At 44.3% G+C, this 138,411-nt stretch overlaps 17 protein-coding genes, 2 long non-coding RNA genes, 3 other non-coding genes and 1 pseudogene across 27 annotated transcripts in view; 11 read left to right on the forward strand and 12 right to left on the reverse strand.

Annotated features, from left to right (window-relative positions):
- Nucleotides 1–8,782: 8,782 nt before the first annotated feature.
- On the reverse strand, nt 8,783–10,996 carry LOC117864055 (large ribosomal subunit protein uL16). The gene is made up of 4 exons (XM_034748032.2): nt 10,841–10,996; nt 9,539–10,040; nt 9,335–9,416; nt 8,783–8,991 (listed from the first exon to the last, which is right to left on the reverse strand). Exons 1-4 carry the CDS (start codon nt 10,848–10,850, stop codon nt 8,923–8,925), a joined length of 663 nt encoding a protein of 220 aa, XP_034603923.1. The 5' UTR covers nt 10,851–10,996; the 3' UTR covers nt 8,783–8,922.
- Nucleotides 10,997–11,645: 649 nt separating this feature from the next.
- LOC117864054 (zinc transporter 6) lies at nt 11,646–14,699 on the reverse strand. The gene is made up of 2 exons (XM_034748031.2): nt 13,676–14,699; nt 11,646–12,291 (listed from the first exon to the last, which is right to left on the reverse strand). Exons 1-2 carry the CDS (start codon nt 14,579–14,581, stop codon nt 11,977–11,979), a joined length of 1,221 nt encoding a protein of 406 aa, XP_034603922.1. The 5' UTR covers nt 14,582–14,699; the 3' UTR covers nt 11,646–11,976.
- Nucleotides 14,700–16,124: 1,425 nt separating this feature from the next.
- Nucleotides 16,125–16,196, reverse strand: TRNAM-CAU (transfer RNA methionine (anticodon CAU)). Its single transcript has one exon. It is a non-coding gene; the product is annotated as a tRNA-Met (tRNA).
- A 1,714-nt stretch (nt 16,197–17,910) lies between these two features.
- Nucleotides 17,911–17,982, reverse strand: TRNAM-CAU (transfer RNA methionine (anticodon CAU)). Its single transcript has one exon. It is a non-coding gene; the product is annotated as a tRNA-Met (tRNA).
- A 328-nt stretch (nt 17,983–18,310) lies between these two features.
- Nucleotides 18,311–24,424, reverse strand: LOC117862494 (uncharacterized). The gene is made up of 11 exons (XM_034745983.2): nt 24,219–24,424; nt 22,378–22,543; nt 22,014–22,195; nt 20,998–21,897; nt 20,827–20,883; nt 20,069–20,414; nt 19,776–19,975; nt 19,262–19,338; nt 19,045–19,146; nt 18,750–18,936; nt 18,311–18,660 (listed from the first exon to the last, which is right to left on the reverse strand). Exons 2-11 carry the CDS (start codon nt 22,511–22,513, stop codon nt 18,571–18,573), a joined length of 2,277 nt encoding a protein of 758 aa, XP_034601874.1. The 5' UTR covers nt 22,514–22,543; nt 24,219–24,424; the 3' UTR covers nt 18,311–18,570.
- Nucleotides 24,425–26,606: 2,182 nt separating this feature from the next.
- LOC117865295 (uncharacterized) lies at nt 26,607–36,133 on the reverse strand. Of its 3 annotated transcripts, none has more exons than XM_034749451.2 (11): nt 35,979–36,133; nt 34,012–34,174; nt 33,452–33,633; nt 32,292–33,158; nt 32,115–32,171; nt 28,331–28,676; nt 28,035–28,234; nt 27,550–27,626; nt 27,356–27,457; nt 27,062–27,248; nt 26,607–26,978 (listed from the first exon to the last, which is right to left on the reverse strand). In XM_034749451.2, the coding sequence occupies exons 1-11, from the start codon at nt 36,105–36,107 to the stop codon at nt 26,889–26,891; spliced, it is 2,400 nt and encodes a 799-aa protein (XP_034605342.1). In that variant the 5' UTR covers nt 36,108–36,133; the 3' UTR covers nt 26,607–26,888. The 3 variants fall into 3 exon arrangements, with proteins under 3 accessions (XP_034605342.1, XP_034605343.1, XP_034605344.1); XM_034749452.2 differs by having other exon boundaries at nt 34,012–34,179; nt 35,979–36,110; XM_034749453.2 differs by lacking the exon at nt 35,979–36,133 and having other exon boundaries at nt 34,053–34,180.
- LOC140223305 (uncharacterized) lies at nt 28,869–30,482 on the forward strand (annotated as a pseudogene).
- Nucleotides 36,134–44,798: 8,665 nt separating the features above from the next.
- On the forward strand, nt 44,799–45,869 carry LOC117864979 (uncharacterized). The gene has a single exon (XM_034749039.2). It carries the CDS (start codon nt 45,166–45,168, stop codon nt 45,658–45,660), a length of 495 nt encoding a protein of 164 aa, XP_034604930.1. The 5' UTR covers nt 44,799–45,165; the 3' UTR covers nt 45,661–45,869.
- A 4,737-nt stretch (nt 45,870–50,606) lies between these two features.
- On the forward strand, nt 50,607–53,375 carry LOC117865823 (uncharacterized). Of its 2 annotated transcripts, none has more exons than XM_034750060.2 (6): nt 50,607–50,792; nt 50,944–51,147; nt 51,494–51,578; nt 51,760–51,814; nt 52,718–52,856; nt 52,935–53,375. In XM_034750060.2, the coding sequence occupies exons 1-6, from the start codon at nt 50,622–50,624 to the stop codon at nt 53,049–53,051; spliced, it is 771 nt and encodes a 256-aa protein (XP_034605951.1). In that variant the 5' UTR covers nt 50,607–50,621; the 3' UTR covers nt 53,052–53,375. The 2 variants fall into 2 exon arrangements, with proteins under 2 accessions (XP_034605951.1, XP_072151208.1); XM_072295107.1 differs by having other exon boundaries at nt 50,662–50,792; nt 50,958–51,147.
- A 293-nt stretch (nt 53,376–53,668) lies between these two features.
- LOC117865824 (LOB domain-containing protein 15) lies at nt 53,669–55,579 on the reverse strand. The gene is made up of 3 exons (XM_034750061.2): nt 55,326–55,579; nt 54,767–55,067; nt 53,669–54,218 (listed from the first exon to the last, which is right to left on the reverse strand). The coding sequence occupies exons 1-3, from the start codon at nt 55,337–55,339 to the stop codon at nt 53,802–53,804; spliced, it is 732 nt and encodes a 243-aa protein (XP_034605952.1). The 5' UTR covers nt 55,340–55,579; the 3' UTR covers nt 53,669–53,801.
- Nucleotides 55,580–61,115: 5,536 nt separating this feature from the next.
- On the forward strand, nt 61,116–65,334 carry LOC117864227 (uncharacterized). Its single transcript, XM_034748257.2, has 6 exons — nt 61,116–61,371; nt 61,453–61,589; nt 62,467–62,846; nt 63,191–63,287; nt 63,364–63,651; nt 64,251–65,334. The coding sequence occupies exons 1-6, from the start codon at nt 61,224–61,226 to the stop codon at nt 65,223–65,225; spliced, it is 2,025 nt and encodes a 674-aa protein (XP_034604148.1). The 5' UTR covers nt 61,116–61,223; the 3' UTR covers nt 65,226–65,334.
- Nucleotides 65,335–70,045: 4,711 nt separating this feature from the next.
- LOC117862575 (uncharacterized) lies at nt 70,046–71,865 on the forward strand. Its single transcript, XM_034746068.2, has 2 exons — nt 70,046–70,523; nt 70,600–71,865. The coding sequence occupies exons 1-2, from the start codon at nt 70,120–70,122 to the stop codon at nt 71,777–71,779; spliced, it is 1,584 nt and encodes a 527-aa protein (XP_034601959.1). The 5' UTR covers nt 70,046–70,119; the 3' UTR covers nt 71,780–71,865.
- Nucleotides 71,866–78,161: 6,296 nt separating this feature from the next.
- Nucleotides 78,162–79,342, reverse strand: LOC117862868 (uncharacterized). The gene has a single exon (XM_034746406.2). The coding sequence runs from the start codon at nt 79,141–79,143 to the stop codon at nt 78,484–78,486; it is 660 nt and encodes a 219-aa protein (XP_034602297.1). The 5' UTR covers nt 79,144–79,342; the 3' UTR covers nt 78,162–78,483.
- Nucleotides 79,343–84,755: 5,413 nt separating this feature from the next.
- Nucleotides 84,756–84,837, forward strand: TRNAS-UGA (transfer RNA serine (anticodon UGA)). The gene has a single exon. It is a non-coding gene; the product is annotated as a tRNA-Ser (tRNA).
- Nucleotides 84,838–100,615: 15,778 nt separating this feature from the next.
- LOC117863703 (glucuronoxylan 4-O-methyltransferase 1) lies at nt 100,616–102,137 on the forward strand. The gene has a single exon (XM_034747519.2). The coding sequence runs from the start codon at nt 100,956–100,958 to the stop codon at nt 101,850–101,852; it is 897 nt and encodes a 298-aa protein (XP_034603410.1). The 5' UTR covers nt 100,616–100,955; the 3' UTR covers nt 101,853–102,137.
- A 2,487-nt stretch (nt 102,138–104,624) lies between these two features.
- LOC117863702 (putative methyltransferase At1g22800, mitochondrial) lies at nt 104,625–107,982 on the forward strand. Its single transcript, XM_034747518.2, has 10 exons — nt 104,625–105,045; nt 105,155–105,293; nt 105,776–105,845; nt 105,958–106,022; nt 106,121–106,199; nt 106,453–106,540; nt 106,895–106,959; nt 107,045–107,134; nt 107,309–107,444; nt 107,537–107,982. The coding sequence occupies exons 1-9, from the start codon at nt 104,718–104,720 to the stop codon at nt 107,423–107,425; spliced, it is 1,041 nt and encodes a 346-aa protein (XP_034603409.1). The 5' UTR covers nt 104,625–104,717; the 3' UTR covers nt 107,426–107,444; nt 107,537–107,982.
- Nucleotides 107,983–108,066: 84 nt separating this feature from the next.
- On the reverse strand, nt 108,067–112,920 carry LOC117863705 (probable serine/threonine-protein kinase At1g54610). Its single transcript, XM_034747522.2, has 9 exons — nt 111,910–112,920; nt 111,129–111,575; nt 110,772–111,056; nt 110,374–110,691; nt 110,043–110,270; nt 109,865–109,965; nt 109,650–109,752; nt 109,060–109,389; nt 108,067–108,983 (listed from the first exon to the last, which is right to left on the reverse strand). Exons 1-9 carry the CDS (start codon nt 111,955–111,957, stop codon nt 108,840–108,842), a joined length of 2,004 nt encoding a protein of 667 aa, XP_034603413.1. The 5' UTR covers nt 111,958–112,920; the 3' UTR covers nt 108,067–108,839.
- A 239-nt stretch (nt 112,921–113,159) lies between these two features.
- LOC117863704 (pentatricopeptide repeat-containing protein At1g71460, chloroplastic) lies at nt 113,160–115,487 on the reverse strand. The gene has a single exon (XM_034747520.2). It carries the CDS (start codon nt 115,470–115,472, stop codon nt 113,280–113,282), a length of 2,193 nt encoding a protein of 730 aa, XP_034603411.2. The 5' UTR covers nt 115,473–115,487; the 3' UTR covers nt 113,160–113,279.
- A 767-nt stretch (nt 115,488–116,254) lies between these two features.
- On the forward strand, nt 116,255–123,523 carry LOC117863699 (coatomer subunit delta-1). Of its 2 annotated transcripts, none has more exons than XM_034747513.2 (12): nt 116,255–116,441; nt 117,319–117,380; nt 117,563–117,602; nt 117,914–118,137; nt 118,555–118,797; nt 119,269–119,419; nt 120,445–120,749; nt 121,086–121,272; nt 121,351–121,504; nt 122,843–122,905; nt 122,996–123,092; nt 123,192–123,523. In XM_034747513.2, the coding sequence occupies exons 2-12, from the start codon at nt 117,378–117,380 to the stop codon at nt 123,279–123,281; spliced, it is 1,557 nt and encodes a 518-aa protein (XP_034603404.1). In that variant the 5' UTR covers nt 116,255–116,441; nt 117,319–117,377; the 3' UTR covers nt 123,282–123,523. The 2 variants fall into 2 exon arrangements, with proteins under 2 accessions (XP_034603404.1, XP_034603405.1); XM_034747514.2 differs by having other exon boundaries at nt 119,269–119,416.
- Nucleotides 123,524–124,403: 880 nt separating this feature from the next.
- LOC117863700 (uncharacterized) lies at nt 124,404–126,521 on the reverse strand. Its single transcript, XM_072294858.1, has one exon. The coding sequence runs from the start codon at nt 125,820–125,822 to the stop codon at nt 124,530–124,532; it is 1,293 nt and encodes a 430-aa protein (XP_072150959.1). The 5' UTR covers nt 125,823–126,521; the 3' UTR covers nt 124,404–124,529.
- Nucleotides 126,522–129,817: 3,296 nt separating this feature from the next.
- LOC117865263 (uncharacterized) lies at nt 129,818–131,818 on the forward strand. The gene is made up of 4 exons (XR_004642501.2): nt 129,818–130,219; nt 130,303–130,706; nt 130,775–131,034; nt 131,723–131,818. It is a non-coding gene; the product is annotated as an uncharacterized lncRNA (long non-coding RNA).
- A 3,305-nt stretch (nt 131,819–135,123) lies between these two features.
- Nucleotides 135,124–138,411, reverse strand: part of LOC117863176 (uncharacterized) — an 8,445-nt gene continuing 5,157 nt past the window's right edge. Inside the window, exons 4-8 of one of the 2 annotated variants that reach the window (XR_011898854.1) lie at nt 137,097–137,148; nt 136,353–136,620; nt 136,176–136,262; nt 135,363–135,478; nt 135,127–135,283 (exon numbers count right to left, since the gene is read on the reverse strand). This is a non-coding gene — a long non-coding RNA (uncharacterized lncRNA). Of the gene's footprint in view, nt 135,284–135,362; nt 135,479–136,175; nt 136,263–136,352; nt 137,149–138,411 lie in introns of both variants that reach the window. The other variant, XR_011898853.1, reaches the window with a different exon arrangement.
- Nucleotides 137,367–138,411, forward strand: part of LOC140223306 (uncharacterized) — a 1,344-nt gene continuing 299 nt past the window's right edge. The window contains exons 1-4 of the mRNA XM_072294950.1: nt 137,367–137,379; nt 137,477–137,551; nt 137,630–137,692; nt 137,775–138,411. The exon at nt 137,775–138,411 is cut by the window's right edge and continues 299 nt beyond it. Of these exons, the coding sequence (XP_072151051.1) occupies nt 137,367–137,379; nt 137,477–137,551; nt 137,630–137,692; nt 137,775–138,411 (788 nt within the window). The remainder of the gene's footprint in view (nt 137,380–137,476; nt 137,552–137,629; nt 137,693–137,774) is intronic.

The following is a 138,411-nucleotide window of genomic DNA, read 5'->3' on the forward strand; positions in this document are numbered from 1 at the left end:
GGACATAAGGATAACATGATTTTACCTATGGGATATCTATATGTTGATATTGACCTTTGAAAAATCTTGGGCGATTGGAGAAAGACCATTGTGCCCCCTTAGAGTTACACCTCATTCTTTTTCCTCTATGCATCGATTATAATAGTCTCCCTTACTCCTCACCACGATTTCGACATGTCATGGGGTTTAATTAATTTCATATGAGTGTCACAGACACGAAAACACTTTTCTAGAGAAAAATTACCAATTTTAAATAATAAAAATGAATAAAGACGGACTTTTTCTCCTTTTCTGACATCACTTGTTATTAGGAGCCGTGCATGTTTGGTGTTTCCTTTGGTCATGTGCTAGTGTACTATACTGAAAAATGTGATGCTGAACTAAAATTATACTGAGACATTTGAAGCACAACTGATTACATATTGCAGGATAGTATTCTGAAAATCAAAGCATGTCGTGTAAAATTAAAAGTACACAGCTACTTCTTCCATGGCTTAGCATGTGTATATCCTCTCCAATCACAACCCATAGTGCTGCCCCTCTTTGTTGTTAAACATTGTACCAGTTATTGATAAGAAGATAATATATCATCAATTGTCACTCTTGTAATGATCATTAAATTTGTTGGCATCTTCTGCTGCTAGTCTGAAGTCTCAGAATCAAAAGACCCCTTGAGCAACATGACCTTCCGAAATTCCCTACACGATGGAACGCAAACCCCTTGCTGCCGCGGAGCATCTCGCTGGCTAGGAGAAGCTGAGCTATGGATACCTCTCGGTGCGTATGATCTTAACGCGCATTGGTCTGCGCCCCCGTTCCGTTGGACACGCTGAATCCGCACAAGCATGCCGCTGAAGTGACAGGACTATGGTGAAGCGTTGCACAACAACATCGCCTCCCGATGCCTCCCAGTCACAGGCCTATGTGTATCTCCCATGGAGGATCGATGAACCTTAAAGATCGCAAAAGTATGCAGACGTGTACGTGGGGAATATCTGCAAGGTGCTGCGGCCTGCGGATGAAGCAGAGCGTAGTGAATAGAGGTGGAACGGGGCTTCATCATCTCAGTAAGTATGATGGAACACAAATTGTTTGTGTCCTGTCTACGTTGGCCACATCGTGCTCTTTGTTATCTAGTTTTTTATATTGGACGACAACATTGTCTCCTGATGCATCGCAAGCCAATGACTACGCCTCGTGCAGAGAAATGAACGGAATCTAGGAGCTCTCCAAGGTGTGCGAGTGGAGGAGCGAGATCACTGTGTAACCGTGAATAGCTAAGTGAGAAGATAACCCTTGTGACGACTTGAGAAGTTGAGAGCTGTAAGCTTTGTTTTACTTTTATATAGGCACACATCTTCCATTGGAGATAATTAACAAGCAGCCTTTTTTTTTTTCTCCAATCAAAGCTTGCAAGGGGGACGAGTATGACCAGGGCATCACGCTCATTCATTGTTGCGCAACAGCTGCTGAAGAAGATCACATGCCATCGACGAATCGCAGCCACCGCACTCGCGGTTGCAGTGGCAGCACACGCGATCCGCCGCCAGCCATCGCCTGCCTTTCCGCGGTACCTCCATTAACTCGACAGATTTTCCGTTGTCATGGTGAGGGATTTCTGTGATTCTGAAGTTGGATCGCTGGACAGATCATCAGGGGCCGATCGCCAACCCAATCAACAATTCAGCGACGGATCAATTGAATATAGCATGGTCAGTGCTTCACTGAACTATAGCTTTGGCATGATTCATGATTGAGCTATGCTAATGCTAGGCTGAATTCTTGAACAAGCAAACGTGCTACTAACTTTTCAGAGAAAAAAAATGTGCTACAGCTGTCAAGAATTCCAGGTGGAAGGTCAGATGAAAAAAAATCAGTTCACAACTGAGATCAAGATAAGCGTAACAGAGATGACAGATTGACAGTAATCGTCATTGCAGTTCCCCTCAAGTTTCTTTTATTGAAAAATCAGACTGATATTTGCGCATCCATGCTCTCTCTCTGAAGATACAAATCGTCTATATCTGTCATTTCTCTTTGATCAGAATGTCCAGCAGGCTAGCACATTGGCGATTAGCCAAGCCATTTGTTCTCGACAAGCTCTGTGAGACAGAAGAGAATTTCTGTTTTCAACATGACGCATAAGCTAAAGAAAGGGAGGAACCTGCACTGCACCGGAGGCAGGAGATGATTCCGAGGAAAACACATGGCGTTTATCTGCTCATCGCTTGTTCTTGTTCCGATTCCTGGTGTGTTGGTGATCCTGTGGTTCATTCTTGACCTGAATCGTTCCGATTTCTTCTCCAGTACCGTCAGGCCAGGACCGGGAACCCTGGAGCAACTTAAGCTTCTGAATCCACACAAGCCGGGTGGTGCATCGACAGAGCCGGTGTGAAGCGTTGCTCAACTAAATCGTCTCCCGATGCCTCACAGGCCTATGCATGCGTATCTCTCCTATGGAGAACTGATGAAATTAAGAGATTTCCAAGGCATGTAAACGTGTACGTGGAGGATATATCACGGGCTCTTTTAGAGTAGGCTAAAGTGAGAACCGAGAGTGATGACATGACTACATGAGATAGGTAACCCTTGTGACTCAGGAGTTGATATGGCTTTTATAGGCGCACGTTTTCCATGGGAGAGAATTAACATGCTCTGCCAAGATGAACAACCCATCTGACTACTGTACCACAATACCATATTGTAGAGTACGCAAATGTGATGCTTACAGTGCATTATGCATGAACTGAGGAACCTAGTTCTCAAGAGGAACCAAAATTTAAGAGCTCTAAGCCTATGCACGATATTTGGTCTTGGAAATGCACGACCATATTAGAACATCTTTTACACTAGAGGTTATCTGAATTTGTACCAGAAACTTGATTCATTCATGCAGTCTGATCACACCAGCTAAATGTCTAACACAATCGTTCAACAAATTAAATGTGGAGGTTCTTTGCGGACGCAGAGTGTACTGCACGCTACTCTTTATTTGCGCACATCACATTCACGCCTGGTGGCAACACTAAACCCACGCTAGGAAGATAATGCACTGAAGTATCTATATCGATGATTTGCTCGACAACGTGGTCCCCTGATGCCTCGCAAGCCTATGAATATCTCGGGAGAAGAAAATGGATGGGATCAAGGAGGAATTTCCATATACAACTGAGAGTAGCTAAGCGAGAAGGTAACCCTTGTGACTTTGCGAGTTTGTAAGCTTTGCGTTGCTCTTTATAGGCACGCATGCATTTTTCATGGCAGTAAAAAACTTGCTGCGCAGACGACAGGACGGAGGAACATGAGTAGCATTATTCGACATTCATTTAGCGCGCGCGACATATTCATGCTCAATTACAGTGGGCGCTGCCATTCATTTGATTTTCACATGGAATTCTGATTCAGTCGGTTATTGTGATTGTACCGGTGTACTACACGATGGCTCAGCATTTCCAGTGCGTAGTGCAGTGCAGTCCTTGTAATTGTCTGTCATCCTCGGTCAGCAGTATCAGCGTCGGCGACGTCAGGAGGTGCAGGATTCATCGTCTAGCTACCTTGTTATAGTTTGGAAGCTTTCCTCGGTTAAGATTGAGTTGGTTCAGGAAAGTTATTAGAGATAGAATTGGGGTTAGTTTGGAATCTTGTCAGTTCAGTACTCGTGGAGATCAGACTATATATTGTAATCTCGTTTTGATTAACGGGACAGGAAGTTCAAACCCCAGCAAACCACACGTATCTCTGTTGGTCGCGACGAACCACGGCACCGTCCAGTTGATCGTCCGTATTGTGGTCGCGTTGTCACAACCTTTGCCCTTGCCACTTCCCATGCACAATCCCCGCTGCTAGTGTGGAGTCACAGTCTGGAAGCGCTTAGCCTCCCACTACGTGCAGGAAGGAACACACGTCCACGCCAGAGGATGTGCTTGCTGCGCAAGAGCATCTCACCCAAGTATGATCTCAACACATATGGTCCGTGGCCCGTTCCGTTAGCCGTGCTGAATCCACACAAGCCAGGAGGTGGTGTGAAATAGCAGTACCGAAGAGTTGCTGAGCAACATCGTCTCCCGATGCCTCACAGGCCTAAGCTGAATGTATCTCCCAAGGAGAAAAAAATTGATGAAACGAAGAGATTTCCAATGTACGTAAACGTGTAGGTGTAGGTGGCCGGGTGTGATGATATGGGAAGGTATTGTAAACTTAGTATGCCTTTTATAGCTAGGCGCACATTTTCCATGGGAGATACTATTCATCAACATGCTCAACCAAGAGGCCATAGGAGCCCACACAAAGGCTGCAAGTGCATGATACACCCAGCACACACGATTCATTGGAGTAGTCTTTTTCACTTAATTGCTCACATGATTGGGCGTTACAGCTCATTGAGTTCACATATTTCATTTCGATTCGGTGCAGTAATGTGATTCTACCGCGATACCATTTTGTAGTACGCCAGCACGATAGCTCGACACATGCAAAGTTCATAGTGCATTATGCAAGAACCTAGTGTTCAAGAAAAAAATTAGCTGTGAATGTGTACCAAGATCTTGTTCGCCCCTGCAATTTTCCATGGCCTTTATGCCACAAATCCTACTCTTATCGCCCTGCCTCCTGCCCACGTATGTCGAGCCCCCTAGGCTCTAAGCGAGGGCCTAGTGATTTTTCGCAACGACACTGATTTAGGTTTAGAATAGATATTGTGGAAAAAATGCAACTAACACCTATCTTCCAACCATGCTATGCCAAATTCTACAGGATAGCTAATTCAGATATTGACCAGCAATCATAAAATGTGTGTTCATGGCTGGCCTCTACTTGCAGGGAAGATGCATGTAAACTCCACCTGTGTGTGATGATAACCAAAATCCTGGTACGCGCGCCGCTACCCAACTACAGCGAACGGACACGCGTCGTGCAAAGACTCGACACACGTGCGACCCTATACGTTCCAGGCTGCCGCCCCTCCGTCCCCTTCCTTCAGACGGCGACCGCTCAAGGACCAGGATGGCCGGGTGAAGGCGGCCGCGGCGGGAGGTGGATTCAGCGGCCGCGGGCCGGTGGCCGCCGGCGGCCTTAGAGGATGGTCGGGGGTGGCGACGGCCCGGCGGTGGTTGCGGGTTGCCGGGCGGCGATGGCGCCGCCGGCCGGGTGGTGAAGGATCCCCGGTGGGCGGTGCCGGCGGCGGGGGCGAATCACGGCAACGGTTAGGGAAGGGCGGGGTGGGAGGCGGGCGGAGCGGCACGGCGGCGTGGTCGCCGCTGGCCGCGGACTGTGGTGGAGGAACATGGAAAGAAAAAGAAAGAAGAACGAAGAAGACGAACAGTAGGAGGACCGTTCAGTCGCCGCTAACCCGTCGCGACGAACGCGCGTCGACTAATGGCCCCGGATGATAACCCTTCAATGGGAGAGTTCACTATGACTAATTCTAAGATTTCGTCGTTATTTAGCATCCCAAATTGTATGATCAAAGTAGGCCAATTTGGATATGGCCTGAACAACTTTGTGTCCACCAGAAATTTTTTAAATATTGGACTCCTATATATTACCATATTATATGATAGCTAGGTTGCTTGGAGATTGCCAATTAATTGTGATCGTCACTTGTTCAGGACGAGCAGTACACTCTTATGTGTAGTCTTCTTCAGAACTAACAGGCTGCCTGGGCAAGTGAAGTTCAATCTGGATGACCTAAGGAACGAGTCAGCTGGACCTCCCTGGAGTCTCTTGGGCCTGGTTTGGTTCAATGACTTAAATTTAAGCACCCGTCACATCGAATGTTTAGATATTAATTAGGAGTATTAAACGTAGACTATTTACAAAACCGATTACATAAGTGGAGGCTAAACGGCGAGACGAATCTATTAAGCCTAATTAGTCCATGATTTGATAATGTATTGCTACAGTAAACATTTGCTAATTATGGATTAATTAGGCTTAATAGATTCATCTCGCCGTTTAGCCTCCACTTATGTAATGGGTTTTGTAAATAGTCTACGTTTAATACCTCTAATTAGTATCTAAATATTCGATGTGACAAGTGCTAAAAATAAGCAAAGGGAACAAACGCCACCTTAGTTTGGTGTGTACCCGGTCCAGCGGCGTGCAAACGGCAACTCCGGCCGGCTGTGGACACGTTAGCTCCGGTGGACCCATGCAAGGCAGATGGTGCACTAAAGAAAGTATCCTGATTACGGAATTGTTCAACAGCATGGCCCCTGATACCTCGCCAGCCTACGTGTCTCGAAATGGATGAAATCGTGGAGGAATTTCCATAGGGTGTAAACGAAGATCACTATACAACTGAGAGTATCTAAGCGAGAAGGTTACCCTTGTACCTGAGAGTTGTAAGCTTCTCGCACACTTAACCCTACGGATACACGTGCGCAATCCTACTCTTACAAGCACCTCTAAAAACTGAGTCGGCAGATCCTCAAGATTGATGTAGTCACCATTGGCATTGAAAGAATAACATCGGTTAAATTCAGCAAAATGTGAGCACGGACTCAGATTTCTTGTGGTGCAACCTGCCCACCTGAGTTCAAGTTCTCGACTCGGCAAATGTGCTCGTATTTTTCTAAATTTATTTCAGAAATTAGCCGACAACGATGTGCTCGTCGACAACAGACATTTATGATTACAAGATTTGTCGGGTTAGTCTTTCGAGATGGTTATAGATAGAGCTGCTCTGCATGTGTGCATGTGAGCGTTTGTGTTGTGATTGTTCTCTATTTACAAAAAAAACTCGACGTGCAGGGGTAAGACAACCCCCGGGCATTTTGCTAAGAAGAAGACCTTCTCACGCGGGTCGAGAAAACCCCCAAACCCCTGCCCCACCCTTACATAGGGGCATCGTAGTCCGTGTGAGACGACCAACAACCTGGATCGGCCCTTAAACCTATACTTTGGTGTGGGACAGGGTGTGGAACAGACGAGGGGATTTTTTTAACCCCAATCTAAAATTCGCTTCTACGAGGAGTCGAACTCAGAACCTGAGGATTGGTACTAGAGCCACCTAACCAACTTAGAAAGAAAAAAAGGTAATACAATTAGTCAAAATGCAGAAGCAGTTTGGAGAAATATATAGATAAAAATATGCAAGCATATAACACATGTAAACAGGCAACATACTGACTAACTAGAACATAATTGCGCAAGGAAATTACTCAATGCTCCTGCGCAGAACAAAGTGGAACATGTTGAAGTAGATGTTGCAGAATCACCAAACGGTCGCGTGTAGACGCTGCAGTGGTTCGGAGATCCCGCTTTACTTCAAGTCCGGTGCACGCCGAATCCGAAGGTCGACAAGGCGCAGCAGCAAGAGGTTCAGCATAGCGAAAATGGAGAATTGAAACGCCATTAAGCTCAGCATAAAAAAAAGCCTACTATACATGTACGCGTCGCGCCAAGTCACGCACGAGCTGCGCGTGCGTGTAGGAACAACCTCCTTCTCTCTCATTTGCACCTATTTTGTATAGAGAGAAGATTTAAATATTTAAGTAAGGTAACTTCTCATTAAACTAGCAGTATGGAACTAAAGGTTGTGCATGCTTTGAAATTTTTAAATTGGACCACGTGGGCCAAAATCCAACAGAACCCTTAACCAAATCAAGCTTCCAAAACTCCGTATGGGCAAGACCGCACATCCATCTTCATGGGAGTTGTAGGCTCTGTATTGCTCTCTTATAGGATCGGAGCACATCTTTCATGGGAGCTACTAATTAACTTTCTGCGCCCAAGAGGCCAGAAGAATTAACATGCATGAGTAGCATCCCGTGAAATGACCAACCAGCCACAACCACAAGACATCAAGTGCACAAATTCAGAGGGTACGATTCATTTAGCTCCACATATTCATGCTCAATTACACATATGCCTCGTACAATCGTTTTCAATGTTACGTTTAGTAACATTTCCTCTTAGGCCCATTTGGATCCCATCATTTTGATGAAATTGGAATCTACTTAATGGAGTAGGCTATTTATTCTGGAATGTGTCATTCCACAACTTTCAAAGTTTAGATATAAACCTATCTTAAATTCATGGGGGTGGGAGATGAAAATTAATTCTATATATCCTCATACTATGTTTCTAACGTGCAACTTATAGCATGCTATTTAACTAGAGTGTAGGAAAGTATCTCTCCCATATGGTCAACAATAATATACAAATATATTCCACGTACACTTATATTAGTTTAATTAATTTGTATCTAAATTATGATTATTAGAACATGTCTTATAGAATTGTTATAGAAATCATCCTACACGTCTCTTTATCTAATTTATTATTTTCCTCCTTCCCCTTACTCCTACCCAGCCCTCTCTGCCTTCCACCACCACGTCCAATCACAATGATCAGATTAGTCTTTCTGTCTCCTCTAAACTCGCCGTTAGTGGAGCCCGCACGACCCCCAAACTAATTTTAAGGTCCTTAAAATATATTAAAGAACTTCCAAATTCTAACTTCGAAACCAATGTACGCAAAAACCAGCACACAGCGAGAGCACAATCACCGGTCAAGTGTCTGGTTTTTAACAGGATTGTGCTAATAAGGACCTGTTTGTAGTTGCTCCTATCAGCACCACAATTTTATAGTAGTGACCACACCACCCTACGGATGCTAATGTCACAGAAACAATTCTCAGAAAATGAGCATTCGTCCTCAAACCTTTGGACCATTCCAATTGTCATGCTAACGTGGCACCATAAACACCACCGCATTAACGATAGATTCAGAACCATAATCCTCGATAGGGGCATTCAGCAGCAGCACATTCTCAATCAAATACGACACAAGATAACTAATTCAACCGCATAACGCCAATTCAAACAGGGCTCTGTAATACCAAAAACACTTAGTTCCTGTTCCAGAAAGCAAAACAAGATAAGCTAAAGCAAAACATCCCGCTGTAGAAGCCCAGGCAGCTTAAGCGACGGCTTCGAGGAAAGCCTTCCCGGGAGCACGCTTCTCAAGTCGGCCATGGTTACCAAGCAGCTGAACAGGGGTAAAAGACAGACATTAGATTATGTTGACTGGCCAGGGCATTGTTCTTGAGATGATCAAAGAAATACAGTACATGAAGCATACTCAGACAAATGAAGGAAAAAACAGTGGCCAAGGAAAATTGTGACTACATTGCCTAAAATATGCTCACGTCTAGACATACACCGTGGATAAGAAAAATTATAGTAACTACTTTTGCCTAAAACATATGCTCATATTGTCACACACATCAAGATGACATAAGAAATGTTAAAAAGAAATATCTACCGTACATAAAACAAATTCAGAGTCATAATTACAAACAACCAGAGGAAAAGAAAAACTATAGCTATACCTTAGCGTTAACACCATCAGGCATAATTCTACCCTCACTCTTGTACTTCAGGTAATCAGCACGGCTGAACTTGGTGAAGCCCCTGAAGAAGTGCAGAGTAACAGAGTTAACACACAAAACTTGATGCAATAAGAACATGTGAGCAATCAGATTTAATAATAACACTCTGGTCCAACAGCTTGAGTAAATTTCTTTTGCACTCACCACTTTCTGCTCTCAATGATCTTTTGGCGGCCAGGGAACTTGAACTTGGCCCGACGCAGAGCTTCGCTGGCATGGGCAGCATTGCTGTCCTTGCACCGCACAGAAAGGAGGACCTGGCCAATGTCCACCCTAGCACAGGTACCCTGGGGCTTGCCAAAGGCACCCCTCATTCCAGTCTGGAGCCTATCAGCCCCAGCACACGAAAGCATCTTGTTGATGCGGAGCACATGGAACGGGTGAACCCGGACCCTCAGGTGGAAGGCATCCTTTCCTGCAGACTTGGTCATGTACTTGTTGCACGCGATACGGGCAGCCTCAAGAGCCTCACTGGACACATTCTCCTTCTCCCAGGAGACAAGGTGAACACAGTAGGGGAACTCATCAACTCCCTTCCTCTTCATTCCAACATCATAGATCCTGATCTTGGGATCAGGTACACCACGGCAATACCTGGACTTGGGATACGGCTTGTTCTTGATCTGGCGATAGCACCTCGCAGGCCCTGGCCAAAGGTTCAAACACACCAAAGGTTGTAATTAACCAGTTAACATAGTAATAAACTAAAGTTAGGGATACAACAAAAATAGTCAGTGCAAAGAAACAAATATCACAAACTAGACACAAGGACCACCTCAAGTTTCAGAGCATAAACAACAGTGCTTACAAGAAGCATGCAGAACGAGCATAAGCACTGTAGGCAGATTGTGCAATAGTAGCGCTAATTCATGAAACAAAACGAGGCCAATCAAATACAAAGTTAAAAATCCATTAGTACTCCATTTTGATAAGGGAAAGCATACCTCTAAGGTCTACAAGCATTAACCCTGACCAAAACAAGATTTTCCAACTACCAACAGTAAACCAATTGATGCATTGTTCTACTTCTACCACAGATAATGAACTATGGAAGTGGTTGTTACAAACTATGAGCATGTCATCTCGGAACAGAATACCAATTCATTATAATATGAACGAACAAAGGAAATCTGGGTGCTCTAATACCCAGAGCCCGCGCTTCCTCCTAGTCTAGCAAATGAACAGCCGTTTCTATGAGAACACAACTTGACTGATCAAGTAACAGGAATACTTGCGAGCTTCACTAATCTACTCAACAAGTACAAATACTAAGCGCGTGCCATTAACCCACCGGAACCACAAAAACAAACCAAACAGATTTCGCACAAGAATCACGGATCTAGTCGAGATTTACACCGGAAAAATAAAAGGCCCTACTGAAACAACCGGTCGCATCAAACATTCAAGGGCGCAATCCGATCTGAAGAACTGGAAACGCGAACTTACTTCTGCCCATGGCGACGGCGTCGGCGGCAGCGTCGGCGGGCGGCGAGGGGAGGAAACGAAGAACGGGTACTGCGGCTAGGGTTGGGAGGGGGAGCGACGAGGAAATTTACACGGACGAGAGCGGACGCGGAATGGGCCGTTCCGCCGTGGGTTCTTATGTGGGTCGTCACTGCTGCATGCTGTGGGTGACCGGCAGAAGATTGGGCCATACGGCTTTGGGCCTGAGAAAAATGGGCGGAGAGGCCCAAGAGCCGCCGCGGCTAGTCGTCGTGTTACAGCTTACAGGTAAACCTCAGTAGGCAATCTCGATTGATTATGGGCACGTTTGGTTTCAGAAGCAATCTTACCTTGCCTCGCTTGCCTGAGCAAGCTTGCCTTACCGGCACCGGCGAGCCAAATTTGCTCGTGGAGAAGCAAGCAAAATTCTTGCTAGCGCAAGCTCCGAGAAAGACTTGGACCGTCCAAACTTCTGCCGCTATCCAATTTCTCGCTTAGCCTGCAAAGCTTCCAAACGGACCCTATAATTCTCTACGATTCCTTACTTTATGTATAATAACTCTCCCAAAATGCGTGTGATTTGCTGCTTCTCAAAAATGATAGTAATTTTATCCCTGGATGAGTAATCATGGCAGCCTTTCCTCGCAAGAAGAGGACGAAGAATGCAATGTTGGAGATTATTACCATTACGAGCAGACAAGTAAACAAGAATTCTGAAAGAAATCCACAGCATCAGGAAGGATATAGAAGAGATAACGCACATTCTTTAATATGCAAGGCATAATTTTGCAAATTACCAAATGCCTCCTTCGCAAATGCTTAGTTATCAGCCTGCATTGATAAGCATTCCTTCCTATTATGACTTACAGATCTGACCACAGTACAAGCAGCACGGCCAACCTCATCGCTCGAAACATGTTCCTACTACACTTGCAGTATTCAGTATGCACAATTCACAACCGATTCACAACCAGCTGTCGTGAATTTTCAGTTTCTATTGCGTTAAAATTTACATGAGGGGAGTGTTGGCCCCCAGAGTAACCATTCCTGCCTACACAAGATATCAGAGGAGCTCAGGAGCAATACATCATATTTCTCTGAAGATTGTACATATCGTTATTCTGCAAATTGACTATGACCTATGCCCAGAGAGCTAATATTGACATAGAAGCAGATCCAAGCACCAATGCAATGTAACATGCCTTCTTCAGTTTATTGGATGCTGACATCATCTTGTTATGGAAAAAATCAAGAGAAATGAGATCCACAAGCGCCATATAAATAAGGACTCCGGCAGAAAGTGAACCAAGAATCCCTTCCATTATTAAGGCATTTGGATTGCTATCATCATAACCAGTCATATGGAAGATTAACATTCCAAGAAGAATTCCCAATGGCGTAGTCACCGAGAACATTATGCACATATAACCGACTGTTGCCATCCCAAAACCAGCCTGAGAGAAAGACAAATGCATACATACTCAGACGTCAAAGAAGTATTCAAGTGTCTCAAAAAGTGGACTTCATATGCTAGTACAAATTACAGACAAAGTATGCATAAGTAAATCTTGATATGTTTCAATGAAGTGATGATGTAATACTATGCAGACACTAGACCTAGAGTTGTAAACTGGTAATGTATTCAGCTGAAAATTATTCTCCATCCCTATCAATATCAAAACAGGGCTGCTTTACAGAGGTGCATGCTAAATAGAATCCCAGGTGATGACTTTATTAGCCTATTAGGTACACTATGCTTTATCAACTGAGGAAAAAGGATAGAAATTTAGCAAATTGCACTAGCACCGCTGCTAAGACTGGACACGTCACTCTTTAGTGACAGCTATGCTTTCCAGGTACTCTGCATCTTTATGAATCCTAATGTTTGGGCATACCCTGCAAACTCTTTACTTACTCTTTCACTATCATGCCAGAATGCTTTCTGGAATTGCTCTCCACTAAGATACCACCAAACCAAAAGGACCAAGTCCTAGTGCTATTCCTCTGTCACTTCTCCTATGTGCATAACACATCAGCCTCAGTTTCTTCTATAGTGGAATGAACAAGCAGAACTGGGTGGGAAAAAGGACAGATCGACCACATGGGTTTTCATGGTGCAAAAAGTTCAGCATTAAGGTTTTCATTGCTACAAGATATTCAATGATCGTAAAAAAAGCCCGCTCTGGTTGATTGTTGTGGACAACGGGGATCCTTCCACCAAGAATCATTCTAAACTATATAAAGTTATATACAGAGGGTTCAGGGGAACATTGGGGCTTAAACAAATCATAATCAGGTATAAATATTCTCCACCAAACAAAGCGGTGTAGACCACTCCCTAGCTGAAACCAAAAACAATTGATGAGAAGCTTAATCCAAGGCACACAAATCAACCACTTAACATCCAAACAAGAGGGAATAATCCCTTTGTCTTGTCTATGTGCAAATTATCATATCAGACATAAGCATAGGTATCTAATAATAGTGTGATCCCCACATAAAAATATGACTATCAGTTAATCATACTCCGAAAGAAAGTCAACCGGTCAAACGATATTATATCCAGCTTGGTACATTGTGAAGGAGAACACTGACATCATAGATTCAACCAAGCTAGAACCTCTGAGTTCCTAGTGGTACAAAATCTAAATTCAGACCAAAAGTTGCAAAGTAATGATGGAACTAAACCTCAATTCCAGTCAATGCTAAGGATCACGAATTATAGCAATGCCCTACCAGTAAACCATGCAAAAACGATAGACAAACCAATCATGAATTCTTCAATTCCACACACAATGCAGCAAATTGAGATTGAGATATGTATGTTTTAACTCCCACCTGTGCGATGCATCCACCGAGGCCCATCCCCTCGAACACCTGGTGGAAGGAGAGCGCAACCACGAGCGGCCGGATTGCGCAGACATCCTGGGACATCCCCATGGTGACCCCGATGATGACGGAGTGGAACACTATCCCGATCTCCAGCACCTTGGACACCATCTTCTGCTTCCTCCTGGCCTCCTCCTCCTCCCCCGCCCCCTCCCCCACCACCTCCAACACCTCATGCCCACCGCCATGGCACCCGCCGCCGACGACCGCGACCTCGTCGCTGCGCACCAAGGCGGCGCCCTTCTTGGCCCCGAAGAGCGCCACGTCATCCCTGTCCGTGTCGGCGCCGTTCCTAAAATCGTGCGGCGCGGGGTCCCCTTGGTCGTCATCCAGGAAGGCGCGCTTCTTGGGGCTCATTTCGCCGGTGAGTTCAAAGACGGGAGCCTTCTTGGGGATTGGTGCGTAGGTCGTCTCCTGGTGGCCGTGGCCGTGTCCATCGCCGCCGCCGCCTCCGTGGCCGTGGGCCTCAAGGTGGGACGAGGCGGAGAGGTCGACGAGGAGCGCGAGCAGGGCGCCGACGAGGGTGAATAGCCCCGCGAAGGGGAAGTCCCGCCAGGGCCTGCGCGTGGCGACGGCGCAGTCGGCGAGCGCCGCCTGCGCGTCGGGGAGCACGTGGACGAGAGAGGTGGAGAGGATGACCCCGGCCGCGTAGCACTTGACAAGCAGGAGCCCCCGCGCGTAGTTGGGCCCGCCGCGGAACGCCCGCGTGAGCGCGACGGGGAGGCAGATGCCGACGGCGCTGGCGACGAGGATGGCCAGCAGGGACCCCGTCTTGAGCCGCGCCGCCGCCACGCCGTCCCGGCAGGCCCGGGAGCCAGCGGGACCGCCGTCGGGGAAGCACCCGGTGCCGGACATGGCGAGGGCAGGTGTTCGACGAAATTAACCTCCCCGCGGCGCGGCGCGCGCGACGGCGACAGGGGAGACCTGGGTGAGTAGTTGGACTGGGACTGGGAGGGAGGGGGAGGAGGAAACGGAGAGGAGGGGGCGGGGACGGTTTAACGGAGGCTTCAATGCGGTGTGGGCCCGGGAACGGGGCGTGGGGCGTTGAAGTCTGCCGGCCGTGTGCTGTGCTCTGGGAGTACACTGTGCAGGTTCTGTGGAATTTTGTGGCTTCTGCAGTGGAAGGAAGCCACGGCCGACGGAAACCGGAAAGAGAAGGTAGTGGTTCGTCGAAGGGCTACGTCCAAGTTTTTCTTCCTCAGCAGCTTCGTCGGCACGCCACGCCATTGCTGTCCTCGGCCAACCTAGCCCTTCTCGTTGAGAATGGACGTCAGCTATGGACTATGGTAATTGGCAACTCCTTTTCGTTGTCACCTCCTGCACCCGTCACTGATGAAAACAGCTATTGTCTTGTCCTTCTCCTCATCCTTGGTGTCTTGAGGAGGTGTACTTGCTGCTGGCCTACCCACCAGTTGCCATTTACTGCCAATTGGTTTGTCGTTGTGGTCATCCTGACGTGTTTGCTTCAGCTTATTCAGTCGGTTTATCAGCCACCAAGCTGTGTTTTTCTCTCACAACAAATCAGCCGTTTCAGCATGTAAACCTTCCGCCTCAAACACTAACCTCTAGCCCTTGAACTATAACCTTGCAAGGACTTCACCGGATGATGAGAAAAAAGGATGGGAGTGTTAGCTTGTCCAAGTAGTATGCGTTTTCATTCACGCCCCTTTGTTATCTTGTTGCCTTTTTTTTTCTCTTTTAACTGCTTTACTATCTCGTTATTTAGCAAAGTGGTTACCGGGGGGGAACAAGAACGTCCTTTGCCACTACCTTTTCCATGTCTTTAGCCCAGTGGTTACCGGGGAAAATAAAATGCCAATGTGGCATCTCTTATGGTCATAGCCTCATAGGAGTCTGATATGGACTCCAACTTTGTGCCTTTTTTGTTGCGCTGATGTGGATCGTTTATAATCGACAATGACTAGGATTTTATTCAGAACATAGAAAACTATAGAGAGTGTTCGCTAGCTATTAATTAATAGCATTTTGTATTTTGAAACACGGTCTTGCGAAAAAAGACATTTTTCTCGCTGTATGTATGTCATATGGTATTCAATCATGGAGTGCCATATACACCGAGTGTATTCATGAAATCCTTGTGGGTTACCGACCAGGACGATTGTACTACCATCTAGTATAGCAAAATAAATAGCAGCATCTTTTTTTCCCATGTCCATATTCCCACGTTCACGTCATCTTTTTACTTGATTTCCACAAAGTCGGACCAGATCGTCCTACGTGTGCCAAAAAAAATGAAAATCAAAACGTAGTATCCTGTTAAATATGCCTGAATCTGAAATATCCTAGCAGAATGAACATCAGAAACACACAAAAAGTGAGCAGAGAAGAAAATAGGCAGAGATAAAAAACAAAAAGCAGGAAATTGCGGAAAAAAATCTATCAGAGCCAGGTTTCGATCCTGGGACCTGTGGGTTATGGGCCCACCACGCTTCCGCTGCGCCACTCTGATCTATTTGTTTCAGATCGCAACTTAAAATTAGAAGTAGCTTACAAGTAGAATTGGATCCTTCCATCGAAACTCAGAAGGCGACATCAACGAGCGCTCTTTCGCTCGAACATGGCAAGCTTCAGCAGACAGCAAAAAAGTGAAATCCGACCGCTGCACAAGGATACTTGCACTCTCGTTCGCCCGGGTGAACCTAAAGATCCAGGGATGGCAACGGGGCTGGTCGAGGTCGGGTGAAGCTTCCACTGACCCGCCCTCGAAACCCGAATGGTAAGCTCACCTCGAACCCGAAATCCCATTCGGGTGGAAACGCTGCCCCGAATCCGAAACCCGCGGGTGCTCGAAACCCGATGGTCCCCCAATACCCAAGCCGTCAGCTCGTGGGGGCCGTGCCGCCCGCCGAGCTCCCCGTAACCGGCGTTGCTCGTCGGGATCCCAGGCGCTGCCGCCCGTGGGGTCCGCACCGCTGTCGTTGCGGGCGAGGGAGAGGGGCGCGGGCGGCTGAGGCCTGCGGCGAAGGGGTGCGGTCGTGTCGCAGGTAGGGGGCGGCGCGGCGGTCGCCGCCGCCGGTGGGGAACGGGGATGGGGTGGAGGCCGGCAGGGGTCACGAGGAGCAGGTGAGAGAGGAGAAGGGGGTGGAGGGCTGTTGGGCTGGAGGTGTGGAGCAGGCTAGTGCGGGGTTGGTGTGGGTTGGTGCGGGTAAGTGATAGGCAGGCCGGTGCGGCAACACCGTGCTTCGTGGATCAAATTCGGGGCTCCATGGGTCCCAGCAGGGAAATTCTTTAACCCGATCCCGCATCCGCCATGTGTCGAGTCCCCAACCCGAGACCCGCGGGGGATTCCCGCAGATCTCGGGTTCAAACCCGCCCGATTGCCATCTTGATAGATCGAACGGATATGCAGGCGATATATCGGCAGGTACAACGTCGGAGATGCGCTAGAAGGCAGAGCCGGCGTGCTGGCTGCTCGTTTGCGTGCCGGGGAAGAACAGCGTGCGTAGCTAAGGCGGCGACGTTGGCATGACGCCGGATCGGAGGAGGGATAGAGGGCCCGTTTGTTTGAGATCGAGACAGCTGCTGCTGCTGAGATGTTCTCGCCCTTCCTTTGCAGTGTGCAGCCATGTTGTTCGAGAAGATGGCGGAGGTGAAAGCATGCTGGCCGCCGGCCGTGTGGAATGGATTCGCGTTGGTCGATTGATGATCGAATGCCAATGCTTGCATTTGGTCTCCAGTAGTGGTCGTCGTATATTCTTTTTGGTTATGGAAACATGCATTTTTTGGGAGATTAAGTTAGATAATCTATCATTGCCTGGGAACTTAGGAGTGTTCAGTTTTGCAACGACGACATGCTTTCTTTTAGCTTAAAAACACATATACACACTCCTTTTCCTACATTCCTGGGAGAAGAAATCGATATATGGTGCTGGAATCGCATCTTGCCATCTGCTCTGACGCTCCAACATGTGGAGCTACGACCGAGCTAGCAAAGGTTTGTTGGGAGTAAAGATGCCAAAATTGCAATGTGCGTGCAGTTGTGTAGACCGTACAGGGCGTCGATGCTCGAGATTTGATTTGCTTAAAGTTTAGGTCGACTAACAGTATTGGAGGGCATCCCTAAAAAACACAGCAAAGGTGAGCAGACCCGAAAATAAACTACAACAGCAACGTGACTAGACCCACCAAAAAAAAAACAGCAGATCAAATAAATCAAAAAAACTTATCAGAGCCAGGTTTCGATCCTGGGACCTGTGGGTTATGGGCCCACCACGCTTCCGCTGCGCCACTCTGATTTGATGTTATTAGCTTCTGAAAGAATTTATTTTGTATCAAAGATGTCGTCTCGTCCTTCCACAACCAGGATGCGTGGGCTTGCAATTTGCAGTTGGGCCGCTCTGGTGTCTGTCTGATCCAAGCTCACCAAGCACTTGTAAACTTCAACCTGCTCGTTGCACCCCGAGTGCAGCACAAACAAGGTACCACAGGCTACAGCGCAACCGGCTGCAATAACATGCAAGCTCATCAACCTGCTCAAGCTCAACCACCATCTTCGGAGATATAAAACCTAGCCTGGATGTAATCCACCAAAGATAAAAGGTAGAAGCAATAATGGCACACAAGTACATAACATTCTAGTTGTATTTAACTCCATGAGTTCTGGGTACTACTATCCGAGACTGATAGCCAAGTCCGACCACACGCAGAGGTGAGTGCATGGGTCCCAGACTGTCAAGGAGGGTTCAAAGGGTCAATCCACGAACCACGACGTCTCATACTCTCTTAACATGCAGGTTTTCGTTGTTTACAACACGAAGGACACATGGGAATGGGTAGCACTATGTTAAACCTGATGTTATGAACACTAAGTTCCTGATCTGTAACTACATGACGATGGCAGATGCAAAGGACCTCTTCCCGAGCGAGCTGAAACCGAGAACTGACCATCCGGAGCTTGGGTTGTAAACTTCAACCTGCGAGAAACGAGGAGTCATCATCAACTGAAAACAGGCCCAGCATTTGTCAGGCAGCAGCTAGATATCAGTAGTGCATGGTAGCTTACGGTATCCAGGATCTGCACATTGGACTGCAGGCCACCGATTAGGTACACGCTGCCATCCAGATTCACTGCAGCAGCATAACCTCTTGGGGAGGTCATGGGATCACCCATCCTCCAGGCATTGAGGCGAGGGTCATAGATCTCAACGCTAGAGACCATCTTGTCGCCATTGTATCCTCCAATCGCGTATCTGAAACAGAAGTCAAACCGCTAGCTAAGTTCATTGCCAAGATTTAATACCCAAGATGCTATTGGTTCTCTGTCAGAAAGATCTGAAGTATAAGAGGAAGTTACAGACAGGGTTTCTCCCAGGACTGTTAGTGTGTGGCATCCTCTCCTTGTATTCATGCTTGGAAGCCGGACCCAGACACCCTCCCTTTGGTCATACCTTTCTGCTGATCTGTATACAGTGTGTTTCTTATGGTTAGTTTCCTTATGACTATACCATGTAATAGCATAATTTTTTTTATTTACTTTTTTTTTTTTTGGGGGGGGGGGGGGGGGGGGGGTCTTACTGTAAGTATGTGCTTCCATCATATCCACCAGCAGCATAGATGGTACCATTCAATTCGGTCGCAGCAAGAGCAAATCGCTGGAACATATGTAGCAAAGTTAAACATATTGGTGTCAAGATTATCCAACTCTTTGAGATACTCTACTAATTACGACTAATATAACAAATTGTTATGAAGATGCAAGAGCAAATATCAGTAGTAGTATAGAACAATTATCCTAACACTATATACCAGTACAAATATAGGTAGGTTGTGCAAATAATGATGCAATGATTGGATAAATTGTTATCAAGCAGAATTGCTCATGCAGAAGCTGAACACCATATGCTGCTGCAAATATATAGTAGTAATAATAATCAAAATTATACATCATATTAACTTCAGATGTGTTCTTAGTTCTTAAGGTAACTGACGTACGGACATTGCTGACTCAGTGTTCAAGCACTACATGGTAATGGGTTAGAAGATATCAAAGTAGGGAAATATTTGAAGCATAGAGAGAATGAGATAATACAGAGGTCAGCATAGATGGACCACATATCCATTTCCCAAGATATGGATCAAACATCTCAACTTCTGACAAAGTTTCATTTCCATCTCCACCACCAATAGCATATATTTTGCTATTAAGACTGATACCGGCGAGACTTCCTTTCTTACGGTTCAACGAGGGGCATTCCATCCATGCGTCATTCCTTGAACTATAGCATTCCACTACAAAAGAAACAGATAGAAGTAAATACATGAAACTAAAAATGAAAGCTCATGCAAAAGTTGCAAAAGCATATTATAAATACCATGGCATACCTGTGTTGTACCATGACATGCCATCTCCACCACCAAAAGCAAATATGTGGCCATCCAATGTAGCAGCAGATGCATATGAGCGGGCAGAACTCATTGGTGTGAGACCCACCAGTATGTCTTTCTCAGGAGAAAACGAATCAAGAGATGATAACCAGGTCACGCTATTATAGCCACCAATCAGGAATATTGATGGCTTGGTTAGATTATTGCACGTGCTTCCAAGATGAGACAACGAAGAGTCAAATTTGAATTGTAACTCATCTACAAGGTATTCCAGTTGCTGTACTTTCCTTCCTGAGTCTTTAACCACTTCCCTCAGGAAAAGTATATCTTGATCTGACACATTCTGGAAATAACAGAACCATATAAGAAAATTCTATGCAGAAAACATTTGGACAGGAAACAAAACATTATCCAACAGAGTCCCTGCCATGAATACATTTAGTGGAATTGCTAAGGCACGATATTTGAAAAGGTACAGCTATCCAGTTCAGTCCGTGCATTACCAGAAATAAGTACTGTACAGATAAGCTAAATAACTCATACACGAAAACATAGTTTTCCCGCTGAAAGGAACACTTGTATACTGAATTAAACATATCACATATTACCACGATTGGAAAATCAAGGATTAGAAACATATTCCCAAGAAAACAAAATTGCAGGATACAGAAGGCAAATTCATTTATTTATTTCTTCTGAGAATAACCTCATTTGGTTTTCACTATCCAGTTTTAAAGAAGAGATGAAGAAAAAACCTGCTTTTTCTCCAATGTTTCAGCCCTCTTGGCTAAATCAGCGATGAGTTGTCGCAGCTACATGAGAAAGTAAATAAAAAAAACATGAGGGGACTATAGGTTTCATGTTAGGCATTGGGTTATCAAACAGAATTAAATAGCGAAAGCAAACTGAATGAATAGCATAGATACCTCAGCATAATCTCCATGGCGTTCCTCAAAAGAGATTTTATCATCCACGGTAGCACCAAATGGGTCACAGGAAAAGTTTGCATTGACTGGCTTTCCTTCAGGTACACACTGATCTGAACATGAATCAACAGGATCCTGGGAAGATAGTGCTGCCTGCTGTCGTATGAAAAACAACTCTTTCAGCTTTTTCAGGACAGTCTGTCTTTCAGGCTGTAGCTCAACGCCATCTGGGTTATTGTGAACCACACTCTCTATTTTGTCAATAGTGCCAGCACCTGTATGCTCATCATGTAAGTTCACAGGCATGTCTTCCTCAAAATTGTGTCTTTCTCCATTCACCGGATCAATAACTGCATGACTCCATTCAGCAAGTTCCATCCCTTGGCAAACTGTTTTGTATGAGGAATTTTGACTGGCCTCATCTGGATTTGAATGAGGACTAAATTGGTTTTGAAGAACATTGTCATCCAAATCCTCCCAATCAGAAACTGCCTCCCCAGATTCCTTTTCATCAGTGTCACTGTGTGAATTTTCACTGACACTAGCATTTTCTGCATCAGAATCAGCCCAGTTATCTAGAACACCATCACTTGCATTTGATAAAATGCTAAATGGATTGGTATTCTTTGATTTTGCTTTGACTTTCTTTGGGTCAGGAACAGCTGGTGTCTTCCTTTTACTTTGTGGTACAGATATGACAATACTCTGTTTGCTAGAAACAGCTGGAACTCGATTGAAACTAGCAGGAGGAAGCGACTTGAACAATGAAATTAAAGCTTTTGTCTGTGCATGGTCCAGCTCAAAGTAGAAGAGGTGACGGTCGTAATAGTTTTTAAGAAGCACTGTTTTGTATCGGCTCTCCAGCATCGGTGGATACTTAATCTTTGTGCAAACACGAACCTTAGAAACACATACAGACATTTCAGATATAATGAAATGAAATAAACCTAATTAATTACAGTAATTATTTAAAGTGTTCCGCCAAACAATCTGTGCCAACAACAAAATTTTGATACCTGAGCAGGAAAAGGTGTCTTCAATGAGTCCTCATTATTCCAAGCATATGGATCAATAGACATCTGACCAGGACTTGCAGCCTCGAAAAGACCATGGAGCCTTCTGTCAATATAATTGAATAGAAACAAAGGCATGCCAGGTTTGACATGCTTCACATATGAATAATGGATTGAAGGCAGACCTACATGATAAATTGAACAGGAAACACAATCTAATTAAGGTGAGAAATTCACAAAAAGTAAAATCAGATGACCAACATTTCGTAAACTAAACCCAATGCCAGTGGTACAACTAAGCACGATAGAGCATGGCATTTCAAAAACCATAAGTTAAGACAAGAGGTGATGGGTGCACTTTACGAACCAAAGAGCTGTTTTGTCAAGCATTCTTCAATTGTATCAGGCTTGCAACCAAAGATCACCCCTCCAAGCTGTTTCTCTGAGAGATTACGAATATGTATCCCAGTCCCAGACTGACTATTTGGATGATGTGTCTGCATTGCAAGATTGTGGGTCTCTTGTTCAAGCACCTGTGCTTCAGAAATTTTGGGAGTATGGAAATCACACAAGTTAAACAAATACAATGATATCAAAGAGATAACACTTTGTATGAACTCATAATCAAGGGAGAGCAAGCATAAAGTAAATTACAAGAGATTTGGGAAGCTAAACAATTCGAACACTGGCAATATGTTCAGACAACTGAAAGTGTCCAAGTTGGCACAACTTTGGTTCTCATTTGAGGGGGGGAAAAGAAGGATACCAAGGTAAATTCCACAAAACAGATGTATGCATCACCCATTTGATGCCAACATGTAACTAAAAAATCACTACTGATCCACAGTTGAGCAAGGAAAACAATAATACTACAAAACCATGAACTAACTCGGAAGAAGAGTATTCAATTTCTGGCTCACTGTGACTCTGCATTCTGGGAGAAGAATTGCCTTATTAAAGAAAAGAACTACTCCCTATACCCTTTCAGCCATTTTTTTGCTTATGCTTAGTCAAGTGAGGGAATAGTAGTTCTATCTTTGACTAATATAGACAGAGCTTTTGAGAGTATATCCTCAACAATTAAGCAGTAACATGAAAGTTACGAAAGAAATGAACAGAAACCAAATTCCGTGGCGAAATAGTGCCACGACCATAACAATCAGTCACACGGATTACCAACTTGTCCAAGATTAAACTCGAAGCACACAGTCCGAACAATCCCAAAACCTGCTATAGAGGTGTGCTGTCTAGTTCCTGACGTGATTAAAAGCAATCAAATGCATGATGCCCAACGCACCACCTAATTAAGCAGCCTTCTTGGGCCAGAACCAATACTCAATCCGTCAGTGCACCAGAATTACAACACAACATTAATTAATCACGCAGTGGACAAGCAAGCAGTTCATCACTAATTGCAACGCACGAGAACACCTGAATTCAATAGGCTTAGTCACTCAAAAGGTCCCGAAAGCTGCGTTGAAACTTGAAAGCAACTAATTCTACACACCACCATTCCTACAAGGACGTGTGAGCATACAGAAGCAGTCCTCTTTATGTTACCGTGCCATCACAAATCAGTTAAACCGCACACAAGTTTTCCACATCCCACAAGACATACAGTAAATTTTCTTCCAACCCGCGAAAAAAGTACATAACTTTATCCACGGCAACCTATAAGTGAAGCGGAGAGGAGACAAAACTGCATGCAAGCAGTTACCCACCAAAATTGCAGGGGATTTTTCTAATGAAAAAAATGGCGCCCAGCCAACCAACCAAAAAACCTACCAAACCAATGACTGCGATGAACAGCTAAACGACGCAACGGACTAGCATCCCAGCAATCGGCACCCCGCAACACCCGAAAACTTGGCCTCGGTTTAAACCCTAACCCCTAGTGATCAACAGCGCTAAACCCCAACGAGCCACCAAAACCGCAATCACCGAGCCCTCCCAGCCCACCACATTCCCACCCACCACCACCCCAACATCGAGCACACAAGCGCCAACAAATCGGAAGGGGCTGAAATCCCGCGCGCGCCCCGACAGGAGACGAGGAGATTCCAGAATTTTGCCCGAAACGGAACGGAAAAAAAAATGCGCCGCGAGCCGTACGAGAGGAACCGACCCCGATGGACGATCCCAGCGAAGCGCGGGGCGATCGGGGAAGAAATGGGCGGCTCGAGGCCCTGGGGGTGGCCGGAATCTCACCTGATTGCGCCCGCGCCGCTCCCGAGGTGGCTGGAACGCAAGCGCCGCGCTTTGGTTTGGGTGGGTGCTGCTCTGTTTTTTTTTGTACTCTCCTTGCTGCGCTGCGTGCGCGCGCCTTACATATGCTGGAGTGGGGGGCGGTGGTGGGGCCGCCGCCGCAGCGACCGCGGGCGAGCTCTCCGGGTGATACGGCGCGGAGGAAGCGAAGCGAGGAACCGGGCTGATGATTGGCAGGTGGAGATGTTCCTCTTCCTTGTATCCTTTGGTGATGTTGGAATTATCTTGGCTTATGAATTTTGTGAATTATAATTCAGTAGCGCTCAAATTAATTTTCTCTAACCAATTATCATGTTGATAGTTCTTCGATGTTATTTGTAAACATAACAAGGTATGCGTAAATGTGGAGCTAAAACAGTAGCCACGGGGCTATAAGTATCTTGATATCCTTTTAAATATGTTGTTGTAACTATTATTGGTTACTAATTTCACGAAATTAATTGGATGGAAATCAAACCAATTTACTCTAAAATAACATTATGCTCCTAGTTAAATGTGACAAGTAGGATACGCGTAATATGGAGCTAGAATTGTAGCCGCTAGATGTAAGCATCCTGGCGTCCGTTAGCTTTGTCGTTTATGAATTTCATGAGTGAAGCGGGTGGTATTCAAATTAATTTTCTCTAGCAAACTACCACACTCTTAGTAGTAGATGTCACATATGTTACTGCTGGAGTAAATATGGAGCTGAAGTTATAGCCACAAGCTATAAGTATCTTAGCATCCTTTCAAATTTGTTGTTGTAACTATCATGGCTTACTAGTTTCACAAAAATAATTGGATGGAAATTGAACCAATTTTCGCTTAACACGATATATCATGCTCCTAGTTAAATGTAACAAGTAGGGTACGCGTAATATGGAGCTAAAACTGTAGACACCACATGTAAGCATCCTGGCATCCGTTAGATTTGTCGTTTATGAATTTCATGAGTGAAGCAGGAGGTATTCAAATTAATTTTCTCTAGCAAACTACCACACTCGTAGCTGTGGATGTCACATGTGTAGTGCGAGCGTAAATGTGGTGCTAAAACCATAACCACCCGCTGTAAGCATCCTGGCATCCTTTAAATTTGTCGTTTTACAAATTTCATGAACGAAGTGCACGGTATTCAAATTAATTTTCTCCAGCAAACTACCACACTCTTAGCTGTAGATGTGACATATAGTGTAGGCGTAAATCTGGAGCTAGCTAAAACCATGGCTGTGGTAAGCATGCTTGGCTTCGTTATGTTTGTCGTTTTTGAATTTCATGAATGATGTGGATGTTATTGGAATTTATTTTCTCTAGCAAACTACCATGCTCTTACCTGTAGATGGGACATATAGGGTAGGTGTAAATATGGAGCTAAAACCAGGGGCGGATCTAGTCCATGGAACCCCCGAAGCCCCTTTGAAAATTTCAGCCATGGATGAAGAGGAGGAAGAAGAAAATAAGAAGGAAGAAGGAGAGAAAGAGAGAAGAAGGAGGAAGAAGAAAAAAATAAGTCCTCCCCTCTCTTCAAATCCTAGATCCGTCACTGGCTAAAACTATAGCCACTTGCAGTAAGCATCCTGGCATCCCTTGGATTTGCCATTTACAGAATGAATTAATTGGTGGAACTCAAAATTATTTTCTCCGACAAACCATCACTCTCTTAATGTAGGTGTGATTACTAGGATGCAAAAAATGTGGAGCTAAAATCGTAGCCACTGGCTTTGAGTTGTATAGTTCTTGCTTATGAATTTCATGAATCCGCTGGTGGCAGTCTAATTAATTTTCTTTAACAAATATCAGGTTCTCAAGTATTCCACATTATATCTTCCTTATCTTTTTGAGACGACATCACGGAATCTTTATGCCAGCGTTTATGTATTTGCAAAGCACGAAAAAAAAAGGAGTAAAGGACTCTTAACTACCAACTTCAGTCAATGCAAAGGAGACTAAAAGACCTTTGACAGCATTTAGAATTTGGCAATCCAATCACTAATGCTCCCCGATTTCTCAGCTGATTGACATGCCGACTTGTGAGTGATTAGGACAAATCTTGAATTTCAAAGTAGTATCAAACAAACATGAATCACTTATTATCGGATCCTACTAGCCGCTCCACAAGAACGCTGCATTAGTGCATTTCAAAGTAAAATGTTCTGAATCGTGACCTCTATATCACATATCTGAAACACGACTGAACAGAATAACTGAATAAAGCCAACAGCCACATTTTCTGCAACCTGGAGCAACCTGCAAACTTACCAGTCTACTCAACCAGTCAATCATCACCTTTAAAGTTCTAGGCACTGCCATGTATATAAGCATGTACTTAGAGGAGAAAAAAAGATGAAGCAATAATGGCATAAAAGATTCTTTTGCATTGTGCTCCATCGGTTTGGTATCCGACAAAAAGGTTCATCCACATGCAGCGGTGAATGTATGGTTTCTAGTCTGTAAACGAGGGTTAAAGGTTAAACTTTGGACCGCTTGGTCTACCATACTCATACCATGCTGATTCTCGCTGTTCATAAGCAGAGCGCTTCAGAAGGGTAGTTTACTACAAGTTATGCCAACCATTCCTTATAACGGAGGCGATGTTACAAAATTTGATGATATGAACCCTAAACTCCTGACTAGCAATTATATGACAACGGCAGATGCGAAGGACCTCTTCCCAATTGAACCAAAACCAATGACTGACCAGCCAGAGCTTGCATTGTAAACTTCCACCTGCAGTGAAAGAGAGGAAGTATCTTCGGATCAGACCAGAGCACAGGATTGAAAAGTAAACTTCCACCTGGGCAGTCACTTACAGTATCCAGGATCTGCACATTGGACTGCATGCCACCAATTAGGAACAAGCTATCATTAAGATTAACGGCCGCGGCATATCCTCTTGGAGTGTTCATGGGATCACCCATCCTCCAGGCGTTGAGACGAGGGTCATAGATCTCAATGCTAGAAACCATCTTGTCCCCATCATACCCTCCCATAGCATATCTGAGAAATATGTCAGCACTGCAGCTAAGTTTCTTGCCAAGATGTAAGGACAAGGTTATCTTAGTTATTTCATGAAGAGATCTCTAGTATAAGAGAAAGTTACTGACAGGACGTCTCCCAGGACAGTTAAGGCGTGGCATCCTCTCCTAGTACTCATACTCGGAAGCCGAACCCAGAAGCCCTCCCTTGGATCATACCTTTCTGCTGATCTGTATAGAGTGTGTTTGTCACTGTTAGTATCTGAAGTAATGTTGTTGGAATATATTGTAATAACACGAAGGGAAGTCGTGACAGATCTTACTCCAAGTACATGCTTCCATCATAGCCACCAGCTGTATAGATGACTCCATTCAGTTCAGTCGCAGCCAGAGCAAATCTCTGGAATATTTCGCAGCCCAAATAAGATGATGGTTTCAAGATTATTCGATTTATTTAATTACTATCTTTTACCACAGATATTACAAAAGTAATGCAGTATGTCTGTCCAGCTATCCTATTAGTACATATCATCAGAAGTTTAGGCAGGGCATGTAAACAACTATGCAATGAACAAAATGAACTATCATAACATATAATTACAGACGACAAACACCATAGGTTGCTGCACAATTATAACAGGCATCAACACTACAGATCTTAATAAATGGATATCTCTTGTTAGTTCAACAATTCTGAAGGTTCTTGAATTTGGATACAATATTGCAGACTCGGAGTATAAGGTCAAGCAATGCATTGGAATAGGCAGATATCAAATTGGGCAATTATACACTGAGGCTGAGAACATACAGAGAGCAGCATAGATGGACTACATATCCATTTCCCGAGGTACGGATCAAACATCTCAACTTCTGAATAAGTTTCATTTCCATCTCCTCCACCAATAGCATATATTTTCTCATTAAGACATATTCCGGCAAGACTTCCTTTCTTCCGGTTCAAGGAAGGGCATTCCGTCCACTCATTATTCCTTGAACTATAGCATTCCACTACAAAAAGAAACAGATAGAAGTAAATACATGCAACTAAAATGAAAGCTGATGCAAAAGAATTCACACAAACATAATGCGAACACCATGGTATACCTGTGTTATACCATGACATGCCATCTCCACCACCAAAAGCAAATATGTGACCATCCAATGCAGCAGCAGATGCATATGAGCGTGGAGAACTCATTGGTGTGAGACCCACCAGCATGTCTTTCTCAGGAGAAAAAGAATCAAGAGATGATAACCAGGTCACACCATTATAACCACCAATCAGGAATATTGATGGCTTGGCTAGAGTATTGCACATGCTTCCAAGATGAGATAGCGAAGAGTCAAATTTGAATTGTAACTCATCTACAAGGTATTCCAGTTGCTGAACTTTTCTTCCTGAGTCTTTAACCACTTCCCTCAATGAAAGTACTTCTTGGTCTGACCCAACCTGGAAAACAACAGAAAATAATTAGAATATCCTATTAAGGCAACTGTTAGACATGTATGTGCTATGTGCTTGTATGGGCCTGGTGTGCGCCACGCCAAGGCCCAGGCTGGCTCCCTGCCGTGCCTAGATAGATTAGGATAGGCAGGTTATCCCTTGATTGATTATGATTCTATAAACCTCTCCCAAGGACTGCCTATATATTTGTACACCTTATTACCCTAATCAATCTATTATTCCACGCAATCTCATTGCTTTCATGGTATCACGAGTCCGGGTTTCTCCCATGCTTGCTTCCGCAACCTAGCACGCTGCCACCGGCGCTGCTCTCTGCGCGCAGTTTCTTGCGCGCCCCCGCCGGCGCTGCTACCGCGCGCGTCCCTCACGCTGCGACCTCCCCGCACCGGCCCTCAGCCGTCGCTGCTACCACGCGCGTCCCTCGCACTGCGACCTCCCCGCACCGGCCCTCAGCCATCGCTGCATCCCATGGCCAGCTCCCTGCCCTCTGCTGCCAAGACCTCCGCCAACGCCATGCACGATGCCGTGGAGGCCGAGGCAGGCAAGCGCGCCACCGACGAGCCCGCAGCTCGCAAGGAGGCGCGCGCAGCCACCCTCGCCCGCGCCGTCAAGGCTAAGGAAGAGGCCGCCGCCGCCGTGCAGGAGCACGACGCCGCTGCTACTCGCCTTCGCGACGCCCTGGCGCGCGCCGTCGAGGAGTGCATGGGCGCCTCGCCCGACTCTGAGGAGGAGGACGCCGTTGACGACGCCTTTGCCGTCTCCGATCAAGCGCCCAACGACACCCACCAGGCCATGCTGCTGTACGAAGCTGCTGCCATCTTAAATCTGCACGCCCAAGTCATTGCTGTGCAGAATATCCGAAGTCTCATCCCCATCGTCCTCGACATCACCTCCGGCAACTACACACGGTGGCGCGAGCAGTTCCTCCTCACTGTCAACAAGTACTCCTTGCAGGATCATGTCCTTTGCGACGTGCCCGCTCTGGCCTCTCCAGATTGGGGACGCATGGACTGTGTTGTCCGGTCTTGGCTCTACGACACCATCGCCAACGACCTAGTCGACATCGTCATGGAGCGCGGCGAGCGCGGCGCCACCGCCCGTGCCACCTAGCTTGCCATCGAGACCCAGTTTCTCGGCAACCGGGAGACACGGGCCCTCTACCTTGACGCCCAGTTCCAGAACTTCGTCCAGGGCGATCTGTCCATCACGGATTACTGCAGGCGCTTCAAGGGCATGGCGGATGCCCTCGGTGATCTTGGCGAGGAGGTTTCCGACCACACCCTCATCCTTAACATCATCCGCGGGCTCAACGAGAAGTTCGCCGCCGTTGGCCGTGACATTAGGCGCAACCGTCCTCTCTGCACCTTCCTGGAGGCTCGCGATGACTTGCTCCTTGAGGAGCTCACGATGGCGAACCCTGCTTCGACTCCGTCTACGACGGTCCTCGCCGGCACCGGCCTCGAGCTTTCCTCCTCGCGCCCCCCTGGTCAGTCCAGCAACAACTCTGGGGGCGGCAAAGAGGTCGGCAAGGGAGGGACCTTCGGGTCCTCCAGCAGCACCTCCTCCAAGCAGAGGCGGGGCAAGTGCGGCGGCCAGCCGCGCCAGGGTTGTAGTGGCAAGGCCCCTGCTAGCCACAACTCCACCGCCCAGGCTCCTGCTCCAGGCACGGCACAGGAGGCCGGCGGTCCCTGTCCCTCCTTGTGGAACCCGTGGACGGGTACAATCCAGATGTACCCGGGTCCACGGCAGCAGCCCAACACTCCCCTCCGGCCTGCCACGCCTCCTCAATAGGCTCTTTAGGCGCAGTAGTAGGCCTTCCTTGCTTAGAAGCAGGCCCTGTACGCCCAGCAGAAGGCACAACAGCACGGCCTCCAGGCGCCGCTCATGGGCCAGCAGGCGCCCTACCTGGGGCAGCAGGCGCCACAGGTCCCTCCGGGTTTTCACAACCCCGTGACGGGCCTGCCTTCCTCCTGGGATCAGCAGTCCCTCGCCTCGACGTTCAGCACCATGATGCTTAACCAGCCGCAGGCAAACGACTGGTATCTCGACTCAGGTGTCACCTCCCACATGACTTCAGGCGCTGGTACTCTTTCATATTCATCTTACCCATTGTATCCTTTTCCTTCATCCATTGTTGTCGGTGACGGCTCCTTGCTTCCCCATCACGGCTACTGGCGCAGCACACCTTCCAGGTCCTTTACCTCTCTTAAAGGACCTCTCTTAATAACGTTCTAGTTTCACCTAAGCTTATTAAGAATCTTATTTCTGTTCGCCAGTTCACCTCTGATAACAATTGTTCTGTCGAATTAGATCCTGCTGGCTGTTCTATGAAGGATCTAGAGTCTCAGAGGCTAATCGTTAGGTGCAATAGCTCTGGGCCACTGTACCCCTTGCGCCTTCCTATTGCTCACGCCCTCGCCGCCGTCTCCACCCGTCGGTGTGGCATCACCGTCTTGGTCATCCTGGTCATGAAGTTTTGTCCAAATTCACTTCTACAGTTCCTTTTTGTAATAAAGAACTCAGCCCCATTTGTCATGCGTGCCAATTAGGACGTCATACTCGTCTCCCTTTTCAGTCATCAACATCTCGAGCGTCTAGCAATTTTGATCTCATACACTGTGATTTGTGGACGTCTCCTGTTCTTAGTGTCTCTAGATACAAATACTATTTGCTCATTCTTGATGACTGCTCTCATTACTTGTGGACGTTTCCATTACGCCTAAAATCCGACACGTTTGCGACTTTGACTAACTTTTTCTCCTATGTGCATACTCAGTTTGGCGCCACTGTGAAAGCTGTTCAGTGCGACAACGGCCACGAGTTTGACAACTCTAGTACCCGCACTTTCTTCCTCACTCACGGCGTCCACCTGCGGGGGCGTGTTAGATATGTATGTGCTATGTGTGTGTATGGGCCTAGTGTGCGTCACGCCAAGGCCCAGGCCGGCTCCTTGCTGTGCCTAGATAGATTAGGATAGGCAAATTATCCCTTGATTGGTTATGATTCTATAAACCTCTCCCAAGGGCTGCCTATATGTTTGTACACCTTATATACCTAATCAATCTATTATTCCATGCAATCTCATTGCTTTCAGCAACGTTTGCATGAACAATCAAATAATGTCCCGAAAATATCTCCTAGCACGAATACCTCAGGGAAAAACACTAAGGCATCCAGATACGAAAAAAACTAGAGCTATTTGTATGGGTTCCCAAAAAAAAATGTTTAGGCCATGCATTGCTGGAATAAGCATTGGACAGATGATCTAAATGGTTCATGCAAGAAAACATAGCGTTCCCACTAAAAGATAGAAGTTTGTATGGAAATAAGAGCTCATCCTTTTTTTTTACTTTCCAAATAAACAAATGAAGGAAGCAATCAACTTTTTTATCTCTACTATTATTTAAGAAAAAAATAGTTTACCAGCTTCTTCTCCAATGCTTCAGTCCTCTTGGTTAAATCAGCGATGAGTTGCAGCAGCTATAAAGGAATGTAAAAATAATAAAGTAAGAGGACTACACCCATTGTGTCAGGCAGTTGGTTATGAAACAAAATTGAATACTGAAAATAAAAGGAGGCTACAAAAAGAATGATGGTCACCTCAGCATTTCCATGGCACTCATCAGACGAGGTTTTATCCTCCATTGTAACATCAAAGGGATCACCGGAAAGGTTTGCGTTGATCTGTGTTTCATCAGGTACGCATTGATCTGAACTAGAATCAGCACAACCCTGGGAAGATATTGCTGCCTGCTGTCGTAGAGAAGATAGTTCTTTCAACTTTTCCAGGATAGTCAGTCTTTCAGGCTGTAGCCCAACACCACCTGGGCTATTGTGAACCTCACTCTCTATTTCATCAACATCCACAGCACCAATATGATCATTGAGTGAGCTCAAAAACATTGATTCATCAATGGTGACTCTTTCTCCGTTCACAGGATTGACAACTGGATGACTGCATTCAACAAGCTCCACTACTTGGTCAACAGTTTTGTCTGAGGAATTCTGATTGACCTCATCTGGATTTGAATGAGGAACAAATTGGTCTTGAAGAAGATTGTCATCCAAATCGTCACAATCAGAAACTAGCTCCTCAGATTTCTTCTCATCAGTGTTACTAGCACTGTCCACATCATCTGCCCAGACAAATGGAGCAGCTCTATCTGATAAAACACTAAATGGATTGGTTTCCTTAGAATCTGCTGTGACTTTCTTTGGATCAGGAACAGCTGTTAGCCTCATTTTAGTTGGTGATGATGATACTGCAAGATTCCTTTTGCTTGAAACAGCCGGAACTTGATTGAAATTAGCAGGAGCAAGTGATTTGAACAAAGAAATTAAAGCTCTTGTCTGTGCATGGTCAAGCTCAAAATAGAAGTGGTGATGGTTATAATAGTTGTCACCAAGCAATGTCTTGAATTGGCTCTCCAGCAGGGGCGGATACTGAGTCTTTGTGCAGATACGGACCTTTAAAAAGAACACCACTTCAGATATAAATGAAACGGGACAAACTTCCTCCATTCTGTTTCAGTTGTTTACATTTCTATGGCCTTTGAAATGTGACTATCAATATTATAAAAGTATACTTCTTTTTAGCATTTCTAAAGCACATCTAGTAAGATACTTTTCATAAGTCAATGCTGATTTGCTTTTAACACATTAATGGTACTAGTTTAGAAACTTTGACATCACGGATCCTAGGATGTCAAGATAAAAAAGAATGGAGTGAGTGAGTGTATAAATATTTAATATCTTGATACCTGCGCTGGAAAAGTTGTCCTTAAAGAGCCATCATTACTCCAAGCATATGGGTCAATATACATCTGACCAGGACTTGCAGCCTCGAAAATTCCATGGAGCTTTCTATCACTATAATTGAATAGGAACAAAGGCATGCCAGGTTTGACATTCCGCACATATGAATAATGGACTGAAGGCAGACCTATAAAACAAGTCAACTAGGAATCATAATCTTATCAAGGAGGGAAATTCAACAAAAAGTTAAATCAATTGGGTTGATATTTCAGAAACCAAGCATTTTATTCTCCATTGCCACATAAAACTACAATATCATATTATCTTAACAAGAGCAAGCATTAGTTTAAAACTACAATATCATATAAGATAAGTCAACTAGGAAACATAATCTTATCAAGGCAAGAAATTCAACAAAAAGTTAAATCAATTGAGTCGATATTTCAGAAACCAAGCATTTCATTTTCCATCACCACATAAAACTACAATATCATATTATCTTAACAAGAGCAAAACGAGGGTGTTACAAAGGACTTATAGCAAGAGGTGAATGCACTTCACAAACCGAATAGCTGTTTTTTGAAGCATTCGTCAATTGTATCATACTTGCAACCAAAGATCACCCCTCCAAGCTGGTTTTCTCGGAGATTACGGGTAAGTTCCCCATATTTGCTATTCTGATTATACGTTTGCATTGCAAGATTGTAGGCCCCTCCTTCTTCCAGCACCTGTGCTTCAAAAATTTTCAGAATATGCAAGGCACATAAGTTATGTTTATACAGTGATAGAAAAGAGATAACACTGGGTAATATGGGAACAATGCATACATCTACAACAGAAGTTGAATTAAAAGGTACTAAACACTGGCAATATATGATTCTCAAAGTGGGGACAACTTGAAATATCCAAGTTAAGAACAATTCAGTCCACTCTTTTTTATAAAGAACAAAACACAGAAAAGGATGCCATTTGTAAATCTTAGTAGGAGAGCATAGATAGTCCTTTCGTCCCATCATGTTACCAGGCAAAAATGCAAAATCACTACTGATTCACATATGGACAAGGAAAAAGTTTCAAAGTAACAGATTCATGAAGGTTATGCAGGGACATACAAAAAAGCAACAAAAATCAAACTGAAACAAGATTACATGGTAAATAATGTCATAGCCGTAACATTCAGTGACACAAATTACTAACTCAGCTAAAAGGTTAAACCCAAAGCACAAACTCCCAGAAACTCTTCACATACAAACCCCTCTACAGTGTCTTACTAATACTCAGTCTTAATCAACAAGTCCATATGCCTGATGCACCACATAATTAACCATCCTCCTTAATCCAGAACCAAGACTCAGTTTCATCCTGATAGAGTGCCAAAATTACAATAGAAGCTTTGGGACCATGCGGGGCACCAAATACATGTATATAACGTAAATGTGACGCACAACTCACAAAAGCCACACTGGAAACCATCGCACGCCACCACTACTGTAAGGATGAAGTTACTGTACAGAACAATTGTCATAGAGTAGTCATCATACAAGGACAATGTAAAACCACTACCCACAAACCACAAACTAGGGTTCCAAAGCCCACAGTGCACAGCATCTAGTATCCACAAGCCCTTACACCAATAAAACCTTATTCCCGCTGCAACCCACAAGCAACAGAAGCATATAACAAGTGATAGCAGGTACAATTGCCAACCAAAATTGCAAACTTTAGCACTTAGGTAACAAACCAAAAATCCACCGCAAACAAGCGCAACCAATTGCAGCAAACCAATATTAAATAAGCGGCAAACAAGCAATCCCTACAACCGGCACCATGCAATTCCCGAATTTTAGCCCCTGCTTAAACCTTCCCCTTGGGATCAGTAAACAACCAAACCGCACAAGTGTAGCGGCAGCCCACACCCCACAGGTGTACTCGCATCCCTAGGAGCTCACAGCAAACTAATCATTGTGCCGCAAACCACAAGGTTGTGAAATGAAGAGTCAAGTAGAAGATAATAAACCGATGCAAGCATACAGTCCCCAACTGAAACCGCAAAATCGAATAGCTGGCGCTTAGGCACCAGACCAAAATTCTACCAAAACGGCGCGATCCATCGCTGGGAAACCCCTAAACGGCGCAGCAATCTAGCGATCCTGCTGTCCGCACCCCGAAAAAACCATAATCGCAGCATCGCTTAAACCCTAACCCCTAGCGATCAGCAACGCTAAACCCCAGCCGCGGCATCCAAACCGCAATTACCCAGTCCCCCACCCACACCCCCTTCTCCTCGACCACCATTCCCGTCCCCATCGAACAAGCGCGCATCCGCAAACCGGAAAACCCCTCAACGAACGAGCAAAACACGAGAGGATTCCGGAAATTCACCCAAAACGGAAAGGGAAAACCCCACTCACAGCTCGTACGGAAAGCATTTATCTGACCCTCCCCCGCGGATGATCCCAACGAATCGCGCGATCGATCGAGGAGGAAGGTTGGGGGACTCGAGCAGTAGGGATTTGCCGGGTAGAATCTCACCAGATTGCTCCGCTCCTGGAGCGGCTGGAGTTGGAGGCGAGCGGCGTCCCCTTCCGGAACTGGTTTCCTTTTCTGCGCTCCCCTCGGCTGCGTCCCAACGTGACTCTTGCCCACTAGCCTGTGCAGCATAGCAACATCGGCCGAATCGTGGGGGAAAGGGATGGGGCCCCGGAGCAGGATAACGCGCCACCCGTCGCGCGTTAGAGAGCCTAGGCACAGCGGATTTCGACTTCCATGACCACCACCTCCTATTATCCAGGACCCTTATAATGCGAAGAAATTAAAAATATAGCAAAAAAAATTTGCATGCATAGAAGGAGGATAATATTTTCTCACCCATGTAGACAAGCCATGTTCTGATACGAATAGGAGGACATCACATGTGCGGATGTCGCTTTCGGGACGATACTAGCAATAATGTCATTGATGAAAAGTAGATGCATTTTCTTTAACCGATCATTACGTCCCATTAAGCATCCGTTTTCAAATCCGTTTACGCCGTTATATTTCTTGCAACTAGATCTACGAAACAAGATCCATATTCACTATATTTTGAAACTGTTTTAGGTGGCTGTCAACTTAGTAGCTACTTATATACAAACTATGCAACAACTTATGTAAACTAGAGACTAAGAGATAACTTTTTAGATATAATGTAACATCTTATGTGTAGGCAATATGTGTAGGCAATGTATCAAACTTATACGGAGATAACATAGCAATTTATATTGTATGTCTATTGTCTAGTAACAAAATTATATTGAGATAAATGTGTCATATTGTGCAAAGGATTGTAACAACTTATGTAGTCAACTTATGTAGAGAAAAATATGGTTGCTAAGAGTTTTACATATAAGTTGCTACATAAGTTGCTACATACTTAGTACATGAATAACTACACTACATTCAATATAAATTGCTAGTACTAAAAAGTACTCTAAAATATATGCATCATGGGTCTTGTTTCATAGATCTCATCACAAGAAATGTAGCGGTGAAAACGGAATTGAAAATGGACACTCCATTAGAAAGTTATCGTATTTTTTAAAGTGAAACAAAAAAAAGTATAGGCTAAAATGTGAAAAAAAAAGAAAAAGATACGGGCTGTAGCAACCCACAGGCCGTGCGTAAGTTGTGCGCTCATACGCTAGCGCGATCCCACGCGCAGTAGCTTTTTCTCCCGTCATACAGGTACAATCGGAGATGGTGGGGTCACCACCACAGTAACTATATCATATCAACTTAGGAGAAAAGACAATAAAGACGAGATGAATATGAGATGGGCTAATTCCTTATATGCTATTAAAATTTATAGCGTTTCCTTGGGCGTCATCGAAATTCTTTAGTCCCCTGTGTGCCACCAGATAAAATTTCACATCCCTTCTATACCATTTCCGTTAGTTGGCTGTTAGGAGAGGGTTAAGTGGCAAGCGGAATGACAATTTTGCCCTTCTAGAATGAAAATAACATATTTCAAACGCATTCCATTAGTATGCTTAAGAAAAATCGTTGATGTTCTCGAACGCATGTATACTTTTTGTTACATAGAATTGTGCAGTACCAACGTACCGTAAACATCGTCAGCATTTGAGGTCGTATAAAAATTGAAAAAATTCTGATATAGCGTAAACCAGAAAAGAAATTTACATTGCATGGTGTTAGCACGGGGCCCACCACTTGCAAGCAACGAAAGGATGAGGCTCCGCACGGCGCACGCCCTCCGTGGCAACGGACTGGTAGTCTTTTTTTTTTTTTTCCCTTTCACACAATGTTGAAATCTGTTATTTTCATTCTAGAAGGGCAAAATTGTCATTTTGCTTGCCACTTAGCCCTCTCCTAACAGACAACTAACGGAAATGGTACAAGAGGAAAGTGAAATTTTACCTGTTGGCGTACATGGAACTGAAGAATTTCGATGGCGGATAAGGAAACACTATAAATGACATATAAGAAATTGGCTCGTATGAGATACTCTAGTCTAATGGGCCCATATCTTGCGCGAATAGATGGGCCGGGCTCCTAACGGACAAGAGCGTGTCAAACAAACTTTTTGGTGTGCCTTGCAGGCCCAGTTTCTCGCTGAAACACATACTGTTCAGATTCAATTTTAAGCCCATTCGTTGATCTATGAGCCTGCTGTTGGGATTTATAGTTGAAATGGGCCTTATGAGGTCTGACCATTCGTAGAATGTAGATTGTAGATGACGATCATCCTTACGAAATCTGAATTTGATGTAACTTTCCTTGGGGCAGGAACATCTGATGCCTTAACTTGAACAAACAAATCATTAGAGCTTGCTCTTGTCTGGGCATGGTCTAGCTCAACATAGACGTGATGACGAGTGATGACGGTTATATAGTTGCCACCATGCACATTATTGAATTGGCTCTCTGTTAGTGGCAAATACAAAGTCTTCAAGAAAAAAAAATTGCCCAAAAAACACGTTTAGTCATTTTTCAGATGTGCTTAAATGGGGTAGACATTTTAATTTAAATAAAGGGGAAAATGGAGTGTTATGCTGCTTGGAGGAGCAATGATGGCTACTTAAGGTACACAATAAACCCTACGGAGCAACCATGCATGACTTACCTATAGTCCATGTCCATCTCGTACAAATTGCCACCCCTGCACCCCTCATATCTAGTATTAGTTAAGTGCTGTGTCTAATCCTAACAAGCAAAGCAAGTTAAAAAAGTGTAGAAAACACAAATATAAAAAATGGTTAGCACCCTCGTGTGTGTGTATAAATGTGCGTTTGTCCTATCAACTTGCGAAAAAAAGGCAACACAAACGAACATGACTATATGAGATACTTATAGTCTAATGGGCCCATATCTTATGGCGCGAATAGCACACATACACCTCTGGAGTTGGCATTTTACGTCGTGACAAACACCTGCTTAGACACATGCCTTGACGCAGCCGCTGGCCTAACAATTTCGAGTCCGTTCCAAATTTCCAACAAGCTGCACGGCAACACTCAACAAAAAAATTTTTTTTGAGAGAAAACTCTCAACAAAATCCGCTCATGCTTATCCACTTATCCTTATTCCTCATTTTCCCTTGCCATTGTATTCGTCGTCGCAGCCCCTGCAACGCTAACTCATCAATGATATAGGCAACACCTACCTATTGCCTCCATCGCTCACCATCGGTCTATAGCCACTATCCTCAACATTTCAGCTCGCACCTCAAATCTTTAAACCGAAACCCAACCTTGAAACTAAATGAACTCGCTGGAGATCTATGTGGAAGAAGAGAGGACTGGCCAGAGCATGCATCACGGATCGGACATTGACAAATTGTATGCCCGAAAAAATTAGTGTATTGAAGCTCTAAGAAACAGCCAAATGAGTTTTTTTTAGATGAACAGGCACGAGATTGTGCTCTATTTCTGTTAGTAAAGGAGTTTACAAGCAGGTGAACCGGACGGACCGCTTGTAGGATGAACAAAAGAAAAACTTTACATAAAACAAACTCTACGTATCAGCGAACTAATAAAGATCTACGTATCTGAGACGCATGGAATAACTGGCTTAGGTATTATCCATAATCGGAGTGAGAAAGGCAAATGAACTCATAATCGGAGTGAGAAAGGCAAATGAACTCTACCTTCCACACGGCGTCAAAAAAACAAACTCTACCTTCCAGATCCTGGGAGAAGGCAATACTGTATACTAGTTGATGATCCGTATGCTTTGCTGCAGATCCGGTATCAGCGGTACAGTGCACCTCGCACAACCGTCCAAGCTCATCATTGGGCCGACTAATCTCGGCTTCGTTGCGACGGGGAAGGGAATCTCTCGTAACTCTGCGATGAACGCGTGTCTGCACACCTGCATCGCAGACTGAGCTACATTGGCTAAAGTTAGCCCGAATCCGTTTGATGTTAATTACAAGTATTAAATATAGATTAATGATAAATATAATTGTATAAGTGAGAGCTAATATATTAAATTTAATTAATTTATAATTAGCACATGTTTAATGTAGCCAATCATAAACCAATTAGACTTGCGAGAATTAACTCTCATTTATATAATTATTTTTATTATTAGATTATATTTAATACGTCTAATTAGCATCAAATATTCGATGTGATCCGGCTAAACTTTAGCCACAGATCCGAGCACCCCCTTCCGGACCAGCCTTGTCGTATATGCGTGCTCCATAAATTCTTTATTCTTTTCTATTCGAACCATTCCTTGCAATTTTTTTAAAGCTCAGGAATCTCTATCATTTCCCAGAAAAAGAGCATTTCGCGAAACCAAGTGCTCGGTAGGAAACTGTGCTGTAAAAAATCTACACGAGCCAATACAAGAAGGGTGCAGCGCAGGCTCAACTGCAGCCTGAGTGCCTGACACGCACGTCGAGTCCTCATCATCGGAATGCGCGCGCGAATCTTCAAGTGCGGCGAGCACGTGCGAGCGCCGAACGGCGATGGGAGCGGGCACGTGGGCGGGGCCCTCCCTTCCGCACCGGGGCTCGAGGGTACGAGCATTCCCCTGTTCCACACGTGCGCGCGACTTTGACTGTACCGTAGGAGAAACTCAACCATTATTTTGGTGTTTAGTTTGACAGTTTCATCTATCCTCGCCTCACCTAAAATTCCATCATAAAGTTTCTTCTTCGTGCATGTTACCGCTAATGCGTATGAATATACTATGAGGTAAAATAACAATTTTTTGTGAAACAAATTTTAAAATTTAAATGGACACTCTTCGCGGCTTCTTCGCAGCTCCTAACTACTAAGCTAATCATCTCTCGGTTCGTGTGCACGGATCGATCGATATCACGAGGGCGATTCTGCAGGGGTGGATTAATCAGTAAACTAATGGCGGATGCTCGATCATATCACAGCGGTGTGGTAGCAGCTAGCTAGGGCGACTGTATACAATTAACCTAGCTGTTACAGCTTTATTTTTGTGAGACCAACAGCCTGTGCAGCTGCAGAGGATCTGTTGTTACGATCCTACGACATGGATGTGTGGACCTTACGCCCGGATTCGGTGCTGAATGTCATCTTGTCTCGGTCAGTGCAGCAGCTCCTCTGCAGATCGCGGCCACAGTGCCAAATCATCGTTCCCTGATGCTAATCGTACCAGCCCTAATTAAAATACTCCTGAATACAAGAGCTAGCTCAACTGAAATTTTGCTAAAATGTTATACTGTATCTGATCATAATTATAAGCCGATCTTCCAAGTAACAGAGAATTGTATTGTTTTTAGATCATGCCAATGGGCGTTTACAAAACATGGGCGCGGAGCTGAAATCGTAGAAACAGAACAAGACACACAACAATCATATTATCAATCATTGCATCGTCTATTATCTTATCTCCAACCATGCCTCACAAGTATCCGCACAGCATTAGTCTCCGCGAAAAAGTGTCCAGTAGGTTCCCATGAAAATGGCACATATAAAACTGGTGTGTTTTGAATTTTGATCTGTCAAAAATTGTACCATTTCAGCAAACCCGTATATATAGACCAAAGTAAAGCTGCAACCCTGACAAGGTTACAAATTTCTGGCTTTAGTCCCGTAGCTATTTTGGACACATGCTAGTTGCCAAAGTGTTTTAAGCAAACTAGAAATTAACAATTAGGTGTTGAAGAATGATCTTGTTACCATTACCCAAGGATTAATTCCTTATCTGATATTTTGGTGATACCTTATTCTTTTTTTCGAGAATACGCACGTATCTTTGAATTAAGAAAGGAAATAAGTTTTAGTTACAACGCGGACCTCCCGAGCGCACGCACACGGTTCAACACTCTTAGCGATTACATACAGGAAACAACAACTGAAAAACAATGTCCCAAGCGATTAGCTCACTAACTAGTTCGCTGTCTTCCACCGGTACCGGCCATCCTAAGATGGAGAGGTGTTTAGCGCTTGCACAGGACCACAACAGTGCTTCTTCCAGAATGTCTTGTGCCAGTTGTGCAGCCTGCTTAGGAGGACCTCTGCTGAAGACTCGATTCATTACGTTCTTTCCATACCTTCGATGAGACGAGCATGAAGGTAGAGTCCAACCCTTTTCTTTGTTGAGCGTTGATTCTCTGTCGTTTCTCAATCCACCAATCCATGAGACCCATACCTTGAGCTGGTGCCTGGTATTGCAATTGCAGTAGCGAGGTAATGTTTTGCCAGACTTGCTGAGAGTAAGCGCATTGGGCAAAAAGGTGATCAGCAGTCTCCAAATCCTGATTGCATGGCGCACAAGCTGTGTGGTCTTGTAATCCACGGCGACGGATACCTTATTCCTGATACGGCACCGTTCATAATTCCATTGAGTTATACTGCAGATCCCTTCAGTGCCAGTGGTAACTCTTCTTTTAAGTGAACAAATTCTTGAAATCACTAACCTGCACGGAATAACCTCCTCTTATATAAACAGAACTTAATAAAAAAACTCCAAATACTCTAGTCATTGCAATTACAGGAGCAAGACAACTAGGAGTTTGGGGCTTAGCAGAAACAACCAAAGTCCAACACAACCTAATTTGGGAACATCAATGTTTTCTCCAAAAAGAAATAAAACCACAACAGCTCATAAACCACACTTGAAGTCACAATAATCATGCGCACGTACACACACGTATCCATCGACATCCATGCAAATGATCAATTTGCCCGTGCACTTCACGCAATCCAGCTGCATCACGTACGTCAACGTGTGGTGGCACCTAAGCACAGCTAGGTAGCTAATGCATTGACCAAAATTGCAAATGGCAACACGTATCTTAGGACAACTTGTTGGCCTGCAATTAGTTTAGCAAGATTGGCAACAGTCACACGCTCAGCACAGCGCACGGTGATGCATATACAATTAACCAATTTTTTTTATATTTATTTAGATAATGGATAAATAATTAACCAATTATTTTTTTTATATATGGCTCAATAATTTTGTAAGGCTTACGGCAATAATTGAGATCTAGCGGATTAATTGTTGCTTGAGGTATCATATATGGTTGTACTCCTATACATCACGCATGGTGGCCATAGTTGCGTGCTTTTGTCAGAAACGGGTCATGCTGAGTCACTCGTACTGTTCTTCCATTTGTGTTGGATTTATTTATTTATTTATTTATTTACGGAGAAATTATAACATGTTTATTATGATGTTATATATAAATATTTCCTGGAAATAGTTTCTATGATCAATGAGCCATGATGGACAGATCTGGCTCTATTAATTTTCTAGTTGAGGACATTATTGCAGTATATGAAAACCGCATTTCTATGGCTGGGCAATGGTTTGTTGAGTGCACCTACGTAGGTGCAAGGAAAGCCTTCAGTATAATCCTTAAAAAATGAACACTTGTTTAGTTTGTAGAGAAAAAGACACGAGTTGTTTAATTCAATGAAGGCCCTCGCTGGTTATTATTGAGTTATAATTCTAAATGTCCATAGCAAATTTCTTGCAGTTCTTAGAAACAATCATATATATCAGGCCGTCTATTTCAATCTTTGGTACGGAGTACGCACAGAATTAATGTGAAAGTTCAGAGACCTAATTAACATTTCATTTCAGTGCAAGTTTAGCGAAATATATTTAGTTTTGCCAGTGAGAAGAAGTTTAGAATTGTTTTGATTATGCTTTTCAAGCAAAAGGAATGGAATTCCATTTTTCAGATGTGATCAAGGATACTGCAGTGTTCATTACCAACATAACTATTTTCAAGAATTGGGAGGGACAAGTTTCGAGGAGTACTCTAGGATGTAACCCTTCTTTTTATGTTGATTCTAGCCTAGCCATAGGTAACAGAAGCACTTCGCTTTGGCATGTCATGATGGGAAAAAAAAGGGGTCTTCTGCAATTTTGTAACTTTGAGGACGTTATTTATCCTGATCAAGATGCGTGATGAATTTCCTAAAAAAAAAGATGCAAGAACAGAGGTACGGTGCATTGTGCGAAGCCCTTCTTTTTGGGCAATGGTGGTTGTATTCTCATTTTCATCCAATCAAGGCAGCACAAAAACCCATGCAAATCACCTTTTCCGCAAATCTATGGTCTTTTCTGAATTAATTACACACATCAAGTCTCAAATAACAATCAACTTCCAATTATTGAAAGAGTTCTGCTGGGGAGAGAGAACAAATTTGAACTTCACATCAAAGCTTTCATTTGTTGTGGATCACTACCGATTTGGAACTTGGAAGAAGCAAAGTTTTCACTTTGCAAACACCTTGATCGCTGCAACGGACAGGGCGTGTGTGCAGGCAAAAAGGTGTTATATGAAAAAAAAAGAAGTGCAAGAGAGCAAAATTTATTGATCCTTCCCCAAAAAATATCTCCACCTTTTTTAATGTGTGGAAAATTTGAGTGATTTCGACAACAGTTAGTCGATTGATGGACATACCAAATAGACAAATACTCCCTCCATCCCAAATTGTAGGTTGTTTTGGTTTTTTTTCATAGATGTTTGTATTCACCTAAAAATATAGTCTACGTCTAGATACATATAAATATCTATGAATCTAGAAAAAAATTAAAATAACCTATAATTTGAAATGGAGGGAGTACCATTTAGCCTTTGCACATTTTTATGTTTTTGGAATCCATGTGGTGCATCCCCATCCAACTGCACTGAGTGGTCTACCTACACATGTTTGCATTGCAATGTGCACAACCAAAGCACAGCAAAACAGCGTGGCCATGAATGTGCATGAGTGTGGCAGGGAATAATTGAGGCAAGAGAGAGAGAGAGCGAGCACGATAAAAGAAATTGGCCCCATAAAAAAAAATCTTGTATATTAGTAGCGAACATGGGGGTGTAGTTGTAGTGCCCTTGTCCTTCATTAGATGAGTACTCTAGATAAGGTTATCAAACACACGAGACCGACTCTTGATATAACCCTTAAGATCAGAAGCCTAAACTCTTTGTAAATTCCACACCAAACTATGCACATTAGTTTTATCTAAGCTTTGGCCTCTTTTGCCCTCCAAGCAATGCAGTGTCCATGACCATGACCAACCCCATGGCGCTACCTTGGGCTTGCTGCAGCCATGCCTGTCCATGCCACTATATAACCAATGTCTCCCTGCACCCTGAGGAGACCGAAGAGACATATCTAGAGTGAGAAAATTCATCTCTCTCTCTAGAGAGAGAGAGAGGTGGCACCAAAGCTCAAGCTCAAGCTAGAGAGAGAAAGGTACAAATCATCTACACACAGCAATGGGCAACAGCCTTAGGTGCTGCCTCGCCTGCGTCCTCCCCTGCGGCGCGCTGGACCTGATCAGGATCGTCCACCTGAACGGCCGCGTCGAGGAGTACGGCCGGCCGGTGGCCGCCGGCGAGATCCTCGCCGCCAACCCGAACCACGTGCTGAGCAAGCCGTGCTCGCAGGGCGTCGTGCGGAGGATCCTCATCGTCTCCCCGGACTCCGAGCTGGAGCGCGGCGAGATATACTTCCTCATCCCGGCGTCGTCGGTGCCGCCGGAGAAGAAGCAGAAGGGCACCAAGAGCCTCTCCGCCGGCTCGCACAGCGACCAGCTGGTCAAGAAGGAGAGCTACCATGGCAAGGCCGGCGGCCACCCCAAGAGCAATGGCCGCCGTGACTTGGGTGACGCCTTGTCGCAGAAGAGGTCGTCGTCACACCGGCGGCGCATAAGCGCCGGCCGGACGGCAGTGTGGAAGCCACACCTCGAGTGCATTGTTGAGGACAGTTGAGCAGAGGTTGATCCATTTTTTTTCTTTTTTTTTGGTTTTCTGAAATCAAGGGGGGTTGATGTAAGTATGTAACACCATCACCACCAGTATGGTGTTTGCTCTCTTTGTGAGGTTAGTGAGTATTTTTCTACTTTTTTTTGGGTAATTGTATATCCATGTAATGTTTCCCCTTCCTACATATGATGGAAATGGAGAGGGAGGGTTGTCAATTCTTCCTTGTTCTTGTTCTGCAATTTCCTTTATTTTTTTTCCTGTTTTTCAGGGTCTTTCATGGCTTGTGCAGTGGTTGAGGAAGAGAGTAAATGATGAGGGGCACACACATATTTTTCTTTCGAAATAAATAAAACTATTACGAAATGCAAGTTGGTCTGCCTGGAGTTGTTTGCTTGTAGAGACTTTAGGTTCCCGAATGTTTAAGTCTAATCCCAGTGGTTACTGACTTACTGCACTAAATTCATCAACGGAAGCTTTGTTCTCACATATCAAGATAGGGATGTTAGGAGTAGTAAAGAAGTCTTAATCAACACTCTTTTTAATTTTCCATCATACCTTAGTTTCTCAACATCATTTGCTGATCAATAGTGGGAGACATGCATCATTAGACCCTGAATGATTAGAGGGTGTTTTGTTAGATTTTATAAGGAGGTTGACAAAAAAGACAGCCTAGCAAGCAAAGTTTTCAAGCAAAGCCAGCTAGCAGGGTATATAGTTTATGTTTATTCTATCTTTGTAGATGATGCCTTCCTCCTTGAGTTTGTTAATTCCGTACTAGTATTACTCAATGAAGGCTCCCCACAAATGCATTTAACTGGTTCAAAAAGCATCCACAACAAGAGGACGATTGCAATTTAAGTTTGGGAGGAATATAGGAAAATGTTGATGACCCTACCATTGTTTTCTTTATATAGAAAATATTTATCAATTTTGAGCACTAGAGATGGACAGATGGCCACTATCTTTTCCCTTTACATAGAAAGATCAGCTACCGTTTGTGCATTTTGTAATTTGTTCAGTTAGGCTTAGCCCTACTGTTATTCTCTCTCGAAAAAAAGTTGAAATTATTGTATATATGTGATTTGAGAGTCTCCACTAATAGCATTATGATTTCCTTTTCTAGAGGCAAGCTTGGTTTAGTATCTGCTTGAGAAATTTGGCGTGCATCGATTGTCTTCTAAATATTCCTAATATTATCATAATATTGACTTGTGCAAACATATATTCGATACCGTTGAAAATGAAAAGAATCATGCTCATTACACAAAAAGAATTCTGATATTGATTCCGAAAACAAAAGGAAGAGAACCATAAATAGTAATGTTTGGCCATTGGCTAATAGCCCAATACAAAACTTCAGAAAAGACAACCACAGTAGTTCAATGGTCATAGTAGTGTGGTCTTCTCCCATCAATCACCAATACTTGATATTGTGGCTGCAGAAACAGAGAACTGGAGGTCCTCCTTGCCCTGCCCTGACAGAACACACAACCCATGCTCCAGAAACACTTACTATACTCTGTAGCAAAGATCTGAAAAGCTTCAGCTGCTTAAATTATGTATAGTTCTGATCTCAACTTGGAGCTGACTGTTCAACAAAAATATTTCATTCCTCATCACACAACGAGCTACTAAATTCAAATATACTTCCAAAGCTGTAACTATCGCGGTGCTGTTGGCCTTTCTGAATTTTGAGACATATTAGCACTACCAGTAAACTCTCAGTAGAAAATTCAGAGAACCTGCACAATTTTCAGAAGGAAGGTTGCTTGCTTCCATGATTACATCTGTCTACAATCTGCATGTTGACAGCTTTGAGTTTGGTCATCGGCAACAAGAAACATGCACCGTTTGCATGGAAGATGGTAACACATACTCAGCAGTGTGCTTACAGCTCATGCAAACTCTGAACTGAATAAACTTGCGTGGAGCTCTTGGATCAGGCACCACAGTCAGAAGCCACCCATCATCGAGCTGAGAAAACAAATGCGCACGCACACATGCTGCTGCACGAATTAAGCTGCGCGCGCACCAAATCACGCACGGATTCCCATGCCCTATCTTATTACTAGCATTGCCGGCTTGATTTGTTCGCGTTTGTTTACCTCCAAAAGACAGCTAATGATGCTTGGGGTTTCAGTATTAGTCAATGATTGAGGGCCTGCAAGAGATTGAGTAGTAGTAGGGTGTAGAAGTAGAACATTAGTGGTCTGCAGACTAGGATGTTTTTTTGTTCATTTATTGCTCATAATTGGGAGTTAGGGTGGTGGTTAGAGTATAATGGTTTTGTTTGTAGTGGCACCTTTTTTTCCCATGAGAAAGGGGTGTAGAATTTCCGTTTTTTCCTGAACTGCCCTCCACATGCGCCTTTAAGTTAGCTTTTAGAGGAACAAGTTTTAGGCTAATTAATTCATTTGTGATACTCAATTTTGCCGAAACTAGACGAAATATTACACTGTTTTTGTTGCTTGGTTCTCATTTTATTTCTAGAAACATGAATCGTTGTAGTTCTTCATTTGAGTGCATTATACGTTTCCTTATCTTACGTGTTTTATGTAAATATATACTCCCTCCGTTCCAAATTGTAGATCGTTTTGATTTTTCTAGGTTTATAGATATTATTATGTACCTAGATATACACTATATCTAGATGCATAATAATATCTATGAATTAAAAAAACTAAAACAGCTTATAATTTGGAATGGAGGGAGTAGTTCTGATAGCATCCTTCTATCTTACCCGGCCACATGGGTTCTTCTCTTTTTAGGTTTTTCTTCGGTTTTTTTTTTGGATCAGGTTTTTCTTTCCCTTGAAACGCAGGTTATTCACTCTATATAGAACTTTTATTCAGTATTTATTTGGGCGCATAAATCTCTATTCATATAAGAGCATCTCCAGCGGTCACCTGCTAAATGTTTCCCAGTAATTAGTTAATAGGGATATCCTAATATCACTTTCACTGTTATTGGGAGAGTTGATTTTGCAGTCTCCTAATAATCTAATTCCAATTCAACTACTATATTAGGAGAGCCACAAGTCCTCCTTTATTTAGGGAGAGTTGGGGTGAATTATTTGGTTGTCCTGCTAATTATTAGGAAAAGGGAAATATAAAGTGAGGCTGATGAAGCATTATTTTCTTATCAACGCTCCTAATATGATAGTTGGATCAGAAAAAGGGAAACTGATGGAGATGCTCTTAGTAAAACCTCAGCCAAAGAACAAAGCAAAGCAAACTCAGTGACACTTATTTAAAAATAAAAATAAAGAACCTGTAAGACATGTATTGTAAAATAAATGAGAATAGTGATTATTTTGTCCTTTATACTCGAGACAGAAGCTTCTCTCACTAAAAAAATAATCTTCTTTGTGATATCTTTTTTAAGGATTTCTTTTCTTACAGGAAAGAAAAAAAAGTTAAACCCTGCTGTTGGGAGCTCTGTATATCTTCCGGGAGGTAGATAACCAATTCATGGTTAAAGCCATATAAGTCCATGTACAATATTTTTTTTAACATTTGTTGACATTCATCAACATTTTTTTAAAAAAATCTATTACCAACATTTCTTGACATTGATCAACATTTTTTTTATATCTATCAACATTTTTCTCTAACTTTTTTACATTCTGCTCAAAATTTTTTACATGCACTAACTTTTTTTATACTTACCAACATTTTTTTGCTCAACATATGTTTAACATCCATCAACTTTTTTACGTAAAAAATGTTGAGATGGTTTATCTAAAATGTTGAGATAGTTTGTTGGGCTATCGTGGGCCAGTTATTGGGCTGCTGCTGAGTTATAGATGGTTAGTCTATCTTCCGGAAGATGGATAGGATTTCCGCTGCGGAAAAAGTCCTTTCAAGGTCCCTCATCTATTGTCGTAATCTGAGTTTCATCCTTCATATGCAAAACCGAGTATCGATCGTCCCTCAAGTTTCAAAGTTTGTTTTGGGTCCCTCAGCTGTTTTGAGGATGGTTTTCACATGATGTATCGCTGGGTCCCACCCACATGTCATACATGTGGTGATGGGGCCACCTGTAATGTGTTCTCTCTCCTTCCCCTCCTGTGTACTCCCTCCTCCTTCCGCTGGGCCACCCACGCCAGCAGTCTCCTCCTCGACCGTCCACTTCGCCGAGTCACCGACGGTCGCCTACAACCCCGCCAGCCATCTCAGCGCTCACGCAGGCTCGGTGTCGGCATGATCACACTAGCTTGGAGGGTAACCTCGGGTCCCTAGCCAGCCACGCGGACAACGACCACCACCTCCTCCCGCCGGCCGGCAAGAGCACATCGCGGGCATGCCCGGTGCCACTTGAGCACGTGCCTACACACCGGCCTCCGATTCATTATCCCCACCTCGAATTTAACATCGTCCGTCCTCCCCACCTTAGATTCGTCATCCTCCATTGCTCCAGACATTGCTATTCGCCCACACCACCGTTACCCCATGCCTAGCCGCTCGTCGCCGCCGCCGCTGCATCTGCGCACCTCTGCGCACCTCGCCGGATCTGAACACCTCACCGCTTGCTCACTACCGCCCCGTGCCTCTTGCACTCGCACTCGCATGCCATCGCCATCGCTAAGGAGGTTGGAGGCCTCGGCGTTGGGCGGCACTGCCGCTATGGAGTGCCTAGGCACCATCGTGTGCTCGAGCCATCGGGGGCCGCTCAAGGGAGGAGAAGAGAGAGGAGGATGAAGAGAGAGGGGGAGGAAGAAAGTCAGTGGACCCAACGCCATGTCATGCGAAACTACCCTCGAAATAGCTGAGGGATAAAAACAAACAGTTTTAGAAGTTGAGGGACGACTGATATCCGGTTTTTGTATATGGGGGATGAAACTCAGACTACAACAACATATGAGGGACCTTGAAAGGACTTTTTCCTTCCGCTGCTGCTGTGCAGCAAAGAGTGAAAACCCAAACAAAGCCCTTATTCAGGCCCATCCAAAGAGAGAACTCGGCCGGATGGTTGGTCAGCCCAATTACCAAATCCTATTTCCACGAGTCGAAGCCCAAGCAACCCACCTCGCCTGTCGCTTCCATCTCCCCGTCGTCCTCCCCGCCGCCGGCGCTGCCCCGGCGGCCGGCCTCCGACGGTCCGGCTCCGGCGCCTCTCTCGCGGTCACCTCTAGCCAGGTCGAATCCTGACCCCTCTACTCCACTTATCTGCTGCTGCCTCTGCGCCGCCACTTCATCACTGGTGCCCCCGGCAGCGCCGTGGCCGTGGGCGGCGAAGGGGCTTAAATCCCCCACTGATTAGTTATATTGGTGCCTAATTGTTATGCAGAAGTTGCTTTTTAGATCTACTGGGACCATGGATCAAGAACAAAAATGGGAAGCACCTTGTGGCATCTATACTTACAAGCATCATTGTAGCATGGGAGTTGACGTCCACGAGATCTTTGTTAAGAAGAGCAGCCTGCGGGTTGTCCTGTCGTACATTGGCGTTGTGTTCCTTCTTGTGAATGTCAGCCAACCATTGCTGGCAAAGGTAAATTCTCTTGTAAGTGTTGATAGGGAAAATTGTGAGATATTTCAAGAACAATCTTGTTATAATTCCTTGGTTACTGACCTCTAGTTTAGTTCATTGAATTGTAGAAAAATCTGGAACCACTGAATTCACATGTTTATTCAGAACAGTTACACAGTTTGCGTTTTCACATAGTTCTTGGTACGAAAATAAACTTATGAGAATCTTCAAGTCATGTTTCCCGTTCTTTTAATGAAGTCCTTAAAATTATAAATTCACATGTGATGGAAGATGCTGTACTTTTGTTTTACTTTGTGTTTTTATGACCTGTATATATAGTGGAAATTTACATGCTTGAACATTGCAGGAGAGCCTATCCCTTGGATCAGTTTGGAATATTACATTTGCCATTCTTGTTGCCAAATGTTTGCAATACAAACCTGTGAAGAAAGGTGAATCCTTCATCATAGATGTTTTTTTCGTATAGCCCTTCTGCATACTGTTAGTAATATGTTTAGTTAATTTGACTGTTAGATTGCTGCATACTCAAAACTCCGAGTAGGACATCCATTCATTGTGCATGAAATTGAGCACTGTATTTCTTGTTTTCTTCCCCCATTTCTTTGTGTGCAGAGTCTGTAGTGATTATGCCAGCTTTTGGGGTTCAGCTAGAGATCCATTTTTGGAGGTATACATATCATCCTGATCTGAAATAATAGATCGTATCTTTTTTATTCCCTTACCATTTGTTGTAATCTCCATCTTATCGTGTACATCCAGTTATCCACTGTACTTGATAATTGGGGATAATGGCATGTTATTATACTTGAGTTGGACAAGGTAGCCAAAATAGAATGATCACTTTCTCAGTTGAATATATTTAGCACCAATCATTCAAGTCGACTGTTGCAATGAAATCTCTTTTGGAAGTCACTGCTAGTCTGCTACCCAACCAATTAGCAGACCAAGGGCCTCGTCCATCAGCAGCTCTGTGCTAGCTGCTGATGCTGAATAAGCACTTTCTGCTACCCAACAACTACAATGGGGTAATTTCGTTTTACTTTTTCCCAAAACGAGGTCGAGAGAGATGGCAGCAATTCATTCTCTTTTATACACTGGAAGCTCTAGATCACTGATCGCGCATGATAAATGATATGCATTGAGCTGTAGGCTCAACTTTCCTCTAGGAGCATGCTATATCAATACTGGATGTTTGAGCTTATGATTATGAGCAAAACGGAACTCTTACGAGCATTGGGATGCATAAATTGGATTCTGTGTATGACTGGTGCTAAAGATCAATTTATTTAGTTAAATAATTTCTGAAGTATGGGTTGGGGTCTGTCTGACAATTTCTAGATTTTCGCTGTAGCTTTAACAAGATTGGAGTACTGTATTGATAATTATGAGTTTAGGACGAAACTAATATACAGGCATACAGCATATAAGTAGAGAATTATATTTTCTCTACTATGTACTTGTTTTATGACTATTTGTCTATTTCTTCTAGCTTAGAAAATATAGGCTGCTTGAAGCTTTGGTTCCATTTGTTGATTCATTCATATTAAGAATTTAAAACTGTCATTCTTAGTGGAAGAGTTGATCGTCGTTTTGTGCCTATTGGCAAGATTCTGAAGCCACTGATAAATGAGTGTGTGACACCGGTGACCTGTTACTGGAGCTTGGCATTGCTTTTGCGTGATGAAGAGGAACTCCTGCTAGTTTTCCAGGTAAAAACTTCACTTGTTCTTACATATTAGTTCTCTGAAAACAAATTCAGCATTCTGATAGCAAGCTTGATCATGCAGAAATGTCGTCCTCCTGTCAAAATGTTGGTTCCAGTATGGAAAGCTCTCTGCACATTGACAAACTCTGAACGCCTGAGCCCTTCTAGAGTTGATAAACCAAACTCATTAGAAAAATGAGCGATATGGGGCTTCATTGTAGATATATACATTGCTCCAAAGAAGCATCCGCAGCTGATCTAGACTAGATTATATTATTGGAACTATTGGTGATGTCATAAGGATTCACCAGTTCTAGGGGCACTGATTGTTAGAAGGAAGTATTTTGCCTGGTGATTTGGACTGGAAGTACATACTGCTTAACACTAACCATTCATGATTCCATAGTCCTGATATACTAGTACTACTAGCGGATAGCATTCATTTTCTGATGTAATTTTCGGTGCACTCATACCTGTGTATGTGATGCCACATATGAGCAATTCAAATGAACTTTGTGATGTATGGGAAGATGCAAGGTTTTGTTAAACAATCTCAGTTGTCTCCTGTGCCACATAAATGGGAGAATATGAAAATGAAATGTGCACAGTCAAGCATGTGAAGTGTCTGTTCCATGCAGAGATCCAAATGCAGTCAAACACACCACGTACTATGGAGTAGTGAGGGTATGAGATGCACGTGCGCTCCCTCCGATTCCCAACACTTCTGGATGGTTTGCTAAATTGAACATACTTGCGAATGAGGTGAGCTTGACCTTTTTTTTTAAAAAAGAAAGGAACTTTTAGAGTGTATGTGTATTAACTTCAACGAAAGCATTTACTATGCCAGAAGAGCCTTTTATTGCAATATTTTCACAAGGTCTAAAGACAAATAAGAGGCAAAAATACATCGAAGAAGCACAGCCAGTATTCCGTATTAACCTCCGCTACCTCAACCAAAATAAGGAACATTCTCATTCGTGATGGAGCTGTAGTCCGTGGAGCTGGACGCGGCGGCGTACACCGCCGATGACGACGACGACGAGGCCGCCGCCGCCAAAGTTGCCGTTCTTGTCCGCACCGACCTGCTGCCGGCGTGCATCCCCCGGCTGGCTGCCGAGGCCGCAAGGAGCTGGGAGGCGTGCGACGAGGGGAGCACGGTGGCCACCGCCGCCGACGCGGTGGCGGGGCGGTACCTGTGCCTGACGATCTCGGCCCTGACGGTGGCGAGCTCGGCCTCCAGTGCTTGCACCTGCTGCTGCAGGGTGAGGATGGCGCCCATGCAGCCGTACACGGGGTCCCGGAGCCGCAGGTTCGCCTCGTACACCAGGCTGTTCGCCGCGTCGGCGCGTTGGCTCTCGTGCACCTCCTGTGTAGCAGATGAAGACATTTTCAGGATGTGTTGCATAGGAGTGTTGTAATCTCAGCATAATCGTGGCAAATGGAAAATCTTTTGTCTTCAACATTCCTGTTTTGAGCTAGCATAAAAACATAACAACACAATGGGAAAATGTTCAAAATCAGTACGTACTCCAAACTTATCTTTGAAATTTCAAAATCGTGTACATGGACCGTTGACGTAAAATACAAGGAGTCGAGGATAAAGGAGGAGGGAAAAAGAAAACAAACTTCTTGTGATCCAGCTCAAGTTCCAAAGGGATAGGTCAAGAGAATTTAAGGTTCTGAGCGAGAAGAAGTCTGATTTAAAGACTCAAGATTTCAAATTTGTAATTGGCGAGAACTACTCAATCTACAAAAAAAATGGTCTCTTGACTCCTCAGGGTTAGATATAGATCCAATCTCATGAAATAATTAAGCTTCTAAATCAGTTCATAATCATATTAACTCCAAAATTCAGTTCCCAAATTGGGTTCAACCAAAAGGTCGGCAGGCCATGGATTTCGTGGAAGACCTTACCAGGAGCATCTTGGAGACGTTGCTGGCGCCGAAGACCTTGTGCACGGCGGCGAACTTGTGCGGCTCCAGCGGCGAGAAGTAGGGCGAGAAGGGGCACTCCTGGGCGCACCGTCGCCGTAGCAGCTTGCACGCCGCGCACGGCGTGATCGTGTTCAGCGCCGACCCTGGACCGGCGCCGGCAACAGCCCCCGCCCCCGCCGGCAGGCTGCAGCTCCTCCGCGCCGCCGTCATCATCCGGTCCGCCGCCGCAAGCGCTGACTCCCTCTTGATCTTCTTCCCTAGCTCATGGTCTGGCCATTCGCTGAACACAGCATGAGATCATAAGTGAGAATAGGGGTTAGATATTAGGATAACAAAATAACTTGATTGTGACGCTGAAATACTTCTATATGTGAACAAACACTACTTGATCCTTGCATGCTCTTGGAAATTTAAATGAATATGATGATGAGATGTGATAATCATCTAGGTCGATGCATAGTTTTTTTTTCCTGGATGGAGTAGATATACATTTTTGTGCAAAAAGTTGGTGTTTCTTGGATGGATCATAATACTCTACCTTGCAGTGGACATGAAGAAGCTAGGGGAGACAGGGATGGAACTGGGGTGCTTTGGAAAAGGTGGCTTCTAGGTTTTCTGTGTTTGTGCCGGCCGCTTGAGAGTTGAGAGTGTGTGTGACACACACAGAGAGGCTTAAGGGGGAAACTAGTAAATGCGTCGGTGTTGTCAAGGGATTGTACTGCAAGATATGTAGGTGTTCTTGCGCCATTTGGAAGCTAGCCTGAGCTGTGTTGACTTCCGGTGTATAGTTTATCATGCGGCTACACTGTAGATGTATGCGTATGGAAGGATGGAATCTTGATATTTATCAACTATCTTAGGGCGATTGTTTTTTTTTTCTTTCGAGCCTTGATCTTAGTGTTTGCTTGTTTTCTTGATCGATCTAGTTTTATCCTAAAACCACCAACACATGTTTTAGCACTACCAAGCAACATTTCACAAACCATGTTGCAAAGTTCTATTAACAAAGAAACATTCCATATCATCAAGATAGGAATTAGTGAAGGATAGATGGAACGTTATTAGAATACATGATTTGCTAGACTTTAATTAGATTGGCAAACTTGATTTTAGTTTTTTTTCATCTGTCTTTTCATGGAAGTTTATATAAGAGATCAACAACAAACTGGCCTACTTTATTTAAATTATCAAAATGGGATTTGGAAATAAGGTAGACAAGGTTAGAGGTGATCACCCTGACGAAGTGGATAAGGATAATATGGAAAATCAAGTTTGATGGGAGCCAAAGTTAGGTGCAAAAACTACAAATTAAACTATTTTATTATAATGCGTTGGAAACTTGAATAGTTAACAGCGTCCACTACTTATGCACCACAGGTTTGTATATAATTTACTATAGTAGTCTAATAATACTTAATACTTGTTCTATCGTACACACATTTTTTTTTGAACCGAACGAGCCAGAAGAGCTGCCGTCCCACAGGTTTGTATATATTTTACTATAGTAGACTAATAATACTTAATACTTGTTCTATCGTCCACTCATTTTTTTTAACCGAACGAGGCAGAAGAGCCGCCGATTATATTAATAAAGAAGATGAAGTCCAGACTAGATGAAAATAAGAAAAAGAAAAAAAAGACGCAGGTACCGGCAGGTTGGATTGGGTCCTCAACGCATGCCGCACCACGCCCTCACACGCAACTCAACTCTACAACACATCGGCCGGTTGAATTGGGACATCAACCATCGCCAAACTCCACTCATCATAACACCTCGGCGACAGAAATGAAGCCTTACCGCAGCCCGTACCACCGTACACACGGTCAAGAAGTCGCCGAAACCTTACAGCGAAACCCTAGCGTCAACGTTGAACCAACAAGCAGACAACACCGCACCGAAAAGGCCACCGCTATGTTGGACCTTCCGCCGTAGTGCCGCTGTAACATCACTCTCCACCTGATAGGGTGATAGCACCGAATCTGGACCTCTCGCAGGCTGCCTCGCAGTCGCCGCCATGATGACGCAATGCATGGGGGCCTCGCCACATCCGCTGTTGGACTCCGCCTCTCTCTTGTCGCCTCGAAGATACACCGCGCGCGGGGGCCTCGCCACTCCTGCTGCAGTACTCCACGTCACGGATCCGTTTCTTTTGTCACTGTCAAAGTATAAAGTGATATTGCCCCGCTCCCCAAGATCTCCATTGCTCAGCCAAGCCGCCGCAGTGTGTCGACCTCGCATCGTTGCTTCACCCTCGTACATAGCCTTCTCCGCCATGTCAGCAAGCCAGAGAAGTCACTTGCGCCATCTTCCGACGATGTATCGCACCGGATAGCCTAGCTAGGCTGAGCAACCCATCGTGATCCGCTGCAAGCCTAGTCGTCCCACGCTGTCGTTGCTGCAAGCGCCGTCCTCCGACGCAGTCCCACACCGCACTGATTGCTGCCGGCAATGTCAGCCGCCGCAGTCCGCTGCAAGCAGCCAAATCCGACAACCATGCAACAACCCTTGGCCGCCACCATAACTTCGAATACCTGCACATGGGCTCGGCAACACCCATTCAGCTCACCACGTGGCGGAATTGCCGCCCTCGGCTATGACCTCCCGTGACAATGGCTTAGTAGTGCCACGAACCAAGTTGGGTCTCTAGAGACAACGCCTCCAAGGAGGGCACGGCACCAATGGCGCCGTCATCGCTCGTCCAGGATTTGGATAAGGTTTTCACCCAGAGAACCCCGTGCAACAGGGTCGTAGCTCTAACATGACGCCCCCAACGGGGAAGATGACGTCTTAGGACGCCGCCGTCATGTCCACCAACACGAAGGCAGTGAGGGCTTTCGCCCGGAACAATACAACCCCTCACTGCACGTACTTGGTTCGGCACTCCCGGTCCACTACTATGGCAACCCAGCCGAGGCGCGCGCCGCTGCCGTGCCTCCACTCGCCATGCCGTCGTACCTCCACCTCCGTTTCTGTCCCCGTCCTCCATCGCTGCCCACGCGCAGCGCCCTCCACCGCCTGCACCTCCTTGCCGACGCCGCGCGGCCGCTTGTCGTGCACCTCCTGGCCGCCGCACTCCTCCCCGCCACCACGCGCTCCCCGGCCGTGCTCCTCTCGACTGCTCGCTCCTCTCGAATGCGTGCTCCTCCCAGCAGCGACGCGCCTCCCGGCGTCCTTGCCGCCAAGCATTACTTGCGGCAACTTCGCGCTCCCCGTTGCCTCTGCGATGTCTGCACTAGAAGGATGGCCCGGCACATCACGTATCAACACCATGGTGCCATGAGCGTGCCTCGCACCCTCCGACCCTACCACCATGGCAGCGCTGCAAAACTGCATACCAGCATCGCCGACGAGGAGCATCGTGCACGCCCACCGCTAGGTGCCTTAGCGATGCCCGCTCCTCCTGCACCCCGCCACACACGACATGCTGCTCGCCACCGCCAGGGGCCCACCGGCCGCCTCCAAGCGCATCGACCTCTGGGACGGCGCAGGCTCCATCCCGAGCTTGCTGCTTGGTCCATCGGCAACGCGGCGCCGCTGAGCCCCCACCACTGACACGGTGCAGCCCCCTGTCTCTCCCAGCATGAGGTGTCGTGACCCCCACCACCACGGCGGCGCCGCGCCGCCCGTCGCTGAACCAGATAGGGGGCCGACCACCACCGCGCGCTGGCTCATCACCCGCGTCGTCCGCCACCACCGCACGCGGCCTCGCTTCCGCTCCTGGTGACGCCCTCGCGCTCGCCGGCCTCTACCCGACCCGTCACCGCCGTCGCACAACCTCGCTCTGTGCCACCCGTCACTTTGCCGGAGAGGGTCGTGGGTGGCGGATCCAGGGGCAGGAAAGCCGGATCCACCCTCGGTAGGACCGGATCCGCCGCGTCGGCGCGCCACGGTCACCTTGCGTCGTCCTCGCATCAGCGCACAAGACCCACTCCAGCCGGATTGCCCCGCTGCCGCCGTCCTCGAGAGCCACAGGGCTTCCGGTGACCCCCTCCAACGACGACGAGGAGGGCACGAGAGCGGGGGGGGGGGGGGGGGGGGGTTGGCGGCGGCGGCGAGGGCGCCACCCGTGTCACCGGGGGGAGGGCGACGCAGGGGTCCCTTTTAATTTTCTTTTAATTGCCAAGCCTATCGTCCACACATAGTTTGGCATATATTGAAGGTTCTTTGTATGCATTTCTTCAAAAATACCTTTGTGCACTTCGCTTAAGAAATACATAATACTTAATTGTACTTCTGAAATTTCAACAGAAATCCCTTTATAGTTTGTCTCTTATTAGGGTGTTCAACCTCCTTCTCAATCTGCATGTTGAGCACATTATGGTATGGTCATATGCATCAAATTGACTATTACTTGCGGTAAATATATATTATGTATCGTCTTTTGATGTGGAATATAAGCCAAAGTTTCGAAAATTTGATAACTTATGTTCGAAACGGAGATAATATAGCTTTGTTAGGGAAAGTGCGTAGAAAACAGTAAAGGTTTGCCATGTAGGAGTATATTACTAGAGGCGTTGTTAATTATTTTCCTAGGAACAAGGCCCTAAATACTCTGCCCAACATCGGGCGCATCTTTAGGGTGTTTAAGATATACTATAGAAGGAGAAGCAACTCTTGTTCTTCATAACTAGGTCTACATGTGTTTTTATTCTGTTTTCCTTGTTTCCTTGGCATTAGCTGTAGATGGCATATTGGCATGCCTCTGCACATCCAAGATCCCATCTAGAAGAAAATAATATATGTCACCTGAACCTTGAGCAATCTTTTTAAATATAGGCTCAGCATGTCAGTGATATGCTTATCTATAGCCTGCCACCAAATTATGAACTTGAAGCCGCCATTTCCAATGCCCAACTCCATTACTATTAGAATAGACATATATTGAGCATATCAACTCGATCACATGCTGTTTTTCTTCCTGATAACACGCAATATCTTAGCTAGGAAAGAAAGTCTACCAGGCGACCACCCTAAAGAGAATCGATCAGTGATCAGAGTCACTATGTATGATGACCTACCAACATTACCCTAGCATGCACTAGGCACATTGGTCATTAATGCATCAGATTCCTTTATAACGTTACGCTAATTACTTTTATGCAGTATGCAGTCTGAACCAATCCTTGAAGAGAACCTATGTGTTGCCTTTGAAAGGTCAAGGTCAACTCATCCAAAGTTCCAAATCTATTGATCAAAATTGCATAGATGTGAATGCTGTTACTTTAGGTAACTGTACATGAATGTTCTTCTCAACCTTTTAGAAAAAAAAACGCAATGAAACCAAGACATAACGAGCAAGGGAGGGTGGCGTTCGCACTTCGCAGTGACAGTGCAACTGTGCAAGTGAAGTGCGTGGCTTGCAAGGAGACGCATCGCTTGCACACCGATCCTTGTTTGACCCGCACATCGTGCCGACAACGTCTTTGCCTTGTTCTTTGACCACACGCTTGTCCGCCATTGTTACATACACAGTTCCAACCCTCCTGCCTGTTTCTGTAGTATTTAATGGAATGCCATGTAAAAAAAAAAATCTGATGTGGCATGAGAGAGTTAGCGAGGTGTGAGAGAAAAAACACAAGACGTCGTTTCTCACGTGAGAAAAAGTCGACTCGACGACCAACGCACCAAGACGCCGGTGATTTCGCGTTTCTTCGTCAGACCTTTTTGCGACCCCACCATCGAAGCCATGGCCGCCTGCCCCTTCCTCGCCGCCGCACCCCTGGTGGACGCTCCACCGCGCGCCGCCGCCCCTCGGCTTGCAGCCGTGAGGTGGTCTGTGCTTCCTCGCTAACCTAAATAACGCTTATAGAAACAATGGATTCGACTGCCCTAAACAACGCACCAGACTAACCGCGCCTCGGAACGCGTGCGCGCGGTTTCACCTAACATTCAGCAAGGCAACCGTTGATCTGCATGCATGTCCGGTCTGGTCCATCCTCCAACTAGTTTATTTGGATAAACACGATTGCAAATTGCGATGAACAACTCAACGACATTGGTGAAGTACTCTATATGCTGTTGATTAGAGCAGGAAGGCTCTAGCTCTAGTGTTCTACTCCGTACGAGACTATAACTTTCATTTGAATCGAAGAGTATATATCAGTATAATATCAGATAAATTGGTAGAAAAACAGGCTCCACTTGATTGGACTCTTGTAAATGTTATGCATCCGTTCTCAAGTCTTGGGTCGGGCCACAATCCCGGCCAACTCCGGCCCAAACGAACTCTCAAGTCTTGGGTCGGGCCACAATCCCGGCCAACTCCGGCCCAAACGAACAAGCCCTCGCAGCCAGTCGCCCACTCACTCCCCTTCTCCAGGACTCTCGCAGATCCACAGAGCAGCCAATCCCCATCGGCCATCGCACCGGCCGACGAGGCGCCGCACGACGACCCGGCCTTCGCCGTCCGCCGCGCAGGGGCACAGTCCTCCGGAGATGCCGCCCAAGTCGAAGGCGGCGGCGGCGGCGGCGGCGGCGGCGGCCGCAGCCGCGGAGCCTGTCTCCGTCGAGGACCTCTTCACCTCGCTCCACCGCCACATCCAGGCCGACGAGTTCACCCAGGCCGTCAATGTTGCCGACCAAGGTCAAGCACCCCTCCCCCGGCGCGTCTCGGAGCCTCGTGCCCTAACCCCCGTTCGAATCTGACCCCCGACTGGTTCCGCAGTTCTCAAGGCGGCGCCGGGGGACGACGACGCTGTGCGATGCAAGGTGGTGGCACACATCAAGGCCGACGAGATCGACAAGGCGCTCGCCGCGATGCGCTCCGCCGAGCGCCTCCCCATCGACCTCAGCTACTACAAGGTGATGCCAGTTGTGCTCCCCTTTTACTCTTGGTCGCCCGATGGATCTGTCTGCTGGCTTGTTTCATCCTGCTCGGCTCACTAGGCTCTGGTTAGGATACAGGAGTGGTCAGATCTTTGTTGATTTGTGTGATTGAAATGGAAGTGTTTGCTTGATGAGCTTCTCCCAATGTAGTTTAGGTTTGATTATATTGCAAACTGCTGATGCTGGCCACTTTGCATAGTGAATTTTGCTATTGAGGTCGTGCGATTCAGAGCAATTGTTGATCGCATGCTAGGATCCCATGCTCTGCCAAAACTTATGATTCATATGTTGGAAGAACTACGTCGAGGGGTGGGAAGGAAGGCAAAATCATATGCTCAGTTACTGATGAAGAAGAAACTTCTGTTTTATGTTGTAATGCTTTGATTTAAGTATCAAGTAATTCAAATAGTTATGCAGGTCAAAACAACAGATCGCATTTGGTATTTTTTCAGTAAATTCCCCAGTATAACTGTTGTTCATATAAGATCAGTCCATCTAGTTTAAACATCTTGACAACGCCAACTCTTTTAATTCCACACATTTAACTCCATATTCTATCTTACCTTTTGAATTCTTACGTCTGGATCCTGTTGCATTTCAGTAATAGATTGTATGCTGAAGTTGAAGTAAGGCTAGACTCAATTCTCTGCTGAGTGCTGGTCAAATCTTTTTTGTTGAAGTTTCTTACTTCTGTGCTTTTTGTTTTTCTAATTAGTAATTTGAATTAAAATGTCACATTGGAGAATTGTGCACTAATTTTTGGCCGAATTTGATGCTAGGGTACCATTATTTTGTTACTAAAAGAACAATCTGTGTGATCAAACTAAGCACTATTATTATTATGATTATCCAGGCCTACTGCTACTACAGGCAAAATAAACTGCAAGAAGCTCTGGATCTTTTAAGAGGTCAAGAAGAAACTGCAGCTGTTCTCCAGCTGGAATCCCAGATTTTGTACCGACTAGGAAGAATGAATGATTGCATAAATAGCTATGAGAAGCTTCAAAAATTTAAGATTGACTCTATGGATATGAAGATAAATATCATTGCTGCTCTGGTTGCTGCTGGAAGGGCTTCTGAGGTGCAGGCGGCTATGAAGGCGCAAAAGGTTGATCTTACCACGAGAGCACTCAGGGATGCTCGTAGCTTTGAGCTCGCATACAATTCTGCTTGCTCCTTGATAGAAAACAAGAAGTATTCAGAAGCTAAGGAGCAGTTGGACTTGTCTAAAAGGTGAATTTCCTGGTGCAGCGATTGCTAAAGTGAACATGTTCCTTCAGTTTACTGAACCAATCCATCCATTACCACAACATTTTAATAGTCAGGTTGATAATTTAAGAAAACTGTTTTTTTTTCAATGGTTAACTAGTTTAATACTTACCATTTATTTGCATAGTGGAATTAGGCTCTCATGTCTTGCAAGGAAAGGCTAAAATGTTCCTTTGTGATCCACAGATATTCTTTTTATGGAGATGCCTCTCAACTCATGAAATTATGCAAGATCTATATCATAATTGTTCAATCTTTAAGCGTAAACAGTAAACTGGATTATAATATCCTTCTTTTTGGTACTGCAGAATTGGGAAAGAAGAGCTGATGGTGGAAGACTATGGTGAAGATGAGATTGAATATGAATTAGCTCCTGTATCTGCTCAGCTTGCGTATGTGCAGCAGGTAACTAAATCTGGAGAAGTTTTCTTACATAAAGTCCAACCATTATTCTATTAACTTGTCTTCACCATATTTTCAGCTACAAGGACAATCTCAAGAAGCTATGCAAACTTATGTTAATATGGTAAACAGGAAGTCAGCTGATTCATCATCACTTGCTGTGGCAACAACAAACCTTATTTCACTAAAAGGTACAAAAGATGCTGCAGATAGCTTGAGGAAGCTTGATCGACTTATTGAAAAATCTACTGCTCCAAACCAGTTGCAACTCATTGAAAACCTTGACTTCAAGTTATCCCCAAGGCAAAAAGAAGCTATGTATTCTGCCCGTGTTCTTTTACTCCTCCATGCAAATAAAACTGACCAGGTTTGTTTTTGCAAAGTTGACTCATCTCCCGCTTCCCTTTTGTGAAGCAATTACCTATTTGTTTTGTTTTTATTGAGGGGTGTAGTGAGATCATTCAGTTATATGAATTTATATTTTCTCATACTTGTGAGATTTCTAATCTTTTTCCGTTAGAATTTCTGGCGAGTTATAATTCTAACCCTAGCAGTGACATAACTGATGAGTCATAAAAAGTAGTTTTTTCTTTCTTTCTTGAGAAACGAGGAATGATTATTGGATTGTAAACTAGTGTGGAAGGTCTGTTACTAAACTGCCTGTTGCATGTGCATCCTGAACCTTTTTCCTGACACTTTAGCAGGGATATCCCTACAACTGTTCAATTTCACAGACTATAGCTTTTTTGCTTTCATTAGTATAATTGAACTACAGTATTGTCAATTCAGTTCATAAGTAAAATGACCATTATCAATTGTTTGATTGTAAAATGACCCTTGCATGCAAAAATGTTCATGCATCTATGTAATCACCTGATTGGAGAATTATCAGTATCCCTTTCATTTATTTGTTGGGCACTTTCTATGGTGAGTCTCTCATTTCTGTTCTTAATCTTTTTTTTTTAGGCACATGAGTTGGTCAGTGGACTGCTTGGTATGTTTCGAGATAGTGTATTCACAGTTTTACTTCAAGCTGCTGTTCATGTGAAAGAAAAAAAGGTTCAGAAAGCTGAAGAAGTTCTTAGCCAGTACGCTGAGAAGCATCCTGAGAATTCTACAGGGGTCCTCCTTGCACTCGCTCAAATTGCTGCTAATGCCAACCATTTTCAGCTTGCTGCTGACTCACTGTCCAAAATACCTGAAATCCATCACATGCCTGCAACAGTTGCTACACTGGTGGCTCTTAAAGAGCGCCTAGGTGACTCCAATGCTGCAGCTTCAGTACTTGATTCTGCTATCCAGTGGTGGAAGAATTCCATGACCGGGGATAATAAATTAGATGTGTTCACGCGGGAGGCTGCTGCGTTTAAGCTCAGTCATGGACGTGATGAAGAGGCTTGTCTGTTGTACGAGGAGCTTGTGAAGAGCCATGGCAGCATTGAAGCTTTGGCTGGGTTAGTAGTGACTTCAGCACGCACTAACCTGGAGAAGGCTGAACAATACGAGAAGAAGCTGAAGCCATTGCCAGGCCTCAAAGGAGTTAATGTTGAGGCCTTGGAGAAGACATCTGGTGCCAGGCATGTCGAAGGTCCCCAAGACATGAAGGTAGATGTTCCTGAGGAAGTGAAGAAGCAAAAGGCAAAGAAGAGGAAGCGGAAGCCTAAGTACCCGAAAGGCTTTGATCCGGCAAACCCAGGGCCGCCACCGGATCCTGAGAGATGGCTGCCTAGGAGAGAGCGATCCAGTTACCGTCCAAAGAGGAAGGATAAGAGGGCTCAGGTCAGAGGTGCTCAAGGAGCTGTTACTAGAGAGATAGCTGCTACCAGTGGTGGTGGTTCCTCGAAAGGAAGCCAAACTACCGGTTCATCGAAGACTCCAGCAGCAAACACTGATCAGTCAAAGGCTAGCAACAAATCCAGGAAGAAGAAGTCAAGGTCTTAGATGAGAAAAAATTTAAGCTACAACAAACTGACAGTTGAAAAGGATATGCCCATGTAACTTCTTGACTTGCAAATTTTGGGTTTAATTGTGGATTTGCTTTGCTTTCGCAGTCTTGTTTGATCGACCGAGAGTAGTGAAAATTTTGCTGAGATGTGTCCCATGGAATGTCCTCTTTTTGGTTCCACGGACTAGAGTTTAGGTGTTTGGTTCCACGGACTAGAGTTTAGTTCCTGTCACATCGAATGTTTAGATACTAATTAGGAGGACTAAACATGAGCTAATTATAAAATCAATTGCACAGATGAGGCTAATTCGCGATATGAATCTATTAAGCCTAATTAGTTCATAATTTGATAATGTGATGCTATAGTAAATATGTGCTAATCATGAATTAATTAGGCTTAATAGATTCGTCTCGCGAATTAGCCTCCATATGTGCAATTGGTTTTGTAATTAATCTATGTTTAATACTTCTAATTAGTATCTAAACATTCGATGTGACATGATCTAAACTTTAGTCCGTGGAACCAAACAACCTTGATTCTGTTTATTTTACATGCTAGATACCATTTTTTTCGTCAGCACTTGATGAGCTGAGGTGGTCCTGCAAGTGCAATAACTGCAGTGTCTTCTTCCCTGCTGTGAGTGCTTCAACTACCTGGTGCCCCTCATGGGGCAAGGCAAGCCTCTGCATCAATGGCTATCCATGGCAATGTGCTGCAGCAGCAGGGATGGTGCCCCCAGCAAGGGCTAGTAGCTTGCTAGCCAGTGGCCCTGATGCCCTTGCCTTTACTGAGCACCTCATTCTGGGCAGGAAGTTTGGCAAACAGACACCGATCCCCTTCTTTTGAAGGGATGAACATGGCAATGGAGGAATTATTGTTGGTAGCACCATCCAGGTACCTTGGACCGGGTAAACAAGATTTAATCCTTTTAATTTTCTCATGGCTATCAGAGATGATTAAACTAGGTTTGAGCCAGTAATTATTGTTGGTCAAGCAAGAGAGTCAAGGACAATGTCTTAGGGTGCAAATCCATGCATGGCCTCTCAATTATCTCTAACTAACTGTGTGCCACCCTTAAAATATTTCATCCACTTCAGAACTCCATGTTACTAAATAGTACTCCCTCCGTTCCAAATTGTGGGTCGTTTTGGCTTTTCTAGATTCATAAATATTATTATGCATATGTTTATGCATATGTTTATGCATATGTGAATCTAGAAAAGCCAAAATGATCTGCAATTTTGAACGGAGGGAGTAGTATATTGCATTTCAAATTGGTGTAAGTTGGATAAAACAATTGTAATAAGAGTTATGATAGAGATATGGATCATGAATCATGAGGATGGCGAGACGGGTTCAACCCCTAGATTTGTGCTTAATTTTCTCTTATGCTTCATTAATGACTGACTCCATTTGACCCCATAAACTATCTACAACTACTACTATCTAATAAGAAAATACTACTTATGACAAGCTAGCTAGATGATCCAAATGACATACTGGATGAAATTCAGGGAGGTTATTTGTCCGGAAGTGTTAGGCAGTTCGTGTTTGCCGTGCTACTATATTACTTTTTCATATGGGAGTGGATAATTTTAGTAAAATTTTGCTCTTGCAGCTCCAAAGAGGACACATTAAACTACTCTTTCTGAGGTGAATGACATTTCGAGGAACCAAACAAAAATTCTCAAAATATACAAGTTCCAATCTTCCATGACTTTGAGAAGGGATTTTTTTTTAAAAAAAACGCGACCTGCGGGGGGTAAGACAGCCCCGGGCTTTTTCTAAGAGAGAAGACCTCCTCACGCAGAAAACCTCCAAACCTCTGTCCCATCCTTACACAGGGTCCGTAACCCTTGTGAGACTACCACTGAGCTGGCGACCACCGCAACTACCCCAGGTAGGAGGGTCCAAAACAACAACAGCTGGAAATTCAAAGAGAATATTGAGTACCATCTTCTAGATCTGCAACCACTGTCCCTACCGTTTGTGTAGTGATACTGATACACTCAACAACTCTGGGACAACCACACATATTTGCAGGACCAGACTACACACATACATGACGTACATACTGTTATATGTTCGATACCATGCACGAATAATTTTACCGAATCAACACCGACATTTACTGCAAAGCACGTAGAGTGGAATTTGCATCTCTCTCCTCTCTAGTCGAAAGACATACAGACATGCATTATTAGCTACTGTACCTAACAATTTCATATTTGTCCCCATGGGTGCATGCATGTGATTGACAGTAGCTGCACGCCTGCATCATTATAGGGCAGCTTGCATTTAAGCCATGCATGCATCTCTCTCCTCTCTAAGTCAAAAGATGTACAAACATGCATTATTAGCTACTGCTTCTAACAGTTTCATATTTGTTCCTATGTGTGCATGCATATCATATGAATGACGGTGCATGCCTGCACTGAACGCATAAGCACCCATGCAGGCTTTAGTTAAATCTAACGCATAATGGGTTCACTTGTCAACCCACTATATATATACTTAATTTTTTAGCCAAAATAATAGGAATTCAACTGAATACCTTAAATTCAATGGGGGCACACCCCTACAACGGATGCATGTGGACAACAAAGGAGCGTTTGACAAAGGGGCGGTGATTCAAACGTCTTTGCTTTACTAGCAACTATACCCGTGCATTGCAACGGGTGAACGCAACATGGATATATCATCATAATATTAATGTGTAACATATTTTACGTGAAAGTCGAGGTCTAAAAGAGTAATTACATGTGGTAAATAAACATTTACAAGGGGTCATGGCCGGGAGCAAGAAACGATGGTGGGGTCACTCTTTCCCCTACGGCGTGGAGGAGTTGTTGTTCTTCTTGGGCAATTGGTGGGTGTGGACATGGATGAGGGAGCCGACGGTAGCGCGCCGACATTGATGCTGGTGTCTAAGGTCAGTGTCAGTGCCAGTTTCACGAGCACAGTTACCAAGACTGTCATATCAGCTTTTCGGTGGAATGAAAATGTCACTCTCAGTGTATAGTTTCACTGCACAGTTTCATAGAGATATGGTGCAACATTTAAGTTTCGCATTGTGTTATGATCAAATGTGCCATTGAAACTATGTAGCCTTTTGTATAGTAGAACATGGTGATATTATCAAACAAACATGGGTTATATGTGGCCATCTCTCGTATTAAAAATCCATATAGGTAAAAAAAACATTACTTTCCACAAAAAATTGACGTACTTCAATATTCGTACGATATTAAATAGTCTCACATATGAAGTTAAGTTCTTTGATATATAGTGTACAGTATTATCTTTCACTGAACTTATTGCCATCAGGTTGCAATCACATCCAAGTGCCCAAACTCATTCAGATATGGAGCATACACATTCAGATATCAGAAACAAGGCAACAAAGCTATAACACCTACAGATATGGAGCAGTTTCACTAACCACTTGAGAAACACACAAACTATATATTGTCAAACACAATAGTGAATATACTGTATTGCTAAAACTTGGCCTTTGAGATTAACAAATAGCCAGCAGTAAAACAAGTAGCAAAGCATATAAGAAAGTATGGCACAGTGGTGTGATCATCTTTTGAAAACTTAAACTGAACATATACTGTTTTGTGAACGAGAACAGATGAGCTTCCACCAAGTAGAAGAATGCCATGGATTTGCAGATTGTGGGTAGAGCTGTGGCCGCTGCTACCTCCACGTGAATTGGAGTTGGAGCTGCCGGAGAAGATTTGCAGATTGTGGGGAAGACCATGGAGGATTTGAACCTCCCGTTGGAGTTGGACCTGCCGGGAAGATGTGCCGCTGCCGCTGTGCTTTGCCGGGGGCCATCTCGATTCTCGCCCATCGAGATGAAGGGGCCTGTACTGTGCTGCGCCTCACCACCACCATCACCGCCAGTCACTGGAAGACGATGGAAGGGCGGGGATGGCGGAGAACGGCGGATTTGGAAGGGTAAAAGGGCGATCGATTTTGAGCGGATAGAGAGGGATTCGTCGCACGATTTGGAGGGGAGCGCGGCGGATTTGGCCCGCGATTTGGAGGGAGCACGAGGGATTTGGCACGAGCGTGAGGGATTTCGAGCGCAAGCGCGGAGAGCGGCGCATCGGAGCACAGCTGATCCACCCATGAAACGAAGACAGCCTCAGTGCTGGTTTCATCCAGTTTCATCGGACTAGGTAACAGAGAGACAAGAGAGTTTCACGGTGACGAAACCCCTATGCTTCTCTCTCCTATTGATGACCATATCAAGTTAGCAGGTTTTGCTGATGTGTCCAACAATTAAATATCAGACTGGCCTAAGTCTCTCGAGGGAATATTTGATGAATTTTATAGTCATCTTAATTTTCAGAATACATATGGACCTTGTTGCAAATATTCAGGAGCACTAATTTATTTTCAAAAATCCCATGAACAGCGTACAATTGGATAGATACTTATGCTGTTGCATTTTTCTAGATTTATTCAATAATTAATGGTGCTATTTTTTCAGCCGTCTGTGACATGGCTAAATACAGCGAGGTACTTGTGGTCGCTTCATCAATCTTTAAAAAGAGTGTGCGTGCGAGCGTTTTTGTTAAAAGGGAAATTCGATAAACGTAGGACCATGGGTATGGCAAGTATTAGGACAGCGGGTTAATTGCAAAAATCATCAGGCTTTTGGCAAATTTGTGCGACGGACCGCACAAACCCACCGCTCTTTAATATTATAATTATTATATTAGGTAGAGATTTGTGGATCGGAGTCGTTGTCATGATCCATTGAATCCAATCCAGTACAGTACTTATATCTATAAATAGCAAAGGAAATGAATCTCGAGTAGAAGCAAGCGCAACACTAGAGCCTCCATCGAAGCAGGGAGAGAGACAAAGAGAGAATGTCAGAAGCAGTAGTAGAGCAGCTTCCTAGTTGCATCGCCCTTCGGTCAATTAGCAACGGTAAGTTCCTGCGGTATGTGCACGAGCACGGGGAGGAGAAGTACAGGCAGCTGGAGCTCAGCGGCGAGGACGCCCTGAACCTCTTCACCAGGTTCGACGTGGAGCCGTCCCGGCTGCACGACGGCCTCGTGCACATCCGATGTCGCTATAACCGCAAGTACTGGGTAGCTCGTCAGCATGGCGACGACGACGGGTGGATCATCGTTGCCGGCGCCGACGAGCCGGAGGAGGACCTGTCCAAGCCGTCTTGCACCCTGATTAAGGCTGTTCCTGTCTCTTCCGATGATGATAGCCGCGCTGCTGACGCCGGTGATCAGCCTCATGAATCCGTGATGACCTTCAGGTTCGATTCGTTTCCTTGGACGCATATGAATGATAAGGATACAGTACGCACATTTAAGCTATATCTTTTTTGGCAGGTTCGTTCTCGCCGGCAGGCTGCAGGCCGCAGGCAAGGACGACGATGGCAGCGGGCGCATGTCGTTGAGCGGCACTGGTACCGTGGGCTCGTGCTTGTGCGTTGGACGCCAAGGTGAGCGTCAGCAGGTCGACGACGGCGGCTTCGTCATCTTCAACCTGTCCAACAGCAAGAGGTTGCTGCCTAGAATCGTGGCGTTCAAGGGTAGCAACGGCAAGTACCTGGCCGCGCGCACGATCCAAGGCCGCAACCACCTCGTGTTCGCGTCGGACGACGTCGGGGACGCGGCCGTGGCGCACGAGGTCGTCTACGTCGCCAACAACATACACGGACGCTTCCGCGTCCGTAACAGAAACCTGTCCAGGCTCTGGATGCGACCCCTCAACATGAACTGGATTATTCTGGCCGACATCGGTTCCAGCAACGATGACCTATTCGAGGTTCTCCAGGTGGGCGACTTGTTCGCGCTGAGGAGCACCAGAACCGTATTTACCCCTGGGGGTGGCCCGATGGCTTTCAGTGATAATTTCTGCATCAACCAGACAGCGCCGGCTGACCGCAACTTGGTGAACGGTCTGGATGCCGCCAGCAGCACCCTCACCAGGGAAGCTCTGGTGCAGGTGGAGGCGGCGGTCATGCACCGCGAGATCAGCGACATCGTCTACTTCCTCGACGAGACCAGGGTGTACGACAGGATGCCGGTGACGATGGCCATGACCGACGCCGTCAACGACACCTCCACACAAATCACCAAGAGGCTCACCATATCCTTCGAGGAGACGGAGACCGCCCAGTGGGACGCCACCCTCGAGCTCACCCTAGGGTACACGGCCAACATGAAGGTAGGATTCCCCAAGCTCGGCCTCGGCGCCCGAGCACAACTCTCTGCCGAGTTCTTCGGATCCTACAACTGGGGCGAGACCGTGGTGACGACGGTGAAGAAGGTGGTCGAATACGAGGTCACCGTGCCTCCCAGAACCAAGGTCTCTGTCCAGGTCATGGCCACCAAGGCCTCCTGCGACGTCCCCTTCGGTTACATACAGAAGGACACCTTCACCGACGGAAGAGTTGAAACCCGTCGAAAGCAGGATGGCATCTTCACTGGCGTCAACAGCTACAACTTCCACTTCCACACCACGGAGATGCCCCTGGAGCAAAGGCTTATAATGCAGGCCTCTTGAGCGGCCTAAGGGATCGATCGGATTAATTACTGCATCATATTATTATTGCTTCTGCATGCATGATTGCTTCTGCATGTGGTTACATCCATGCTCCTATCACTCTGGTACAAAACTCGCTGTTAGTCCCGGTTGGTAGGGGCAAATCTTCCAAAAATTCATCTGGGATAAAATAATCGAGATGAAAGGGGGTCTTTAGTCCTGGGTCTTTCAACCAAGACTAAAGACACCCTTTAGTCCCGGTTGGTAAAACCAGCCGGGATTAAAGGGGTCGCCACGCTAGGCACAGTCCCCACACCTTTAGTCCTGATTGATATTACTAAAGGACTTTGCGCTAAAAAAATATTAGAAATTCCAAAACTATATAGGGGATGCAATCCTTTTGTATTAACTCGCGAGGAGCCATTTAGTCTTGGTTTGTGTTACTAACCGAGATTAAAGGGACCTTTAGTCCCGGTAACACAAACCGAGACTAAAGGGTCCGAGGGCTTTAGCCCTTTTTCAGCCACCTGTGGGGGACCCTTTAATCCCGGGTGGTAAGACCAACCGTGACTAAAGGTTTAGTCCCAGTTGGTCTTACCATCCGGGATTAAAGGGTCCTCCACAGGTGGCTGATTTTTTTCACCCGGGACTAAAGGGTCTCTCACAGGTGGCTGATTTTTGATCCGAACTAAAGAGGGGCCTTTAGTCCCGATTGTTATTTGATTCGGGACTAAAGCTCTTTTAGTCATAGGTCAACTTTAAATCGGGACAAAAGAGGATGCATGAAAGTGGGTTCTTTGCGCTACGTGTGCTAGCTAGGCTTGTACCAGAATAATTATCTGTACGTGTATCCTGTCATGAGTGCGCTTGGTTAGCTCATGTGTGATGCGAGTACTTAGTGTCATAAATAATTGACAACAATTGTATCTTGTACATGCATGGATCGGAGTGCATATGAGGGTTTATGCATGGAAGACATATATATACAATAGCGGATTTGCTTTGCTTTGGCAGCCTTGTTTGATCGACTGAGAGTAGTGAAAATTTTGCTGAGATGTGTCCCGATGGGATGTCCCAGTATAATTCTTTTTATTTTACATGCTAGCTAGATACCATTTTCCATGCACTCGATGCGTGTATATGCTCCAACAGCATTGGGCAGCAGCTTGGCTGCAAACTAGTTCCAGAAGGCTGGCGTGCAACATGTACGTACGAGTAGATTTTTCTACTTGAGCTCTTCAAATACTCAGCCAACCTATGATCTCTTGTATTAGTGTAATGTCCGTACGCAAATTATTATTGCATTTAGGTTCAGATTGTGTATTGGAGACTGGAGATGCATTTGTCAGTGCTTGATGCACCTTTGAAAAAGAAGCAACCTGCAGCATGTCTATTTCCTCCATGTTCTCCGTCATCCATTCAGCCGCGTCCAAGGGGATGCAATGCATCATTCCACATGTGCACCGACGGAACGCACGCCCCGTCTCTGACTGATGATAGATCAGCCGCCGTACATGGTTTTAATTAGGGTGATCTCGTCGATCCCTGTTGATTGGTTTGGACAAGAGCTTTTAATTTCTTAGGGCCGGATAGATGTTGCCACCGTGCGAGCCGGCCGGCCAGATCCTCTGGAGTCTGGAAGCAAGGATACTGTCCTCCTGTTGTCGCAGTTGGATACATACATCCATCCGAGCAACCAACTGCTTCCTCGGTTTGTCGGCTCTACACTATGGTCATTTAGTCTGCGAATTATTTTTTAGTCTCGGCTGACAACTTTTCATAAGTGTAATAATAATTCCTGAGTGACCCTCCTCTATGAAAAGGCTGAAGTCAGGAACTTTTATCAGCATATACTATATACAAAAACTGCTTCCCTGTTCCTCAACACAGCACGGCGTATTTTTGTCTTAAATAACAACTAGCGATTGTGAATTGAACGAGTTCTCAGCGGGTAAGGTTCCTCGCGATGGAATCTGTCCACTAGAGTTTGGGTCATCGCATTTTTCTAGATTTATTCTAAGATTTAACTGACGCTATTCTTTCGATGGTAGATGATGTGCCCGTCGATAGTGAGGCGTCAGTGGTGACTTCGTCAGTCTCGAGGATTTGCTGACTCAATCTTTCAGAGGTGCTCATAGAGGTAGGGTTGCGTGCGTGTACGTGAGTATCTGCATCTGTATTATCATTCGAAAAAAAGTATGGCACGATCTAATAATCCAATAATTACAAGAACTAGCTTGTGCAGCACTTTTTTCCTTTTGATGAGAACTGCACAGATTGGGGCACCGACACTATCTAGATGCATATATCCGACACATGGTTCTGGGCCAGCTGCTGCTCGCGTTGCGTTGGGACCGCCGGGCTGCGGCTGCGGCTGCGGCTAGCAACTAGCACTAGCAGCTGAGCTCCACGGGAACAGAGCAGCATGTGCGCGCGTGGCAGGACACGCATACACACATCGACACAGCACAGTAAGCACACGCACAGAGAAGAAGGTGCCGCGCCATGATAGCCTGTGTCGCCGGTGCTGCTCCTAGTCAAGGAGTAGGTTTGCTGGTTTGGTAACCATCGATCGGCATCCAATCCATCATGCTTCACAACGCGCGTTCAGGTACCTTTTAATTTCTTCCTCCCCCACCCCCCACATGGACATCTCTCCTTTCCAGGTCTCATGGCACCATGCTCCCTCCGCCATGGCTAGGCAGGAGCAGGAGCTGCCGGGACGCAAAAATATCACACGGGCGGACTCATGCTTTGCTCCGGTCCACGCAGGCTCCAGAGGCTTCGGCAGTGGCGTGCATCATGTTGCTGCACCACCGACCTGCTGCGTGCATCATGTGTACCTAATACGGCTAAATGTCATCTTGGAACAGTACTAGCTATACGACAAATTGTTGCATTATCATCTTGATTTGACACTGGAATAATGTGCACCGGTCGTCAGAGGAAAGAAAATAAGTCTCCTCAGATCAAGAAATACATGGAGGGCATAGGCTTAAAAGGTATTAAGATCCACGGACGGAAGGTTGTGGTATAAAGATCCTTCTTTCCAGATGGTACACGCAGACCCCAATTAGTTCCTGATCCATAATATAGCCTGCTTCCAAATAATCCTTGTGAAATATGAACCACTAACATATGGAAGGTTGCGGTTTAAAGAACCTTCTGATGGAAATCTGAAATCAGTGTCACGACAGGCTTTTCGGACGATCGATCAGAATGGAATCAACGCCCCTACAGTTCTGATGTTGGATTATTTCCCTGTCATACTGTGGACAAATAAAAGTCCTGCCATTTGCGTTCAAAGAAATACACTGTGGACACTGGACAAAAGGACCAACCAGTCCTCCACTCCCCCCTGTCAATCCTTTACAAAAAGAATTTGTCGTCGCCACTGTAACATCAGGGACAAGGATAACATGGGCACAGTGCACCTGCTGCATCTATGTCACCTTCTCGCTTTCCAAGCCCATGCGTGCAGAGATTGCATGGTGGTAGCTTCCATGCTTCTGTTGTCTGTTAAGAAAGTTCAGTAGACCCAAATGAATTCTTTTTTAATTAAAAAACAATATTTCTACCTAACTTAACTTTTTCGTGACTTTAATGTCTCGTCTGAAACGCTGTGCTTAGTTAAGTTAATGTGTAGGATGATGACCTGCACAGCAATTAGCATACACTAAAACCACCGAAGTCAGGTGGTGTGCTGGGTAGCTTTCATGCTGTTCACAAGGACTACGTGCGAAAAGCAAGCAAGATTCTTTTCTTCTTCCCCGCAAAAGATGCAAGAATTGTTTGATTGGATAGTACTCATTCAAGATAGTAGCTGGAGATCGACTTTTATCGGGTTTTTTTTTTGGCAAGAGCATTCACTGAGACAACAATCTTGCAGCAGCTACAAGGTGCCAATCTGAACTTAATGGATTTGGCATTACACTTTGGTTAGCACACACACATCAGTTGCTGACGGCTGACCCATGTCTTTGTTTGCAATCTCTCCTACTGTTTTTATTCTGAGCTGTCAGTCTCTTACATTGTACTGCAACAAAAACCAAAAGACAGGCCACAGTATTGTGTAACGGATCTGAGTGCACCCTGTGCACATATATGAGTACGCTCCGTACAAACTAAATAAGTAACGTGTACTGTAAATGCTCATGATCTCTTTTCAGACTACTAGCCAATTTTCCTGTGCAGATCTCCTTTTGCTATGATCTGGACTGTAATCACTATTCAACCAGCTAAGGATTAGGTTTAGAGCTACACTAATTTATGCTTAATAGTCAGGACTAGGATCATGCAACACACCTAACCCATTTGACTGGGTCGTAGAAGATGTTGGCCATGATGATGTTCTTCTCTACTCGTCTAGACAATATGAACAAGTCCTTATACCCATGGCATACTATTGCTTATTGTTCTACAGCAATCCATAACTGCAATAACCTACATGTCTGCACTAAATCACTAGGATAATCAATTTACTATTTGAAAGGTATCTAGAGAACAACGTTGCGTATCACTTAGGGCTGCACTGATCTGTCTTAAGCTCTAAATGAGCAACTCCTAGCACGTCAATCGGCTGTCATATCTGTGCATCATTTTTGTACCCTCACACACCGGTCTCAAATTACCAATTTAATCAGCCAGCTGAAGCTCAATTTATACAGCACTGCCTAAAACTGCTTACTCCAGTGTTGGTTACAAATCAAGAACATGATGCTTGCTTACAGCCGATTGAACCTAGTCACTTACCTAAAACAGCCTTGGCAGCCATTTCAATTCATATGCTCCAGCTATGTAACCTATCACCACATGGAGCGAGTGAAACATGGGTCCATCACTCCACCTGTATACTGTATTTTTTTTCATCAGCACTTGATGAGCTGAGGTGGTCCTGCAAGTGCAATAACTGCAGTGTCTTCTTCCCTGCTGTGAGTGCTTCAACTACCTGGTGCCCCTCATATGGGGCAAGGCAAGCCTCTGCATCAATGGCCATCCATGGCAATGTGCTGCAGCAGCAGGTATGGAGCCCCCAGCAAGGGCTGGCAGCTGGCTACCCAGTGGCCCTGATGCCCTTGCCTTTACTGAGCACCTTATTCTGGGCAGGAAGTTTGGCAAACAAACACCGATCCCCTTCTTCTGAAAGGATGAACATGGCAATGGAGGAATTCAGTTCGGCAAGATGATTGAACTGCTAGTACATTAGTAGTACATATTGTAACTGAACTCATGTCCTATGATTCTCGGTACAGATGGCATGAGTGATGATAAATTTTTTATAATATCATGCGAGTCATTTTGATAAGAGATAATCCCGGAGTGTGTCATCAGACAGTGACTGCATGGATAAACTTGTACTTGATGAAGGTCAAATAGATGAATTGAGATCACATAAACCATAACTGTCTAGATAGACACTTGATGCAGCAACTTTCATGCATTCATGATACGCAGATAAGGATAAATTATGTTAAAATTCATAACCCACAATCCACATCACCCCAAGGCCTGAACAAAAATACATGATGGTTTCTTCTCTTTTTCAGAGTTGAAAATTTCAAAAGAACACCACAACTTAACCACCACTGTCTTCTTCTTGGTAGCACCATCCAGGTATCTTGGACCGGGTAAACAAGATTTAATCCTTTTAATTTTCTCATGGCTATCAGAGATGATTAAACAAGGTTTGAGCCAGTAATTAATGTTGATCAGGCAAGAGAGTCAAGGACAATGGCCTAGGGTGCAAATCCATGCATGGCCTCTCAAGAATCTCAAACTAACTGTGTGCCACCCTTAAAATATTTCATCCAAGCTCAGAACTCCATGTTACTAAATAGTAGTATATTGCATTTCAAATATGGATCATGATCGTGAGGGGGAGAGGGGCCGCGGGGGGGGGGGGGGGGGGGGGGGGGGGGGGGGGCAAGACAGGGGTTCAACCCCTAGATTTGTGCTTAATTTTCTCTTAAGCTTCATTAATGACTGACTCCATTGGGCCCCATAAACTATCTACAACTACTAGCTAATACTGTAAGAAATTACTACTTGGGACAAGCTAGCTAGATGATCCAAATGACATACTGGATGAAATTCAGGGAGGTTATTTGTCCAGAAGTGTTAGGCAGTTCGTGTTTGCTGCGCTACTAGATTACTTTTTCATATATATATAGGGGTGCATAATTTTAGTAAAGTTTTGCTTTTGCAGCTCCAAAGAGGGCACATTCAACTAGCTGACATATCAATGTCTAAAATATGAATAAATGATTGTTGGCGAAAACAATCCAAATCCCAGATGAGGCCTATAAATTTAAAACTACTCTTCTAAGGTGAATACAAATTTACGAGGAACCAAAGGAAAATTCTCAAAATATATAAGTTCCAATCTTCCATGACACTGAGAAGAGAAATTCAAAGAGAATATTGAGTACCATCTTTTAGATCTACAACCACTATCCCTACCGTTTATGTAGTGATACACTCAACAACTTTGGGAAAAATCACACGTATTTGCAGGACCAGACTACACATGACCGTATATACATACATATATACGGTTACATACACACATACATACGCATACATGACGTACATACTGTCATATGTTCCATATCATGCACGAACAATTTTGGCATGGCACGTTAGGTTACTACAAAGCACATAGAGTAACATGCTGCAGCAAAATGCAAAGCACACCCTCAACTTTAGCCATATTATCAGGCCTCCCTCTACGCTGCGGTGGCTCGATGGCCGGGCTTGCCGCCGACGACCGTGGCCAGCGCGTTCCTGACGGCCACCGCGACGCCGCACCCCCTGACGACCCCCTTCTCGCAGCAGTCGCGCTCCGTCCAGAAGCACCGCGGCGGCGCGGCTTCGGCGTCGTCGCCAGCGCCGCCGGCCGAGAACGCGCGCCGGTGGCCGCGGGAGCCCCTCGCGGCCGGCGAGGACTGCACGGTGAACACGGGCGACATCGACGACGTGTTGGAGCTCGACGATGACCAGGAGGAGGAGGACCAGGAGGAGCAGGGCGCCGTCCGGCCGGGCCTCCGGAGGAAGGCGAACCTGGGGAGGATGGCGCCGATGAGGCCCGGGCGGCGCTTCCTGGACCGGCCGCCGGCGCCGCCCCGGTCCGCGGAGTAGTAGGACGGCGGCGGGGTGAGCGGCGGGAGCGCGGACGCGGAGGGCGAGTCGTTCTTGGGCGTGCCCGGCTGGGACTCCCACAGGAACGGCACCGCGCCGGCCGACGCCACGGAGTAGTACACCCGGAAAGACGGCACGGCGAGCTGCGCCGCCGCCTCCTTGGAGAGCATCTTGGAGTGGAGCTTGCTCCCCTGCTTCACGAACAGAGCAGGCTCCTCCGTGCCGCCGGCGCTTGCCATGGCGTACATGCCCTCTGTACACTCACTGACACTGTGCTCTGGGCGTGAAGTAGGTGCCGCTTCAGAACGAGGTGGTGTGTGGCAACTATAGCAAAGTGATTTTTATATATCGATGGATCACCTGTTTGCTCAATTGCACTGGAGAAGAAGGCCTTTTACTACCAGTAGCTCTCTCTCTCTCTCTCTCTCTCTCAGCTGACTTTTGCTGCCGACCAACGAGCACGTGACACGGCATCGTTAGTGGAGATAATCAAAGGATATTTGTCAGAAGATGATGAGAGCGTGAGACCCAGATTGCGGCTTGCTGGTGTAAGCATATGCAGTGGTGGTAGAAAAATTGCCACTGAGATTGCCCCCTGACCCCTGTGTTTTCTAAAGGAGAACTGAGATATTATCTCTCTTGGTTTGTCAACTTGATCGCCAAAGTAAACAAACACTGAATAATGTGTTCCTGTCAAATTGTGTACGTAATGGTTTGTGTCACGCCGTTTAATTTACTGCCATAGTCTGAATAGTAGTTGAAAAGTGCGAAGTCCTACGACTATAGCATTTTGGACATCAAAATTTTATTTGTCCATTTCGTCATGTAACTGTAAGTCCTTTGAGTTGGATATGCCGTTCTTCAATTCTCATATTCAATGACTGATTGACCAATATCTTTTTTTTTAAAAAAAAAGTATTCGTTCCCATGCAAGACATGTTTTTTTCTTTTCAGTTTTGGTGTCAGTGTGCGTATTTGCTTCCAACAAGAGCCACAAATTGGTGGTGCAATGTTAATAATACACATACTCCCTCCTATAAGTCTATAACGAATCAATGATGTATTTGGTTGCGACGTTGTTGCATATAGCCAGTCACTATATTTGAAACTTTGATTACGAATTTTGATAGGTGAAAATGATACGTGTAGGTCTGTTTCAAAACATAGTTTCGTAAACATAACATTTTATTATTTTTACAAAAAAGGTACCAATAAAGATGTATTATGTTAGACTATGTCACTGTCCGAGACATCACATACTTATTGTGACCGGAGAAAATAGCAGTTGGCTATGAGCGCAAGACAGGACACTAGGGTCATACGTGTCTATGTGGCCAATTTGGCCACGAAACAAAGGAACTAAAACAGACTATCTATTTTTATCTTTTCATTTGACTCTCTTGGTAAAAAGATTCTCTCTTGCTCCCTCCAACAGACTATCCATTTCCCTCTCTCCAAATCCTAATAACTAGTTTCCTCTCTAAAAATTTACACTCTTCATCCACTCCAACAACCTCTCCATTTCACACTCTCCATTTTGCACATTTGGCAAACTAAACCCGCTTGCCAAGTTTGAAGAGTGTGGGAGAGTATTTAGCAAGCTAGATGGGATGGCCGGATAGCAACTCTGTTGGATTGTGATTTTTCAGCAGACTTGCTAAATTTTAGCTTGGAGAGGAAGATGGTAAGACTGTTGGAGTTGTTCTAAGATGAGGCAATAATTTGGTAAATTAATGTCGCCACAGAATCACCCTATGCAATGCAAAGCTAACATCATGTGTTTCGTCTGGATATGGTTTTCAATGATGGATGATACGGTGATAGTTATCGTTGCCGCCACCTGAAAACGACCTGACCACACCCAGAAACCCTCCCGCCGCTTCCTTAATTCCTCGCTGGCCGCGTGACGTCAATACGGCAACTTATATTACTTATTCATGTTGATGGTTTTGTTAATCTAAGTTTATATTTGTATGTAAAAAATTACAGCAGCATAGCCAACTGAATTTTGCGTTTTATACCGCGGACACCGGCTTTACATGCCGCAGCAAGTTATTACGAACTCGGGGCAGGGGCGAATCTAGCCGGCAATAGTGCCGGGTGCCCGGGTCGTTACCGTTGTAACTGGGGTCTTCACCATTGTAGAACAAACAGTGCACAACAGAGATTATACCCACTAGTTTTGCAAAAAAAATAAAAATAAAAAAGAAACATCAGGATCGGCTGATCCCAACAACAAAAACGTCTAGATATTCCTGATCTGTGAGGTGTTTGATACTCTTGCCCAATGTGTCGGCGGAGCTTAGTATAGACCCTAAACCATGTTTAGCGCTCAATACCATGGACGGGCCCCTCTGATTGTGACTAATAAGGGGGCGGTGAAGAGCTGAGATTGAGCCACGTCGCTTCAGCCCACAATTGCGAATCCACTTTCAAGAGTTAAAACTGAATTCACCGGTTAATTGCTACGCTTGAATCATTATCGGACGTGCGATCTCCCTCCTCGTGGTTAATTGTGTAGCGACCGGGTACATGTATCAAAAACATGTGTGCATGATTTTTAAGAGGAGGAAAAGGTTTGTGCCAACGACGACGTGGGAGCTAGCTAGTAGATGACAAAGCACTTTTCCTACACGTACGGATCGGAGGAGAAGATGACAAGCAAGCAACAGTAGCGGCGCGTGTCGCCAAGGCTCGGGAACATTTGCCCCGGTGTTCCTGCGGGTAACGCTCGATCGAGCTCCCGTTTTCCTGAGTCCTGACGCTAAACGCGGAACGCGACGCCGGTCGAGAGGCAGGCGTGTGCCGCCGACGATCACTGATCTGCAGGCGCGGCGAGGGTTTAATCTTTGTCTTGAACGGCGATGGCCGCGCAACACGGGCCTTGTGAATTCGTTGTCGCCGCCGACAGCGTCCGCGTACGTACACCCGGATCTACGGATCTGTACATCACCAGAGCGTGCATGGCAAAACCTCCGGCCCACCAACAGCTGGAATGCAGCAAGCCAGCAAATAAAGCTATCAGGGCCCACCCCCGACGATGCATATCCATGCATGTTAAGGAGAGGAGATCAACTGCAGTTATTGATTAGCAAGTGGTGCTTGTTTGTAATGTTTTGGGTCGACACGTCTTGGATGCATATACTTATTTCTTTAAATTTTATAATCATTGCTCTTCCATCTTTAATTTTCTTTCGAAGTCATTTATTTTGAAGTTCATTTATTTCCGAGACATTAGATTATGCGTCATCTCTCATGCAGGTGGCTTAGACCTGTTTGGATCCACTAGCTAATGGGTAGGCACTCCTTACGTTCCAAATTGTAGGTTGTTTTAGCCTTTTTAGACGTTTTGTTATGTATATAGACATAATATATAGATATATAACTAGGTGTATAGCAAAAATCATGTATATAGACATAATATATTGGTTAACGGGCGGCCTTCCTGCCACGTGGCGCGCCGGTCTCATCATCAGCTTCACTGACGTGTGCGCGGGTGTACGCGTACGCGCGTGTGTGTGTCGCGCGTGCCATGCCGATGAGCCCGAACGTTACATGAGGGCACGCCTCGAGCTAGCTCTGCGACATGGATGAATGGAGTAGTTGGGCTGGGGGACGGGAGAGGTTGGGAAGGTGGTGGACTCGATCACTGGATCGTTGGGAGTTATTGGTGCGTGCGTGGCTACCAGGCGAGAGAGATGGCCGATCCGCCACATGCATGCATGGTCGTCCATCCAGGCATCCAGGATTCTAGATACACGCATGACGTATGTACGTGTATGTACCATGTGTACCTCTTAACTTTTCAAGATGTATAATTTTACATGTACATCAAACCTAGCAAAGGATTTGGAAATTCAGCCACAAAATTTAAGAATCAAGCCGGGCTATGTGAAATACAAAACTAATTGACATCTGAGTTGGACTGTCAAAGTGTTTTATGACCACATGATCTTATTACCACTCCGATGCACATTCCTGAAATTTTCTTTTACAATATGTGATGTGGTTCTTCCTCGCAATGATCCAATTGACATGAATCCAGGAGCTTTCAATTTCTCTACTGATAAGATGGAATCACGAATCATACAAAAAGGGAGTTAGCTAGTAATATATTTGCAATACATGACAAGTAGTAACATCTAAACCAATTTAAGTAGCAATAATTACAAATGTTCGATAAGAATTAACGTGAAAAGCATGAGGGGGGCCATATGGCCCCCTTAGCTTCCCTACTACCTCTGCCCGCGCGTTTGTGCAGGGCTGTCGATGGGCATGTGCAGAGTGGGCAACCGCACATGACCCTATTTCTGACAAGCTCGTATTATACATTTAATTTACGTGATTATTTGTTATTGACGTAACGCTCCGCCATGAGCTCCAGCGGTTCATCACATCCCCCCACCCTCCTCTGCAGCCTCATGCATTCTCCGAGTAGAGAGTAGATATGAGTTATATGACTGTACTAGGCCTAACTGGATTGACCAGAGTACATAGATTCCTTGGCCCTCGCAAGCCATAGCTCATGTGTATTTATTTTCCGTGTACTCCCTCCGTTTCAAATTATAGGTCGTTTTAGCTTTTTTTAGATTCATAGATATTATTATGCATCTAGACATACACTATATCTAGATGCATAATAATATCTATGAACCTAGAAAAGCCAAAACGACCTACAATTTGGAACTGAGGGAGTAGATGATTATGTTATCATTTACTAGTAATTAGTGTCCACCAAATTATTTGCTATGTAGACATTCTATTTTTTTTAATTTATTGAATATAGACTCACCACTCTAGTTTCATCTATAGCAATGGCATAGGTCGGTTGGTTAGATTCTCAATAGTTGACGCTAAGCCAGTTAACGCTAATAGCCCGTTAACCTAAGCCTCATCAATCGCAAGCAACGGCACTGACGTGAACACCCCTAACGATTAGTGGATAACGCTAATAAGTCGTGTGTCCTTGGGTTTTTGAGCGCATCAACCGTCCGTTCTGTGTTCCAAAGTCCTGACCACTCTCGTACGTGCTGAGCCAGTGCCGCCTGGTACAATCAGCGTATTGTTGCTGTTGTACTCTGCTTTTACTTGAAATCTCGAGCACATGCAAAAAGGAAAAAGCTAGGCAGGGGCCGATAAAAAGAAAGTAGCTAGCCATACGAACAGTAGGTTGACATGGAAAGAGGCGAGCAGAACGTACGCAGTGTGTTAAATAGAAAAATGGTTTAATTTAATTTTTAGGCAAGTTTGCTTTGTTTGGTTGAAGTGTGGTTCTATTCATACGTGTATTATTGAATATTCAATTTCTTTCACTACTAGGATGGTGCCCGTGCGTTCTTCGATATCTGGTTACAATTTCGTGAGATGTTTGCATTTTATTCTGTCCAGTTTCACTCTAGTTTTTGGAGAGGGCTTCCCTCCGTTTCTCTAAGGAACAGCTGGAGAGGAGAAACGCCGAAACGGTGAGGAAGAAGCACGATTGCACGAAGGACGCACTATTTCTGAAAGTTTGAACGCAAGGAAAAATCTGTAGCAACTTTACAGCCCACTTTCTTTTGTTTTTCAGCGTCAAAGTTATGTTTTAGAAAGCAGCTCGCGATCTGTAAGAGGCTAAAAGGTGATGCACACACAAAAGAACACACTGGATATCGCAATTTTCAGGGCAGATTGGAAAGACTTTCTGCAGCGATTTTGACGGGCAGTAGAGGTGAGATGTGTGTGTGCAGTGCGTACCAGTTCGGTCATGCAAGTTCTTCGTCCTGAGGCTCCCAATGGCAACCGCACCCTACTAGATGAACATGGCACTTCGGAAGACCATTACATGATAATATTAAATTCGACGGATAGCAAAACCAGAGCCGTCGATATGTCCGAGTGGTTAAGGAGACAGACTTGAAATCTGTTGGGCTTCGCCCGCGCAGGTTCGAACCCTGCTGTCGACGATTTTTCTTTTTCGTTTTCCCTTTGCATGTATCATCAACGCGATTAGCAAGTATCAATGGAGGCATTTGCCTTAAGTACAGATCATTGTTGTCAACTGAAAGCTGTCTTAAATTTTTTTAAAAAATGCTCACCACCATAGCATGCGTTGTTATAAGAGCTTACTATTATAGCAGGGGTGCAGCCATCGTTGTCTCTCCATAGTGCACATGCACCTGGTAAAAATTTTATTTACCACTAATTAGACACAAAATTACCATACAATCCTAGTAAAATTTACAAGTCTCTTAAGCAGTGCACCACGGTCAATTCAGTGCTAGCTTCGCCCCTGTATTATAGGAGAACAAAGAAACATATTTTAAACAGTTTACAGCATTTAGGTATTATTCATCATGAATGGGCTGCTAAGTGCATCTGAGCTTCAACCAAAGGATCAAAGAGGGCAACGCTACTGAAGGTCTCATGCCAACCTCTTGGACGCCCACACCAACAATTTCTGCGCTTGATATGCACCCACCAACAATTTCTGCGCTTGGTCTGAACCCACAACGCAAAAAAGTTAAGAAATTCAAATGGAAAAGAATCAGAATGGATCACCCAAATTATATCATTGTCCTGGAGCACAACAAATTATTGGGATCCTCATACTACATATATGTGTATCTGGACACTGAAAATTTCAGCTAGGTAACAATGGCAGACAAGCATTTATCAGTTTGAAACTGCTTGGAACAAAGGAAAAGCAATACCTGTTCAACCAGACATAATTAATCCTAGGATACGGATTGTTCAAGTAAAAATCCATGGAACCACTTGGAATCTAATTGACCAGCAGAATCCCCATCACCAAAGAAGAAATGATCACAAATCGAAGAAGCATTTCAGCTAGCATTGGATAGCTGCAGCCAATAAGTTTGTATTCGAAGCATGGATGTCTAGTCCAGATCACCTAACCTAAACTGCTCAAGAGTGCATAGCTGAAAACGGCATTGTGGTCAGAAAGATTTGTACCTTCCAAGGGCCTCTTCTTGGGACAAACCATCACCTGCTGCTATCTTTTGGGCTGGGGATCGATCTTCTGCTTGTCAACCCTTATCAGTGTCTTGTGCCATTATCTCAACCCTCATTGAGTATTAGCTGCTTCTCCTTAACACGTACCACGTATGGCAATCTCTTCTCAGGATGTGAGAGGTGTCTCCTCTTGTCAAAATTTATCCATTATTTTTCTTCTTTACCAATTACCAGAATGCATGCATGCAGATAGGCCAAAAGTTTGCATTTCAGTACACTTCATGGGGTTCATTTTGGAATAATTAGAACATCTCAACATCCATAATAAGTCATAAGGATCATTGCTCCAAGAGTTTTCTCTACTTTGACTGTAGATGGAGAGCAGCCTGATGCACAAAGGAAAAGATAAAAATGAGTTTAATATTCATCCATCCTATTGCACTGTTCCAAGAGAGTATTCAAGTTGTAAATAGCTGAAATGCAAGCTCTCTATTGGGAACTGATGGATGACTGAACCAAGAGTTCACCACATTGTACGTGGTGCAAGATATTCTCTCCACCACGAGAAGCAATGCTTGGACCAACATCCTTCTTAATAGTTCGCAACAGATCATTCTATACTGCTTCTGGATTTCTACCTCCCCTTATCAGTATCTGACGGGCCTGCTTGGATTGTAGAAGTAAAATCTGGGAACTATCAGTACAAATAAGAACGTGGGGAGGCGCGGAGGATTCGACGGCCTCGAGCGTTTTCTGGTAGCGTGCGGGCCGCCCGTCCATGCGCGGATAGTTTTGCGGCGCGGATGGGAATTGGACGCCCGCCCGTTGTTTTTGGGGCGGAAGGCAACGATCGGACGGCGTGGCGAACGTCGGAGCGCCCCCAGTAACACAAAAAAAAAAGTCACACCCATATTACAAACAGGACCCTAAAGAAACAAAGAAATACATCGATACGCACACGAGTCCTGGTCATGATCTCCCCTGATGCTCCCCTCTCCGATTGCCGACGCCGTCGTGAATCATCGTTGGTTTTGCAGATCTGGAAGATTTGGATGGGGTCTGTACTGGCATCATCGTTGGTTGGGACATGGACAAGAACACAGCAAGGATCCTCACTTGTGGTTGTTTTGGCCACGACGTTGATGATGACTCCAAGAGGAAGGTGCTAACAAAACTTCTGCTGTGCTAAATATATGTTACCGTGTGTTGTCGGTTTATTGCTTTTCATGATCGGCTACCTTTTCATTGCATCACGACGTGCTGATTGGTTAATTATTCCTTGTCCTTCAGATGAGGAAACCCTTCACATGTTTGTCGCATTGGACTATCCACACATATCACGCCAAACCGTAGTGCTAGAGTAACACTGTGTTGTGTTCTTGCGCTGTTCCAAGTTATAGCGATTATGTTCCTGCCCCTGTGGTGTTTACTTAGAGCTACCTGCATCAAGTCCAAAGGTCTCTAGAAGTAACCAGCAGCTAGTGCAGTGTCAGTTCAAAACAATGTTGAACCCACAAGTTAACAAGTGCTTGTCTCTGCTTTGAATTATTTGCTCAGTTCTTGTCGCCAGCTCAAGCTCTCCCATCTTCAATATTTCTGTGACCCTTATTTGCTATTTTAACGCCGCCAGATGTTGCTTCAACACATTTATGTGATATTTCCATCATTAGCTCTGTTTGTCCAGATTTTATCTTTGATTTCATCTGTGCTTCTTCTAGTCGTGCCTTCTTTGGTTCATCATTAACTTTCTTCTATTCTTAATCCTTTCACACAGTTGAACTGTATCTAAGCATGTCTTGCCCTTGCAGATATTTGTTCATTGGCCATACAAGGAAGATGATGGCTTAATTGAGGCAAAATTGCTCTTCTTCAGCAAGTTCTATCAACTTTCTTTGCTGGAGGTTGCTTTTCAGGGGACGCTGCTGGATTTACCAACACAGATCCCTCCTTTTGGTTTGAGCCCCCCAGAACATGGTGATGAGGTATTTGCATTGGGCAGGGACAAAGATTTGTCATTGGTGGTCCGTCGTGGGACAATTTCGCAAGGACGGCCTCTTCATGCATTGCGCCAAGGTTACCTCTTTGTGGACTATGAACTACCTGAGGTAATAATCATCTTAGAGTTCTCTTGATGCATTATTGCTTAATTATTCATATAATTTGGAACCATTTCTTTGGTGCAGTGTAACACAGGAGGACCAATGGTTGATCATGATGGCAACGTGGTAGGGCTGTCAATACCTTGTGATGAAGGAATTTCGGTTATTCTTCCTATCTCTACTGCCCTCTCATGTCTTAATATGTGGACTGAATTCGGGTTTGTTTCCCCTCTTGTGCCAGTCTCTTTCTATCTTTACCACCTTCTTATGTATTGCTATGTGGATTTAGTTTGGGTTTGTTTCCCATTTTCTGGGTAGGTTCACTTTGGGCTTTCCAGTTTTAAAGTTTAAGACATCTTTAGATTTACAGGGATCATCTCCCCTGTCTGTATGCTTTATTGCAACAGGACCAACCGGTTCCACATTGTCTTGCAGCATTATAGGTTCATCAGCAGGGAGCATCGCCCCTGCTCAAATGCATAAAGGTTCAGACATAAGCACAGAGACTTATCACTCACATCAAACTCAAAGGATCACATGCACATCTAAGCATCTCACTATACTCCAACCCCCAAAAAACAGAAGCTCTGTTGATTTTCGCATCTACTCCGGGGTCAGACCTGGTAGCAGCTTGGAGCCACCAGCACCAGTAGCCCCTGCAACCCCATCAGATGCTCAAATCAGCCATCAAGATGCACCAGTTATCCAGCAGATTCTCCCTGGCCTCATTGACAGCACTTCCAATCTTTTCAACCAGTCGTGGTATTTCTCCATATGTCGTGTTGGGCACAGCAATGCCCAGTTCTGATGTTATGCACAAACAATTTGTTGCACTCTATGCCATGTTTACTCAAAAGCTTGCACATGACACTAGGTAATTTAGTCAACTTTGTATGAATCAGAAAACCGGGGCGCACTTGTTACCTATTACAGATACAGCAAACTCGAGGTGTCTTATCATTCCTTTGTTTACTAGATTTGATAACTATATGGCAAAAGCTTGAACATGTGATGTTATAAGTACTAGTTTTTAAGGCATAAAACTGGTATTCAAGTATGTTTGCTAAGGCTTGGTAGGTTTACAATACATCCCCTGGATGGATCTTTTCAAAATTCAAGTATCCAATACAGTGAAGCTTTAGACTGTACTTTTTGAGTCAGTAGAAATTTATTTGATACAAATACTAATTGAATTACATGACTAACTAAATGCACCCTTAAATCAATGTGCCTTTGAATTATCATGTCTTATGGAGCTGATTCTTTCGATTATATTGAAAATGTTCTGGAGTTCAATTTTCAGCGCTAAAAAGGCTTGATCCAACTTATTGCAGACGAATTGCACGTCCCTTGCTCGGTATGAGCTTTAGGAATGTGGAGGTTCTGGATGATCTCTCTGGTGACATCAAATTTGATGGTTTAGTTGTAGATGAGGTATACCTCAGTTCTCTTCTGGTAATCACATTGTAGATGAGGTAGCGCTAGTAGCTACACCTAGCAGCTATTTACTGAACTGAAAGCATGTTTTCCAGTGAAAGTTGTTCAATAATAGGTCTTAGTCACGATCGGTAATTGGACCACTGAATTTTAGGATTTTGCTTAAGTAATTCAGTCGAAATGTCCAATTACAGGACCTATTACTAAAGGTCGTTTAGTCGTATTAAGCAGTTTAATATTTTGATAATTCAAAGTTCTTTAATAAGTTGGATATTGAATATCATTCTACCCCATGGTGTAGAAATTATATATATTGTAACTCTTTTAATATGTCTAGGTTTACCCCAATTCTGCTGCATGGAAGCATGGCATTAGAAATTATATATATTGTAACTCTTTTAATAGAAGCATGGAAGCATGACATGCCCAGCCATGCGAGCCGAGCTCAGTCACGCCGTGCGGGACGACGTCAAACGGCGGGTGCCTCCGGAGTCCGCTCGCAGCTGGAGCAGATAATCAGGCCAAGGGTGAGGACGACGCCGGGAGGAGACGGAAGCGGGACGCGGAGTGTCGACCTCGCCGCCATGCCCGGCCGTGAGAGCCGAGCTCAGTCGCACAGCGCGGGACGACGGCAAACGGCGCGCACCTCCGGAGTTCGCTCACGGCTGCTGGAGCAGATTAGTCCGATGGCGGGGAAGACGCCGGCGGGCGGCGGCGGCGGCGGACGGCCGGGAGGGGAGCTCCCGGTATATGCAAATAATCGGATCGCGATCCAAATTACAGTTCTATTTGTAAAACCGGGGTCTATGTGAAAAATATTAGTTAGGGGCTTAAATGTAAAATATAGGGGTATGGATGTAAATAAAATGGATCGCGATTATGGGTCGTCTTACAAAGTTTAGGTCCGGCCAAAATGGAAGCCGGTGAGCTCGCGCCGGCGCCGGCGCCGGCAAAGCAGCCAGCGGCGCCGCCAGCCATCCCACGCAAGCTTCCTTCAACTCACACGTCCAGGCGTCCAGCCGCGGCTCTGGTCCCCCGCCCATCCGTACCAACCACTACCGGAAACAGTAACTTTGCCGAGTGCCCCAGGCACTCGACGAAGACCCAAATACACTCGGCAAAGGATTTGCCGAGTGTAACACTCAGTGAACTATACTCGGCAAACTTTCCCTCGGCAAACATACTGTTTGCCGGGTGTCGATCGTCGGGCACTCGGCAACGGAAAACACTCGGCAACGGAAAACACTCGGCAACGGAAAACACTCGGCAAAATAAAACACTCGGCACAAAGGTGATAACGATCTGGTAACGGCTCCTTTGCCGAGTGCCAGACGGCCGACACTCGGCGAATACTGAGTGTATTTTTAAATGACACTCGACGAAAAGAAAATCTTTGTCGAGTGTATTTTTAAATGGCACTCGGTGAAGGTACATGGTTTGCCGAGTGCCTGCCTCGTGGCACTCGGCGAACCGGCCCTATCCGCCAGATTTTTTTGTGGTGTTTGCCGAGTGTTTTTCGAGTGGCACTCGGTGAAGATACATAGTTTGCCGAGTGCCTGCCCCTTGGCACTCGGCAAACAGGCCCCTCCCGCAAAAATTTTATGACGCCTTTGCCAAGTGTTTTGATAATGCACTCGGCAAAGTCGTCGAACACTAACAGAAACACTAACACTCACCTCCTGAAAAAAACAGAAATGTCCTATGCGGGGAGTAGGAAAGGTGTTCTATGTGGGGAATAGAAAAAGTGTGAAGGGTAAAGGTGGGAATTTTTTTTTCTTTGCCGAGTGCCAATAGAAACACTCGGCAAACCAGGAAGTTTGCCGAGTGTCTAGGCACTCGGCGAACTTTATTGTTTGCCTATTGTTTGCCGAGTGTCTGTGGACGACACTCGGCAAAGCACTAACGGCCGGTCCACTCCGGTAACGGACGGCGCACGTGCGAAGCACGTGCCGTTGATTTACCGAGTGTCGTGTATTTGCCGAGTGCCGTGTGGTCGTTTGCCGAGTGCCTTATTTTTTGCACTCGGTAAACAGGTGGTTTGCCGAGTGTAAAATATTTGCCGAGTGTCTGCCTGTATACACTCGGCAAATAGATGGTTTGCCGAGTGCCCGAGAGAAAGCACTCGGCAAATTTTTTATACTCGGCAAAGTTACTGTTTCCGGTACTGAACGGCACCAGCTGCTCCCGCGCGGTGGCACCTCGTCACCGTCACGCTGCGGCTCGCCGGAGACCCGCCGCGTTCCGGCCGTCCGCTCCCGCCGGACCCTGTATCCTTCGTCGCATGCGTTCACTGGACTGATTTTTCGTTGGCCTGGTGGATTGGTTGGTTGGTTCTACCTCTGAACTCTGAAGTTCGCTGGACAAACCATCAGAGGCCAATCCAATCAACAATTCAGTCATAGATGAACCGAACATAGGAAGATTAGAACTGGACTGAACTTAACCTGCCAGCTGCCATGGCAAGGGATTCTGCTCTCCTGCTGACTGAAATATAATCTTAAGCTTCAGGATGCATCGCAGCAGTACTAAATTCTTGAACAAACAATGTGCTATTGCTGTCAGGAATTTCAGATGGAAAGACAGAGGAGACGAAAAAACAGTTCAGATTCAGATCAAGATGCCTCGCGGTGAACTTGCACCTAGCACATTGGGGACGCCATCGTTCTTGACTTGCTGTCTGGCTCTGTGAAACAGAGCAGAATCTGCAGGATGAGCCGATGCAGCTATTTAACGGAGACTCGATGTTGGTCAAGCGAAAAATTCCAGAGCTCCGACGCCAGGAGATGAATCTGAAGTTCCGAACACCCGCCCTGCCATAAGAGCCGCTCTGAACGGGACGGGACGGTGCCCAGGCACGGCGTGGGTGGCGTCGGTGCAGCCGCACCATCTCATCTCTCCGGTCTCCACAAGCATGCATGGCCTCCGGCTGCTGATGCTGCGTCGCGCTGTGAGGAACGAGGACGACCGAGGGTGCCCACCTGCACGCCTGCGACTGGCTCCCCCAGTACGGCAGGGCCCAAAAGTGTCGCCGCGCCCATCTCGTCCGCCGGGGAGCCGCCGCCGCCGCGCTGCACCGCTATTCGGTCCTTGCGAGCTTGCCTGGTGCGCGCCGCAGTTCCACGCGCGGGCGCTTCCGGTGGCCTCCTCCGTTCCCGGCGGCGCGTCCAGCGCGCGGCACCGGGACGTCTGGTCGCGGTCGCGCTCGCCCCACGGCTGGCCACCGTCGCCGTCGCTGGCAAAGTGAGCCTGACCAGGACGAGAGCCTCCTGCGATGCGCCGATCCAGGTCGCACAGTACCGATCGGACGGCTGTTAGGTTGCCCAGGGGTGAGCAAAGCTAAATACATACCCCTGGATGTGATTTGTTTGTTTGCAATGGAAGAACGGTGGTGCACTCGGGAAATGTACGTTCATCCTTGCACGATATGCATGTGTGGCGTGTCAGTGTTGCCCTGCCTGCCGGTGGAGTGGAGGAGATGATCATCAAGGCGCTTACGACTGTTACAAGTGGATCTCAGGATGGGGTTTGGGTTATAGACTGCGAGTAGTCATTTCAGACTCGTTCTGCATCTCCGGATGCTGATTGTAAGTACTATTAGGCCTGGGCCTGCACAATTCGAATAGGGTTACAAAATGGGCCAAAATCTTACTTAGCAGAAATTGAAGCTGATTTTCCATAGCTTTCCAGAAAGTCTGTCCGCTACTCCGCTCGCCTTTCCTCAGCTCCGACGGCGGGCACCACCGTGGCATCGCATCATCGTTGCCAAGGCCGCTAACCACAATGCCTCTGACCTGAGTACAACCAGAGTATCCAAGACATTACCTGCTCTAACTAACGGAGGTCGTCGGAGATGGAGAAGAAGAAATCAACGCACGCCGGAGAAGAAACTAATGGAGGCTCGTCGGAGAAGGACGCACAAAATTTGGCAGGTTTCGAATCTGCCTGGATTAATTAGTACCCCAATTTCCATATTAATTTAATATAAAGTTCCTCCTTTTCTCTTCTACGAGAAAAAAGTTACGGGACACGTCCATGTGTCGCAGACGCGCCACTAATGGTGACAGTGTCACCTTTAGCGAGCGCGCGGCCCAAGACCGCTGCCGGCCCATGACCATGCTGCCACCACCTTTCTCCCTGCACGCCCCCGCGCTGCCCTCCTGCATCGTCTCCGACGACTCCCGTCGCCGGCGACCCTCCCCCTCCCCCGCGCGCTAACCCGGCTCCACAACGACTCCGCCACCGCCACCCTCCGCCGCCTTAACCTAGCTCCATCGATGAGTTCACTTCCAACCCTTGTGCCCCCGCCCGTCACTGGCCCACCAGTTGTCTAGCCGCCAACCCTAGCCGGCGGCACCCTCCGCCGCCGCGCCGCACCGTCTCGCAACCCCGCCTCCACCGCCAGGCCTACCTGCAGCCCCCACCCCTCTTTCTATGGTCGGCGGCAATTATGGCTCCTCGGTAGCCCCAAACCCGAAGCTCTAACTCTGATGGCGGCAGTGGCCCGGAGCCCTAATAGGAGAGGAGGAAGGCGGGAGGCTGTCGGACGGAGGGAGAGGAGGAAGGCGGGAGAGAGGAGAAAGATAGAACTGACAAGTGGGTCCTGTAGATGCAACACCTGCTGTATATGCGACGTATAGTCGTGGCGGTCGTTAGGGGAGAAGCAACGAGCTGCAGACGGCATGCTTTTTTCTGTCGAGCCGCCGTCCAGTCCGATAAAGAGATGCTCAACGCTAGCTATATCTTAGTCCCCTCTAGATCACATCGTGTCGCGTCGTCGTACCCACATTGGATTGGATTGGATTGGATACTGGATAGTGATCTATCGCGCTGGCAGCCATCAGCTTGGTTCGATCTAGCACAGAGCGGTGCCGACCAACCCCCGGCGCGGCCAATCATGGCTGTGCCCGCCGCGCGTCGCCGGAGTTGGTGATGACCAGCGTGCGGCGGCGTGCCAAGCAGGTAGCGGTGGATGTGCTGTGCGTGCATCGATGACCGGCGCCGGTGATCATTGCAGTTGCGTTGCAGCCATGATCAACCGAAACGATTGGTCAACTATTACTAGTCGCTAATGGTTAATACGACTCCGCGCACTTTGCAAGTAAAAAGCTGGCCGTGTTAGTTGAGCTACTACCATGTGATGTGATTACTGATGACCTCACGTCACCGGCGACGATCGAATTGGCGGCGGCGTAGAAATAGTAGCCGTACCGGACGCCGCCCTTACCTACAACAGTTGGATTGGAATATTGCAGTGTAACGTGCGAGCATATGCCAGTTTTCGTACGGCATGTGCGAAGAGAACCACTTTTCCAACATGCCCTGCGCCCTCTCCACAGATCTATTCCTACTGCTGCTGCTTTGTTTCTCAACCACTCTTCTTCTCTAACCGAACCATTGTCCTTTTTGTTCCTAGTCTCGCTCCTTCACTCCAAAGAGAGACGCATCCTCCACATATTCTACTAGCTAAACCTCAAAATCGCTAGTCTAATGAAAGTGATGAGTCGTAACACCTCATCACCACCCAGCTACCTACCTTGTGGGGTAAAGGTGCCCGGCCACTTTGATCTGACCCCAACGTCGTCAAGCTCAGGTCGCCTCATAGTCTAGGATCAATGAACGCCCATCAGCTTGGAAAGCTATCTAGCTCCTACCAACCGGGCTGTACACAGGACACGTTGGCAGAGGCCAACACGAACACAACACAGTGATGTGCACAGTCAGAGATTCACTACCTAGCAGATCTGCAGGCGGTTAGCCGATCGCGGTCAGTCAGAGGACAGAAGAACAACCTTTTTTGTTCATCCGTAGCGGAGGTTTCCCAAAAACAGTAGAAGCCGAGGACAGAGCTTTTCAGATCTCGACCCTACATCTATCCTGGCCTTGTGGCACGAAAGATTCATCAGTTCTCACGCTCCGGATGCCCCAACTGATTGTGCAATCACGCATTTATTTACTAAGCTGCATGCGTGATTTGTACCTCCCATCAGCTTGCATTGTTAGTTGTTCATCACTTGCATGGTTTCATTATTGCAACTCTGGGTTCCGCTAGGGTTCGGTTTCTTATAAATTACCTTGTTTCGCAGGAGGACCGGGAGAAACTCTTTTGTAGACTACATATAACCTAAAATAATACTCTTTTGTAGACTCAAAGGAAGTTACTCTAAATATGCTCATTTGACATCCCAGATATTATTGCTTTTTTCTATAGACTTGACCAAACTTATAACAGTTTGACAACTTAATCAGGACAAACCAAAATGACTTATTTCATGACAGAGGGAGTACGTTTCAATTGAGAATCATTCTCTTTGGCAATGTGGCCCACGTTCTAGGTTTAAAATTGTTTTTAACCCTTTTATGGAAGAAGAATTTGTATTAAGTGCAGAAAAAATTAGATAAAAACGCATGCATTTGTAATTCTACAACAAGGTATCTCTAATATATATCCAGACAAAAACTCGTGGCTATAAAAATTGCAAATATCACATAGAAATGACAAAAAAAATATAATAAAGTAGCTATAGCGCACGCTCTCCAAATTTAATGTAGGTCCACATAGAGGCTAACTGTTACTATCTTCCCTCTTTCTCTGTCTCTCCACAGATAAAATCCCTCTGTCAGTCCACAGATAAAATCTAACGTAAAATCTGTAATGGCTCATATGGATCGTTGAAGATGCCATAACAAAAAAACTTGGTTTCCGAAGCAGAGGACACTCCTTTTCGACCTATAGGTCATAGGACGAGATAAACCTGCTCTGATTGCACGCTTTGAAGCAGAGGGTAGCTCCAACTGCCATGCCACAGTAATACTCCATATTTAGCACAAAGAAAAGAATTAATTGGCAGTGCGATATATAGTATCATCCCCCACCAGATATGCAAACGAATGAATGCAGAGAACTATACAACTCATCCCATCTGGCCCCCAATGCAGGTATCCGCGCCATTCAGAATCCCAACTGAAAGCAACCCCAATCCCAACCTAAAGGAGCAGTATTATACTACTCCCATCAGCTTGCTCGGATCAGATCACCCTTTGGTTTGGGAGCTGATCGATCGAGTAGCATCAAAGCGACGGAAATTCGCTTCCAGTGGAAGGTAGCCTCACCAGCAGGTGGTTAATCTCCCTCAGCCTCAGAGAGCAGCACGGCAACTTTGTTCATCCGTGGCAAATTTTCCCCAACAGTTGCCAGCAATAGAACTTCGTCCCCACCACATCCTGGTGGTATGCGTTGTGTGCCTGATGAACTGATGGTGCAATCATGCATTTTGTGATTGTACCCTATCACATTCATCTTTCTCTCTCTCGAAAGGGCCATCACATCCATCGACCGATTCCAGTTTTTATTGCAACATGCATTGGGTTTGGCTTGATTGTTAGGCTGTCATGGCCGGCCGTTTGCCCATTCGGAATCGAAACAAAGGCCATCTGGACATTTCTGTTCCATTAAAAGTGGGATTACAAGATTAGGTAGATGCCCATGACTTTGGAGGAAAGTGATTAGAAATACGAATTTAGGAAAAATGATAGAAAGCCATAAATAAAGACAACACCGAGGAACATTATCTAGTTTGAGGGACGCCGATCACAACCATAACCATGCCACCGATTGTCGGTTTGGCACCACCACCATACAACCCTAGCTACACAAGAGGACCTCCACAAGAAAATGAAACATTAAGCATCAAGGGAAACCAACGAGGGTTAACAATGGGGAGGGATTAAATCCCCATGCATCTAAATAGTTTGTTGCCACAAATTGGTGCACCTAGCGCCGCTCAACACCCATGGTCGGCCTTGACCACCCAACATGAAGCCAAACTCTCTGCATATGACTAATGAATACATATAGATGCATAGTCCATATTCACCGGTGTGGGTACACGTATCCTATGGATTTTCAGGATATTAAACACCGTCCACCCTAAGCTAAGGAATTCAATGTCTCTACGACCTAGCACAAGTTTATACTATTATACCCATCTCTAGTCAATTTAACACCTACAGTATATATTTTGGGAGGACTTCGATAGTTGGACCTTTTTTTTATGAAACTGAGGGTACAGTTTCTTGACCTCGGTAACATGGGTTTTTTTTGAAACTTAGACCTGGCTGAGTGTGCAATTAAAAGAGGAGAGACTGACAAGGCCTAGGCCCAAGTAAAAAAGGAAAAGCTATAGCTGTACAAACATGAAAGAAAAGGGATCACTCCTCCATTTCGACGATAGTGCCTAGGTGTCTGGCTCCCGCTAAGATCCAGCATCGCGCTTCCTCTTTGATTTTGCAAAGCAGTTGGTCTAGACTTTTAAACTTGCGCTGGAATACTCTACTCTTGTGTTACGTTCCTTCTAAATTTACTAGCACACGAGGATGATTAGAGACCGCAACCCTTTTAGGGGAGCTCCATTCATAGATCCTAACTCTGACCACCAGTCATTGACGGATGAGAAGGTAGTCCAGTCTCCTCTAGTTGGGACATGCGCGGCCACCCACTCAAAGATTTTGTCCCAGACTCGTAAGGTATAGCGGCATTGCGTTAGCAGGTGTAGAAGGTTCTCATCATGTGAATGACATAACATGCACACCTTTTGATTCGGCCATCCTCGGGTAATAAGATGATCCGCTGTCCACAGCCAGTTTTGATAGGCTAGCTAGGAGAAGAATTTACACTTGGGCGATGCCCAAGTCCACCAAATGAGGTGCTCCATGTTAGAGGGAGCTGATCCTACGAATTGCACCTTGCACGCCGAAGCTGTTGTGTACTCCCCATGCTTGGTCAGATTCCAAGCAATAGAATCGGGTGTGCCTTGGGTGAGCTGAATCGATCTGGTTCTGGCCCATAGTTGAGTAAATTCTGATAGTCGTGTGCTTGATGAAATGATCGCTATGTTTATGTCTGAAATCCACCTATCGTTGTTAAAGCATCCTTGACCGATCTTTTCTTGTGTTTTGATATTTTGTATACCAATGGCACAATAGTTTTTGGCGCCTCTCCCTGAAGCCATGCTAAATCCCAGAATTTGACCGTTTCCCCATCTTCTAATGTGATGGTCGTAGCGGAAGCAAACAAGCTTCAGTCTTTCTTGTTGCACGGTATTGGCATACCTACCCACGGTTTGTGTGGCTCCTTCCATTCCTGCCATAGCCAACAGATTCGCAGGGCTCGTGCAAACTTCTTAAGATGTAGAATTCCAAGGCCACCTAATTGAGTTGGTTTGCAGGCTTTGGGCCACGCAACCTTACATTTCCCTCCCACAATCTAGTCCGTGCTCATCCATAGCAAACACTTCCGTCGTCTGTTGATTTCTTCGAGAACCGTCGCTGGGGCATTAAGGGCGGATAGGTAGTAAATTTGTTGTGAGGAGAGGACCGCTCTGGCTAGTGTTCTTCTACCTGTTGGGGTGAGAAGTTTGCCGACCTAGTTAGCTAGTCTAGCATTCGCTTTGTCGGAGAAAGGTAGGAAGTGAAACTTTTTTGATCTGCCCAGTGAGAGAGGTAAATCTAGGTATTTTACTGGGAAGGATGTTCTGGCCATCGGGAAGGGTGCTAGGATAGAGTCCAGGTCGATTCCGTTGCATCGGATTGGCGCTATTGAGCTTTTCTGAATGTTTGTGCTTAAGCCTGTGATGCGACCAAATTTGTCCAGTAGATCTTTGATGTTATGAACATCTGCGGCCGTCGGGTTGATGAAAATTGCTGCGCCATCCGCGTATAAAGAGAGGTGGAGCCATGCACTTTTGCCTCTTAGTTTCGATAGTGCCTTCTTTTCGGTCACAAGATGGAGTAGTTTCTGTAGGGGGTCAATTGCTAGAACGAATAGAAGAGGGGACAACGGGTCTCCCTGTCGGAGCCCTCGGCCGTGTTGAATGTCCTCTCCCGGGGCACCGTTCATGAGGATCTTGGAAGTCGCAGTGCTTAGTAGAGTTGTGACCCAGCTTCTTCATTTCAGTGGGAAACCCCGGCAATGGAGGAGGTCTAACAGGTAATCCCAGCGCACTGAGTCAAAAGCCTTAGATATGTTTAGCTTTAGCATGAGAGATGGGGTTCTGGACGAGTGAAACCACCAAGCAAGGCTTCTCACATGCATGAAGTTGTCATGTATTGCTCTTGTTTTAATGAATGCGCTCTGGCTTTCTGAAATCAACGTGTTCATGAATGGTTGCAGTCTTAGGGCCATCATCCTCATTATGATTTTTGTGATTGCATGGATGAGGCTTATGGGGCGGAAATCTGTGATGGAGTCGCCTTCCTCCTTTTTGGGATAAGGACTATGTTGGCTGAGTTTAGAATGTCGAAAAAGTCATAACGTTGGCTGTGGAATGCATTGATTAGGCTCATCAGCTCTGCTTTAATTGTCTCCCAACCCTTGTGAAAGAAGTTGATTGTAAAACCGTATGGTCCCGGAGCTTTATCTTTGGGCATAAGTTTGAGAGCACGTTTCACTTCATCTTCTGTGAATTCAACATCAAGGGAGGTCGTGCGATGGCCAAGAGAAAAGATCCTAGTTGAAATCAATGTCCCTGTGGTTTTCCTAGGACATTGGAGAAGTGAGCTTGAGCAACGTCAGCTTTTTCCTGATGTGTTGTTGCCCAACCATTTTCTTTTTAAGTTTGGTGATGAAATTTTTTCTTCTTTTAGAATTAACTTTTAGATGGAAGTAGCGTGTGTTTGCGTCGCCTAATCTGAGGTTCGTTATTCTGGAGCATTGTCATTTTCGTATGGTTAGATAGTAGTGGTACTCTTTCCATTTTAAAGTATAAGAATTCGCAAAGGTGAACCATGATAAATTTTCACAAAAACTTAATCAAATTGTGAAGATGCTTAGTATAAAAAAGATTTATAACTAGATTTGTGTTTCAAATATCTTTGAATAAGATCCGGTTTCATACGAATTGACAATATAGTATATCATATGAGAAATTAACAGCCAAAATAATATGAAAAGAGTTTCTCATATCCTAACACGCCTTACAAAAATAAGTGAAAAGGGTACCGATTAGTTAAGCGTTTCACAAGCAGATTACAAACTGCAACCCTTGCTTATCCCACAGGCCACGTTATATACACCTTTCCCATACCAATCCAAATGGGTAGCACTCACTAATTTCCACAGCTATATCTCTTCGTCCAACATATACATTCAGGGCATCAAAAATAAAATACCGAATCCATAAAAAATCATGAAAAATCTACTAATCACAGCATCTGTCCAAATGCATCCACACCCTCCATGAATGCCCCCACACCCTCCAAGCTGAACTGAAAGCAACCCCCAGAGCATGTCACCAAACTTATAGCAGGTCAGGTCCGTCGTCCCTCCTCCTGCTGAGTGCTCACTACAATTCGCCATCACCCCATCCAATCCTCTGCCCATCTTTGCTTTGCCCCTCCTTCACTTCACTTGCACCATCCATCGCCATCATCATCGCCTCACCGAACGCCATCACAAGAACCAAATCTGGCAGCTGCCATATAGCCCTAGCTGCAGGGTGCAAGTAGCTGGATTGGCAGGCCTTGGGGGAGAGACGAGCAGCAAGAAGCTAGCGGCAGCGAGGAGGAGGCGTCCGTCCATGTCGAGCCCCATGCACGTCCGCAAGGCGATCCACTTCGCGTCCCTGCGCGCCAGGTTCGCGCAGGGGAAGGGCGGCCTCGCGCTGCGCCTCCTCCTCGCCGCGGCGCTGGCCGGCTTCCTCCTCGTCTTCGCCGCGCGCTCCCTCTCCTCGCCTTCCCCGTCGACGTCCCGGCGGCAGGAGGCGGCGGAATGCGGCGGTGAGGGCAAGGGGCTGCCGCTGCCGGTGGCGGAGGCTCTGGTGCACTACACGACCTCGAACGTGACGCCGCAGCAGACCGCGGACGAGATCGGGGTGTCGCTCCGCGTGCTGCAGCGTCGGGCGCCCTGCAACTTCCTCGTCTTCGGGCTCGGGTTCGACAGCCCCATGTGGGCGGCGCTCAACCACGGCGGCCGCACCGTGTTCCTCGAGGAGGACGCGTCGTGGATCGCCAACGTCCGCTCCAAGCACCCGGCGCTCGAGTCCTACCACGTCACCTACGACACCGTCCTCACCGAGTCCGACGCGCTCCTCGAGCTCCGCGACCACCCGGCCTGCGTCGCGCAGCCGGACCTCGCCTCCGCCGCCGAGGCGTCCTGCCGCCTCGCCCTCAAGGGCCTGCCGCCGGTGTTCCACGACCTCCAGTGGGACCTCATCATGGTGGACGCGCCGACGGGGTGGACGCCGGAGGCCCCGGGGCGGATGGGCGCCATCTACACCGCCGGCATGGCGGCGCGCGCGCGGCGGCCCGGCGAAGGCGCCACCGACGTGTTCGTGCACGACGTCGACCGCCCCGTCGAGGACGCCTTCTCCAAGGCCTTCCTCTGCGAGGGATACCTCGCCGAGCAGGTCGGCCGGATCAGGCACTTCGTCATCCCGTCCCACAGGGAGAAGGAGGGCACGCCCTTCTGCCCTTGAGTGAGCAGCTCTCTGCTTTGTGGCGTTGCCTTTTTTGCTTTGCTGCTTAATCGCCTTTGCTTTACATGAGGATAACACACCACCACCCACCCGGAACCCATTCTTCATTCTTTCTTTCTGTACTACTGCTACTAGTGTACTTACTGCTACTGCTACAACTAAAAGCATATCCCATGATAGTAGAATTTTGATTGATGGTGGTGGCAGATTAAGAGCTGGAACTTATGTATGTGGGCGTGGGCAAGCTACTATTATTGGATATTCATGATGGATTGTGCTTGCAAATTTGTTTCAGAATTTGTGCCGTTGCTAGTTGCTACCAAGGAGATGTCATCTACAGTGAGTGGATGAGAGTTGGGCTGGAAAAAGACACTCCTGATGGAAGTGTCACACCTAAGATGTGGATGTTAACAGAGTATTATCATCTTTTTGAACACACGACAGTACTACAAAAGGAATACTGTTAACCTGCGAGCTCGGATGAAAATTCAGGGTTACCTGCAGTGCAATTCCTGCTGGTACCCTGCCTCCTGTGACCCTGTGTTGTCTGTAGCTCGACTGGGACCCAGCAGCTTGGAACGTTCCTGCAGGGCATGGGCATTGGGCATGGCCTTTTAGCCGAACAAGTGGCGACATGCCCCGTTGGGCATTTTGTGAGCAGGGCTTTGATTTCCATGGCACGGTGGCCAATGAGGAAATCACCGTGTGACTCGTACCTAGTTCATTCATGATTCATGCCAAGCCGTCCTATGTTGGACAACAGTAGAAGTATCACATCAGCAGAGAAGAAAACCATCTTTGGCCCTCAAAGCCAGACCCCAGCGGCAAACTAGAAAGTGCATTAGTACTGCTTTACCAACCACCCCAACAGTAAAGCAAAGCCAAAAACCGGTTTTAAGAAGAAAAAAATGTAACGCCAGGCGCTAGCCGAAAAGCAACATAGGAGTTTCGTTTTTATTTACAGCAACTCAAGTGAAAACGTGCTTAAAGAAAACTATAGCTTTAAGGAAAACATGGTCATCTAAAGACTCGATCATCAGTCTATATCATCTTACTAGTGTTATGGTAAAGTTTTTTTAATGTTAACTGTATCAAATCTCCGCTGTTTATAACCAGTGAAAAGAAAATATCATTTATCAGGAATTTTTTTTAAAATTATTTTAGAGTTTGTGCGATTGCTAAGGGTATCTCATGGTCTCGAGTGAGTGCCTGAGAGCTGGCCAGGGGTTAGGACACTCTTGTCAAAGTTTCATACTTTTTTGTCAATCACAAAGATACTTTATTAGAGAGCAATAGTATGCTAAGATGAATAATGTTAACTTGCATACCTGGATGGAAAATTCAGGGCAGAGAACCATTGTTGGCTGGACTGAAGGCATGGCAGAGTTCAATTGTTGCTGGTGACCTGAGTTTGATGCTTTTGGAGTGTTTCCGCAGTAGTTTCATCGCAACTGACGTGCCGCATCTAATCCGGGGCTTTGCCTTTTGTGTGTTGCTTTTCTTTACAATTTATACAAGAGAACAATGCTCCACCAGCCATCTGGACTTGGGTCTTGATTCTTCCTGTACGGCTGCCATTACTCTACAACAGCTTTGGGGTGTCAACTCAGACCCCCATTGGAATTGGGAGGCGATATGATCTTATGGTGAGTTTGCGTGTGCTGTCCGATCACAAGTAATTCTTCTTTTACTCATGTTTCTCATAGATTTTGTTTCCAATTTCTTCAGAGTATGTGTGACTTATGAGGAGATGTGTTATCGTCTGGAGCCCATCTAAGATAAGAATTTCGGTATGAATATGACAGCCATCGTGGTGAAAGTGTCACACCTAAGATAGTAAGATGCCCTTCTAAGATATTTCTTTTCCGGCTGCAATAATGCTAAGACGAATAATGTGAAAATTGCATAGAGGAATGATATATTCATCAGGTTACAAAAGATGAACATCTTCGTTTCAAAAAACAAAAAATTGAACATGAGTTGGAATGAAGGGAACATTCCAAGGTACTGCCAACTGTGATGAAAGTTCAATCATGCACATTACTGCCGGCACACCTTTACTTGTGCGGTAGTTGTGTTGTTGTCCTCGACCCCTTTGGCCAACTGGCGAGCGTGACCTGAATTTGATATCTTTTGGAATGTTTCTGCAGTGCATCCATCAAAACTTACGCTGAACAACAGAGCATGTGACGTGCTCGAGTTGGGCAATCTGTTGTACTCCAGCAGGTACTTGATTCCCATGGCATGATGGGCCAAGAGGAAATCACCTCGGGGACTGGGGAGTCTTATGCTGGTAGCTAGTCCATTCATGAAAGTAATCCTATGTGGTACGAGTGTCAGTGGAGAAGAGAACCATGTTGGCCCTTTGCAGAGGCTGGTACAGGTAGGAAATGCTTTACTCCCCTCCCTGTACTACCTGTGGCGAAGAGAGCCATGCTGCGAGTTGTGTTGGATGGGGTGGTACAGTTGTTAGCTTCCCGATTCTCTGATTCTCTGAAAGAAGTATTTTTTGTTAAAAGTAATTCTTTTTGATTCTCTAGTATAAACTCTTAAAATCAAGATGGAGAATCACTTCACAAAATCAAAGAAGCTACTTTTCAGCTCCCAACATCTTAGTTCGTTTCAGATAATCACTTCACGGAATCAACAGATAATATTTCTTTCTAAAAAAACTGTTTTGACAGAACTCTGGCTGGATTCAGAGAATCAGTAGGTCTGCCAAACTTACCCCTTAGTCCTGATCAAACCAAATTCCGCAGCCCAGTTAAACTTTGTGCTCCAGTAAAGCCCAATCACGAGGCCCAAAAAGCTTCCTTGTAGCAACCGTGGTGGCCCCATCTCCTCCGCCGCTCGCCGGTGCTCGCGATGGCTTCCTCGGCCGCCGCTCGCCGCCTCCTACTCCTCCGCCACCGCCACGGCCACCTGCTCCCCAAACGCCACCTCTCTTCCTCGTCCGCAGCCGACAGCCTTGACGATGGCGGCGGAGGCGGCGGCCGCGTCAAGATCTTCGACCGCGACCTGAAGCGCCGGCACCGGGACCGCGCGGCGTGGGCGATGCGGGAGGCCGACGGGTTCGTGGACGCCGTCGCGGATAACCTCCTCGACCGCCTCGAGGACTGCAGGAAGGCGTTCCCCTCCGCGCTCTGCCTCGGGGGTTCTGCCGGTGCCGTCCGCCGCTTGCTCCGCGGTCGCGGTGAGCCTTCCGTCACGCCCCCTCTGCTCTCCCTGTGTGCTAATGCCACGTTGCTCCGTCAAGGTTCCATCAATTTACTCCGGAAATGAACTGAATGTTTGCGTGTCAGGTGGAATCGAGAAGCTGATCATGATGGACATGTCAGCCGACATGGTGAGGAAGTGGCGAGAGTCAGAGAATGCTACCGACGACGGACCGGAGACGCACTTTGTTGTTTGTGACGAGGAGTTCCTTCCGATCAAAGAAAGGTAAGTGTCAATGCCAGACATGGTTACCTTCAATTTCTTGGTTGGTTTCATGTATGTAATGTATATTGATAGTAAAATGTACATAACCCAGAATAACTTCGCTGAGATTGCAATCACCTCCTGTACCTTTGGGTGTCCGGCAATCAACTGCCAATTCTACACTGGTGACTTTGGCTAGCTGATTCACCATGACTTAAAAAATGTGACCTTTTTCTATCGTAGAATTAAATATGAAAAACCATATGTTTATCTTTCCAATTCTTTTGCACAAAAATAGTATTGTTTCCTTCAGCAGTTCAGTTTCCCACTCCTCTCCTATCTTGCTTATAAATTAAAGCATACATGAGAAACAATGTGATTTCTTCATTCTTGGGTGATTTCTCATGCTTGAGTGAGTCGGTTGCAGTTTCAGAAGTATAAGCAACAATACCCAGGCTAATCTTACTACATTTACTCATTAATGCGGTTCATGGTTTCTGAAGCTCACAGGATTTGATAATAAGCTGTCTTGGACTTCATTGGACAAATGATCTTCCTGGAGCAATGATACAGGTAAATTTCTTAATCTGAACCCATTTGTATTACTATGCTTGGTTTCAAAGAGTCAGTTGATTAGTAGAGATATACCTTAACTACCGATAACTCATTGTTATCACGCTTGCAGTGTAGGCTGGCATTGAAACCTGATGGCCTTTTTCTTGCTGCAATTCTTGGTGGAGAAACACTGAAGTGATGACCTGTCGAATTGAAGAGAAAATTTAAAATTCTATTTTCTTTCAGTTTTTAATTTCCCTGTCTGACCTGTTTTAACTGGTTTCTAATACTAGGGAGCTTAGAATTGCATGCACAGTTGCACAAATGGAACGAGAGGGGGGCATCAGTCCTCGAATGTCACCTTTAGCACAAGTATGGCTACTTTATGTTCCGAAATTTTGCTTAATAGACATTTCTTTGTGAAATTTTGCTTAATGGGAATTTCTTTGTGCTTCCTTTGCATATTGGTTTGTATGACTAAATAGTAAAATTCTACTCTAGTTAGATATTTTTTAGTAAAGTATACTAGTAATTGGATTGGATCTTACATGCACACAACTACTCTATCTTGGCCTTTATGTGTCTATTTTTCTTGACTGCGGCTTTATGTTTTGCTCCTTTCAAGGTCCGTGATGCAGGAAACCTTTTGACAAGGGCAGGCTTCACCCTTCCAGGAGTTGATGTTGATTCCTATACTGTCAAATACAACAGTGGTTTGTACAAAAAGAAAACTTAAAATTTCTGATGAGTACTGTGTATTGTTCCATTTCTCTTTTCGTTACAATATTATGTGATGGTAGAATAAACGCGTATTTGAACTTTTGTGCTTGGTTTCTGTGTGGTTACTGTTACATCCATCATATAGCAATAGTCACTTCATGTATTCAGTCTTGTGATCTGCATATACTGTACTCAGTTCTCCTGCGTAGTTCGAGATCTGCATATACTGCATTTAGAAATAATATAATATAAAAGTTCCTTCTAAATCACAGAAATATGATGATTTTGGCTATGGAGATTTATGGGTTACTTAAATGTGCTGTGGTTTTGCTGCTTTTGTCAACTAGCTTTGGAACTTGTTGAACATCTGAGAGCAATGGGGGAAACAAATGCTCTGTTTCAAAGAAATCCTGTGAGTATCTTACATACCATACTTGTTTCTTGAAAAATGGCTACATACCGTAGTAACTGAACTTGAATCCGTTTTGTGTTGTCAGGTGTTAAAAAGGGATACAGCCTTGGCGACTGCAGCAATTTACCAGTCAATGTTTGGGTTAGAGGACGGATCTATTCCAGCAACCTTTCAAGTTCTGTATTTGTCTTGTTGGAATAAAGCAAATCAAACTTTACCTTTATCTGAACCTGAATTGATTCAGCAACATCCTTTTTTCTCCGCAAAGCTGAATTAATCTGGGCTAGAAATAATTAATTCCCATATGATATGCAAACTGGATCGCTGATTAGCAATTTTTTTTGTACAGGTAATTTACATGACTGGCTGGAGGGAGCATCCATCACAGCAAAAGGCTAAGAGAAGGGGTTCCGCGACCATATCATTCAGTGACATACAGAAACAATTTAGTCCCAGTGAGAACTGAGCTTTGCTGCTTCAAGATGGTAGGTTAATGCTGGCATTAAGTTCATTTTTGTTATTTTTCACTATCTCTTGCAGCTGTTCTCTCTGCTAACTCTTAATTTTCTGTTACCAGTGTTCCCTAACCCCTTGATCTAAAATAAAAAACAACAACACATGAGGAAAGAAAAGAAATCCTCCAACAGTTCCACCCCAAAGCTTCATATTTTTGAGGGTTCACATTTGCGGAAAGCAGGTGCGCTTCCGTTGGTTGTGTCAATGTGATGTGGGAATCCGCTTAATCTGTATTGGCCATGATTCTGCTGTGAATAGTCAGCGCATGTACAACCGATGCTGCCTGTTGTATGAAAGGTTGATACTGAGTTTGATGGAATCCAGAACTTGAACTTCGTCTGTTGTGTTGTGTTATTCCATCTGCCATGTCCATGGCCTAGCTTGCTACAGTGTTACAGGACATGACCACTACTGTTGTGATATATCTGTGTACCAACAAAAAGAACGTGCTCAAGTTTCCTTTTGCATATTTGGCAGTACCAACCGGCTTGTGCTGGGTTGTTTTTATCTTTTGTTTCAGGGTCCTTGATGTACAAGGGGTGGCACTGTACTTGAATTTCTAATATAATCCAGCCCTTTCCGCAAAAAAAAAAGTTTCCTTTTGCATAAACTGCAACGACCCACAGAATTCAGAACCCAACAATACTCTAATGTGCATGTGAAATAGCGATATTTTTTGAGGGGCCGTAATAGTTCTTTTCTACCAAACATTCTGATTCCAAATGCTGATTCCGCCCTTTTAGATAGTGTAGGATATTCCACTTACAGACTTATAACTATCCTATGTTCACCATAGTTAGCATTGACTCATTCGTTAAGAACCCAAACTAGGCGATAACACATCAAGCTATTCTAGCCGCATCATCCTCAGCCAGCAGCCAGGTCTTGAAGAGCCATAAAACTGTTCGTCTAAAGATTCAAATCCAGCTCACAGTTTTCATAGTCCAGAGTTTTGTCATAAAAAGGATGAACAACTTTACAATGACAGCATTATAACTGCATCAAAACTTACAGAAAAGGCCTAAATTCTTGTGTTCCTCTTAACAAAGTAAAGAAAAAAAAACCCTCTATATTCACCCAGGCTCTGTAATTCCCCTTCCTCATTTCTCTGCGCTCTTCAATTTTAAACGTGATATCCTACCTGTGAACTTACTGATCTTTGCGATGTAATCTACTCATTCTTTGTTGTATTGAGTTGCCTTACCATGTTACATGCAAGAACTCTTGAAGCAGCTTTTTAACATGGCAGCTTTGCTGAAGAGTGCTCTGCTTGAATTCCTATTCCTAGTGTTGAAAGGGTCAGTAGCACCATTGAACCATGGTTCATTTCTCCTATGACCTTCAGCTGCTCTATGTTCTCCTAGCTATCTGTTCCCCTTGCCAAGGCGTGCCTTGCGCACCGCTTCTTGGATGTGCCTCTCGTGCTCCTTGAGCATGTCTTCGATGTTCCCTCCTGGCGGCATCAACGGCCCGGAGTAGTGGATCCTCTTGTACTTCCTTCCCTGGTTCTGATCACAGCAAGTCACAGACATAAGGTAAATCCATGTGAAATGAAAGAAACCTGGTGTAATTTTCCATACTAACCTCCTGCAGGTCCTTGTTTTGAGAACAAGCAGGCCTAGCAGCTGGCTGGTTGTGATCAGCAACCTCAATACCATTCCTCAAATCTGTTGTGTCATACTGTGGTATATTTGAATGAGTTGATCCTTTCTTTCTTGCGACACGAACAGAGCTGCATACACGACCAGGAACGGCATGGTGATCAGTGTAACCCCCCATGTTGTTCCATGTGGATCCATATTCAGGAACTTGCACTGAGGTTGGCAATGCCCGTGGTTCCACCCGGAACCCTGGCACACTGTCCTCTGTATTAAACTTCTCACAGGTGCTCTTTGAAGTAGTATGTGTGGGTTGCTGCAAGGTGATAAAGGCAGTCAGAGTTGGTGATGCCCTGTAGAATGTGCAAGTCCTCAAGAGATGATGCAATGATACAGTTTAAGATGCTATTCCTTGAGTAACTGTTCTTGAAGCTTGTTAAAGTTTTTTAGACATTGAAATTTTTCTAACGTTAGGAATATATGGCTTATAAACCATCCAAAATTTTCTGAAAATTATAACAAAGTCTACTAAATTGAGTATTGAAGCCATTTGGAATGTCCATCTATCATACTCACCTTCACTTGAGCAGCAATATCAATGGCGCGACTGGTTACATGATTCTCATTTCCAGGTCTGACAGATTCAGCTCCTCGTCCGCCAGGCCCTGCATTTCTTTGCCTGGAGGAACATGAATTAAGAAGACTGAATGTCAGCATCACAATGAACCCCAACAAAGTAGTCATGGAATCCAAAGATGCAAGGGGAAAAAAATAAGGTCCACAACTTGTACCTCCTCGCCTCTTCTTGCCTGAGTCTAACATCATACTCTTTGCTTGGCGGAAGTTTCGGTAGGCTTGAACGGTCGCAAGCAAGTGGTTTGGTTCTGAAAAACTGGAAGAAGTTTGATACATAGCTTAAGTGCTACAAATCCAAGTTCTGCGAGCCAGGGCATCTAGTGCAAAACTTACATCACTTTGAAGAGCTGAAGCAGCTGTTCCACGAACTTCTGGTTCTAGTGAAAGCAAGGAGTCTATGAGAACCACAGCTGAAGGGGGAAAATCTTTGAAAGTCTCAGCAACACACCGCCTATATTGCTGATGAGGCTTGAACATTGCTGTTTCTGGCACCTTCGATTTCTTGCAATAGCAGTCAAGTGGTGACCCACATAGCTTAAATATCTTGTGAATTTGCTCCACCTAGCATAATATCGTCGCAACAGGACTCATGAGAACTCAACCAGCAAAATCTGAAAGAAACTTATATGGTTTATCCTTTCTGTCCAAAAGCAAAATAACAAACCTCAGTTCTTCCTGGCATGATAGGTTTGCCAGCAAACAATTCTGCCACAATGCACCCTGTACTCCACATATCCACAGCAACACCGTACTCCGTGGCACCAAGCAAAAGCTCTGGTGGTCTGTACCATAATGTCACAACACGGCTTGTCAACGGTTGCGGGTTGTTGGGATCATAGGATATGGCCAGGCCAAAGTCTCCAATCTTCAGCGTTCCATTGCCATCAATTAACAGGTTTGAGCCTTTGATATCTCGGTGCAGAACTCCATTTTTATGGCAATGATCGAGGCCAAGCAGCAGTTGCTGTACGAAGCACTTTATCTGATAGTTGTGCTATAATTTTAGTTCATGTATGTTTTCTAAGTGATCGATCATCAATGGAAGAGTAGTGGGATAACCACCTGCGGCTCAGTGAGCTTGAGGCCTGGAGTTGCAACAAGACCAGCAAGGTCATGTTCCATATACTCGAAGACAAGATAGAGGCTCTGTGAAACACGAGATGTTACAATTCCTTCAAGCTTTATGACATTAGGATGATCCAGTCTCCGAAGAATATGGATTTCTCTAGCCATGAAGCGCACACTTTCGGGGTCCATGTTGACAAACCGCACCTTTTTTAGTGCGACAAATTTCCCTGACTCGAGATCCCGAGCTTTATACACGATACTGTAAGTTCCTTGTCCAATCTGCAACATAATAGAATCTATGCAATTATTCAAGTATTTTGCATTGAGGAAATCATTCACTCAGTAATTTACCTTGGCCAATTTCTCAAATGAATCTGCTCGCCGAGGCAACCATCCTTCTACAGCTTTAGGTGCCACATTTACGAGCCAAGATGGCCAACCGGCAACTATATGCTCACCTGAGAGCCCTTTCAGGTCAGTATTGTTACCACTGCTGATCCTAGCATCTAAAGCTACCACCTTCCCTCCACCATATGAATCTAATGTGCTGGAGTTTAATGTATTTCCTTTGAACTTTGCATTCAGCACCGCGCTAGTCTTGGCACTTGTTGCAACTGTAGATTCATCTCTCCTTGATGGTGTTCTGTGTCCAGAAGCGGCATTATCATCTTTGGCGCCTTTGGAGCAAAGGCAGCCCATAAGATGCAATGCCTTCTTCTTGAACGAGTTAATTGCGCTGAAACCAATTTTTGCAGTTTTTCTTGCTAATCTCTGCACTTGATAAGAAATGACCATTGCCTGAACTTCCAAATGATGATTGAAACAACATAAGTGAGTTTTTTATGCTTAGTATTGAGAAACAAACTAAATGTTCCTTAAGCATTTTTTGACAGAAAGAACACGGAAGCCTTTTTTATGGGGAAAAGATGAATTGACCTAGATTGAAGAGAAACTGAAATGCATGAAAAAAACAAACTGAACCTTAAAACAGTTTCAAGGATGTCAGCCAGTCAATTTTTTTCCTCTACATAAAATTGTATGAATCCGACCAATATACCAAAACTGATTGCACATACATCCTTTAAAATTTACTTGAGTAAATATGAAGCAGTAAACGTTATACAAATCTTACCTTTGGGAAAAACCAGAGCTCTGACACTATGGACAGGTTGTTGAACATATCATCATTAGAAGAAGACAATAAGCCGTGTATGATAGAAAATTCAGCTTGGTGTGAGGAAACATGCCAGCAATAAGAACCAAGAAACTGGTATCGATATGTCCTTCCCCTTCAAGAAAACAATACAGCATTCACTCCCCATTTCAGAACTTGGACAGAGAGGGGTGAGTGCAAGAAATAACAACAGATAATAAAATTGAATTCAAGATAGAAGACAGGTTCCAAGTAAGATAATTTGTAAAATTCTTTCATTTCTCTTCTTTCCTTTTTCTAGAAAAATACATGATTCAAAATGGGGGAAAAAATCAAAGAGAAAAGAAGCAAACCATTAGAAGTTACTAACGACCAGGCATTGGGAAAGGAATGGATGAGATGGTTTCTGAGGGCTAAAATTGGTTAACGGTTATATTTAGTATCTAAAAATAGTTATCAGTTTTGCATGTTTCTTTTCTTCCGAACCACTATTGTGGACAGAAAAATAGAAGCATGCATAGTTAGTTATTTATTTCCACATTGCAGAGATATCTCATAATATTGGCCCTATCCATAGATATACGGAGGTGGCCCGTTTCTTTTCGAGGTCAAGTGCTTGTTCAGAAGGGATCTGAGTTAATTGACCCAAATACAAATCAGTGGGATGAGCCCTTTGTGAAGGTTTTTTTTTTCCCGTAAGGGTGATGCTGAAATGGTCCTGACTGTTCCAACAAGTGATGTAGGTTATTTTTTGTAAGCGTGATGCTGAAACAGTTCTGATTATTCCAGCAAGTGATGAAAGGACTCTCCTGCCTGGTGCATCACTTGTTCCCATGCTTTGCCAGGGTCATTGGCTAAACTCTGTCTATATCCTAGCTTCCAACAATTTGGCTGAGGGTAGTGATATCTTTCCAATAAAAAAACTACAGTACTTGAGAAAAAAAGAAGTACTTTTTATAAATCTTTATCGCTCACTGAGTGCTGCAGAGGGGAACTTAGTTGCTTGTAGCATACTAAATAAGACTGAAAACAGTGTAACATAAGCAAACATTCATAATGATAATAGCAACAACAAACTAAAATAAAATTCATATTTCATTGCAATGCAAATCATGTTGTTGCTGAGGGAATAATGATGATAACATTATTTCTTCTTCAAAAATTGTTAGTACAGTATGATGAATGTTAAATTACACACACAACAAGGCAACAAGTGATGGACTTGCTAGTTGGTCAGAAACAATGTTGCTTCGCAGCAGGTTTACAACTATAAAAAGGTTGTCAGCATCCTTTGAAAAATCATACAACACATATTGGTAGGAGGTAAAAAGCAAAGGACATGTACAAAATCATTGGTGTTCAGAGTCCAAAACTGGAGCTGGTAAATTAAATAGAGTAGATTTCAGGTCAGCAAACCGCTGTGCTTCTGAAATCCTACCAGCACCCATGAGAAGGCGGATGATGCAGTCAAAATTCTCTTGAGATGCTTCTAGTTTGTATTCTTGCACCATGAAGCTAAAAATTTCAAGGGCTTCATCATGCAATCCTGCAGCATCGCAGATTCTCAGAACCACGTCGAAAGTGGCATTGGTAGGAACAAATTTGTTTGACAGCATCCAAGCAAAGAGATCCAGTGCCTCCTTATGCTTCTGATTGATTGCATAAGCTTCTATTATTGAGGTGCAAGTCAGGGATCCCTTGGACTCAGTTCGATTAAACACCATCTGTGCTGCTTTGAGATCTCCACATGTTCCGTACATGTTTACTAGTTCCGCTGCCACTAAAGGGAGAGGTTCCATCCGCAACTTTAGCACCTGACCATGCACTTCCTTGCCGAGTTTCAACGCCCCAATATCACGGCAGGCACTCAGCATCCTGGTGATGGCAACAGCATCCGGCCTACGGTTTGTCAGCAGCATTGATCTGAACAAATCAACAGCAGTCAATGGGTCTCCATTCTTGAGATAGGCATCAACCAATGCAGTCCAAGCTTGTACAGTCTTCTTGTCCATATCATGGAACACCCGGTGAGAGTATTCCAAGCAATCACATGAACCGTACATAGTGATCAGTGATGTGCACAAGGAGACATTGGGCAGGAACCACCTCCTTAAAGCGTATGCATGGAGCTGCTTCCCCTCCCTCAATGCTTTCAACTTTGTGCAAACTGGAAGGACAGTACCCACTGCAATGAGGTCTGGCCTGATTCCTTCTTGCTGCATCCAAGCTATGCACCGCAGCGCCTGGTCTGGCCTGCCATTGGATGCATACCCAGACATCAAAGCTGTCCACGACACAGCATTCCTCTTCTTGCTGCTATAGAACACTCGCCTACCTGAGATCATATCGCCACACTTGCAGTACATGTCAACCAACCCTGCTTGGACCTTTGCAACATCTTTACGATCTCCAAACTTCTTCACCACAAATCCATGAATTTCTCTACCCAAGTTGCGTGCCCGCAGCTCTCCGATGACCGGCACAATTGACGTGAGCACCACGCAGTTAACCTTGACCCCATCCTCCACCATCCACCGGAAATGCTCTAGCGCCTCTCTCTTCATCCCCTTGTGCGCAAATCCAGCAATGGCGGCGCCCCACGCGACGACATCCCTTTCGGGCATTTCCTCGAGCACCCTAACAGCGAGCTTCACCTTCCCGCACTTGAAGTAGACGTCCATGAGCCCAGTCATCAGCATCCCCGGCGCGCCCGCGAACGCGTTCTTGATGAGCATCGCGTGCGTGGCGGTGGCCATGGCCATTGACGGCCTGGCGCTCCCGGAGATGGACTTGAGCATACAGCCGTAGGTGTACTCGTTGGCGTCGGCCCCCGCGGCGCGCATCTCCGCGAACGCTTCCGCGACAGGGCCCGCTGCCTCGCCGCGGCCACGGCGAACGTGACCGTGCAGGAGCGCGTTCCAAGAGTAGGCGGTCGCCCCACGCTGCGGCATCGTGTCGAGCACCCCGCGCGCATCGTCGGCGGCGCCGAGCGCGAGGTACAGCTCGACGAGCCTGGCGAGTAGGAACTCGTTGGTGTCCAGACCGTGGACGCGGAGGTGCGCATGGACCTGGCGCGCGTGCGGGAGGGAGCGGCAGGCCGAGAGGAGCGCGGCGAAGGCGGAGGCGGTGGCGGGCACGCCACGGTGGGAGAGGTGGTCGAGGAGGGAGAGCGCTGACGGCAGCCGCCCCGCGCGCGCGAGGCGGCGGAGCTCGGCGGACAGCGCGGAGGCGTTCTTGGAGTCAGGACGGAGCTCTGCCTGCGACGTGCGGGGAGTGGAGGCGGCACCGACCAGCTGTGCGCGGGGTGGCCGCCGCGGGGGGAGTGGATGAGTGGGTGGTTTGGGAGGGGAGACGGGCTTGGCAGGGAGAAAATGGGGGTGGCGAATGGACGAGGAGGAGGCGGCGGCGGAGGACGCCATGGATGGCGGGGCGTGGAGGTTTATGGAGGGAAGGAGGTTGATTTGGATAGAGCGGATGGGATCAGATATTAACGCCCAGCAACAAAAAAATTCAACTTTTACTTGCTTCACATAAACAAACATGCTTCGTTTTTTTTAAAAAATAAGAACATGATCGCTCAATTTTGAGAAAGCGTACGTACTTATTTCAAATAAAAACGCAATATTACATACATCTTTCTCATATATATGGAAACAAGCACGTCACAAAACTATATTTCACACGCACATATAGAAAAGCAAACAATTTGTTTTTATTCCAGCTTCTTTCTCCCGCTGTACATCCATCTATCCATCCCTTTTATTAGTATTTGCACTGAAAACTGCTTTAAGAAGATATGGTTATTACCGCTGAGTATATCATTTAGATCACCAGCTAATAAAAACCTTTCGAACATTAAATTGACATCAAAACACAAAGATGCTATGCAGAGCAATCCATTTTAAAATATGAAAAGACAGCAAACAAACTCAATTGAATTGGAGTGCAGCCAACACCTAAAGACGCCTCGAGCACAATAGAGACAAAAAACATAATTTGTCAAATCTGTAACCCTTACAAAGAAATCGACGTCGGAATACAACAGAATAGAAGGCTACTGGACCAAAATATCATGAAAATCAATCAAATTAAATTGAAATGAACGTCGTGAAAAAAAAGTCAGACTATCCCATATCCACAACCCGAAGACGCATGCAAACTCCAACAAAAATATATTTATATTATTTTATAAATAAATCAGAAAATCTTAATATAATGTCTGCGATAGATCTCGAATAAAAATATGATCTCCCTTTAATCTCGGATCTCGTGTGGTTTATGCTCATCTCGCAAAGTAAAACCGGACGTTGTGAGACGTGACATTGTGACCCAACCGCTATAACGTGTTTTACAAACGAAACACACCAGCTCTGCTCCTCCCTCTCTCTCACTCGGTCTCCCGGCGCGCCCCCTCTTCCCTGCCAGCGGCGCCGCCCTTCCCCAAGTTCCGTCCGCCCTTCGCCGACGCCGAGTCTCCGTGGAGCCCTTCTTCGACGAGCAGCATCCAACGGGTATGCCTTTCCCTTCCCTTCCCTTTCCTTCCTGCTGTGCGAAACCGATCACCCCAAACCAGGCCAGATCCAGGCGTCCTTCGGCCATGAAAAATCCTCTTTTCCTTTTGTTCTCTTTCGTTGCTGGCGACCGCCCGCGCGTCATGAGTAGTTGCAATCTTCTAGATCCGGGCTGCTCTGCCAATTTTCTCCGTGTACTCTTCTAGATCCGGGCTGCCTCTGCCAATTTTCTCCGTGTACTCTTCTAGATCCGGGCTGCCTCTGCCATTTCTCCGTGTACTCTTCTAGATCCGGGCTGCCTCTGGCAATTTTCTCGTAGGCTCGGATGCGATGCTTCCACTTGATGTTCCGGCCTATTTGCAATGTGCTACCGTGAATGCTATCTCAGGCTATTGTTGGTTCGGTTGACTCTAGTCCCTTTTTTGCTCTTTTTTTTTCTCTACTTGATCTTGAACGATGTGATGTCTATTCTATACTGGTATCGGTATGCCTATTACGTACAGTGGTAATAAATAAGCCTGTGATTATGTTTTAATAATGCATTTGAGCCGAATAGCCTGCAAAGAATGGTTGGCTGAGCACCTCTGTTGTTTGTTTGTTTGTCCATGTTGTTAGGCGTCAAAACTTAAAATCCTTATGGTCCTCTATATATTTTACTCTGTATATCATGTGAGACCTTTGATCCACACCCTGTTTGTTGTTGATGTTTTTGCGAAACATATTATAGTATAAGTGGCATATTTGACTGAGATTGCATCACAGGATCAAAATAAATAGTTTTAAACGGCTGCAATTGCCCCTTCTTATTTTTTTCTCATCACATTTTATATTCTTTTGTGGTTACTTTTCTGATTGGGTAATTGTTTTCCTGTGGCAGGTGCATAATTTGTGGGCTTGTTTTTTTACAATTGCAGTGATCAACCAAGGCGATTAAAAATGGTAAGGATAGTTGGTTTCATTGTCCTTTTTAGTGTAAATGCTCACATTAATTAGTACTAATAAACTGATTTAATCTTCTGATATCAAGGAACATTCTGACATTTTTCCTTTGCTACTATTGAGTTATTGTACCTCGTTTCTGGAAGGGCTGATAGTTTTTTTTTAATAATTTGTACCCCCAGGTGGTTCTCGCAGCTTCCATCGTTTCAAAGTCGGGAAAAGGTGTGGTGCTTCAGTTAATCAGATCCCTTGTTATTGCCAATTCCCAAAGAATTGATTTTGTACCTTCGTATTTATCTATTCTGTTAATTCTCCAGTCACCATGCTCCACATGGGAATGATAGCATCCTATCACAAATTTGGTTCACTAGTTATCATATTGCGAACTAGTTGGTCCATTACTTATTTAAGTCTATGTATGGGTTCACATAATATGAAACTACTACGTGTACCTTTCCCCTTAGTCATTAGTTATTCATTAAAATAAGTGGGACATTGTTGAAGCTGTTCCTTTTTCCTGTTTGCAATTGCAGCACTTGTTTCAAGGCAGTTTGTTGACATGTCTCGCATAAGAATTGAAGGATTACTGGCTGCATTCCCGAAACTGGTTGGAACTGGGAAACAACACACTTATGTTGAAACTGAAAACGTGCGTTACGTTTACCAACCTATTGAAGGTTTATATCTTCTGCTCATCACAAATAAGCAGAGCAATATTCTTGAAGATTTGGACACTTTGAGGCTGCTCTCCAAGCTCGTATCCTAATTTCAACTATATTAATCTTCTGTTTTTTTTTTGGTTTTACCTTATTTATATGATCCTATTTAATCTATGACTTTAAATTGAACCTTGTTTTTTTTGGGTGGGTGTGTGTGTGTGTGGGAGGGGGGTTCATAATGATACATACAAGGTAACCATACTGGATATTCTTGTGGAGAGAATGGAAGCTATAAGTTTACGTTGCATCCAAGCTAATTGGGGTTTTACGTGTTACTGAGGGAAAAACCTGAAAAGCAGCAAGCACTAGTTACTTGGGTATCTATGCAGAACTTTTACCAATATGAATCTCGTTTTGAGAGCTGTGCATATATCTACTCTTTTTATGCTGCTATTATGTGGTGTGTGCTTTCACAGCAATAGTCAAATACTGTGGTCTCCTTAACTTATGGAAAGGTGCCTGAATACTCCCCTTCCCTCAATGAGGAGGGCATCTGCAAAACAGCATTTGAGCTTATATTTGCTTTCGATGAAGCCATCTCTCTTGGAAATAAGGAAAATGTAACAGTGCAACAAGTCAAACAATATTGTGAGATGGAGAGCCATGAAGAGAAGGCACACAAACTGATGATGCAAGCCAAAATCAATGAAACCAAGGATATCATGAAGAAGAAGGCTAATGAGCTTGACAAAATGAGGGTCTGCACTTCACCAGATTTAAAATACATTGTCATTCATTTTAAGTGTTTTGGGTTATGTGTGTATTTGTCTGTGAATTTAGTCTTATTTATCTCTGTTTCATTTGGCATAACTTCGTGCGCTGCGACTAATTAAGTTAAAGGTTCCATTTAGAAGATATTATGGCAACTTTAGTTTCCCATAAAATAACTTGTCAAGTGTGACTTATACGTGAACATAAAAGATGCATCATTGAATCTTTTTCCAAAAATTTTTTGGATAGGATTTATGGAATGATAGTTTTACCAAAGGAGATTGGAACCCAAACTATCTAATTAAAAAGTTGTTGGGTTCCATCACCAAGATTTCTAAATTGAAATATCATGTCAAGCTATATGCATTTTACTAGTTAGTATTGTACTATAATGGTATTTTTGGGTATTATTTGTTAATGTATAAGTGGTTATATTTTGTGGGTGGTGTTCACTGCAGATGGAAAGAGGTAAACTTGACAAAGGCGGATACTCATCAATATCTGGTCCACGTGTGATTGAAAAAACTTTCAGTGACATGAGCATCAGTGGTTCTGGATTTGGTGGACTGAGCACTGACATGGACTCATTTGCTAGCAAACCCAAAGGTGGTAAGTCTTGTCTTGCATTTCTTGGTAAATGTTTTTTTAAGAGGTAACAGCCAAGCTTATTGCATCATTTCACGTTGATAGTTTTTTTCGTTGTTGTTTATGTGTTTGCAGTTCCGTCCATTCTGATAATCTCCACATATCTAGGATGTATATTTACCATAGTTTGCGTGTAGTATACCATGGTTTTTTTTCTTGTATCATGTCAATGTATTAATATATTTTTATTGTTCCCAGGAGTTCTTGTATACATGAAGTTTGAACCATGTAGTACATGCTCTTCCCTCTTCATTTTGTTATGACCCTGCAACAACATTTTGTGCTGGTGTCATATCTAGGGTGCATGCATATACTCCTAGCTTCTGAGGCTTATCAATCCCTCACAGTGGGGGTCTCCCCTGCTGTATAGCTTTCAAAAAAAAACTTTGCAATCTGTATTATATTTTTGCAAAACAAGTTAAAGATCATTCAATAGCAATATGGTTTTAATAAAGAAAAGGAAAATGAGGGGGAGAGATGTCCCCTGATGTGGTCCCTAAGGTAGGGAACCACTGAACCTGGGGTCTGCAGCGATGCGTAACCAGTGCAGCTCACAGGAGATGGTCGCATGCCCTATCTGCAAGCGCCTGGGTTTCAATATGGGCAGGGAGCCTCACACCTGGAGCCTCTTACCTACCGAATGTAGCTTGGTTGTCAATACTGTTTTAATAAGAAATGAAGAATCTTACATACCACTGTATTCTGTCTCACTTTCATGATGCATTTCTAGTCTTATTGCGTTAATCTATCTAACTTAATCATACAATGGTTGGATTCAAGTTAAATAGAAACTGGCTGTTGTATAGCAAAACAAATCTTGGGTTTCTTTTGTTCATCCTCTACTTAAGTTTTATCAGATTTTTCATGACTCAGTATTAGGGAAACAGATTTTCATGAGTACAATACCTGATTCCCAGTCAAAATGCTAGAGACAGTACAGGCTAGCACACGACCTGTATTTGATCTAACTGCAAGCAGCAATTCTACAGGTCGTCCATCTACAACTGCTACTGCACCTGGCAAAGGTCTTGGTATGAAATTAGGCAAGACACAGAAGACAAATCAGATCCTTGAGTCATTGAAAGCTGAAGGAGAAGTCATTTTGGAGGATGTACAGACAAGTTCGGTTCCTACAAGATCACCTTCTCTTCCACCAACTGACCCTGTCATGGTGACTATAGAAGAGAAGCTCAATGTTGTTGCTAAAAGAGATGGCGGTATTAATAACTTTGATGTTCAAGGAACCCTTGCTCTTCAGGTTCTTAATGATGCTGATGGTTTCATCCAATTGCAGGTAATGCCTTTCTTAAATTCCAGCATTTTACTTGTTCTTTTTACCCTTTTTGCTTATGTGTGTATGGAAAGCTATAACTGAATAGTGCAAAATAGAATATAACTTTATATTTCCCTTGTTATGTGAACCTACATTGATATTGTATTCTATTCACTGTTGTGGTCTTTCCTGTACTGCTCCCCCAAAGACAACACCATTCTATACTGTAACTTTCACCTTCATTTATGTGTCTTTTGTTGTCTTTTTTTATTGGCGTAAGCAACTTTATTGCACAGCAGTGTATAATCATATGAATTAGTTTATGAACTGAATTTTCTAATATATGGTGTGTTGTAGATTGAAAGCCAAGATATTCCCGGACTTAGCTTTAAAACACACCCAAATATCAACAAGGAGTTGTTTAACAGTCAGCAAATTTTGGGAGCAAAAGATCCAAATAGGCCCTTCCCGAGTGGTCAGAACGAAACTCCTCTGGTGAAATGGAGAATCCAGGGGATGGATGAGTCATCTTTACCTCTGTCAGGTGCAAAATCACTTTGTTTTCTTGTGTGAGATTTTTTGCTGATTTGAACTTTCAGTAACATGTTTTTGCTCGATGTAGTCAACTGCTGGCCGTCAGTATCTGGAAATGAAACCTATGTCAATATTGAATATGAAGCTTCTGAGATGTTTGATCTGCACAATGTTGTCATATCTATACCTCTGCCAGCACTTCGGGAGGCTCCAAGTGTTAAACAGATAGATGGAGAGTGGAAGTAATGTTTCCTTTCCTTTTCAGCATAGTCATATGTTATGCTTTACTATAGTATATTGCATAAATTCTTTGTGACTAGTGCATGACCATACGCTGCTTGGTTTGGTCTTTTTTTGTGAGGCCTTTTATTGCTAATCTTAAGATCAACTGTGATAACACCTGCTGTTTCGCTGTTATAACTGATATATCAAGCTGTTACAATGGACTTTTTATGTAGGAAAAAGTCCAAATTACTACCTCCAACTATGGTCCAAGTCCATGTAACCCCCTAAACTATGAAACCGTTTATTTAACCCCTTGTGTTTACAAAACAAGCTCATTTTTCACCTTGGCATCTAAGTCAAGCCAGTTTTGGCCACATCCTCAAAAATCCACATCTGATTGAGGCATATCATCGTTCTGTGTCGCTGCTCCTGTGCGTCCTTGTGTCGCTGTTCCAGTGCCTCCAACGCAGCAACCACTGCCCTCCATGGCTCCACACCTCCAAAGCCTTCAATCCTGCAGATCCTGGTCATCATGCACTCCCTCACAATCCAAGCAGCTGCTGATGGCCCACCATATTCCAAGTGGCTGCTGGATTTGGACCTGGATGTAGAGCAGTTGTGTGGCGGATGGGAGTAAGGTGCTGGTGTGCTTGAGCTCCATGGATTTTGCTTGCTCGTTGGAGGGAATCAGAAGAGGGAGATGCAGATGTGTCTGCTACTCTGCTCCTATTGCTTGGCATTTGAGCTCGTGCTTGCTAGCGTAGAGAAGGAACAGAGGGAACAGAGCTCCTGGTGCTTGCTCGTTGGAGATGTGGAGCTCCTGCTGCTGCTTTGGTCATGGAGAAGAAATAACAGAGGGTAGTGGCGTTAGCCAAGGTGCCAGAGTCCATGAAGAAGAGAGCACGAGAGAGGGGTGGCGACGACAACCATGTAGGGGAGACAGCTGATAGCTGACGTGGATAATGGTTGATGATGTGGACATCTCGGTCATCAAAACAAGCAGTCCACTATCCGCTTGGTCAAAACTGGTTTTAGTTGAATAGCAAGGGTGAAAAATAAACTGGTTTTGAGAAATCAGGGGGTTAAGTAAACGGTTTTACAGTTTAGGGGGTTATGTGGACTTTTGTCATAGTTGGAGGGAGTAATTTGGACTTTTTTCTTTTATGTATATAGCTCGAGTTTTGCATCCTAGATGGTTGGACACTATTTAAGTCTATATAAAACTATGATGTTTACTGCATCATTCCATTTTGGCATGGCATTACATTATGCACCTTTCTTTGTTTTATAGAACTGAGCATGTGTTTGTTGTCTCAGCAACTTTTTTATTGTTTCACTTTTCCTTGTGCAAGCAGATTTGACTCTAGGAACTCTGTGTTGGAATGGTCTATTCTCCTTATCGATCAGTCAAACCGCAGGTCCGAAATATTTGAATATTGACGATCATGGTTATAATTCTATTTTGTAGCTTCTTGCGTCTTAACTATTGCTTTCTGTACCGTTTGCAGTGGTTCCATGGAATTTGTTGTTCCCCCAGCTGACCCATCATCATTTTTCCCCATCTCTGTTGGGTTTTCTGCATCAAGTACTTTCAGTGATTTGAAGGTCGGTTCCCAGTTCCCACATACTGATCGATTGAGCCCACTCAAGTTTGGTATCTCCCTTTTCGTACCTTGTTAATTGTCTTCCCTTGAAACTTTTCAGGTTGCTGGAATCCTTCCTTTAAAGGAAGGCAACCCTCCGAAGTTTTCACAGCGGGCTCGTTTGCTCACTGCTAACTATCAAGTAGTTTAAATGCTCTTATCAAGGTTGAGTTGTTTCACTTGAATGCTTCAATGGCACTTGCTTGTCATATAATGTGTTTTTTTTGTCATGAACTTCTGCGGCCGTGGCGTTGAAAATCATTTTGTATTTAGTGCTCTCTTTCTGCCCTTTTCATGTGTGGCATGTTGCACAAATTGATGCTGATATTTGTACGGAGAAAAGGATGTGATGTAATTTTACTGAGAAATAAGTGCTCGAGTTCATACTTGTCAGCTTCACCTCAGGGAGGTACACACCAGGAACTCACCCAAGAACACTAGAACATAGTGGATTGATACTGCTCTAATTATGCAGCTTGTCTGGTCTTTCGTCGACTATAAGAAGTTGATTGAGAACTACATTATGGAAGTGATAGCCTCCTAATTAATGCAGGATCGATTTTAAGATCAAACATATATCACCTAATAAGAGAAGTGCATATGTGTTGATTTTAAGGTCAAACACATATATCGCCCATTGGTTTTTAATAAATAAGCCAATATGTGCAACATGCTGAAAGTACTTTGCAGGGAGGATTCTCCCTCCCTCCCTCACCCTCTCATTTTTAGCATGTTGCAGAAATTGATGTTAAGATGTATTGCTACCTGAGAAATAAGATCATGAGTTCTTGCATTTCGTTTGCCCACAGATTTGTACCGCGGCTACCACCCTTTTTCCCTCTTTGAGAATGATGTTTCCAGGATCAGGTATGGGTTGCGTGGGGGTTAGGCTTGGGACCTGAGCCCAAGCCTGGCCTTGAGTAATGCAATCTGGTCCTGTGTTTGGCCTTTCCATCTTCCTTTGCCCTATTGAACTATGGGTGCCTTAGGCTTCAATTCCATGCCGTCAAGCACTCATGCTATCTAGGGAGGTTCCTATGACGCATTGGTACTTGAGCACTCCTCCCTTCGGCTATTTGGACAGCTGCGGCTGCAGCAGCTGGTACATGCCAGTCGATCAGCTGCAGCCAAGCATCTTTTTTTCCCCATTCAGTCTGGGCATCTAGCAGCAGCTGTGCGTTTTACTGTAGCAGCTGCTGTCCGGCTGCAGGACAGCCCACTGATTTTTTGTGTGTGCTAGCTTGCTAGGTAAGCCATGATAGGAGGCCTCTTTTGCATTGCATTAGTATAGCATTTCGTTTTTACATATATGGAACCAAGCATGGTACACCATATCATACACAGAGAGAGAGACTAGTTACTAAATATTTGTTCTTCCTTCTCCCGCCCTTGATCCCATCTAGCTAAGCCTTCTGCTGGTGCTTGCACTAGAGACGATGTCATCAAGAAGATACAACTCATGACCAAATCCCTCAAGTTTCGGCATATCACAAGGAAATGGAACATGATCTGTAGTAGAAGTAGCGGTAGGAGAAGGTGCTGGGTCTTTGTTCATAAAGATATCCTCCCAAAACTCAATCAGCAAGGAGTCATCGGCCATGTCAACTTCATCCCAGTTGATATTGCTGCTATACCCACTTACATTAGCTATAGTAGAAACTTCCGCATCTAAGCTTCCATGTTGATTTTGACCATCATTGACACCAGTTGTAGCTTCAGGGTCAATGCCATCAGTACCATGAGCATGTATGTCATTTTTTATCTGTGCAACCTCTGGTTTCATATGATTTAAACAAGTAGCAATGGGGCCACTGTTATTAGCAATTGGTGAAGGGGATGAGCATTGCAAAGCAGATGAACCTCCATCTTGAGTAACAACATTGCTAGTGTTAGCATAACCAACACAATCTGAAGAAGTAGAAGCAATTGTGCTTATGTAGCGGTTATTTGGAATATTTGGCTGTGCACTTGGAGGTACTGGTAGAGGGGTCGTCACACCTAAAATATCAACATTGTTGCTGATGTTATTCCTAAGGAACACCATTCTTCCACTCACAATGGGTGCAGGTGTGATTGTTGTTGGCATCAAGGGATATGGTTCCTGTGGTACACATGTCAAGGATAAAGGCACACGGCAACCTGTTTTTGGTGACAAAGGAGGAGAAATGTGAACATAGGTGGAATGTCCTACAGATTGAGGAATAAATTGTGGCATTTGGTACTGATCGGAAGGAAGGTGGGTGGGTGTTGATGGTTTATCTATCAACAAATGATGGTGCTTCTTAATAGGCTTTGAACGAAGAGAAGAGTTGTACTCCTCTAGATCAGTGGGTAGAACATTATTAAAAAAATCATAGGGCTCAATGGAGGCAACAGCATCAGCAATATCAGAGTCCAGTATGACGCCACGGTCTTGGGAATGGGCACACATCCAAGCACGGAATGAAAGTTCTTGCACAAAGATCTCACACACCTTTGTTAGGAAGGATGGAGTGTCAAATCTCATCATAATTTTACCCTTGTTAGCACTAATAACTTTCTTGAGACGTCTCATGGGGATTGCATGCTTGCTGAAGTCCTCGATTGCCTCAATTTCTTCTTGTTTCTTTCTCCAAAACTCACGTATCATCTGTTGCTTAGACTCTAGCGCGGGCTTCTTTGAGGATGCATGAATGTCAATAGCATGATCCATTTCTTTTGTACCTAAATGTATGGGACACACTAGAGTTACTGCTTACTCTTGATACATGGAACATGAGACAACTTTGCAAGACAACATTTATTCTTGAAGTAGATGATATAAGATACTGAAACCAATTTCCTACACAAACTAGTTGTGAGAGAAGTAAGATAGAGGTTGTACCTTAACTGAGTAGAACTCTGGAAGAACTAAATAGCTAGAACTCTTAAAACACAAATGGTGATCGATGAGGATGGGAATATACTGTACGATGGAGGGGTTTTTAAAGGGACCCAAGAGGTCAGATTTTGTTGAGGTTGTTGCTTGCTGATTGATTTCTTATGGCTTTTTGCTATTATTTTTAGCTATATATGCGCCTTTTCCACCGTCTTCTCAAAAAGGGTTTAGGCCTCACATTGTTGAACCATCCATCCCATATATTTTTCAAGCAAATAATTCAGTGTGGCAGCACATTCAAGCACCAGTTCACACTTGATGCATTTCAAGCATCTTTGCTTTATTATATCCTCTAGCTATAGTCGGTTTGTCGTTTACCAACCATCTTTAGGCTTTTCTATCAATGGTTGCTTCAATAAAGATAAGAGTACCCAACAACTTTCCCAGATATTACTCGTGTACATATGCATGACAACTACAATGATAAAGTGGGTGAGAGTACTTCTAGGGAAAAAAAGGGAAGTCAGATTAAGAATTTTACAGGGATCCTCGACTGCTCGGACTTGGTGCATACTCCGAATTCTTAGAATCCTCAAATTGCTAGTCCTTTAGTACAGGGTTATTTGGATGGACTACTAATCTTTAGGACCTTAGAGGAAAAATATCATTTTAACCTCTCAATTACTCCTCTAAACTACCCCTGTTCACATCATTAATACATGCAAGGGCAATAGGGGTAAAGGGGGATTTGGGGACCACTTTTAGGAGAAATAGGATCCATTAAAACCCCTTGGTCCTCCTAATGAAAATGACCCTCCTAAAATTTAGGAGTGCACTTTTAGGATCTATATTTGGATACACAAGTTCTAAAAATATCTTAAAATGTGGACACCTAAAGTGGACTCCTACAGATGTATCCAAACAGGGCCGCATCAACAAGTTTCGGAGTCGCACGCGCAGGGCACAAAATTCGGAGTCGGCGCCGAGTCCGAGCCCCAAAGGTTGTCCGTGTGGTGCATGGATCTTGTCATGTATGCGCATATCTATACCTATACCTAATATAAAAGAGAGGATGTTTCTTTCAATCCTTCAACCGTCGTGGTCATTTTGCAAAAAAGTCCCTCAAGTTTTCAGTAATCAACCCGCAGTCCAATTTTGAAGAGAGGGGATGTCGGCCGGAAAAAGAAGGGAAGAGAGGGGGTTAAGCCGAAAAAGCTTATGTTCCCCTTCTGCTCCGTCCGCTCTCGAGCCGGCAGTCACCCTCCACTCCCAAATCTCCGCTCTGATCCACATCCCTCCGCCTCCGGACACCTTCGCTCGAGCGACATCGGCCTTGGGTGGACGGGATCGAGCTCGCCCACGCTGCGGAGCTCGCCCGCACCCTCAGCAAGGCTTGACCTCGACGATTTTGGTGGCGCTCTGGCGGCACACCGATGGCCCGCCCCTCGCCTCTTCTCTTCGCCATGGAGGGCAGCCGCGGAGGATGAGGAGGGCGGCGGCCGTCATAGGGTGGGGAGGACGACGATTCGCGGGGAGGACGACGATTCGGCGGAGCAGGGCCGTGGCCGGCCGCGCTGCACCTATTTCCGGCCGGCGGCGCGCCGGTGGCCGGAGCATGGCGGCGGCGAGGTTGCGCACGAAGAGAGGGGGTCCAGATGCGTCCCCAGCCGGCCGCTCCTACTTGGGCGGGAGAAGGAGCGGCTGCAGGAGGAGATGTGCCCGCCGAGATATGGCCTCCGGCGGCGGGAATGGCTGCCGCGCACGAGGAGTCCTTCCCCCGCCCTTCCTGGTATAGCCCCACCTCCCCCCACCCCCACCACCACTCTCTCTCAGATACGTTCCGATCCGTATTGTCTGTCGTAACCAACATGAAATCGAACTTGATTCGTACTCATCTTGAACAATCTTCTAATATAAACAGAAGAGGAGGAATATCGGGCTGTCCTGAACTTTTTGGGGGACAATCCTACTTTTGGTGGTCGCGATTTCTCGGCTGTAGCCCCCCGTCCGTTTCATCATCAGCCCCGGCCAGCGAGTCCTCACGGTAGGTTCGTTCTCCAAGGTGTTCGTCGTGCCAAGCTAGGTAATTAGGTGAATCTGCCTCGCTATCAGGATGGGGATGCTGTTTAACTTCTTTTATTCACTCTTATTGATGACTGCAATTGCTTATAATCTTATTTTCTACTTTTTTCCTGGGTGTTGGATCGGTAGATTTTGGCGTGGAATAATACTCGCTTTGAGATAATGGATTTGAACATTGAATCACCCAGTGATGTGGATCTTAATGATAGGCCATTTAAACAATCAAAGTATTCTGAATCGATTGTTTTCGAATCAGATAACCAAATTGATTGTTGTGACCCATTGGATAAAGCATATGATTATCTCCCAAAAGGTATTTGGTATTTTTTTCATTATATACATTGTCAGTTCCCTCAGTTATGATTGTTCAAATTACTTTACTTTTGACAGATTATACAATGAGCGATTTTGATTTTTGTGCTATAATGGCAATTGAAACATCTTTGGAATCTGATGTACTGGTGAAGATAGACGATATATCTGTCAAACAAAAAGAATTGTTGTGCCTGCTAGATCAAAGCAAATACGTGGAAGATGATGTATGTACACTTTCATAAAACACTTTCTAAATATCATATCATTAATGTCTGCTAATGTATCTTTTAATCTTTACAGGTAATCAGCGCATATATATGTTGTATAAAGGATACGGCTCATCTACGAAATATGAATGATATTAAATTTTATTATGAGAATCCTTTTATCACAGGACTGATAAAAAGAGATGGACTACTTGGAATAAATGAAGGTGGCAACTTTATTACAGAGATTGTGAAAAAATATCTAAAACATGAAATGGTAACATCTATTTTTGTATTTTGCATATTTTACAAATTATAGGTTTGGCTTATTATATCTACTCTTATAGATAGATAATAGTGTAACCTTTGTCATAACAAGCTAATCACATGTATATATGTACTGTCCTAGATTAGCAAAATCCTGTCCTAGATTAGCAAAATCCTTTTTTTTTTACTTAGTCCTCTTTATGGAACTTGCACTGGGCACTGGCTGAATTTCTAAAAGTGTAGTTTTCTTTCTATATTTGCCTGAAACTCCTATTTTTTGTACATATAAATATTTGACTTACCCTATTGTTGTTGGAGTTACTTTCCCCAACTGCACTGCTTTGTCCTGTCGTTGTCCATTTTCAGTAGGCAACTAATTTATTGTCTTGTTACTTGTAGATTCTACTTCCAGTAAATATAGAAGAAACACATTGGTATTTAGCTATTCTTAACGTAAAAAATTGTGAGATACATGTACTAGACTCATTATGTTGGAAGTTGCATCGAGATGACCTCACTAATATGGTAAGTTACTATAGCATTTATCGCCCTTTATTTATTTAATAACATATTCTATATGATCCACCGCTTATCTCAATAGCTTTAACTATTGGTTAATATATTCAATTTATTTACAGCTAAAAGGACTGCGATGCCATTTGAGCTTTCTTAAAAAGAAGAAGAGTTGATTGATCATAATTGGAAAAACCTGCAAGTTACTGAATGGACGATCACAGAACAATTGGAAAAACCAATCCAGAAAGACAGGTATGCTTCAACACATTAACCTAAGAATGTTCTCTTGTAGTTTATTTAATCTATATGCCATGTATCTTCTGTAAGATTCTTTGCCTTTTTTTGAATAATTATTTTTCTGTAACCATACAGCTCATCTTGTGGTCTATTTATGCTCAAGTTTATGGAATACTGGACTGGAGAGACACTATCTCATGCTATTACACAGGTATATTTTTTATAGCTGATGTCATATTAAGGCTTATACTTACCCACATTCATTGCTACTTTATAGGAAGATATTAGTCAATTTAGACAGAAGTTAGCCAGCATATTGTTTTGTTGGAAAACAAACACAGCAGAAATGTCTACCAAGTCTGTACAAAATGATGATACCGAGGAAAATTCAAATGATGTTGTGATATTGGAAAGTCAAGATGATGGAATGAAATCCAAAGATTTAGAATCATTATCTGTTCATGAAATGAAATCCAAAGAATTAGAGTCATTATCAGATCAAAATAAATACCAGTCACTAATGTCCATTCTTTCTACAATGAGTGAGCAAGAGTTACTTGACGGCCTTTGCGCCTACATCAAATCAATCAATTGTGCAGAAACATTGAAGTAAGACATTTCAAATTACTACTGCTCGACATTTCCAATACAATTTAACGCATACACTATTTGATTTCCCTAATAAATTTTAGGAAAGTATGGATCCAAAACTCCAAACCATATTCCATTACCTTGACTGTCAAAAAGCTGCAAGAAATTATAAATGAGGATTTGGCCATGGACCATGATTGTTTTAATTTGGTCATACGAAAGGTTATGTTCGACAACATTGAATTAGTGAAGAAGACCAAAGGAACAGTATCAAAACATTGTCTGGACCTGCAATTTTGGGTATGTTCTTATATGTTTTCACGTGTCTATATACATGTACACATCCCTTTTGATCACATTTCTAAACAATTATTATTTAATTTCCTAGGTTACTACAGATTTTGGATGACACCCAAACTACCGTAAAAACTTGGATGTGGAACGGCTAGCAGAGACCGTTCGTAGCTGGCCTGGTATTTCATATAGTGTTTCAAGATGCAAAACAGTAAGGAAAATATCTCTACACCTACCACCACCGTTGTTTTCACTATTCTAACAACTTGCCAAATGCAGATTCTTATGCCAATAGAATTCAATGGTGGCTTCATTCTTATTGTACTCAATAAAGACACCAGAACACTATACATTTTGGATCCAACTCCTCTTAATCCTATTTACCAATACAACCCAAATGCAAGATATGTGAAGAAACTTTTATGGATAGCTGAATACTTACCAAAAGCCATGTCAAAAACATGCCCTGGATCTATATGGAACGAGGATATTTTCCTGTGGCGTCAAATAATCATACCTGATGTTACAGTTCAGAACAGGTACTTGAATCATTTTTAAAATATTATCTATAACTTTTCAAGAGACTACTTTGATGATCACCGCTGACCAAGTATGCTGCTTACACCTCATTGAGCACACTGCACACTCTGCTTGATAATCTTTCATAAGCTATGATGATTGGAGTTACATCATTTATGTGAATATATAGGAGTCGATTTCCACACTGTAGTTATCGACAATCAAAGTGACTGGATGCATCCCAACTCTGTCATTCTTGCTGCATTTGAGCTACATGAAATCATGAATACACCACCATTATATTTACACAGTATCCTTAGCAATTTTTTAGGTTCAGCTGGTTCTGGCAACATGGCTGAACTTGTGTGCTTGATTCTTGAGTCGATATTTACTCTGCCACTTTTGTTAGGATGCCTGTGAAGTTAAAACATAAAAGGACATTAACACCGACCATCAGCTAATGTTTATTGTTTGTAAACATTCGCGTGGATGATAGACACAAACAATAAACATTAGCTGATGGTTGGCATTGTTAGCATCTATCAATTTATGGAAATCAAAGTTTTGCTCAGATTGTACTGGACAGACACAAACTATCAAAATAGTGATTTTTAGGAATACGACTTTAGAAATTAGTAAATTGATCGTCATCAACATTCAAGTGATATCCGGTTATCTTGTTTATTAAAAAAATCTATCTTATACCAGGGAACTATCCGGTTATCTTGTTTCCCTCTTTATGTCCACATGGAAAGATGAAGAACTACAATTGCCATTTTTAAAGGTCAGTACCATGGAACTTTTAAATTAATGTTGTTTTTTTAGATATACAAATTTACTGCTGTTTGTTTACATTACAAAAATTTATAATTCTGCAGGATGGGTACGAGCTTAGAAAGCAAATTTTGGGACAACTACTAACATACAAAGACAATGAATGTAAATACAATATGTCCTCCGGTGTCTTGGACTTCATAAGTTGTATCTGCAATACTCAACAGTGAAAAGAAGGAAGGTGATGAAAAATAGTGTAGAAAAATAGTGTAGAAAAATCCATTTCAATAGACACCTATTTTGCAGACCATATCTTGGGACCTCTTGTCCCTTGAAAAATAGTGTAGAAAAAACCATTTCAATAGACACCTATTTTGCAGTGAGAATCAGTGTATGAAATTAGCACCTTCATTGTAATTAACTTTCCATCTTTCATAACTTATTTGATAAAGTGATGTTTATTTGAGGTATTTCTGCTGTTTCCTCATGTAATACCCCTGAACAGTTATTGTTGCAGAATGCCCTGCTGCCTGGTTGTCCTTGTCTTATATGGTATATCTAAAGCGATATATGTTTGTAGTTGCAATGATGTCCAAATGCCTACTGGTGGTAGATTGTGCTGTGAATGGACCGTGACATTAACCTTTGCGCTGTTGCAATTAATGAGTATATTGTCATTTATTGTCAATCTTTTGCTCAAATTGTTGTGCCCCTGATTTCTGACCAACTGACCTTAGTTTGTCTATGGCAAATACTCAGTTTAGCAAAGTTACTGCCTACAAATTAGAGTGTACGGAATCAGCTGTGCTTGTTTTTGGTGAACGACAAGGAGTTAATTTATTTTTTTCCCCCTTTTCAGCTTGAAGCAATTGATGGTGACTGGGAGGAAATTATCGATGACCTGATTACTGGATTCGAGAAGCAGCACAAGCGGAGGCTTGCATACAGCATTGCGTTATACTAACTTGTATAGTTCTTGTGCGGGACACGCACACAGGCAGCAGTGGATGGTCGGTAACTTGGCATTCTAGAAAGAGACTGCACAGAAGTGAAGCATCAACATGTGGAGTGTCGCTCAAATTCTTGCACGCCGGGGGTTTGAAAAAAGGACATTGTAGGGAGCTTAACCTATGAAGAATTAACTGCTAGCTCCACACCCAAGTTGTAATGTTTTTTAGTTTGGAGTCATGAATCTGTCTATGAGAGTGGATATATGGGTGCTGTTTGGAGTTGTTATTAGTACTTTAAATTCAGAAAGCAAGCTATGCAAACAGGTCATGCATTTTTTTCTGGTCACACGCTGCAGCAACCTTCTAGGATATCAACATTGAAGTCAACATCTTTCCATGTCATGTTACGAGCGAGCCATGTAGCAGTCTGTTGCTGTCCTGGTCTCATATTCCAGTTTAGTTACGCACCATAGTACCCAACGGGACTAGAACAAAATATCAGTCACCGCAGCAGCCGGAAAAGGAAACGGACTGCAATCCATATAGAAGTTGTACTCGGACTTGAATACTTAACGTATACCAAAACGGACTGCGATACACCAATTAATATATATATACATCCTTAATAACTAACCAATATGCAACACGTTTAGTTTCCAAATAGAAAGCCCCTCAATACAACCTGAGGTGGATGTCAACTGGGATCTGAGCAAGCAAATTCGGACCATCAGACTTGTACTTCAGCGTAAATTGTATGCCTTTTCCTCACGTGATCCTCCAACTGATAATGCTGAAAACCATCCATATTGCTTATTCTAGATTCATGTTTACCAAAATAGGGTGGCACTTTTGGGGCTGGTAATTGAAGATCTGGGGATCTATCAGTCAAAGTGGACTACTTAAAAAAACTTCTGTTGCAAGGTAATTTTTTTTAAGTCTATTTAGCTTCTTCGTAGAAAGAAGGGATTTGCTGCTTTCTTATTTCCAAATTTCTGCACAAGGAAAATTAAAGAAGTAAAAATAAAATTCAAGAAAAACAAAAGATAAAATACAACAGATCCTGAGTAACTTTAAAGTTCCTACATGTGTTTGTACAATGCAAAACTTTATGCCAAGTTGAAAAATGAAATATTCAGTAGCAGCATAGTACCTTTTCAACATTAGCTTCTTCGTAGAAAGAAGGGATTTGCTGCTTTCTTATTCCCAAATTTCTGCACAAGGAAAATTAAAGAAGTAAAAATAAAATTCAAGAAAAACAAAAGATAAAATACAACAGATCCTAAGTAACTTTAAAGTTCCTACATGTGTTTGTACAATGCAAAACTTTATGCCAAGTTGAAAAATGAAATATTCAGTAGCAGCATAGTACCTTGTCAACATTAACCACTGGGCCATGTTTTTCACTATTAGTCTTCTGATCATCAAGACTGCACAAAGAAAATTAAAGAACTAAAAATAAAATTCAAGAAAAACAAAAGAAAATGAAAAGATACTCATTAATATAGTATACAAGTACCATCTGGATACTGTTGCAGTTAATGGAAAAAATCTCATTGATTAAGGTTTATCTATATTGGCATGATAAAAGAAAAACCAGTAACATATCAAAATTAGAAACACCATTGCTTTTATTTGGATGACCTTAAGTTGGCAAGCTGTAACGTCATAGTCCAAGTGGCCCTTCCAAGCAAAATTATCCCACTGGCACAAATAAAAAAAACAGGTTACATATGGTGTTATGAGAATTCACAAAATGCACCAACTCTTGGATTTACAAAACCTGAGAAAGAAGGATTGTATCAAGCAAACTTGGACCACACTGTTCAGAGCATACAAAGCTTTTAAGGTTATCATTTCCATGTTCTACACTGAAACGATATAGATGTGTATTCACACCTGAAGATGCAAAGAGGAGTTTAGGAATTAGGACTAACTTCAGTACAAATGAAAACTGAATATGTGACGCAAATACCAGTGAGAGAATAGTCGATTTGGTTCTGCAAAATTGTCTAGATGTTGTATTACAAACCAACCTTTCAAGAATCAAGTGGGCACATATTATGAACTGAAACCGCGACATAACTAACTGATCTGACTCACGTAACATAGAGTTTTACTACAGAGAAAAACAAGTTAGCCAATTTATACAAGCTGTTTTGGTACTAAACTTTATGCCAAGTTGAAAAATGAAATATTCAGTAGCAGCATAGTACCTTGTCAACGTTAACCACTGGGCCATGTTTTTCACTATTAGTCTTCTGATCATCAAGACTGCATAAAGAAAATTAAAGAAGTAAAAATAAAATTCAAGAAAAACAAAAGAAAATGAAAAGATACTCATTAATATAGTATACAAGTACCATCTGGATACTGTTGCAGTTAATGGAAAAAATCTCATTGATTAAGGTTTATCTATATTGGCATGATAAAAGAAAAACCAGTAAGATATCAAAATTAGAAACACCATGGCTTTTATTTGGATGACCTTAAGTTGGCAAGCTGTAACGTCATAGTCCAAGTGGCCCTTCCAAGCAAAATTATCCCACTGGCACAAATAAAAATCACAGGTTACATATGGTGTTATGAGAATAAACAAAATGCACCAACTCTTGGATTTACAAAACCTGAGAAAGAAGGATTGTATCAAGCAAACTTGGACCACACTGTTCAGAGCATACAAAGCTTTTAAGGTTATCATTTCCATGTTCTACACTGAAACAATATAGATGTGTATTCACACCTGAAGATGCAAAGAGGAGTTTAGGAATTAGGACTAACTTCAGTACAAAAGAAAACTGAATATGTGACGCAAATACCAGTGAGAGAATAGTCGATTTGGTTCTGCAAAATTGTCTAGATGTTGTATTCCAAACCAACCTTTCGAGAATCAAGTGGGCACATATTATGAACTGAAACCGCGACATAACTAACTGATCTGACTCACGTAACATAGAGTTTTACTACAGAGAAAAACAAGTTAGCCAGTTTGTACAAGCTGTTTTGGTACTATTTCATTTCCAGTGCTACAACAAATGGAAGTATAGTGACATGGAAAAGTAGAATATTTTATTTAGGATGAGAAGATGGAAAATCAGTAATAAATGATATAAAACCATCTGAAAGAAACTATTGCTAACTTTCAGGTTGATCCAGAGGAGAGTTCTTGGACAGAAGCGAATATTCACCTTCTACCTTGGAGGCTGACACTGAGGAATGGGACAATCCACATTGATTAGCGGCTTTGTTAGGTGTTGGCAATGACAGGACAGGACTAAGAAGCTTCACTATAGGCTGGTGAGAAAGTTAGTTTCCCTCATAAAACTACATAAGAATAACATTAGTCAAACTTGTACCAAAGAAACTTTATTAGTATTTTTTTTTTAAAAAAAGACCATAGTCACAGAGAGAGAGAGAGAGGTGGTAAATTAAAGAGAAACCTTGGCCAGTGAAGCTAATGCCTTCTCCTCAAGCTCATGTATTGGAACCGTCTTCCGTGCAGCCTCTTGTCGCACTGGATCTTCATACTGAATCCAAATACATATTCAAGCACCAGATACACAAATCCCATAACATCAGGCAACACTTTGTAAGTAAAATGAATTCTAATTCCATACCATTAGAATCTGGTTCATGTAAGGCTCAACTCTCTGTCTAAACACCTCTCCACCGTCATTTCGTACACTGTACTGTTGTAGTTCTGGTGAGAATGATATAGCTGTCTATTTGGGGTTATTCCTTTCTATTCCCCTGGACAAAGTTGTGCTTAAACCAGCAACCAAATATACCTATGGAATTCCCAATGTTAACATTCGTAAGCATGCCCTCTACATCAAGAGCTCGCTTTTTTTACCCTGCCAACTGAGAAAGCCTCTTTATTTCAACCTATTGTGCAGAAAACACCGTTCAATTTGCCAAACAAGATGGCAACAGACAAAGGAAACATCTATTCTCATGCAATGGAGTTACAATCAAAAGTGATTGATGCAAATGAAAAAAGAAGAAAAAGAGATAAAGAGCGTTATGCCAAAATGACAGATGAAGAAAAGCAGGACAAACTGAAAAAACAACGTGAAGCCTATCATAGAAGAAAAGGTAGAGATGCAGCACAAAATGCAGTGGAGTTACAATCACAAGACATTGATGCAAATGGAAAGAGAAGGAAAAGAGATGCAGAACGTTATGCCAAAATGACAGATGAAGAAAAGCAGCATAAACTGAAAAAACAACGTGAAGCCTATAATAGAAGAAAAGACAGAGATGCAACACAGTACCAAAAAATATGCGAAAAAGAGAGACAGAAATATGCAAATATGCAGCCAGAACAAAAGAAAGCTAGAATAGAACAAGCCATAACTAACCGTGAATTGAGGAGCAGCAAAACAACGAAAGGTTCAATTGCAATGGAGAATCCTGCATATATGGAAACAGATATGTCAGTAGAAGTCAGTACATCTAGCCTTAATGTTAAACACACTAAACATGTGACACCAGGAGAAAGGCAAACATTGCTAGCCCGTCAAAACAAAAAATTCATGAAAAAACAAAAGCGGGTAATTTATTCATCATCAGAAGAATATGAATCTATGAGCGAAGAGGACAATGACATAGAAATGCAAAAATAGCCAGAAATGATGAATCTCGGTAATACTCTAAATTCTATACAAAACTTTCGTATTTCAATACATTATATGCAAATTCTATACATCAATATATTATGCTAACAATCTCCATCCAACAGAAATACCCTCTTCAGAATGCCCAACCATAGAAAGCATTGATGTCTCAACACAACTAACAAATGATGAAGATAATGGTAAGGTTATCAACTCCAAATTAAATTCTTGCATGATACAAAAGAAAAACAAATATGCATTCACAAAATTTTGTACAGGTAATGATGGAGTGATATTTGTACAAGACACGAACGAGGATGATTACATGTTCTCATGTCAAGGTATCCTTCAATACTTTAAAAAAATCCTTCCAGCATTATGTTAGTACATTCCTAAATTTTTATATTTTAAAAAAAACAACAGAGTGGGACAGAGATGTGGATATCGAAATCAGAGAAGATGAAGAAACTGCTACAAAGATCTCAGATCCATATGACATTGTCTACAGCAACATACCAGACAATACAAACATGCTGAAAAATAAAGAAAATTGCATATACTGCAATGCAAAGAAATTTCAGTATGAATCTGAGGGGTTGTGCTGCAGAAAAGGACAGATTAGATTAGCCAATCCTGAGACACCTCCTGAACTCATGAGACTTTGGACAAGCAATGATTCTGATGCAAGACATTTTCGGAACAATATAAGATTTTTCAATGGACACTTCTCATTTACATCTCTTTATTGCCACTTAGACAGTGAGACAACTGACATGAAAAAAGCTGGTATTTACACCTTTCGAGCTCATGGCCAGATGTATCACAATATACAATCATTTGGAAATAGTCGCTCAGATCCAAAGCATCTAGAGTTGTACTTCTACGATGATGATCCAAGCCTAGAGCATCGGTATCGACGTTGTCGTGAAGAAAAGTACGAGCAAGACAAACATGTAGTCACAATTTTAACACAAATTCTACGTGAAAACCCATACTCTAAACAGTTTATAACTTTGGGACAGAACGAAAACCTTGATGACTACAGGCTGATCTTGAACCT

The sequence above is a fragment of the Setaria viridis genome, chromosome 7 (genome assembly GCF_005286985.2).
Source record: "Setaria viridis chromosome 7, Setaria_viridis_v4.0, whole genome shotgun sequence".
In the NCBI taxonomy this organism is placed as follows: Eukaryota; Viridiplantae; Streptophyta; class Magnoliopsida; order Poales; family Poaceae; genus Setaria; species Setaria viridis.

Coding starts and splice junctions, on each gene's coding strand:
- LOC117864979 (XM_034749039.2), top strand. CDS start 45,166: ATGGGCAACAGCCTTAGGTGCTGCCTCGCCTGCGTCCTCCCCTGCGGC.
- LOC117865823 (XM_034750060.2), top strand. CDS start 50,622: ATGGTTGGTCAGCCCAATTACCAAATCCTATTTCCACGAGTCGAAGCC. Junction 51,815..52,717: donor CTAGAGATCCATTTTTGGAG/GTATACATATCA, acceptor TGTCATTCTTAG/TGGAAGAGTTGATCGTCGTT. Junction 52,857..52,934: donor AACTCCTGCTAGTTTTCCAG/GTAAAAACTTCA, acceptor TTGATCATGCAG/AAATGTCGTCCTCCTGTCAA.
- LOC117863705 (XM_034747522.2), bottom strand. CDS start 111,957: ATGTTCAACAACCTGTCCATAGTGTCAGAGCTCTGGTTTTTCCCAAAG. Junction 111,576..111,909: donor AGCTCTGGTTTTTCCCAAAG/GTAAGATTTGTA, acceptor TTGGAAGTTCAG/GCAATGGTCATTTCTTATCA. Junction 109,966..110,042: donor CTTCAGCTCTTCAAAGTGAT/GTAAGTTTTGCA, acceptor AACTTCTTCCAG/TTTTTCAGAACCAAACCACT.
- LOC117863699 (XM_034747513.2), top strand. Junction 117,603..117,913: donor CGTTTCAAAGTCGGGAAAAG/GTGTGGTGCTTC, acceptor TTGCAATTGCAG/CACTTGTTTCAAGGCAGTTT. Junction 121,273..121,350: donor GTCATCTTTACCTCTGTCAG/GTGCAAAATCAC, acceptor TGCTCGATGTAG/TCAACTGCTGGCCGTCAGTA.
- LOC117862494 (XM_034745983.2), bottom strand. CDS start 22,513: ATGCAGACACATCATCCAAATAGTCAGTCTGGGACTGGGATACATATT. Junction 20,884..20,997: donor GCCATGGAGATTATGCTGAG/GTATCTATGCTA, acceptor TTTCTCATGTAG/CTGCGACAACTCATCGCTGA. Junction 18,661..18,749: donor ATGTGCAGATCCTGGATACC/GTAAGCTACCAT, acceptor CGTTTCTCGCAG/GTTGAAGTTTACAACCCAAG.
- LOC117865824 (XM_034750061.2), bottom strand. Junction 54,219..54,766: donor ACGTCTCCAAGATGCTCCTG/GTAAGGTCTTCC, acceptor TCTGCTACACAG/GAGGTGCACGAGAGCCAACG.
- LOC117862575 (XM_034746068.2), top strand. CDS start 70,120: ATGTCAGAAGCAGTAGTAGAGCAGCTTCCTAGTTGCATCGCCCTTCGG. Junction 70,524..70,599: donor GAATCCGTGATGACCTTCAG/GTTCGATTCGTT, acceptor CTTTTTTGGCAG/GTTCGTTCTCGCCGGCAGGC.
- LOC117863703 (XM_034747519.2), top strand. CDS start 100,956: ATGTCGAGCCCCATGCACGTCCGCAAGGCGATCCACTTCGCGTCCCTG.
- LOC117863700 (XM_072294858.1), bottom strand. CDS start 125,822: ATGGATCATGCTATTGACATTCATGCATCCTCAAAGAAGCCCGCGCTA.
- LOC117863702 (XM_034747518.2), top strand. CDS start 104,718: ATGGCTTCCTCGGCCGCCGCTCGCCGCCTCCTACTCCTCCGCCACCGC. Junction 105,046..105,154: donor CCGCTTGCTCCGCGGTCGCG/GTGAGCCTTCCG, acceptor TTTGCGTGTCAG/GTGGAATCGAGAAGCTGATC. Junction 106,541..106,894: donor TACTGTCAAATACAACAGTG/GTTTGTACAAAA, acceptor TTTGTCAACTAG/CTTTGGAACTTGTTGAACAT.
- LOC117863704 (XM_034747520.2), bottom strand. CDS start 115,472: ATGTTTGTTTATGTGAAGCAAGTAAAAGTTGAATTTTTTTGTTGCTGG.
- LOC117864054 (XM_034748031.2), bottom strand. CDS start 14,581: ATGTCCGGCACCGGGTGCTTCCCCGACGGCGGTCCCGCTGGCTCCCGG. Junction 12,292..13,675: donor TCGGTGGATGCATCGCACAG/GTGGGAGTTAAA, acceptor TCTTTCTCTCAG/GCTGGTTTTGGGATGGCAAC.
- LOC117864055 (XM_034748032.2), bottom strand. Junction 9,417..9,538: donor ATCATTGAGAGCAGAAAGTG/GTGAGTGCAAAA, acceptor GCACTTCTTCAG/GGGCTTCACCAAGTTCAGCC. Junction 8,992..9,334: donor CTGATGGTGTTAACGCTAAG/GTATAGCTATAG, acceptor ACCCCTGTTCAG/CTGCTTGGTAACCATGGCCG.
- LOC117865295 (XM_034749451.2), bottom strand. CDS start 36,107: ATGCTGCACAGGCTAGTGGGCAAGAGTCACGTTGGGACGCAGCCGAGG. Junction 32,172..32,291: donor AGTGCCATGGAAATGCTGAG/GTGACCATCATT, acceptor ATTCCTTTATAG/CTGCTGCAACTCATCGCTGA. Junction 28,235..28,330: donor CATGTCATGGTATAACACAG/GTATACCATGGT, acceptor TTCTTTTTGTAG/TGGAATGCTATAGTTCAAGG.
- LOC117862868 (XM_034746406.2), bottom strand. CDS start 79,143: ATGTACGCCATGGCAAGCGCCGGCGGCACGGAGGAGCCTGCTCTGTTC.
- LOC117864227 (XM_034748257.2), top strand. CDS start 61,224: ATGCCGCCCAAGTCGAAGGCGGCGGCGGCGGCGGCGGCGGCGGCGGCC. Junction 61,372..61,452: donor CGTCAATGTTGCCGACCAAG/GTCAAGCACCCC, acceptor CTGGTTCCGCAG/TTCTCAAGGCGGCGCCGGGG. Junction 62,847..63,190: donor CAGTTGGACTTGTCTAAAAG/GTGAATTTCCTG, acceptor TTGGTACTGCAG/AATTGGGAAAGAAGAGCTGA.